The sequence below is a fragment of the Heloderma suspectum genome, chromosome 4 (genome assembly GCF_057233095.1).
Source record: "Heloderma suspectum isolate Gila_16-S chromosome 4, 16-S_ref, whole genome shotgun sequence".
Classification (NCBI taxonomy): domain Eukaryota; kingdom Metazoa; phylum Chordata; class Lepidosauria; order Squamata; family Helodermatidae; genus Heloderma; species Heloderma suspectum.
Genome location: NC_139461.1, coordinates 290,558,844 through 290,703,022, shown reverse-complemented (window position 1 = coordinate 290,703,022; position 144,179 = coordinate 290,558,844). Strand labels below are relative to the sequence as shown.

Below are 144,179 nucleotides of genomic sequence, written 5' to 3'. Positions count from 1 at the left end.
TTATTTAAATTGTTATATATCTGTATCTCTGTACGAGCTGTCTGTTTATATGTTTGTATGTAAATGGTTTTTATAATGTATTTTAAAGGTTTTAGTCTTTGTAAATCATCCAGACAGCTTCAGCTATTGGGTGCTATAGAAATGTAATACAGGAAATGAAATGAGCAAATTAGATATACAAGGCTACCCTAAGTTCAGCAGAGGACAACCAAGGAACGTGTTGTTTACCTTACAAAGCAGAAGAGGTTATTTCGTAATTTTGGACTAGGTTTAATTCTTCTCCTCCCTGCAGAAAGAAAGGTCTTTCCATATGATACAAAGTATGATTCAACTTCTGGCCATATGGAAAGAAAACAACAATAATGGAAGAGGAAAGAAATATCAGCTCCAAGCTCTGGAAGCAGAGCAAAGGTTGGAAGTAGCAGGCTGGAAAAGCTGTCAGACCTGTCTGGGAGTGTGTTAGGCAGTCTAACAGTCTGTGGCAAACAGAGCAAGCAGACCTGGAAATCAGAATATATGAGAAAGGAAAATCAATCAAGGATTACTCTCTTGGAAAACAAAACAGAACAGCACAATTGCAGTGTTAAAATTGCAGATATTAAAATTTTGGAACTGACTTTCTCTTGATGTTTAGTGTATTATTATTATTATTATTATTATATTTATATAATATTATAATATAATATAGAATCATAGAATAGTAGGGTTGGAAGGGGCCTACAAGGCCATCGAGTCCAACCCCCTGTTCAATGCAGGAATCCAAGTCAGAGCATCCCTGACAAATGGCTGTCCAGCCTCGTCTTGAAGGCCTCCAGTGTGGGAGAGCCCACCACCTCCCCAGGTCATTGGTTCCATTGTCGTATTGCTCTGACACTCAGGAAGTTTTTCCTGATGTTCAGCCGAAATCTGGCTTCCTGTAACTTGAGCCCATTATTCCGTGTCCTGCACTCTGAGATGATCAAGAAGAGATCCTGGCCTTCTTCTCTGTGACAACCTTTCAAGTACTTGAAGAGTACTATCATATCTCCCCTCAGTCTTCTCTTCTCCAGGCTAAACATGCCCAGTTCTTTCAGTCTCTCTTCATAGGGCTTTGTTTCCAGTCCCCTGATCATCTTTGTATAAATAATATTATATTTATATTTATATATATTATATTTATAAATATAAATATAATATATAATATTATATTTATATTTATTTATACCCCACCTTTTCCCCAATACTGTGACACAAGGTGGCTCGCAAAAATTAAAACATACACAATTAAAACATGAAAACATACAAAAGTTAAAATATAATTAAACAACAATACAATTAAAATTATATTAAAACATTAAAACAGCATTTTAAAACAGCATTTTAGCAGCTTACCCCCAGGTTCCAACTATGTCCCAAAGGCCTGCTGGAACAAGAATGTTTTAGCCTGCCTCCGGAAACACATCAAGGAGGGAGCCATCCTAGCCTCCCTGGGAAGGGTGTTCCACAGCTGTGGGGCAGCCACTGAGAAGGCCCTCTCCAGGGTTCTGACCAAATGTGCCAGTGACAGTGGTGGGACGTGCTCTCCCCACCCCAACCCTGCTTCAAAGACAGCAAAACCAGGTGTGTGTCTTACAGTTCCGTATTATGGTTATTCTTAAGGCTAAAATAGAATGCATGGCAATTAAACATGACAAGTGGGATCGACGCTGCCACTTTGGGGCAGGGTCTGTAGCTCAGTGGTAGAGCGCATGCTTTGCGTGCAGAAGGTCCCAAGTTCGATCCTCGGCATCTCCAGCTAGCGCTGGAAAGACTCCTGCCTGAAATTCCGAAGAACCATTGCTGCCAGTCAGTGTCAACAATACTAGGCTAGAGGGACCAAGGCGCTGACTCAATATGACTCAATATATGGCAACTTCCTATGTGACCTACCCCAAAGGCTGCAGCATGGAGTGCTCCTATTCAGTGTGACAGTTAGACAGCCATGGCCTCCTCCATGAGATTCCATTCTATCCTCCTCCGCCTTCGTTTTTGGTCCCCCCACACCCCCGTTCAACAATTAGCCAGCATCCGTGCCCACTGAGCGTGCTGTGTCCTTAGGCTGTTTTGGGGGTTACCTTTAGGGATCTTCTAAATATTTTTTTGTACCTCTGCAAACCTTCCCCCAAGCCTGCTAATACCTCCCTCACATGTGTGGACGGTGCCATCATGGCTACCCACTGAACTTTGGAAATAGAATTATGGGGGCAGACCCGTGTGTTTGACCATGGACTGCCCCAATCACATCAGAAGTGGAGTACCCAAAATTAACAGCAAAAGGACCACATCAGAGACTGTCCAGGTGTCCCCTTTTATAGAGGAGAGTCATTGGAGACTGGCCAGGTGTCCCCTTTTATAGAGGAGAGTTATCTACTTGAAGGGCTGCCAGAGGACTGTTGTCTATTTGAAGTAGACAACTTCACTTTAAAGATAAACAACCGCAAGAACTGTTGTCCATCAACACTTAGCACCTGAACAGCAGACTGAACAGGGAGGCACACAGGTCACCTGCTCACAGTCTTCCATGCTATGGTGGGATGTATCATACTTCTGTTTAAATTATAATAATAATTTCTAGATTTGCATCTATACATATAAATCAGCTGATGCAAATGGTATGCAGATCACTGGTCTTCTTTTTTGGTGATTCATAAATGGCCACCCTAACCCCTGCAGATGGCTTATCTCCTTATAGCCTCTCTCCCCAAGCCTTTTCCTTGAAACACATCTGGAAAGAGTTTAGTTGAGGAGAAAAACACCTAAGGGGACAGACAGACAGAGGGGAGCTGGGAGGTTCTGCGCTCCTCACCTGGGCACCTCTTTAGTTCAAAATAGACCTCCTCTTTCTACATGATGATGGCATATCCATAATTAAAATCTTCTGGGGAGGCTCTGTTCTGCGCTTGTTGGGCCCAAGGTGCAGGGTCTTCTAAGTGGTGGCACCTAGGCTCTGGAATTCACCTCCCTCAGGAGGCTGATTTAGCCCCTCCCCATGTTTAATACCATTGCTGATGGAAAAATCCTATGCATGTTTAGACAGAAATAGGTCCTACAACTCCCAGCATGCCCCACCAGTTATGCTGGCTGGGGAATGCTGGGAGTTGTAGGACTTAATTCTGTCTAAACATGCATAGGATTGTGCCCTTAAACTGTTCTGTTTAGCCATGCCTTTGCTGTGATCAGATACTGGGGTTGTTGATCCTGTCCTGATTTTTTAGCCTGTGAGTTATTTCTTTTGAACGGATTTTATTGTTACTGTTTTCTTATCTTTGTGGTCCACTTTGGGGTTCTATGGGGCTGAAAAGTAGCATACCAATAATTACCGAAATATATGCTTTCGCCACTTAGTTTGGTCCTTAATGGTTAATTTCGGATGGAATCACTGACAAAGAGCTTTTTCAGGCAGGACCACAAAACAGAAAAGAAGAGGTAGGGTAGAGCTTTGTCAAGTGCTCAATTTTCTGCAACAAGGCTGACTGTGGGGCCCATGTTACCCTAGCTACATGGGAGCTACTTTTCTGTGAGACTCCTGCATGCCTGGGAGAACATTGAAATGACCCAGAGTCAGCCAATTGCCCTGTGTGTGTTAATTCCAAGGGAAAAGCCCACACATGACAGGTAACCTATGGTTGGCCCACATAGTTGGTTCATTTCAATGTGACCCCAGCCACATGGGCACAGTCAGGAAAAACGGCTCCTTCCTCCCAATAAAATCTTAGGCTTCTTTCTCAAACAGCAATGTGAAGTCACAAGATAAGGGATTGAGCTATTTGAAGGAACCTCTCCTACCATATGATTCATCAGCCCACTGTGTTCAACTTCAACACCATGCTCTGTTTTATTTTTTTCTTATCTTACTTTCCTTTCAAAATCCCCCTTTCCTCCCCCCCTTCTTGTTTTCTTTCTTTTTCTTTTAAAAAAAATATAATACCATAATAGGCAAAATAGCAGATGTGAAAGTGATAACTGAAAATGGTTTAATACATAAGACCCAGAACTTAACACACATCAGTGACCTGAAGGGAACAGAAACATGGGAAAATGGAAGTGTATTGTTATACGTCTTGTACCATCAGCTGTATAATTGGGAAGGGTATGTGTGTATTTTTTATTCTTAAAATAAATCTCAAAAACTTTTCAATAAACAATACATAACAGCCACAAAACATTGGTGGCTCTGCTGTGTGTCCCACCATTTTCAGAGGCACGATCAATTGGGACGTGAGGCAGGGCCTTTTCTATTGTGGCACCCAGGTTGTACAACTCCCTTCCTAGAGAAGTTCTGTTGGCCCCTTCTATGTCAGGTTTCAGGAAAGCTTTCAGTGTGGGTTTTATTTCCCCGAGCTTTTAGTGTTGATTAAAGTTCTCTCTCCCTCTTTTTACGCTGAATTGTTTTATCCTGCTCTTGGTTTTAATGCATGGAACTGGTTTTAGGAATTTTAACTATTGTATTGTCATTTTGAACTGTTTTATTGTTTTTATGGGTTTTTTTAAACCAACACATTCTTAAATAAATATATAAATAAATAGGAGAGGTGTGGTCCTAAGCAGGGCTTGGACAAGAGACAACCTGTGTAGAATCATAGAATCATAGAATAGAATGTACAAATTCTGTACAATGTACAGAATGTACACATTCATAGAATGTACAAATTCTGTGGTTCATCAAGGGATTTGATCATTGTCTCTACCAAGAAAGATGCCATGGCTTCTTAGTTTTGACAAAATACAACCAGAGTGGCCACATGCATCGCCAAAAAAACAGTCATAAAAAGGCTTCAACAGAATTAGGCTGTTGGAATCATCCCAGTGTATATGAAGATATGTAGTAGGCGATTGGCTCTGCCTTCAAGCTGCCATTTTGTATCTGGCCTATTCCCTTGAGAGTCACTTTTTTGCACCCGGCCTGGGGTTCTTTCGCTTCTGGCCTGTCATGTGTTACAAATGTATGTATGTTCATTCTGTCAGGACTTAAGAAACAGCTACCAATCAAGGCTCTTAGATGTGTGCTCACATGGCAAAACCATGTGCTCATCACACAGCGTACACCAATCTTGCAAAAACAAAAACAACAACATTGATTGGACATAAACCTAAGGATAATGTAAGATGATCACATTTGGTTTGAACAGGACATGTCTTGCTCAATGGCACATTTGTTTTTGTTTGGTTAATTACTGAAATGCTCACATAACTAAGCTATCTGATGTCAGTATGTGTAAGGAGTCCCATGTTCTGTAAGACGTATTTTATATGTACGCTCATTTCTCTCGGATACTTCCTTGTACACACATTTTGCAGGTAAGACTTTGGCTGAAGTCCTTTATCCATTTACCTGGGAGTAATGTCCACTGAACTCAATGGGACTTAGGTCTTCACCTGCTGCCAGAAGGAATACAGTGTAGGTGCCAGGCGAACCTCACTAGGGAGCTCATTCCACAGCCGGGGTGCCACAGCAGAAAAGGCCCTCCTCCTAGTAGTCACCTGCCTCACTTCTTTTGGCAGGGGCTCACGCAGAACCTAATAACTATTACCAATGCATATTTTTCCACATTCTTAACAGTGATGCATATTTTCCATATGCTTAACAGGGCAATTCTATACAGGTCTATGCAAAAATAAGTCCTATTGAGTTCAGTGGATATTACTCCCAGGTAAATGGCTTTTATTTTCCCAGGCATGTTAGCATTTTAGCTTTCTAGACTATTAGCTTTGCTGTTTTAAATCTGTTGTTTTACTGTGTGCTTTTCGGTTTTAATTTTTGTGAACCACCCAGAGAGCTTCAGCTATTGGGCGGTATAGAAATGAAATGAAATAAATAAATAAATAAACAAATAAATAAATAAATAAACTTTGGGTTGTTTAACCCACAATTAATGCATAGTGCCCGGGTTTGCATATCACAGAGCAACCTCCGATTGCGCCAATCGGAGGTTGCATATCGAAAATGGCGGTAACATGTGCCACACATTTGAAAGGCAAATCATGGTTTAATTAACCCAAGATTTGCTGCCATTATGTGTGAACAGTGAATTCAGCTAAGCTGGCTAAGTGATAATAAGAAATCAAAATAATGTATTTTTAAAAAGCATTTCAAAGTCCACTTGTTCAGGAATTTATGGCTAGTTATAAACCATTGCCTGGAAATGGGCTAGTGCCATGCAGAATGAGCAAGTCTGTAAATTCTCCAGTTTATTGTTGTAAAGGAAGAATGGCTGTTACAAGTAAAATGCTCTCCAAATTAAGGAAGCTTGGAAATATATACATGTATTAGAAAACGTAGTACTAATGCCAAGAAACAGACGAGTTATGTTGATAATAGGGAATGAATAGCTAAGGGAGAGAGTGTGATTGAGCAGGGATAGTGCATTAGACTTGGGTTTCAGCAATCAGAGTTAAAATCCCAGCTCAGCCATTTAGTGGGGCTTACTCCCAGGTAAGAGTGTATAGGATTGCATCCTCACTCACTCAGAAACCTTCTCCTCTTTTCTAACTGGAGATTAGGTGATATAAGGATTCATGAAATATATGCAAGATGTGTAAAATTCTATCATTCACACATACAAGTCCTCACAGGATGTTGCAGTCCTCAAATGATTAACACGCATGTTTGAATAAGTCCTTGAGCCAGTCTTCACAGAAACAAATGCATAGAGAAAAGTTTTCAACTTTTCTCCATTTTTTCCTGAAATTGGCTTTGGTCCATCAGTGGCACGTGAAGTAAGAAGAGCCCAGTACGCCCTACCTAAAACCCAGCTTTTCTTGCTTCATGTGCTGCTCATGGGCCAAAGCTGATTTCATCATGCAAAACATCATCAACCCTGTGGTTGATAGCTGGCAAGTAAATATGTGGACAGACTCCACTGAAAAGCGTTGTATCTGAAGTGAGGTGAAGTGACAAAAAACCTCTTTGTCCAACCTGGTGAGAATAATTAATTTCTTCTTCCTTTGAAATGCAGAGCAAAAGGGAACTCTATCAGATAATCATATGGTACCTTTATGCATCATTGTCTGATCATTTGTAGGCTCTGGCAAAGCAGTGAAGTAGGTACTAGCAGTTCACCTCACAATGTCTCCATGACGGTTCAGACAATCAATGGCAGCAAAATGCGCGAATGACATCACTGAAAAGTATTGCTAGGGAGTCGCCAAATTTTGGCTTGGGTTATTATTTATTTATTTATTTATTTATTTGATTTATTAGACGCCCATCTGGCCGGCTACCCAGTCACTTTAGGTGGCGTACAATACAAATAACAACATGAAATACAACAAATGTACATAATCAACTGAACAAAACAACATTGTTCTAAAAAAACAACAACAAACCTCTACCCCACCCCAAATGCCCGCCTGAGCAGCCAGGTTTTCAAAGCCCGGCAGAAGCTCATCAAAGAGGGGGCATGACGGAGGTCACTAGGGAGGGAATTCCACAGAGTGGGGGCCACCATAGAAAAGGCCCTCTCTCCCTAGTCCTCACCAGGTTAATAGCTTGCCATTCGGAAGCTGCCTTAAACCAAGTCAAATATTGGTCCATCTAGCTCAGTATTGTCTACTGACAGCTGCTCCTCAGGATTTCAGAGAGAAGTTATCCCCAGCCCTCCCTGGGTCTAAACATGGCATCTTTTGCATAGACACCATGTGTCCTCATCTACACTAATCATGCATATATCCAAACAGACACGCGTTTAGGATCTTGAACAAAAGTCATAGTGTGATATGGCAGTGATTGGAGTATCCAGGTGGGAGGAAAGCAATAGACAATCTGCAAGAGATTAGAGTAATTGAATATACAGGTTATGACAGAAATATAAAATAAGTACATGTACAGCATTGAATAGGACTGGCGGCTATTTGGTTACTTATACCCAGAAGATTGCAGACAGAGAGGGAGAGGGCCAAGAGAAAGATGGGACAATGTGCTAGTATTTCCGAAGGGGGGGGGGAGAGGCTGATACATAGTAGGGGCAAGATGGGCCACAACTGGTTTGGAGATAGGGACTAGAATGTAAATAGTTTGGCCTGTGGGAACATCAGAAGCTTGCCGAGGGCTATTGAGCCAAGAGAGAGAATGGCTAGAGATAGAAATAAGAATGAAGTGCAAATATTACCTATTTCAGAGCAAAGTTAGTAGGAGGGAACTTTCCTTTAAGGTTTGCTCTGATCCAGGCATTTGCCTTTGGGACTGGAACACTTGTCTTGCTTGGTTTGTTCCTCACGGATTATGGATGGGCTAGAACCCCAGCTCTCAAACAACACCCAGCTGAGAGTAGGCACCAGGCCATGATGAGGGACTAGGGGCAGACTGAGCCATATAGCACAGAACTTAAAACAAAGGCCTGATTTCTGCATGAACCCTCCAAGCGTGTACAAAAAGGTAGTGGCAAAAGAGGAAGGTTTTCTTGCTGGCCAGATGAAGAAAAGGTTACCCTCTAGAGCAGGCAGTGAACTCACAACAGTGAACTGAACTCCTTTTTAAAAGGTTTGTTGTTCAGTCATTAAGTCGTGTCCGACTCTTCGTGACCCCATGGACCATAGCACGCCAGGCCTTCCTGTCCTCTGCTTTCTCCCGGAGTATGCTCAAATTCATATTCATTGCATCAGTGATGCTATCTAGCCATCCCATCCACTGCCGTCCCCTTCTCCTTTTGCCTTCAATCTTTCCCAGCATCAGGGTCTTTTCCAGGGAGTTTTCTCTTCGCATTAGGTGGCCACAATATTTGAGCTTCAGCTTCAGTATCTGTCCTTCCAATGAGCACTCAGGGTTGATTTCATTTAGGATTGACTGGTTTGACCTCCTTGCAGTCCAGGGGACTCGTAAGAGTCTTCTCCAGCACCACAGTTCGAAAGCATCAATTCTTCGGCACTCAGCCTATCTTATAGTCCAGCTCTCACAGCCATACGTTGCTACTGGAAAAACCATAGCTTTGATTATACAAACCTTTGTCGGCAAGGTGATGTCTCTGCTTCTTACTATGCTGTCTAGGTTTGCCATAGCTTTCCTCCCAAGGGGCAAGTGTCTTTTAATTTCATGGCTACGGTCACCGTCTGTGGTGATCTTGGAGCCCAAGAAAATAAAATTTGTCTCTGCTTCCATTTCTTCCCCTTCTATATGCCAGGAAGTGATGGGGCCAGATGTCATGATCTTCGTTTTTTTAATGGTGAGTTTCAGACCAGCTTTTGCACTCTCCACTTTCACCCTCAACAAGAGGCTCTTGAGATCCTCTTCGCTTTCTGCCATTAGGATGGTATCGTCTGCGTATATGAGGTTGTTGATAATTCTCCCGGCAATCTTCATTCCAACCTGTGATTCATCCAACCCGGCATTTCTCATGATGTACTCTGCATATAAGTTAAATAATCGGTTGTTCCATGTCCAAAACGTTCCCTTGAGATATCTCCGGTTTTCTTAAAAAGATCTCTAGTCTTTCCCATTCTATTGTTTTCCTCGATTTCTTTGCATTGTTCATTTAAGAAGGCCTTCTTGTGTCTCCTTGCTATTCTCTGGAACTCTGCATTCAGTTGGATATCTCTTCCCCTTTCTCCCTTGCTTTTCGCTTCCCTTCTTTCCTCAGCTACTTGTAAAGCCTCATCAGACAGCCACTTTGCTTTCTTTTTCTTTGGGATGGATTTCGTTGCTGCCTCCTGAACAATGTTATGGACCTCCGTCCGTAGTTCCTCAGGCACTCTGTCTATCAGGTCTAATCCCTTAAATCTATTCCTCACCTCCACTGTATATTCATAAGGGATATGATTTAGGTCACACCTCAATGGTTCAGTGGTTTTCCCTACATTCTTCAATTTCAGCCGAAATTTTGCAACAAGAAGCTCATGATCTGAGCCGCAGTCAGCTCCAGGTCTTGTTTTGACTGACTGTATAGAGCTTCTCCATCTTTGGCTGCAAAGTACATAATCAATCTGATTTCGATATTGACCATCTGGTGATGTCCATGTGTACAGTCGCCTCTTGTGCTGTTGGAAAAGAGTGTTTGCTATGATCAGCGTGTTCTCTTGGCAAAACTCTATTAGCCTTTGTCCTGCTTAATTTGTACACCAAGGCCATGCTTGCCTGTTATCCCGGTGATTTCTTGACTTCCTCCTTTAGCATTCCAATCCCCTATGATGAAGAGGACATCTTTTTTTGGTGTTAGTTAGTTAGTTTAGTTAGAAGGTGTTGTAGGTCTTCAAAGAAACGATCAACCTCAGCTTCTTCGGCCTCAGTGGTTGGGGCATAGATTTGAATTACTGTGATGTTGAATGGTTTGCCTTGGATTCATACTGAGCTCATTCTATCATTTTTGAGATTGTACCCCAGTACTGCTTTTTCCCAGAAATGCAAGAACACCAAGTGGCTGTCTGATGAGGCTTTACAAGTAGCTGAGGAAAGAAGGGAAGCGAAAAGCAAGGGAGAAAGGGGAAGATATATCCAACTGAATGCAGAGTTCCAGAGAATAGCAAGGAGAGACAAGAAGGCCTTCTTAAATGAACAATGCAAAGAAATCGAGGAAAACAACAGAATGGGAAAGACTAGAGATCTCTTCAAGAAAATCGGAGATCTCAAGGGAACGTTTTGTGCAAAGACGGGCATGATAAAGGACAAAGAAGGCAGGGACCTAACAGAAGCAGATGAGATTAAGAGGTGGCAAGAATACACAGAAGAACTATACAGGAAAGATCTGAATGTCCCTGATAGCCATGATAGTGCGGTCACTGAATTTGAGCCGGACATCCTAGAAAGTGAAGTCAAGTGGGCCTTAGGAAGCATTACTAACAACAAAGCTAGTGGAGATGACAGTATTCCAGCTGAACTATTTAAAATCCTAAAATATGATGCTGTTAAAGTGCTGCATTCAATATGCCAACAAATTTGGAACACTCAACAATGGCCGCAAGACTGGAAAAGGTCAGTTTACATTCCAATTCCAAAGAAGGGCAACGCCAAAGAGTGTTCAAACTACCGCACAATTGCGCTCATTTCACATGCCAGCAAGGTTATGCTCAAAATCCTACAAGCTAGGCTTCAGCAGTATGCGAACCGAGAACTACGGGAAGTACAAGCTGGGTTTCGAAGAGGCAGAGGAACTAGAGATCGAATTGCCAACATTCGCTGCATCATGGAGAAAGCAAGAGAATTCCAGAAAAACATCTATTTCTGCTTCATTGACTACGCTAAAGCCTTTGATTGTGTGGATCACAACAAATTGTGGCAAATTCTTAAAGTGATGGAAGTACCAGACCACCTTACCTGTCTCCTGAGAAACCTGTATGAGGGTCAAGAAGACATAGTAAGAACCAGACATGGAACACCTGAGTGGTTCAAAATTGGGAAAGGAGTACGACAAGGCTGCATATTGTCACCCCTGCTTATTTAACTTATATGCAGAGTACATCATGAGAAATGCCGGGTTGGATGAATCAGAGGTCGGAATTAAGATTGCTGGGAGAATTATCAACAACCTCCGATATGCAGACGATACCACCCTAATGGCAGAAAGCGAAGAGGATCTCAAGAGCCTCTTGTTGAGGGTGAAAGAGGAGAGTGCAAAAGCTGGTTTGAAACTCAACATTAAAAAAACTAAGATCATGGCATCTGGCCCCATCACTTCCTGGCATATAGAAGGGGAAGAAATGGAAGCAGTGACAGATTTTACTTTCTTGGGCTCCAAGATCACCGCAGACGGTGACTGTAGCCATGAAATTAAAAGACGCTTGCTCCTTGGGAGGAAAGCTATGGCCAACCTAGACAGCATAGTAAGAAGCAGAGACATCACCTTGCCGACAAAGGTCCGTCTAATCAAAGCTATGGTTTTCCCAGTAGTAATGTATGGCTGTGAGAGCTGGACTATAAGGAAGGCTGAGTGCCGAAGAATTGATGCTTTCGAACTGTGGTGCTGGAGAAGACTCTTACGAGTCCCCTGGACTGCAAGGAGGTCCAATCAGTCAATCCTAAAGGAAATCAACCCTGAGTGCTCATTGGAAGGACAGATACTGAAGCTGAAGCTGAAATATTTTGGCCACCTAATGCGAAGAGAAAACTCTCTGGAAAAGACCCTGATGCTGGGAAAGACTGAAGGCAAAAGGAGAAGGGGACGGCAGAGGATGAGATGGCTAGATAGCATCACCGATGCAATGAATATGAACTTGAGCATGCTCTGGGAGAGAGCGGAGGACAGGAAGGCCTGGCGTGCTATGGTCCATGGGGTCACGAAGAGTCGGACACGACTGAACGACTGAACAACAACAACTGCTTTTTCCCAGAGATATGTCGGTATACAATTGGAAGCTGGGACTCCCAGGTCAGAAGATGGTCAAAATGCTACTGGGGAGGAACAGAGGATAAGTTCAACTAGCTCCAGATGTGATGACGCAGCTAGCTCAAAGCCGAAAGGACAGCTAGCAGCCGATGGTGCTGGTGGTGAACGACGAATCCGATGTTCTAAAGATCAACACACCATAAGAACCTGGAATGTACGATCTATGAGCCAGGGCAAATTGGATGTGGTTACTGGGGAGATGTCAAGATTAAATACAGACATTTTGAGTGTCAGTGAACTGAAATGGACTGGAATGGGCCACTTCACATCAAATGACCACCAGATCTACTACTGTAGACAAGAGGACCACAGAAGAAATGGAGTAGCCTTCATAATTAATAATAAAGTGGCTAAAGCAGTGCTTGGATACAATCCAAAAAATGACAGAATTATCTCAATTCGAATTCAGGCTAAGCCATTTAACATCACAGTGATCCAAATATACGCCCCAACCACAGATGCTGAAGAAGCAGAAGTAGATCGGTTCTATGAGGATCTGCAGCACCTACTCGATAGTACGCCAAACAAAGATGTTATTTTCATTACAGGAGACTGGAATGCTAAGGTGGGTAGTCAAACGACACCTGGAATTACTGGCAAGCATGGTCTGGGAGAACAAAATGAAGCAGGACATAGGCTGATAGAATTTTGCCAAGACAACTCACTGTGCATAACAAACACTCTCTTCCAACAACCTAAGAGACGACTTTATACATGGACTTAACCAGATGGTCGACACCGAAATCAGATTGCCAAAGGTGGCGGACATCTATGCAGTTGGTAAAAACAAGACCTGGAGCTGATTGTAGTTCAGATCACGAACTTCTTATTGCACAATTTAGACTCAGACTAAAGAGAATAGGGAAGACCCACAGATCAGTTAGATATGAGCTCACTAATATTCCTCATGAATATGCAGTCGAGGTGAAGAATAGATTTAAGGGACTAGATTTAGTAGATAGGGTCCCGGAAGAACTATGGACAGAAGTTCGCAACATTGTTCAGGAGGCAGCAACAAAAAATGTCCCAAAGAAAAAGAAAACCAAGAAGGCAAGATGGCTGTCTGCTGAGACAATGGAAGCAGCCCAAGAAAGAAGGAAAGCAAAAGGCAACTGTGATAGGGGGAGATATGCCCAATTAAATGCAAAATTCCAGAGGTTAGCCAGAAGAGATAAGGAATTATTTTTAAACAAGCAATGTGCGGAAGCGGAAGAAGATAACAGAATAGGAAGAACAGGAGACCTCTTCCAGAAAATTAGAAACATCAGAGGTAAATTCCAGGCAAAAATGGGTATGATCAAAAACAAAGATGGCAAGGACCTAACAGAAGCAGAAGAGAGCAAGAAAAGGTGGCAAGAATATACGGAAGATCTGTATAGGAAGGATAATAATATCGGGGATAGATTTGACAGTGTGGTCAGTGAGCTAGAGCCAGGCATCCTGAAGAGTGAGGTTGAATGGGCCTTAAGAAGCATTGCTAATAACAAGGCAGCAGGAGATGACGGTATCCCAGCTGAACTGTTTAAAATCTTGCAAGATGATGCTGTCAAGGTGATGCATGCCATATGCCAGCAAATTTGGAAAACACAAGAATGGCCAACAGATTAGAAAAGATCAACTTATATCCCCATACCAAAAAAGGGAAGCACCAAAGAATGTTCAGACTATCGAACAGTGGCACTTATTTCACATGCCAGTAAGGTAATGCTCAAGATCTTGCAAGGTAGACTCCAGCAATTCATGGAACGAGAATTGCCAGATGTACTAGCTGGGTTTAGAAAAGGCAGAGGAACTCGAGACCAAATTGCCAATATCTGCTGGATAATGGAGAAAGCCAGGGAGTTTCACAAAAACATCTATTTCTGTTTTATTGACTATTCTAAAGCCTTTGACTGTGTGGATCATAACAAACTGTGGCAAGTTCTTGGTGGTATGGGGATACCAAGTCATCTTGTCTGCCTCCTGAGGAATCTGTATAACGACCAAGTAGCAACGGTAAAAACAGACCACGAAACAACAGACTGGTTTAAGATTGGGAAAGGAGTATGGCAGGGTTGTATACTCTCACCTTACCTATTCAACCTGTACGCAGAACACGTCATGTGACGTGCTGGGATTGATGAAGCCAAGGCTGGAGTTGAAATTGCTGGAAGAAACATTAACAATCTCTGATATGCAGATGATACCACTTTGATGGCTGAAAGTGAGGAGGAGCTGAGGAACCTCATGACGAAGGTGAACGAAGAAAGTGCAAACGCTGGGTTGCAGTTAAACCTCAAAAAAACCAAGATTATGGCAACCAGCTTGATTGATAACTGGCAAATAGAGGGAGAAAACGTGGAGGCAGTGACAGACTTTGTCTTTCTAGGCGCAAAGATTACTGCAGATGCTGACTGCAGCCAGGAAATCAGAAGATGTTTACTTCTTGGGAGGACAGCAATGACAAATCTTGATAAAATAGTTAAGAGCAGAGACATCACACTGACAACAAAGGTCCGCATAGTGAAAGCAATGGTATTCCCCGTAGTAACCTATGACTGCGAGAGCTGGACCATAAGGAAGGCTGAGCGCAGGAAGATAGATGCTTTTGAACTGTGGTGCTGGAGGAAAATTCTGAGAGTGCCTTGGACTGCAAGAAGATCAAACCAGTCCATACTCCAGGAAATAAAGCCAGACTGCTCACTTGAGGGAATGATATTAAAGGCAAAACTGAAGTACTTTGGCCACATCATGAGAAGACAGGATACCCTGGAGAAGATGCTGATGCTAGGGAAAGTGGAAGGCAAAAGGAAGAGGAGCCGACCAAGGGCAAGATGGATGGATGATATTCTGGAGGTGACGGACTCGACATTGGGGGAGCTGGGGGTGGCGACAGCTGACAGGAAGCTCTGGCGTGGGCTGGTCCATGAAGTCACGAAGAGTCAGAAGCGATTGACCGAATAAACAACAACAACAACTGCTTTTCCCACCCTTTTATTGACTAAGAGTGCTGCTCCATTTCTTCTAAGGGATTCTTGCCCACAGTAGTAGATATAATGGTCACCTGAATTAAATTCACCCATGCTTGTCCATTTTAGTTCGCTGATTCCCAAGATGTCTATGTTCAAACTTGCCATCTCATGTTTGACCACCTCCAGCTTACCTTGATTCATTGATCTTACATTCCAGGTTCCTAAACAATATTGTTCTTTACAGCATCGGACTTTCTTTTCACCACCAGACACATCTGCAGCTGAGTGTCCTTTCGGCTTTGGCCCAGCCGCTTCACTCTTTCTGGCGCTACTTGGAAATTCCCTCTGCTCTTCCCCAGTAGTATATTGGACACCTTCCGACCTGAGGGGCTCATCTTCTGGCGTCATGTCTTTTAGCCTTGTGATACGTTCCATGAACAAAAGAGAAGCGAGAGGATGTAGATCATGAGGTTTTCCTTTTGTGGGTAACTAGTACAAACGTGCAAGGAGGTCGAGTCACATTTTTGGGTAGGTCCCTAAAGCATTGAGGGATATAATGTTGTACCCCAGGGGCAACTCAGTTGCACACCAGGGGCAACTAAGTGCCTATGGTGTGTTTATCAGTGGGTTTCACAGTTCTTCATGCATGGTGCTTTCCTTGCCAGGGCTCTGGAGAGACCAATTAAAAGGTGTGTCTGGATGATTTGATTGCATTAGGAACCTGGCAGAGAGTAAGGTATCTGCATAATGCCACTTGCATATAGACTGTGAGTCAGTCCTACAATCTGAGCCTATTCAACCCTCAAATAACCCTAAAACAAGACATAGTTTATTTGAGAGCTGTCTAACCCTTAGACAACCCCTGCCTCCTGGTTTCGCATAACACGAAAAGCCACGGCAAGTCAGGCACCCCCAGGCACCGTGCAAAAATGCCGGCACCCGGCTTGATGCGACAAACCCCATGGGTAAATTAAGCCATGGTGGGCTGTCATGTTGGGTGAATCAGGTCTCTATGTCAGGGGTGGGCAACCGTTTTAACCTTTAGCCAGCTCTGCAGGCTGGGGGATTCTGGGAGTTGTAGTCCAACACACTTGGAGGGTGCCAGGTTGGGAAAGGCTGGGCTAAAACAACAAATTCCCTTCTCAAAAATGTAATTATTGAGGAACCACATAGTTTGGTGGGCTAGAGTGGCCAAAACAGGCCAGTTTAGGCCCCAAAGGAAAATATGTAGAGCAACAGAAGTGAAAGGAGAAGGGCAGCAGCGGTGGTGGCAGCAATAGCAGGTAGTGCCCCTTGGGCCACTGTGCTGACCCTCTGAGGGCTTTATATGGGTTGTGAGTTGTCCACCCCAGATCTATGTTAATGGAGGACAGCCAGTACGTGTGCTGCTCTACTGCCCTGGTAGTCTACCCCTTTCCAGACAACTGCAGGTTTGGGGTCAGGGTGTTAGGGAGACACTTAAAATGAGAGAAGAGGCTGAGTTGTTGGTAGCATATGCATTCCATCACCTATGGCCATTCTTTTGGCTCACCCTTTCCCTTCCCTCAAGTCCTTAAAAAAGCCCAGAGAGTAATTCTCCCCTCTTCTCAGCGGCCTTTGTGCTCCATCCCATATTATACAGGAGGCCTGCTTGACCCTCCAGACAGGCTTTTCTTGGGGCAGAGGGTCAGGTGGCTGCAGGAGAGAGGAGGAGATGGGAAACTTTCCTTCTGCAAACTTCCTTTAGTTAACACCTTAGGATCCAAGGCAATGTTACTTATTCCCATGAGGGTGGCAGCTTACGTTGCCAAAAAGGATGACAGCAATTTGCATAACAATTGCTTATGCTAATTTATATGGATAGATGTAAAGTTAGAAATAATAACTAATTTAAATAGAAATACTTTACATCTCACCCTACCGGGCAAGACTATAACCATGTGACCTGTGTGCCTGCTCAGTCTGTTTTCCAGGTGTTAACTTGATGGGCAACTTCAAGGGCCCTATTCTCTCTTCTTATGGTTCTTTATCTTCATACCAGACTTGTACTGGACAGCCCTTCAAAAAGAAGACACCTTTAAATGGAGGACTGTCCTCTAAAGTAGGACACCTGGCCACTCTTAATACTAGTTTTTGCTACACTGCTGGCAAGAGTGGCTAATCATTAGATAATACCAGAGCCAACCTTTAGACTCTGGATTATTTGGTCTGTTAGTTGCAGTGTATTAAATGCTTTGAGTCTCTTGGGATTGCTGCATGTATCATTATGGTGATCCAAGATTTTGCTGTTGTAGCTTGATTGTGTCCCTCCTTTGGAAGGCCTGACCCTGGACTTTGCAATCTGAATGCAGAATTACAGTTTACCAACCTGCTATTTCCAAATAACTTATTACATGGAATTAATACCTGGACATATATATGAATGTCCGACGTGCTGAATTGTCAAATGTGAATGTAGGCAACTGACTTTGAATCCCAACTAGGGCAGTCAAAGATCTATCAAATTTTGAGCCGGTATTCATGAGTCTGCTGTGAAATTTTCTTCCCTAATCATTCCCTCTATTTCTGATTTTCAGGAGTGAGTACAGTTGCTTGTATAGCCAGAAAGGTACCACCAACACATGAGTGGGGTGTATCAGAAGAAATCCTGAGAACTGCAGAGTACAACAGATCTTAAGTATTTGGAAAGTGTGTGTGTGTGTGGGGGGGATGACCCAAAATAGTCTATTGAGGACTGAATATGCTCAGTGGCCACAGAATCCTGATTAAGAGTGGCTGGGTGACCAGCCAGATGGGCGATTAATAAATTTAATAAATTAATAAATTAAATAAATAAATAAACTGTTGGAGGAGAGTGGAAGGGAAAACCAGAGTGGAGACGAAATGGAATGGAATATGTTGGATGAACGCATGGCTGATTGAAAGGTGATCATGAGTACGCCACACTGCAACATTTTGTTGCGGATCCCACTTGTTACCACTTCATAATTGAAAGACAATGCATTGGACTAGCTCTTTTTAGTGGACACAATGTTGCTTGCTCTATATACTGAAACCAGGATGTAGAATGGCTCCATTGGGAGCCACTATAGTCCTCGCTAAGTCCACCATGCCACCTCAGGTTCTCCTCACATGTTTTCTTCAGACACTATCTCATAGCATCTCTTAAAGGTGATCTCCCCACCACCTTCCACACACCGCTCATGCTGAAGCATTGCAGCCTTCATGCCAGGGCCCCACTACACAGGTAAAAGCAACGTTGGTATTGTGTGTAGGTGCCTGGAGACGACAGATGCACTGCATGATTCAGTGTGAGATGTGGGTGGACCCACCTTGGAGTAAGTTCTCTGGCTGGGATGTAGTGCGCAAGGGGAGCAGTAGCCGGTGGGAATCATGGAAACATTATAGGGCAAGGGAACACATTACTGGCCTTCTCTGGAGCCACTCTGCACAGACACACCCCACCCTCTGCATAGAGAGAGCTTCCCATGAAAAACAAACAAACTGTACACATAGAACATTCACATGCCAGGGAGAAAGGTTCTAGACCAGGGAGAAAGGATTGTAGTTTGGGGTGCTCTTGGATCCAGAACTGTCAGTCGAGGCACAGGTGAATCATAGAATCATAGAATAGTAGGGTTGGAAGGGGCCTACAAGGCCATCGAGTCCAACCCCCTGCTCAATGCAGGAATCCAAGTCAGAGCATCTCTGACAGATGGCTGTCCAGCCTCATCTTCCACGCCTCCAGTGTGGGAGAGCCCACCACCTCCCTAGGTAATTGGTTCCATTGTCATATTGCTCTAACAGTCAGGAGGTTTTTCCTGATGTTCAGCCGGAATTAGGGATGTCAGAGAATTTCGCCACGAATCTCGGGGAGGCCGAATGCCAGCGCATTCGGCACCACGAAATTGGTGGCGAAACCGTCTGCCCCCCCGCCCCCCCCCCCGGACGGGACTTACCTTGGGCGAATCCTCCTGGCAGCGGCGGCTCTAGCGGCGGTGTGGCGGCGGTGGCCGGTCTTCCGACCAGCTGCCACCGCCGCCATTTCCAATAAAAAAAAATGTGATAGGCAACGTAAAGATTTACGTAGCCTATCACGGCTAGATTTTTAAAAAATACCGTGATAGGCTACGTCAATGTTTACGTAGCCTATCACGGCTGAGTAAAAACAACAACAACCACGCATACGCAAATGGCGGCGCCCATGGGCACCACCATTTGCATTCCTTATTTTGGCACGTCTAGTCTACGTAAACATTTACGTAGACTACGGCGAAAATAAGGGGAATGCAAATAGCGTAGCATCTACACTATTTGCGTTCCCCTTATTTTCGCCGTAGTCTACGTAAATGTTTATGTAGACTAGACGTGCCAAAATAAGGAACGCAAATGGCGGCGCCCATGGGCGTTGCCATTTGCGTACGCGCGGTTATTTTTTTTTTACTCAGCCGTGATAGGCTACGTAAACATTTACGTAGCCTATCATGGCTGACTGCAGGGACGCAAACGGCGGCGGCTACAACCGCCGCCATTTGCGGCCCGGCCCGCCAGGATTCAGGGATGGAGGGACGGAGCCCCTCCCCCCCCGGCCAGAATTTCGGGGGTGGAGGGACGGAGCGCCTCCCCCCCACCGCGAATCAAATTTCGTTCAAGGTAAGTGACTTTCGTACATCCCTAGCCGGAATCTACCTTCCTGTAACTTGAGCCCATTATTCCGTGTCCTGCACTCTGGGATGATCAAGAAGAGATCCTGGCCTTCCTCTCCGTGACAACCTTTCAAGTACTTGAAGAGCGCTATCATATCTCCCCTCAGTCTTCTCAAGGCTAAACATGCCCAGTTCTTTCAGACTCTCTTCATAGGGCTTTGTTTCCAGTCCCCTGATCATCTTTGTTGCCCTCCTCTGAACCCTCTTCAGTTTGTCTGCATCCTTCTGAAGTGTGGTTCCCAGAACTGGACACAGTACTCCAGATGAGGCCTAACGAGTGCTGAGTAGAGGGGAACTAGTACTTCCCGGGATTTGGAAGCTATGCTTCTATTAATGCAGCCCAAAATGCATTTGCCTTTTTTGCAGCCACATCACATTGTTGTTTCATATTCAGCTTGTAATCTACAACAATTCCAAGATCCTTCTCGCTTGTAGTGGTGTTGAGCCATGTATCCCCCATCTTGTAACTGTGCATTTGGTTTCTTTTTCCTAGGTGCAGAACTTGGCATTTATCCCTATTAAATGTCATTCTGTGGTTTTCTGCCCAATGCTCCAGTCTATCCAGATCACTTTGAGTTTTGTTTCTGTCTTCAAAAGTATTAGCTATCCCGCCCAATTTTGTGTCATCTGCACATTTGATCAGCATTCCCTGCACCTCCTCCTCCAAGTCATTAATAAAAATGTTGAAGAGCACTGGGCCCAGGACTGAGCCCTGCGGTACCCCGCTCGTTACCTCGCCCCAGTTTGAGAAGGTTCCATTGATAAGCACTCTTTGAGTCTGATTCTGTAGCCAACTGTGGATCCACCGGATCGTTGTTTCATCTAGCCCACTTTGAGCTATTTTGCTCATCAGGATATCGTGGAGCACTTTGTCCAAAGCTTTTACTGAAGTCGAGATATATGATGTCTACAGCATTCCCACAGTCCACAAGGGAGGTTACTTGATCAAATTCATCTGGCAGGACTTGTTTTTGACAAATCCATGTTGTCTTCAAGTAATCACTGCATTGTTTTCAAGGTGCTTCCAGATGGATTGCTTTATCATCTGCTCCAGAATTTTCCCAGGGATTGATGTCAGACTGACTAGTCTGTAGTTCCCAGGTTCCTCCTTTTTACCCTTTTTGAAGATAGGGACAACATTAGCGCTCCTCCAGTCATCTGGCACTTCACCCGACCTCCATGATTTCTCAAAGAGAATAGACAGCGGTTCTGACAGTTCTTCTACCAGTTCCTTTATTACCCTAGCATGCAGTTCATCTGGCCCTGGAGATTTGAACTCATTCAAAGCAATTAAGTGTTCCTTGACCATATGCCTATCGATCTCAAGCTGCAATCCTGCCCCTTCAGCCTGTACTTCGCCTTTGCCAGGGGGGTCATAGACCCTCTTTTGGGAGAAGACTGAGCCAAAGTAGGAATTGAGCACCTCTGCCTTTTCTTTGTCATCTGTTATTGTTTTTCCATCCTTATTTAATAGCTGAACAACCATTTCTTTCCTCTGCCTTTTACTATGCACGTAGCTGAAGAAAGCCTTTTTAGCATCCCTTGCTAACCTCAGCTTGTTCTCAGCTTTAGCCTTCCTGACACCATCCCTGCAATTCTGTGCTACCTGCCTGTACTCTTCCTTTGTTACTTGGCCTTCTTTCCACTTCCTATATATGTCCTTTTTTGTTTTCAGGTCATCCCTAAGCTTTTTGTGAAGCCACATTGGCTTCTTCTGTTGTCTTCCACCTTTTCTTCTTGTTGGAATTGTTTGTGATTGTGCCTGGAGAATTTCCTTTTTTAAAAGCTCCCACCCATCTTGGACTCCTTTTCTCATTAGCATCGCTTGTCATGGGACCTTACTGATCATTGTTCTGAGTTTATTAAAATCAGCTTTCCTAAAATCCAGGGAACGCGTTTGACTACACTCGCCTTTTGCTTCCCTTAGAACCAAGAACTCATGTACAACATGGTCGCTTTCCCCCAGAGTTCCTGTAACTGCTACTTTATCCACTAAGTCATCTCTGTTGGTTAGGATCAAGTCAAGGATAGCTGATCCTCTAGTTCCTTCCTCTACTTTCTGTAGGAGGAAGTTATCCGCCACACAAGTCAGGAATTTCCTGGAGGGGCCATGTTTTGCAGAATTTGTCTCCCAACAAATATCAGGGAAATTGAAGTCCCCCATTACTACTACATCATGCTTCCTTAAAACATTGGCTATTTGCTTTTCAAAAGTTTCATCCTCGTCTTCTCCTTGATTGGGTGGCCGGTAGTAGACTCCGACCACCAGGTTCCTTTTATTCTTTGCTTCATTTATTTTGATCCAGAAGCTCTCGATGGGGCTACCAAGCTCCTCCTCCTGTATTTCTGTGCAGAGATATGTATTTTTCACATATAGTGCAACCCCACCTCCCTTTCTGTTCCTCCTGTTCTTTTTGAACAAGTTATATCCATCAATTGCTGTATTCCAGTCATGAGAGTCATCCCCCCAAGTCTCAATTATACCTATCAAGTCATAATTTCCCTCCTGTATTAAGAGTTCCAGTTCGTTCTGTTTGTTTCCCATACTCTGGGCATTAGTATATAGACATCGAAGACCATGTGCTTCATAGTCTGGTTTTCTTCCTACATGTGTCTGAAGACTATTATTGGGCGCTATCAGAGCTGTTCCCTCCGTTGCAGTGCATGCGCCTACGTCCATTGTTACCCCCAACATTACATCTCCCTTCCCCATAGGATTCAGTTTAAAGCCCTCCTGATGAAGTTCTTCATGCTGTGGCCAAACACATTCTTCCCATCCTTTGTGAGGTGCAACCCGTCCCTTGCCAACAGCCCATCTTCCAGAAAGTATAGCCCGTGATCCCAGAATCCAAATCTCTCTTGTCGGCACCACCTTCATAGCCAGTCATTCACCCGGAGTATTTTTCGTTCCCTTTCTATCCCTCTTCTAACTACTGGAAGGATGGATGAGAAAACCATCTGGGCCCCAAAGTTCTTGCGTTTCCTTCCCAAAGCTTCAAAGTCTGACATGATTTCTTCGTAGCTCTGCTTGGCGGTATCATTTGTTCCCACATGGATGAGAAGAAAGGGATACCTGTCAGTGGGCTTTATGAGTGCAGGCAACCTTTCAGTCACGTCTCCAATCCGTCCTCCCGGGAGACAACATACCTGGCGAGTCCACGGGTCTTCGCGACATACTTGGGTCTCAATCCCACGCAGCAAGGAGTCTCCCACTATTACCACTCTTTTCTTCTTGTTGTAGGCCTGGGTTTCATCGCCTCTGTTTGGCTGACCTTCAGCCTCTTGCTCACTCTCATGTAGGTTCCCCTGTGATTCTTCCTCTGCAGGCTGTCCTCCAGTCTCATCCACAAGTACCTGGAATCGGTTCCACTGTTTCCACTGGTGCAGAGTGGCGTCTAGTTCTTCTTCTCCTAACTGTCGCCCTTTTCCAAGGAGTATCCTCTACTCCATTTTTCTTCACCTCCTCATTTCCCACTGTCTCATCTTGCTGTTGCTCTTCAAGCTTGTGGTCTTCACTTTGCTGCCGTAGTTCCCCCATTCTGTCCAAGAGCTCTTCGTGTTCTCTTATTCCCCGGAGGGTTGACAGTCGCCGCTCCAGTCCACTTACTTTTTCTTCCAGCAGCGTGATCAACTTGCACTTGTTTCAGGTTTAGGCCATGTTGTTCTCAGGCAAGAAAACAAACATTGCACACACCTTGCAGGTCACCACCACTGGAGAGTCTTGTCCTTCCATAGCCTCTTTTCCCTTTTTGTGTCTAGCTTTGTGATTGTTCTAGACTAGCCTGTGCCTGCTCCTCTGCTCAGTAGAGGTTAAAAGCAGAGTCCCACTGGTGTGGAAGTGTGTGTTACAAGACAAATAAATGAAAAAAAGTTAGTTAAAAATAAAATTAAATTTAAAAATTTTAAAAAAATTAAAAATGTTAGGGGCCTCCCCCTTGACCTCCCCTGGCCAACTCCTGTTTGCTCCCCCTGTTCGCTCGCTCTGGTTGCTTGCTCTCAGGGAGCTTGCTTGCTTCTGTAGTCCCTGGACCAGCTGGAGCAGCTTGCTCTGCTCAGCTGGGAGGCGGGAAACAGTCTGAAGCTTCCCGCCCACTCCGCTGCTGGGAGTACTCAGGCCACACACCCCCAATTCAGCTGGAGCTCTCAGAAGCACCTGGTGAGCTCACAGCCACTCAGAAGGATAAAGGGCAGCCCCCTGGGCTTCCTGCAGCTCACTTACCTCTTAGCCTCTGTCCTTTGTCTCCTTTGTTTCCTTTGTCTCTTCTACTACTGCAACTCCCCTGGCCAACTCCTGTTTGCTCCCCCCGTTTGCTCGCTCTGGTCGCTCGCTCTCTGGGAGCTTGCTTGCTTCTGTAGTCCCTAGACCAGCTGGAGCAGCTTGCTCTGCTCTGCTCAGCTCGGCTGGGAGGCGGGAAACATACTGAACTCAGTGGCACGAAGCACTTTTTATCAGCTTAGGCTGGTATACCAACTACGCCTTTATCTGGACAGAGATAGCCTAGCTACAGTTATCCATGCTCTGATAACTTCTCATTTGGATTACTGCAGTGTGTTATATGTGGGGCTGCCTTTGAAAATGGTTAGGAAACTTCAGCTGGTCCAAAATAGGGCAGTGAGATTGTTAACGGGGATTGGTCAATGCGATCATATTATGCCAGTACTTTCCCCTCTGCACTGGCTGCCAGTCCATGTCCGGGCCTGATTCAAAGGGCCAGCATTAACATTCAAAGCCTAAATGGCTTGGGGCTGGGTTACCTGAAGGATTGTCTCCTCCCATGTACACCTGCCCGGACCTTAAGACCAGCTTCAGCAGCCCTTCTTCAGAAGGCCCTGCCAAAAGAAGTGAGGTGAGTGGCTATAAAGAAGAGGGCCTTTTTTGTTGTGGCACCCCAGTTGTGGAATGAGCTTCCCAGAGAGGCTCGCCTGGCACTTACTTTGTGCTCCGTCCGGCACCTGGTGAAGACCTTTTTATTTTCTCAGGCATTTTAGTCTTTTAGCAATGTTGTTTTAAATCTGGTTTTGTATTTGAAATCTCTGCTTTGCTGCTAGGTTTTATTCTGGTTTTTACTTTGTTTTATACTTTACATTTTTATACAGTATTTTATACTGTATTTCATGATTTTAATTGTTGTGAACTGCCCAGAGAGCTTCAAATATTGGGTGGTACAGAAACAATAATAAAAAAAATAGGCCAGCCTTTTCTGCCTATGCTAGATTTCTACATTTGTGGGACACTCAAACAGGCTGAACTGCACAAGAATTTGGCCAGCTGAGTTCAGTAGAAAGTAGGACCAACTTCTTTAAAAACTCCACAGCAAATGAGTTGCACATGGCATTCTGTGGCACTGGAAGCCTTTTTTGCCAGTCAAAACAAAGGCTACAATCCTGCATTCTGCTATCCATGCAGATGTTCCATGGCTTTTAACAGGGCTTATAACTTGAGTAACTATGTGAAGGATTCTTTGCAACCCAAACAGATGACAAAATGTTTTTAATCAAATGAAGACCTCCATTTACCCTTCCAGTAATAGTAGCAGGGTTACATCCATAATAAATTCATACAAATGTGGTGATAGAAAGCCAAACACAGCCCAAACTTCCCAGATCCATAAATACTTTAATCTAAAACAGTTCTTGGCATGAAATGTCACAATAACATGCTCTCTGTTCAGCTTGGTTTAGAAAAAGGACTATCGTTTTATTAACAATTAGGCACTCTGTCTAGCCTTTTAACAGAAGTAAATTAAAAACAGCACCGTAGAGTATTTGAGGGAGGAGTAATGGATACACGCCTATTAAACAGTAACAGGAAAAGCTTGTGGCAAGGAAACAGTAGAGGCATGATCCAGCCAAAATTAAACTCAACTGTAACTCTCATTGATTTTAATAGGGAAAGATTTAAGAATATCCTTAACTCACACTGAAATCAATAGTACTTCAGGGTGCTTAATTCTAGCTGGATAAAACCCTACATATTTTATATACAAATATAAAGCAGATTAGCCCTTTGGTCTGATCTGGCACAGCTCATCTTATATTCTTATGAGACTCAGGTTCACATTCCTGCTCAACTATGAAACTCGCTGGGATAAAATATATTAACGGTGTGGTGACCGCAACATCTAGTGTTGATATGCATGTGTGATTGCCCATGAAATCTATAAAGATGGAAGCTTTACCTTATCCTATGCATTGTGCTTTTCAGTTTTCAGTTGCCAGTCATCAAGGCCTGGTTCACAAATTCATCACTGGGTTTGTTGTTGTTGTTGTTCAGTCGTCAAGTCGTGTCCGACTCTTCGTGACCCCATGGACCACAGCACGCCAGGCCTTCCTGTCCTGCGCTCTCTCCCGGAGTGTGCTCAAGTGCATATTCATTGCATCGGTGATGCTATCTAGCCATCTCATCCTCTGCCGTCCCCTTCTCCTTTTTCCTTCAATCTTTCCCAGCATCAGGGTCTTTTCCATTGAGTCATCACTGGATTGCCATACAGCAAGTGAAAGTGCAACCATAATCCTACACATATCTACTCATAATAAGTCCCACTGAATTCAATGCGGCTTACTCCAAGGTAAATCAGCAAAGGATTAAAGTCTCCACGTATTAACTGACTCCATCAAAAAAGCACTGTGTCAGTGGTGAGATAAAAGTTCTGTCTGTGATATCATATCTGTGATGGTTCATTTATACATGCGAGTTGTTACTGGATGCTGCCATCATCCACAGATGGACATGTACATGTGAACCAGTTTCCACTCGTCTGTTCTATGATACATCTGCCTGCTTCATTTCAAGAATGATTTTTCAAAGCATGGAGCTATTCTCAAACCAACTGAACTTTCTTCCTCCTCGCTTTCTATTGTCATGTTCTTGTACATCAAGTACATCAGCAGCTGCAGCTTCGCTTTTCCTTAACTTGCCCACATCTTGTTATGCTGGGTTAGCCTCAGCATCTGAAATGAGATGTGTACCAGTAAACCATCAGCGACAGAACTTGATATCTGATGAATCTTTAAAAAATATCAGCATGTATTTTCCTGGCCTTCTCCCTTTTTACACTCATGTAACAGCACTCCATACTCAAGTCTGTGCATATTGCTCTTTTAAAAAATTGCACCCGGACAGTACAAACTCTGCCTGGAAAAAAACTGAATTTTGTGGCTTTGTTTTATACAGTTCATTCTGCATTTTTAGTTATATTACATAATTTATTCTGGATATGCTGCACATGTGAGGACTCTGAAGCTCTTACACCCATTTGGCACTGCCATCCTATATATGGCTACTCAGAAGTAACCCCCACCTAGCTCAATGGGACTTACTTCCTGGGAAACATGCATAAGACTGCAACCTGAAAATCTTATTCAGACAATTCCCTGGCACCTGAGATTTGAGGAGCCGTTGCCCCATGTTTTCGAACGCATCTTCACAGTCTAGGTGAAGCGCTAGAAACTCAATTTTTCTTAAGTGCAAACTCAAATACTCAGGCAGTTGAATTCTGTGCCTGCTGCCCCATGGAGGGCACAATCCTATGGGGACAGTCGTCTGCCTCCAAACTCGAAGGTGACTGATTATCCAACGCAGGGCGGGCGGCGCGCAGAGGGGATCCAGCTGCCCTGCATTTGTGGCTAGACAGCTGATTTTGGCTGTATAGCCAGGGCGCCTCAGAGCAGGGAGGGGGAGGCCAGGTGGTGAATAGGAAGCGTCGTACAGCACTTCCGCAGTCCCTGCCCTGCCCCCAGGAACACCCCCTTTCAGCTGCTCCACACTACGTTCATGAGCGCGGAGCCGGGGATGAACTGCGCTGCCTACCAGGCAGAGGCGGAGGGGAGTTGAGTTTCCCAGAAAATGAAAATTCCTATGGCCGTCTAGAAGAACCACTGGAGAAAACCACTTTCTGTGTGGTTACTAAGCCACGCCGGGTAACTACCCCCTGCAAAAGGATTAAGTGTCCCCAAGGAGGCTTACCGTGTCGACGGTCAGGCTCCTTGGTGGTTAACACGGGCACCGGAGGTCTTCCAGGCTGTGACCACAGAGTCTGCGGGCTAGTGCATCTGTTACTATGAGCAACGCTGTAGCAACTGCAAACTTTTTCTATGGTTGCATGGCCATTCAGGACAATGGAGCAGCCACTGGGAGCCCATTTGCACTGTGGAGGACATCGGGATGCGCCCTAACCACTCGGGTAAGCTTGCCCGGTAACTTCGGAGGGGAAGGGGTTCACGGAACCATGCGGTGCCGCGTGGTTCCTGGTCGTCTGACAGGCCCATGTGTAGTGGTTTTGCTACCCCCTCTCTCCGGAGTTCCCCTAACCAGCCTCCTCCCATGCATGTGTGAATACGCGTGTTACCTGGGCAAATGGTCATCTGTATTCACCCACTTCCTGGGAAACATGCATAAGACTGCAACCTGAAAATCTTATTCAGACAATTCCCTGGCACCTGAGATTTGAGGAGCCGTTGCCCCATGTTTTCGAACGCATCTTCACAGTCTAGGTGAAGGGCTAGAAACTCAATTTTTCTTAAGTGCAAACTCAAATACTCAGGCAGTTGAATTCTGTGCCTGCTGCCCCATGGAGGGCACAATGGAGGGCACAAGTATACAGGGTCTTGAATTTATTTTTTGAAACACTGAGCACCAGTGCTTAAAGCAGGAGTATGGAAACTTTTTCAACCTGTGTGTGTGTAGGGGGGGACGGGACACAAAAGCCAGGAAATCGCCAAATGATTGGTGGTTGGGGGGGGAAGGGGAAAAGCCTTCTGGGGACCCCTGGAGGGTTGGATTTGGACCCCTGAAGGGCCAACTTTGGCCCCCAGGCCTGTGGTTGTGCACCCTTGGCTTTAAGTATGTACTCTGCATGTATAAAAACTGCTAATGTTGGATGTAGTGAAATCTCTTTGTAACCTGATGCCATAATATTTCCTCATCATGGCACAAAAGTGTTGGGGAAAGTGTTGGCTTGTCACACATCCACGTGAGTGTGACTTATAAGCCTTCAGCATGCATTTAGATTGGATTCATCATACCTGAGCTCTTGACAAATGAATCTTTAATAATAGCTTACGATACCTATTCCTCCAGAACTGGTTTTAAAGCTCTAATCTGTAACAGAACAGGCCAGATTGCCTGCTGGATGACTTGACTGAGTTATGCCAACTGAAAAAAAATGAGAAAGCCTGGCACGTAATGGTAAGTAAGTTACACAGGGCAATATGGTTAGAGTGAAGGCCTGCGAAAATACACACACACAGCACATCTGCTCTATGAACGCTGAGCACTCTTAAGTCAGTTCAGCTGTCATCGTTTCCCCTCGGAATTATAGCAATCTTAGCTATATAAATGTATTAAGAAATTTGTGTTAGAAACTCATGCCTGTTCTATTGAATTGTAATCCCCGAGTTTCCTTGGAGAAAAGTTGTGACAATTAAAGTAGTTTAAATTAGTAATAGAAATAACATGGTTTTTTAAATATTTATTTTTATATTTATTTTCTTATTTATTTAAACTACTTATATAAAAACATAAGAAGAGCCATGCTGGATCAAACCAAAGGTCCATCTAGTCCAGCATTCTGTTCACACAGTGGCCAACTAGCTGTTGACCAGGAACCCACAAGCAGGGCATGAGTGCAACAGCACTCTCCCGCCCAACTGGTGTACATAGGCTTACTGCCTCTGATACTGGAAGTAGCATATAGCCATCAGGACTAGTAGCCACTGATAGCCTTCTCCTCCAGGAATTTGTCTGACCCCCTTTTAAAGCCATCAAAATTGGTGGCCACCACTAGATCTTGTGGTAGCGAATTCCATAGTTTAACTATGCGCTGTGTGAAGAAGCCCTTCCTTTTATCTGTCCTGAATCTCCCACCAATCAGCTTCATGGGATGACCCCATTGGGTTCTAGTATTATGAGGAAGGGAGAAAAAAGTCTCCCTATCCACTTTCTCCACACCATGCATAATTTCGTACACCTCTATCTTGTCTCCCCTTACTCTCCTTTCTTCCAAGCTAAACAATCCCAGCTGTTGTAGACTTTGCTCATAGGAAAGTTGCTCCAGCCCCTTGATCATTTTAGGCAGCAATTCTATGGCCACTAGGCACTGTCTAGAGGGCCACAGGATGTTTTGGTTTCTGGAAGCCAAGGTTGGAGCCAGGGCTCTGAATGCAGTTCCCAGAAACCTCCCCCTGCTTCCTCGTAGCTGGCACGGTTCTCTCTGTGCCATCTTCATCTCTGGAGCATGGAGATGAGGAAAAGGGGTGGTCCCAGGGGCAGGAAGGGGAGGAGACTGTGGAAGCTGCATTACGCAGCTTCCTATGTGATGCGCGGCCACCTTCCCTCCCCCGCCCTGAAGCCACGGCTGGACTGCAAAATCATCTGTCTAGCCAAAAATGCAGGGCGGCTGAAGCACAGAAGCGAGGATCACCTCAATGCTCCAGATGCCCTGCACTGGATACTTGGCAGTGTCCAACTTAGGAGGCTGCTGATTATCTCAATAGGATTGCACCCTTAGTTGCCCTTTTTGATCAAGTAACCCCCCTTGTGGACTGTGGGAATGCTGTGGACATAATATACCTCGACTTCAGCAAAGCTTTCGACAAAGTGCCCATGATATCCTGATTAGCAAACTAGCTAATGACTTGGATGAGGAGGTGCAGGGAATGCTTATCACATTTGCAGATGACACAAAATTGGGCAGGATAGCTAATACCCTGGAAGACAGAAACAGAATTCAAAGTGATCTTGATAGGCTGGAGCACTGGGCAGAAAACAACAGAATGACATTTCATAGGGATAAATGCTAAGTTCTGCACCTAGGAAAAAGAAACCAAATGCACAGTTACAAGATGGGGGATACTTGGCTCATCAATACTACAAGCAAGAAAGATATTGGAATTGTTGTAGATCACAAGCTGAATAGGAGCCAACAATGTGATGTGGCTAGCGGAGATGACAGTATTCCAGCTGAGCTATTTAAAATCCTAAAAGATGATGCTGTTAAAGTGCTGCATTCAATATGCCAACAAATTTGGAACACTCAACAATGGCCGCAAGACTGGAAAAGGTCAGTTTACATTCCAATTCCAAAGAAGGGCAACGCCAAAGAGTGTTCAAACTAACGCACAATTGCGTTCATTTCACATGCCAGCAAGGTGTTGCTCAAAATCCTACAAGCTAGGCTTCAGCAGTATGTGAACCGAGAACTACTGGAAGTACAAGCTGGGTTTCGAAGAGGCAGAGGAACTAGAGATCAAATCGCCAACATTCGCTGCATCATGGAGAAAGCAAGAGAATTCCAGAAAAACGTCTATTTCTGCTTCATTGACTACGCTAAAGCCTTTGATTGTGTGGATCACAACAAACTGTGGCAAATTCTTAAAGCGATGGGAGTACCAGACCACCTTACCTGTCTCCTGAGAAACCTGTATGAGGGTCAAGAAGCAACAGTAAGAACCAGACATGGAACAACCGAGTGGTTCAAAATTGGGAAAGGAGTACGACAAGGCTGCATATTGTCACCCTGCTTATTTAACTTATATGCAGAGTACATCATGAGAAATGCCGGGTTGGATGACTCAGAGGTCGGAATTAAGATTGCTGGGAGAATTATCAACAACCTCCGATATGCAGACGATACCACCCTAATGGCAGAAAGCGAAGAGGATCTCAAGAGCCTCTTGTTGAGGGTGAAAGAGGAGAGTGCAAAAGCTGGTTTGAAACTCAACATTAAAAAAACTAAGATCATGGCATCTGGCCCCATCACTTCCTGGCATATAGAAGGGGAAGAAATGGAAGCAGTGACAGATTTTACTTTCTTGGGCTCCAAGATCACCACAGACGGTGACTGTAGCCATGAAATTAAAAGACGCTTGCTCCTTGGGAGGAAAGCTATGGCCAACCTAGACAGCATAGTAAGAAGCAGAGACATCACCTTGCCGACAAAGGTCCGTCTAATCAAAGCTATGGTTTTCCCAGTAGTAATGTATGGCTGTGAGAGCTGGACTATAAGGAAGGCTGAGCGCTGAAGAATTGATGCTTTCGAACTGTGGTGCTGGAGAAGACTCTTACGAGTCCCCTGGACTGCAAGGAGCTCAAATCAGTCCATACTAAAGGAAATCAACCCTGAGTGCTCATTGGAAGGACAGATACTGAAGCTGAAGCTGAAATATTTTGGCCACCTAATGCGAAGAGAAAACTCTCTGGAAAAGACCCTGATGCTGGGAAAGACTGAAGGCAAAAGGAGAAGGGGACAGCAGAGAATGAGATGGCTAGATAGCATCACCTATGCAATGAATATGAACTTGAGCACACTCCGGGAGAAAGCGCAGGACAGGAAGGCCTGGCGTGCTATGGTCCATGGGGTCACGAAGACTCGGACACGACTGAACAACTGAACAAGAACAAATAGAAGCATAGCTTCCAAATCCCGGGAAGTACTAGTTCCCCTCTGCTCAGCACTGGTTAGGCTTCATCTTGAGTGCTGTGTCCAGTTCTGGGCACCACACTTTAAGAAGGATGCAGACAAGCTGGAGAGGGTTCAGAGGAGGGCAACAAATATGATCAGGGGACTGGAAACAAAGCCCTATGAGGAGAGACTGAAAGAACTGGGTATGTTTAGCCTTGAGAAGAGAAGACTGAGGGGAGATATGACAGCGCTCTTCAAGTACTTGAAGGGTTGTCACGGAGAGGAAGGCCAGGATCTCTTCTCGATCATCCCAGAGTGCAGGACACGGAATAATGGGCTCAAGTTACAGGAAGCCAGAGTCCATCTGAACATCAGGGAAAACCTCCTGACCGTTAGAGCAATATGACAATGGAACCAATTACCTAGGGAGGTGATGGGCTCTCCCACACTGGAGGCATTCAAGATGAAGCTGGACAGTCATCTGTCAGTGATGCTTTGACTTAGGTTCCTGCATTGAGCAGGGGTTGGACTCGACGGTCTTATAGGCCCCTTCCAACCCTCCTATTCTATGATTCTATTATTTTCTGCACTGCTTGATATAATAAGATCTCTAAGCAGTTTACATAAGAATGATATAAAATACAATAGGAAAACACTATAAAATAATAAATACATTAAAAGATTTCAGAAACAATAAAACAGAGCAATGCAATTACACATCAGGGCAAACCTGAGCTAATAGGTGCATCTTCAATTGGCATTTAAAGTCTGCCACAGTTTCTGCCTCTTGGACCACGCAAGGGACAGCATTCCAGAGGGTCGATGCCTCTATCGAAAGGGCCCGCTTATGTGCCCTTACTTGACAACAGACTGTCCGAGGCCTCCTTGGAAATTCTCAGGGGTCTCTTGGTCCTATGTTTTTTAGGGCTTTGAATATCAGCAACAAAACTTTGAACATGGCTCAGTAGCTAACAGGCAGCCAGTGCAGTTCTTTCAGTACAGGTGTAATGTGTGTGTAGCCATGTGCTCCACTAAGCACCCTTGTGGCTGCATTCTGCACTGCTTGCAGCTTCCAAACCAGGCACAAGGGCGGTCTCACATGGAGCACATTACAGTAATCTAATATTATTGTAACAACTATTATCATAAAAACTTCACAAACCTTTTAGCTGAAAAAGAAGGACCGTTGGATTTTGTTTCAACCATCTTCCGGTAGGAGAGGTATTGCACTGTTGATGGGGTTGGGGAGAGCTGTTGAGGGAAGCATTGGATGCTGGGGACTAGGGGCTAGGCAGTCAACGATGCAACAGCAAGATCAAAAGGAGAAGCGGCTGACTCTAACATACTGATTTGAAGTAACCTACTAGCCAAACCTTTGGCTTTGGGTCTCTTTCTTTCTCTTCCAGTCTTTTGTTTCCCTCTCTCTTTGCGAGCTACTGTATCCTTTTTGGGCTTGGTGCCCTGCTAGCGTGTGCAAGCGGAGACGGCCCTTGGAGAAGCTGACCCTTTACTTTGGCGGTAAAACCTGCTTTCATTTTCAAAACTAGGAATCGAGCCAAGCCTGCTGCCGTGAAGGGCTTTGCATTTGGTAGCTGCTGCTGGAATGGTGACTCATCACATTTTGTCAGTCCTGTAAAACAGTAATGCATTCTAATGAGACTCTAGTGTATGTTCCCAATGCAAGGCAGTGGAAGGCAATGGAATGTGGCTTGGTGACACACAGAACAATAGATCGGAGGTGATCTCTGGGTGCAGAATGACTAACCACCCTGCCATCCTGATGCTACTGTGGAGATACTGACCATCTTGACAAAAGTTGCTATGAATCCAAGAAGTTTCAGGGTTTAAAGTGTCAGTGAGATGTTGATAGGTGATGACACATGTAGGGGTGGAGGGGTGAGTGGCTTATTTGGAAATCCGTTGCATAAAGTCCACAGAAAACTGAAACTTGTAAGGGTGACTCTAGGAGTTAGGAGGGAAACATAGCGTACCTAATTAATGAGGGAGCCCTAGGGGGCATTTTCAAGAGGGAATCAGTGGGTAAGGGAGAGCAGTAAGGGAGAGCAGTCTTTGCTCTCCTAGTGTTCTCCAAGGTAGCTTTAATTATTATTTTTTACCCCGGCCAGACTCCAAAACTGGGAAGTGAGTCCATATGGAGTGGGGGTTGGGGACACAGTGTGGCCACTTACATATTGTCCAAAAAAGAGGAAATGCATTACCAAAAAGGGGGGCACTTTGCATAATAATTGATTATGCTCATTCATGTGTATAGATGCAAATTTGGAAGCTATATATTTAAAGAGAAATACAATACATCTCGCCATAGTGGGGAAGACTGATGGACGTGACCTGCATGCCTGCTCACTCTGCTGTCTGGGTGCTAACTGTTGTTGGCTACTTCAAGGCTCCTGCTCTCCTCCTTCATAGGGTTCTTTACCTTTAAACCAGACTTGGACTGGACTGGCCTTCAAATAGAGGATGCCTTCAAATACAGAACTATCCCGGACAGCTGTTGAAACAGAGCACTGTCCTCTTTAAAGTTGGATAGCTGGCCACCCTAGGGGAACATCTTTGTGGAATTTACAGAGGTGAAACAACAGGTGGGGATGCCACCCCCCACCCCAATTCCCCATTATTTTGGCAAACACAAAGTTGGGAACACTGTGTTTGCTAATGTAACTTCAAGTTCTGTCTGGAGGTAATTGCTAACAGGTGGCTGAAAAAACATTCTCGGTTATGTCCAGGATGGATCCTATTGTACAGAGTTGTTAAGTTGCTTCATAATAACAGCATAACAAATGTCAGGGTTGCCTCTGAGCATATACAGTGTCAGAGTAGCTCAGATTCTGAGGAAGAGCTGCAACATGTGGGGGAGGAACTTTCCCAGGCTTCAGAGGCACAGCTGGACGGAGAGCCGCCCCCCTCACACATCCCTGGGAGTGATAGCTAACAGGGGGAGGCAAGGGAAGAACAACCTGAACTCTTAGACGCAAGACACAGGCACAAGTGGGAAACCGCAGGGACTGAACTTCGCGCTGTGCCCGACTGGCTTGGCTTCAACAGCTGCGCCTACAGGCGTCACGGGAGAGGGGGAGATCTTCCCCTCCCACCCCTTAAGTTAAGAGAGCTTGCCGCCTTTTTCCCAAACGGAGATCAACTTTTGTAGTTTCCCTTTGAACTCCCTGAAGGCTGTTTCTTTTGTAGTCTGTGAGTCTCTAGCAATTTGCATCTGTATGCCTCATTAGAGTAAATGGAATTAAAGCCTTGGAAATGCAGCCTCGTCTGAGTGTTGATTTGGCTATTGGAGTTCTCAGCCAAGCAAAAAGGGAATCCTGACAAAAAATATATAAATCAATAGTGTGTCTAAGTAGGATTGGAAGCAAGTGCTGAAGGCAACTTCTGTCCTAATTGTGACTGTGGTGGGTTCCAGCAATCACACAGCAGCCTTCACGAACCTGCTGCCTTCCAGATGCTTTTGACTACAACTCCCATTATCCCCAACCATTGGCTGGGGCAGAAGGGAGTTGTAGTCCAAATCCTGGTATTTAAAGAAATCCCTGAGTTAAGAATGCTTTAATTCTACATGCATGTCTTTTGTACCAGGCTCTGATTCATGGATATTATATTTATTCATTTATTTATAAAATTATCCAAGCAGTTAATGTAACAATATCACAATAAAATACAATACACTAATCAGTGCTCAACAATAACACGGGGTTCTAGTAAAAACCAAAGTACGTCCTGCAAGCCTGATGTCTGCACACCCCTGTTCTGCTTCATCTCTAACTTCTGTAAACTGCCTCGAGAGCTTCAGCTATGGGGTGGCACAGAAATGCAAATCATCATCATCAGCCGCCACCGCCAGCACTGGTGCACCAGTCCTCACAGATCTGCTCCCAGGCAGGTTCCATTACTTTGTAAGTAGCTCCTTTCCCTCCCCCACCCCTCCAAGAAGCCAAACCTCCTCTCTATGTAAGAGACATTGGTCACAGCAGAGGCTCTTGGGAAATACAGTTGCAAGACTCCACAGTCATAAGAACATAAGAAGAGACATGTGCACCAGTTGCTGGGGAACTTGGGTGGGAGGGTGCTGTTGCGCTCATATCCTGCTTGTGGGTTTCTTATGGGCAGTGGGTTGGCCACGATGTGAACAAAATGGTGGACTACTGTAAACCTGTAAACCTACTAAATGCTGTAAACCTATTAAGAAACAGGATCTTACAGTGCTGCTAGTACATACTGGTGGTCCACTGTTTACTTGGATTTCCAAAACGTTTTAAAGCCCCTGACCAAAGGGTGCTGAGCAAACGTAGAGGTGGGAGAACCAGGTGGGAGAGTCAGGCCAGATAAAAGGAAGTACTTCTTTACACAGTGCATAGTTAAGCTATGGAATTCGCTACCACAAGATGTAGTGGTGGCCACCGATTTGGATGGCTTCAAAAGGGGGTCAGACAAATTCCCAGAGAGGAAGTCTGTTAGTGGCTACTAGACCTGATGGCTATGTGCTACCTCCAGTATCAGAGGCAGTATGCCTGTGTACCCTAGTTACTGGGGAATATGGGCGGGAGAGTGCTGTTGCACTTGAGTCCTGCTTGTGGTTTCCTGGTCGACAGCTGGTTGGCCACTGTGTGAACAGAATGCTGGACTAGGTGGACCCTTGGTCTGATCCAGCAGGGCTCTTCTTATGTTCTTATGGATCAGTAACTGGTTAAAGAACAGAAAGAAGACAGTCGGAATAAATGATCAGTTCTCCCAATGGACAGATGTAAACAGTGGGGCCAAGGATCTGTATTGGGACAGATACTGTTTAACCTGTTCATAAATGATCTGGAAATAGGAATGAGCATGAGGTGACCACATTTGCTGATGACACCAATTTATTTAAGGTGGTTAAATCAAAGAGGGATTGTGAAGGGCTCCAGAAGGATATCTCCAAACTCGGAGAATGGGCATCAAAATGGCAAATGCAGTTTATTATTTATTTATTTATTGCATTGACATCCCTCCTTTTTTCCTCCAAGGAACCCAGGGCGGCTTACATGGTCCACCTCCTCTCCATTTTATCCTCACAACAACAACCCTGAGCAGTGACTGACCAAGAAATACATCTTGGGGTTGTGATGAAAATGTCAATCCGGTGTGTGGTTGGTATTGGGGAAATTCCCTGTTGGGCATCATTAGAAAAGGAATTGAAAATAAAACTGCCAAGATCATACACCCCTTATCCAATCTATGGTGTGACTACACTTGGAATACTGTGTACAATTCTGGTCAAACAGGATATTATAGAGTTGGAAAATGTGCAGAAATGGGCAATCAAAATTATCAAGGGGCTGGAGCAATTCCCCTATGTGGAAAGGCTACAGTATCTGGCACCAGTGGAAAAGGTGAGTAGAGGAAGGCCACATCTACACGCAGACGGTATATGAGGGGCATCTGTTTAACACCGGATTTTCAAGAGACCAAATTTGCTTCTTGCACAGCACATGCAGCCTATAAAGCGGTGTTTTGATTGGAGGAAACCCCACTTTCTCGGGGCAAACAGCACCAGAAGCCATGTTCGTTCAAGGTTGTGCGGGTGGAGTCAGAACTGAACATCATTAACTGTAGGTCTGGGGCAGTGAATGAGCAGAGGCTTGCTCCCTGCCCTCTCCCCCTCCCACGGTCAGTGAAGTGTACTTGGAGAGAGTTATTTCTGAGTAAACATGTTTAGCCAGTGCCTCTCCTCCCCGGCACCATTTCTTAGTGGGGATAAGGGTCGTTTGCAGGTGATCCCTTTTTAGAATCATTAAGTTTATATGCACATTTGCAACTGAGCCATTTGAAAGCAACTGTGGCTGGCTCCCCTCCCCACTCCCATGCTCAATGAATATTTAAAACAGGCAGCAACTGAGCGCACATTCGCAACAGAGCAGTTTTAAAGGAACAGGGCTGGCTCCCCACCCCCACCTCACTCCCACACTCAAACAACAGGCAAAGGAATTCTCCTGACCCCTCTGCTCCTGTATTCAGCAAAGTGCAATTGAAGGCAATGAGTTACTTCCAGGTAGACATGTTCACCCCTCTGCTCTCCCCATGTTCCTACCCCATGCAACTGTCCCTTCCGCCAATCAGCGCCGCTTCCCACAGCCCGCACTGAAGTCAGCTGAGGTCACATGGATTCCCAAACTATACTGAAGTCACTATGACAGGAAAATCCATCACAAAATGAGTTTGAAAAAAAAGAAACCTGATTTTGAGCAAGAAAAGCCATGCTAGCTATGGAGAGGGGCATGCGTCACACTGCTGCAATAGTCTTGGAAGCGGAGTAGAACCAGAGTAAAAGCCCTCGGTAGATACCCCCATAGACAGGATACAAGTGAAGAAAAGTATGTATGGTGTGGAGAAAGAAGATTGAGCTCAATGGGACTTGCTTTTAGGTAAGTGTGGGTAGGATTTCAGCCTATGTTGCTTCTGCAAATGTATAAGTCACCATCTACACTGATGACACATTAACAACAACATTAGTAATAATATTGTTAGCTTTGATTAATCATATAGTCACTTGCCTACTTAACTGCTTTTGCTACCTTTGTTCTTCTCAATATAAAGTAGTTAATTCTTGTTAATAGCCTGTTTCTACAGGATGCATTTGAGGAACTTGGATTTCAAGATGACCTGTTTTGCATGTGCTCTTTAGCACTTTCCACAGTGAGCCTCCTCTAGGGATTTATATACTCTTCAGTATTTTGAAGATGTAAATAGATACATTGACTGATTGATTTGATTTGTACCCCACCTTTCTGCCTAGAAAAATAGCACGCAAGGTGGCATACAATCATAAATAAAGCTTGATTAAAACAATAAAACAAACGTATTAAAGCACAATTAAACAATAATGGAATATAAATAGCATCCAACCCAACAGACCCCTTTACATGCCAAAGGTCTGCTTGAATAAAAAGGTCTTTGCATCCCAGCAGAAGGACATGCTTGTTTACTTGTGTACTTGCAGCAGCCATATTGTCACACTGATCACTGCCTAGAGGATCCCCCACCCCCCAAACATAAGAAGAGCCCTGCTCAATCAGACCAACGGTCCATCTACTCCAGCATTCTGTTCACACAGCGGACAACCAGCTGCTTGTGGGAAACCCACAAATAGGCTATGAGAACAACAACACCCTTCTGCCCATGTTCCCCAGGAACTGGTGTACATACTGTCTCTGATACTGGAAGTAATATATAGCCATCATGACTAGTAGCCATTGATAGCCTTGTTGTTGTTGTTGTTGTTTATTCAGTCAGTCGCTTCCGACTCTTCGTGACTTCATGGACCAGCCCACGCCAGAGCTTCCTGTCGGCTGTCGCCACCCCCCAGCTCCCCCAAGGTCGAGTCCGTCACCTCCAGAATATCATCCATCCACCTTGCCCTTGGTCGGCCCCTCTTCCTTTTGCCTTCCACTTTCCCTAGCATCAGCATCTTCTCCAGGGTATCCTGTCTTCTCATTACGTGGCCAAAGTACTTCAGTTTTGCCTTTAATATCATTCCTTCAAGTGAGCAGTCTGGCTTTATTTCCTGGAGTATGGACTGGTTTGATCTTCTTGCAGTCCAAGGCACTCTCAGAATTTTCCTCCAGCACCACAGCACCAGATTGATAGCCTTATCCTCCATGAATTTGTCCAATCCCCCTTTTAAGCCATCCATGTTGGTGGTCATCACTATATCTTGTGGTAGCAAATTTCATAATTTAACTATGTGCTGCATGTCAAAGCGCTTCCTTTTATCTGTCCTGAATCTCACCCCATTCAACTTCATGGGCTGTCCTTGGGTTCTAGTATTATGAGAAAGGGAGAAAAACTTCTCCCATCACCCAGTAATGCACATTGCTGAAGGTTCTTCTCTGCTTACTACACAAGTTAAATATTCAGCAATATTTACTATCTGGTGGGGATGGGTGGGAGAAAAGGAAATGAGTGCACTGGCATGTAGACAGTTTATTTCATTTCTATATTGCCCAATAGCTGAAGCTCTCTGGGCAGTTCACAAAAATTAAAACCACAAAGCACAACATAAAATAATATCAAATATGAAAGTTTAAAACTGCAATATGAAAGTACAACCAGAATAAAACCTAGCAACAATGCAGAGATTTAAAATACAGATTAAAAACAGCAAAGCTGACTGGAGTGCTAAAATGCTGGGAAAATAAAAAGCTGTTCACTGGTGCCAAAAGGAGTACAATGTAGGTGCCAGGCAAACCCCTCGAGGGAGCTCATGCCACAGCCAGAGTGCCACAGCAGAAAAGGCTGTCTTCTTGGTAGCCACCCGCCTCACTTCCTTTGGCAGAGGCTCCTGGAAAAGGATCCCTGAGGATGATCTCTGGGTTGGGGAAGGTACATATAGGAGGAGACGATCCTTCAGAGAACGTGGCCCCAAGCAAGGAGAATCCACTTAGGCACTATCTAGGTCTTGTCACATGATTTAAAAGCAAACAGGGTTAAAAATATCTGCTGGAAAAACATAACTGTCCTATAATATATCATACATAACAGTTCAAACTGAACCTCATTAGCTTCAGGTTATAAAATGGCACTCTGTGCGCTGGATGATGCCTTAGGGCAGGGGTCAGTGGACACATTCAAAATTTGAGAGTGTTGTGAGCACCTTCACACAATGGTTGCCATGGGGGTGGGCTTGCCCATTTATAAAATGGCTGCCATGGTTGGCATGGCCAGTCACAAAACACTCATTTCCCCCAAGGCAAACAGGTGAGACTAAAAGAAAAGTAACTTGCCCAAGAACCTAAGTACAAGGTGGGGGGCGGGTGTGTGACCTCAGGGCCACTGTTTTGAATCCAATTAAGGATGGTGCTGGAGGGCAGAGCTTTACTTTGCAGCACGTTAGTCTCTCGGTTAATTGTTTTTTTAATTTTAAAAATCCTTATGAAACAAAACAAAAATCAGGAGAGGCCTAGCGGGCACCATGGGCATCATGCTGGAGACCCCAGCCTTCATGTGCTTCCAGATGGAGGTCTCCTAGCACTACCAATGAGAAAGCATTGTGCAGCTGTTCTGCCTTTTCTTTCTTAATGGATTATCTCTGGTAAGGGAAAAGGTGGAAAAAACGGTGGGGAAACACAGGAGAATTAAGAGTGGAAGACAACGACATCTGGACCCCTGTAAAATTCCGCGAATGAGGTGGTGCAATGATTCAATAAAAGCCTCCTCTGGAAGCACCTTAGGGTGCAATCCTATGCATGTTTAGACAGAAAAAACTCCTACAACTCCCAGTGTTCCCCAGCCAGCCATGCTGTCTAAACATGCACAGGATTGCACCATTAGTGTCTATGGCTTGGATCCAAAATCCATTCCACCAGTGGAAAGGGGAAGGTGACTTTTCCAGATCCACTCTTCCACCTGCAGCCCTTTGTAGCTGCCCATCCCCCACTGCTCTGGAAGCTTGTGGGATCCTCTGGAACGTGGGCAGACTGCTGGGCTACAGCGGAATCAGCTAAAGTTACTTCCCTGCTCTTCTGCCAGCAGGATCCTCTGTTGGATCAAAAGCCCTTCCGTAAATAGAGGTTTTTCAATTCACAGAAGAGAACTCAGGATCCAAACCTCTGTATTTACATATTTGTGCACTTCAGTCAAGGTTTATCCACACCCTCACTCAGAGATTTAACTTCTAGAGACCTAGAAGTGGGTGAGTGGGGCTTATATCTGAAGCAGGGACGGCCCAAGACATTTTGTTGCCTGAATAAAAAAACAAAGATGGTGACCCCTTGCATTCCATATATAAAAGCTAACTGGACTGGCAGTTGAATCCTTTTTTGATTCCTTCACTGCACCTGAAGGCAGCAGGCTAGGTTAGGGGTTACATGGCATGCCACATGGCACTGCCTCCAACACCGTACTGCTGCCTTCCAGCTTCTGCCTCCTGAGATCACTGCCTCATTCTGCCTAATGACAGGGCTGGACCTGATCTAAAGAATTCTAGTGCTCCTGTGTGAATGCGATTTTAAAAGTGCATGCGATTTTAAAAGGGCAAAATCGGAACAATTATTTCCCAGACTAGAAAATCAGTCTCTTTGATAAACAGGGACAGTTGAAGCACCTTCAGTTTATTGTTTATGACAATTTGGGCCTAGTTCTCTTCAGTCTAAAACCGTAAATGGAGCACAATCCTATGCATGTTTACTCAAGCAAGTCCCACTGGGTTCACTTCAATGGGGCTTACTCCCAGGTAAATGTACACAGCATTGCATCCTCAATATACTAGGATATTTCAGTTTATCTATGGATACAGAATTGTCAGTGGGTGTGAGTGGCTTAAATGAAAACAGAATGCAGGGTATATAAGATTCTGCATTGCATTAAGAAGGGCTGGGCCTGACATGCTAAGATGATCAGACTGGTAGGACTTGCTGAAGGCTGTACCTGCAAAACTAAATATTTTGGGTGTTGTGTGTGTATTTTTAAGGAATGATGACTGCTGATTCTGACTTGTCAAATACATATGAATAATCCTTTTCATTAACTGCAATACATCTTCCAGGAAGACCTACTCAGTTGTCCCTGAGTACATAACATAATGCCATCAGTACAAAAAACTGATTTATTTACAGTGTACCACAGCAGAAGGCACAGAGTTGCTTAGTGTCCTCACTGCAGCTGCCTCCAATACTCTGCACCTCAGTTCCTTTGGCCAAGAGAAAGGGGAAACTGATCTTTTAAAACAGGAATCCTTCACATTTTGGATTCCTTGAGCAACAAAAAGGGGTTCCCTGGAAAAGAACAGGAAAATTATTGCTGTTCCGTGTCAGTCCAGAGAGCTGATTTGCCCCATTCAGCACAAAGGTGCTTTGGGGGCCAGTAAATGCTAGGGATGTTGCAAATCAGATGGTATTTTTATAGTGCTGTGCCCAATATCTATCCTCTAGTTTCCTGGAAGTTTTAGAGGCTTCCATTCAGTCACTGAACACTTTAGAATTTCTTTTGGTGATGTTTTTGACCTTAACTTATATTTGGGAGTGTGCAATATATGTGTATTTGGGTGCGGTGTGTATGTTTTTTTTTTCTATTATTACACATCCCTCCATTACTCTGCAGTCTCCCCAGCTTCCCACATTTCCTGATCTGAAAAATCCCCACAGAAGGAATCCATTCAGGTTGAAGTGTGGGAAGCTGGAGAGCTACTGCTTTCTTCACATGGAGCTTTTATCCTGCAATTGAGATAACTCCTTCAGGGAAGTTTGCAGACTCTTTACATGACCCCGTGACCCTCCAGAGCATCTCCTGCACTAAATGCACTTTGTTCCATTTTTAAATAGATCACAGATAATGAGCTATCAAATTACCCCGCTGTGTTCCACTTCAGTTCCCTTGGTGAAAAGAGGAAAAACGGCAAGAAGAGGAGCGAGATCAGTGAAAGATAATGGAAGAATCAGATACAGGGAGAAGGAGGGGGAAGGGGGTGGGGGGAAAGGGATCAGGTGAAAAAGGGAGTCGTTGTGATCCTGCATTTAAAATGGAAGCAGAAACGCCCTTTTAAATGAGGGATTTTAGGCTGGTGTAGAGATGCCCTATATTAGGGGGGCTGGGGGGATTGGCTTATTCAACAGGTATGCAGTCGCAGAGTATCATTTCCTCTATTTCTGGCGTTCAGAGGCGAATGCCATTGTATGTGTAGCCAAAACGGCACCATTTACTCACAAAAGGAAGGTATCAACACGCTTGGGGAAGCAAGGTTTGCAGAAGTACATCAAAAATATATTTTGGGGGGAAAGCATGACCCCTCCCACCCCACCCCGAAAGCAGCTGAATGAGGATTGAGCATGCTCAGTGTCCAAAGAGTGCTGACTGTTGGCCAACAAAAACAGCAGGGAGGGGGAATTGAATATCTTGAACAGTTGCGCTCCACTCTACAGCATTTTGGGCACAATCCTATTGGGATGCCCGTCTGCCCCCAACTTTGGCATCCTATGCAGAGTGGGAGGAGCGTGAAGACAATCTTTGCCTCCGCACTCCCCCTGCTCTGCATTTTTGCTAGACAGGTGTTTTCACCCATCTAGTTGGAGCTCTGTGGAAGAGAGGAGGCTGCAGGATTCTTCGTAAGCCAGCCTCCCTAATCCCCTCTCCTCCCACATTACTGCCCCCTTTCTGTTCTCTCCATACCGGTGAGGCGGGGAGGAGAGCTTGGACTCCTGGATCTGAGGTCGGAACTCTGACCTCGGATCCAGGAATCCGAACTATCTGCCCCCCATCCACTCCAGACGCTGTCCAGGGGCCATAGGATTGCTCTACCTGTTGCCAGTCTCACTTGTACAGTTCTGAGTATAATGGCCGACTATTTTCCCAGGATTTCATCTCATGCCTTACATGCAGAAGGGCCCAGGTTCAATCCTTGGTATCTCCAGTTTTTAAAAAACGACCAGGTAGCAGCTGATGTGAAAAAAACTGCCTGAGATGCTGGAGGCAGGCTGCCAGTCAGTAGATGATGTGGACCAGCACATCTGGAGGGCCCCAGGTTGGAGAAGACTGGGCTAGATAGACAAATTAGCTTTATAAAGCAGCTCCTGGTCGCCTTAAAATAGGAAACCATTCAAGGTCACTGTTTAATTCAAAACCATCTGCTTACCTTAACTATATCTTATTACCTTAATCTCCTTGCTACTCACAAAGTACTTATAAAAATGTAGTTGGCAAAAAAGCACAGAACAAAGCAAAAAAAAAAAAACATTAAAAGCCCCCGCCCAGTTTCCTTTCTGCTTGTTTTCGAGTCTTTGGTCTTCATAAAAAGAAGTGCTTACAAAGTGCAACTTCCTCTGTGATATCATTGCCTTGCAAGAAATATCCAAACATTCTTCTGTGGGAAGGTTCTCCAAGACAGGCTATGCTGTAGCTAATGTGTTTTAATGATAATAAAAAAGAAAGCCCTCCATGCCTAAACAGCTGTCTTACTGAGTTAGGAACAACATGGCATCAGCAAATTTGAACACAACCACAACTGAAAAGCTCGCTGAGTGTAAGGAACGGAATCCTACTGGAACCAAATCTAAATCTTTTTATTTTATTTCTTTTAATAGTCCAGATGGACACACAGGAAAAGCCTATTATATATTTGAGTGGAAGCCGAATCAGGCCTTATTGTGGTGAAAATCAGCATTCATAACACCCCATATTCTGACTCGGACACGACTCATTACGTAGGCCTGCCAGATCCAAGAATTTGCTTGCCTAAAAGGGTTGAGGGAAGAACCGTGCTGTTACTGTGGAAGTCGTCTATTCAAAACTATGATTTCATTGATTTATCTGAAATACTTGTATTTCACCTTTCTGTGTGACAACAGCCCCACACAGCAGAAGCGGCTTACGCTAAAGTAAATAGACAATGAAGGAAGTTGCAGGTGGTGTATGAAAACTGCACCATGCACTTTAAAGGTGGCCACATGGGAAAATATCTTCCCAGACACAAACACACATGATTTCATCTCTGGGTCTGGAGCAGCTTCTTTGGGCGGTGGAAGCTGGTGGCTTCAATGTCTGTGGGGTTTCAGTCAGAACCAGACAGAACTCTAAAGGAGCCATTCAAGGCCATTCAAGCTTCCGCACCTTGAATAGCTCCTTTAGAGTTCTGACTGGTTCTGACTGAAACCCGGAGTGGACGCACTGCCCCACTGACATTGGAGCCACTAGGCTCCACTGCCTTTGGGGCAGGTAGATAGTCTCTTCCTGGCAACAGCGGTGACTGAAGCAGTGGGAGGACAGTGGTGTCGACTGTGCGCTCCCCAGGACTTCGAAGTTCCTGCTGCTGCTTCCAGTGCTGCTTTTTCAAGATTCTGCAGTGGCCACAGGAGAAAGGTGGCCAGGTGGCCTACTTTAGAGAGGACAGTCCTCTATTTGAAGGCGTCCTCTGTTTGAAGTGTTGTCCGGTTCAAGTTTAGTTTAAAGATAATGAACCACAAGGATGGAGTGCAGGAGGGGCCTTGAAGTCGCCTGATCTGGGGTGGCAGATTGAGCAGGCACACAGGTTACCGCACCACATTCTTCCCTGTTATGGTGAAATGCATTGCATTCCTATTGAAAACCAGTTGTTTTCTGGGCCAAATTCAAGGCGTTGGCTTTGACCTTTAAAGCCCTATACGGTTCCAGACAGCCCGCTCAACAAGATCAGCCTCGGATGGCCTTCTCTCTGCCCCATCAGCCAGGACAGCTAGGCTGGTGAGGATGAGGGAGAGGGCCTTCTCTGTGGTGGCCCCCACTCTGTGGAACTCCCTCCCTAGGGAACTCTACCATGCCCCGAGCTTCCGCCATGCATTGAAAACTTGGTTTTTCAGGCAGGCATTTGGGGTGGGTTAGGGTATTTTTAGAAATACGATGTTTTAATGTGTGATTTTACTGTTTTAAACTGTTTGTACTGTTGTACATCGTCCAGAGTGGCCGGCCAGAAGGGCGACTAAGAAAATAAATGCATACATACATACACACATACAATTATAGCCATTATTTCTAAATTTGCATCTATACATATAAATTAGCCTTGGCAAAATTTATGGACATCTGTCCTCTTTTGCCCTCTTTTTTTGGTGATGCATAAGCGACCACCCAAAATGGGAAGGAAACAGTCCTCCCTTCCCTCAGTCCACCCGAAATTATTTATTATTATTTTATTTATTAAATTTATTAAGCGCCCATCTGGCTGGTCACCCAGCCACTCAGGGCGATGTACAACATATGATAAAACAGTTTAAGACAATAAAATTCTACAATAAAAACATTTTCTAAAATACCCTAACCCACCCCAAATGCCTGCCTGAACAACCACGTTTTTAATGCACGGCGGAAGCTCATTAAAGAGGGGGCATGGCGGAGTTCCCTAGGGAGGGAGTTCCACAGAGTGGGGGCCACCACAGAAAAGGCCCTCTCCCTCGTCCCCACCAGTCTAGCTGTCCTGGCTGATGGGACAGAGAGAAGGCCATCCGAGGCTGATCTTGTTAAGCAGCCTGTCTGGTGTTGCTGGAGGCGCTCCTTAAGAAATGAGCAAGTGGGCCAGGAACTACCTGGAGTTTTTGTCCCTGAGAGTGAGGCACCTCCTCTTAGACACATGGATGGTCTGCACTTCCTCGATCTTCCCACAGCAGAGGAGACTGAAGCAGTGTGGGGGGTGATGACTGTCCAGTCCCAGGCCCACTATCAGCACCCAGCAGAGCAGGGCATCTTCTGGGGCCCAGCCACCCCGGCATGGCCCGCTCCCCACCTCCTGTCCACTGGCAGTGCAGCTACTGCTGACCCCTGACGGCACCACACACACCCCTGGTGGGCTTGCCCGATAGTGCTGCCGCTGAGAAGGGTTGGGAGCCAAGCAGCTGCTCATCCCGGATTGGCACCTGTGGCTGCCATGCTTTACATCTTGCAGATATGGAGGGCAGCAGGTGACAATCAGAGCTGAGCAGTAGCGCAGTTGCCAGACTGTTAAAGTGCTGCTGCCAGGAAAATCTGCTCACTTCTGGGGCCAAGGAAAATGGCAGTGCTGACGGCTGATGGGTGCGCCACCACTGTCAGGAGACTTAAATGACAGTGGGTGGGGAGGGGCAGGGATAGTCAGCGCTGGGGGTTCCAATGAGGGCAGCTTGCCCAGGGCCCCCCAAAACCTGGAGCTGGTCCTTTCCTGTTGCCAGGCCTTAGAATCAAGGCCTCTTTCAGTCCAAGGGCCAAATTCCATTTTGGAGGAGCTCTCGGGGGCCGCATGCCAGTGATGGGCAGGGTCAAAGGCAAAATGGGTTGAACAAAAAATACCAGCATATTTTAGCATATTTTACCTGCCAGTAAGGAGGCATTTCAACTTTTTCGCATGGGGGGAAAAGCTACCCAAAGGCTGGGAAACCACCAAACAATCAGTGTTTGGGGGAAAGCATGTGGCCGCCTGTGGGACCTGGGAGGGTCAGATTGGGACCATGGGCCTTAGGTTCTGCACTCCTACCTTAGAAGTTTCCGTTGCAAAGCCAAATGCTACTTTACAAAGTTCTACAGGGGAAAATTCCACACATGCATCCCCCCATACCTAGCAACCAGGACGATAGGCTTTGATGTTTGTTTGGTTTGCTTAGATAGCATCCATGGGAGAGGGGCAATTTCGACCACAGCTTGTGGGAAGGGGCAGGGGAGAGTTAACCCTGTGCTGCTGTCTCAAGGAAAACCACTCCCCTCTACCTCCGCACTTCCAGAAGCTGCTGTATGCTGCCGCAATGAAGTTGCTATTATGGGAAAAACAATCCAAATGCATATTCTCCCTTAGAATCATAGAATAGTAGGGTTGGAAGGGGCCTATACGACCATCAAGTCCAACCCTCTGCTCAATGCAGGAATCTAAGTCAGAGCATCCCTGACAAGTGGCTGTCCAGCTTCGCCTTGAATGCCTCCAGTGTGGAGGAGCCCGCCACCTCCCTAGGGAATTGGTTCCATTGTCGTATTGCTCCAACAGTCAGGAAGTTTTTCCTGATGTTCAGCTGGAATCTGGCTTCCTGTAACTTGAGCCCATTATTCCGTGTCCTGCACTCTGGGATGATCGAGAAGAGATCCTGGCCTTCCTCTCCGTGACAACTTTTCAAGTACTTGAAGAGTGCTATCATATCTCCCCTCAGTCTTCTCTTCTCAAGGCTAAACATGCCCAGTTCTTTCAGTCTCTCTTCATAGGGCTTTGTTTCCAGTCCCCTGATCATCTTTGTTGCCCTCCTCTGAACCCTCTCCAGTTTGTCTGCATCCTTCTTAAAGTGTGATGCCCAGAACTGGACACAGCACTCAAGATGAGGCCTAACCAGTGCTGAGTAGAGGGGAACTAGTACTTCCTGGGATTTGGAAGCTACACTTCTATTAATGCAGCCCACAAGAGCATTCACCTTTTTTGCAGCCACATCACATTGTTGGCTCCTATTCAGCTTGTGATCTACAACAATGCCAAGATTCTTCTCGCCTGTATTGTTGAGCCATGTATCCCCCATCTTGTAACTGCGCCTTTGGTTTCTTTTTCCTAGGTGCAGAACTTGGCATTTATCCCTATGAAATCTATTAAAATCACTTTGAATTTTGTTGCTGTCTTCCAAGGCTATCCTGCCCACTTTTGTGTCATCTGCAAATTTGATCAACATTCCCTGTACCTCCTCCTCCAAGTCATTAATAAAAATGTTGAAGAGCACTGGGCCCAGGACCGAGCCCTACGGTACCCCTCTCGTTACCTCTCCCCAGTTTGAGAAGATCCATTGATAAGCACTCTTTGAGTCCGATTCTGTAGCCAACTGTGGATCCACCTGATAGTTGTTTCATCTAGCCCACTTTTAGCTAGTTTGCTAATCAGGATATCATGGGGCACTTTCTCAATTCAATTGTTTTCATCATTCCCAGATAATCATTTAGGGAGCAATCCCATGTGGATCGACAGTTGCCTCCGACCCCAGGGGTGACCACCTATCCAGTGCAGGGCTGGAGCAGTGGTGAGGAGTGGATCTCCTCCTCGCTCCCCCAACCTGGCTTTCACAGCTAGACAGCCAATTTCAGCTATCTAGCCGCAGGACCTTGGAGCATGGGAAGCGGAGTCTGGACGACACATAGGATGTGTCGTATCGGCATTTCTGACTTCCCTGCCCTGCCCCGCTCCCAGGAACACCCTGTTTTTCCCACTCCATGCTGCTCTTACGAGCACGGGGCCGATCCTTGCTGCCTATGAGGCAACACAGGAGGGGATGGGGGTAGGTTCTCTGGGAGCCGACCTCAGAGTGCAGGAACCCACCTATCCTATGGTGTCAGGATTCCTTTAGCCCCCACTTTACTTCTAAGCCCAAGCATACACAGACAAGAGGCTTCAGTCTACAGCTTTTAATCCACTACTTCACAGGTTCATACTGATGCAAATTCTCAGTGACTCTCAGTCTACAAGGGAATGCCTTCAGGGGATTCAAAAGGAAGTTACGAGAGTTGCCCGCCATTTGAAGAGGGAGGCGGTCTGACTAGCCTCCCTCTTAAGGGGTAGAGGTCCCTCTCTTCTCATGAGGCCTCTAAGCGCAGCTTTTCACGCAAGGTCAATCGGGTAGACTGTCTACCGCCCCGCCCCGGTTCCATTCTTAATCTGTTCCCAAGTTCCGCCCCAGCCATCTCTCTCTTTGCTCTGCACCTGCATCTGGCATCTGTTAGGTCATACTCCCCAGACCCCGCCTCCTCCTGTTCGCTGCCTCTCGTGGGGTGTGTGTGAAGAGGGACCCTCATCCTCAGCCAGTTGAACATTTGTAACCTGGGAAGCCGGCCTACTCATATCTGGACTAGCCTGGGAAAACACCTCCCCCATGTCTGGCAGTTCTCCTTCAGAATCTGAACTGCTATCCCATTCCCTGCACTCAGAAACACCCCTGACATCTGGCTGCCTAGCCACTGACTAGCGGCCATAAGGTTGTACCCTGACACATTTATCAGATCCATAGTCCCAAAGCTCCCCAGCAGTCACAAAATACAACAATTAAATTAAAATGTTTACAGTTTAAGCATGAAAACCATGAAAGAAATGGACCCGTGGGGAGAAGCATGGAAGGGGAGGAGGATGAGAAGATTTGTAGTACAAGTGTAAACTAAAACCAAATTTTAAAAGATGACCAGAAAAGGAATGATCTATTGCCTTTGCACTCCTATGTTTGCATCAGAACATTCTCTCATTTTCTGGACAACCTCTCTTCTCTGCATTTATATTTTTAGAGGTCAGACTTAAGAACAGAAGAAGAGCCCTGCTGGATCAGACCAAGGGTCCATCTAGTCCAGCATTCTGTTCACACAGTGGCCAGCCAGCTGTCGACCAGGAACTGACAAGCAGATATGCGCACAACAGCACCCTCCTGCCCATGTTCCCCAGCAACTGGTTACATAGGCCTACTCCCTCTGATACTGGAGGTAGCATAGAGGCATCAGGACTAGTAGACTTATTACTGTTTTTCAGTTACCTGGTTAATAGTCAAAACTAGCCAGAGATGAACCAAGCAGGTGAGATAAATGAATGGGCAATAGTACTGAGGGTCATTAGAGCAAGAGTTTTGTGAATCTGAGAAACTAAAACTGGTGCTTTCAACTTGTGAGATATGACACCAGCTGGGAAATTAGATTAGGGCTGCATCCAGAAATCCAAGTTTGGGTGAATTTTCACAACACTTCAGGAAGCCCTTAAGCTATTTTTCATATTATTATTTGGGGGTGGGGATAAACCTAACCTACCCCCCCCTTTCTGTTTTTCTTTCTGCAATTCCATTTCTGCTCCAGCTTTCTTAGTTCCTTAATAGATTGCCAAAAAGGCAATTACCAATCTCCCACTATGTGGCTTGGCAGATGGCTTCTAGTTTCAGTAAGGTTTGGGTTTCCATATTTCATGACACTCTCTCACACAGGTGCTCATGCTGTGATCGCTCCCTCCCCCCTTGCTGATTAGGGTTGCATTCCCACTTCTCAGGGCACTATCCATATGGCTCTAATTTAGGGGATCAGATGAACTCTGGAACAGCCAAACTCCACAAGACAAATGGACAGGTGCTGCAGCTGCACTGCATGCCTAAGACAGTAGGGTAACTAGGGTAGAGGCACCTGTCCTAGGTGCAACCTGGGCACAGCATGGACAAAGCTGATCTTGTAATATGCTGGCAGTGGCTAAACTAAAGTAATATTGTAATGTTTCACTTTTTTTCCAAGATGAAAAATGAAATGGCAGATAGCTTGCTCAGGAGCTTAGTGAGGGCAGCAGGCCAGGAAGAGTGACATAATCACAACTTCTCATTGTCCCTGTGCCTGCCACCTAACGCAGTACTATACATTCAGCCACTAAATGGTGCCGACGGCAGAGGAGAAAATTAGGACATGGCCACTGATGCTGATTTGACAGTAGCAGCTGGCCAGATCTTTACACAATACCTTTTGAGCAGAAGCAGTCTATCTGATCAGTGAGAACTTGTAATTTTAGCAGGTGTTCAGTTGTTTAAAGGTCCATGACCATTCTTAATCTGTTCCCAAGTATTTACTAATCTCCCCAAGGGGCTCAGAGAAGCACTAATTCCTTAGAGAGAGAGAGAGAGAGAGAGAGAGAGAGAGAATCTTCCAGATGATCTATGTGAATGCATGCAGTGCAAGGATAGCAAAAGCAAGGCCAATATAGAATTAACCTGCCTGTCCCAGGTGCAGAAGTGGCCAGTTACAGAACTGAGAACGCTGCAGGATCTTTAGTCTGGTTGGCTTCCCGTGAGGATATCCCAGGGGAAAATATAACTGCCTTTTCCTAGGACACTTCAGCCTAATTCTCACTGTGTCCAGGCCATGTCACTCCACACTTGCTGATGGTGGTGGCAGCGACGGCGTTCATCATACCAAAAAATAAAATATTTCTGCACTTCGAAAACTAACATGTCAGGGAGAAGGCAACATTAGAATCTTTCCCCCTGAATCTTTCTCTCTGTATGGAAGGAATTTTTCATAGGGAAGAGCATTCAGTCACGTGAGCTTTCACCTGTAACAGTACAATGCACATTTATTTATTTATTCATAGCATTTTTAACTTGCTCTTCAGCCAAAAGAAGACTTCCACAGCGGCATTCAAAGATCAATAATAAGACAGTCCTTGCCCTCAGGCTTACAACTGAAAAAGACATGACGCAAAAGGGATGGCGAGGGAGGAGGAAAGAAGGAAACTCAGGCACTTATTTGTAGTTACCAAGTCTTTATAAGCGTTCTCTCTGGCAGATAGGTAGGGAGCAAGCTTTATGCAATGACTCCTTCTTTGGCTGATGGATGGGGCCAGGCAGTGCCGGTTCCAAGTTTTTGAAGGGCCTTGGGCAAGTCACCCTTAACAGCCTCCCTCCCAAAAGGAGCCTGCTTTCTCACTGCCATTGTCACCAGCTGCTAATTCTCCTTCATCTCTTTCTCATCATAGAATAGTAGGGTTGGAAGGGGCCTATAAGACCATCAAGTCCAACCGCCTGCTCAATGCAGGAATCGAAGTCAGAGCATCCCTGACAGATGGCTGTTCCGCCTCATCTTGAATGCCCCCAGTGTGGGAGCGCCCACCACCTCCCTGATGTTCAGCCGGAATCTGGCTTCCTGTCACTTGAGCCCATTATTCCATGTCCTGCATTCTGGGATGATCGAGAAGAGATCCTGTCCTTCCTCTCTGTGACAACCTTTCAAGTCCTTGAAGAGCGCTATCATATCTCCCCTCAGTCTTCTCTTCTCAAGGCTAAACATGCCCAGTTCTTTCAGTCTCTCTTCATAGGGCTTTGTTTCCAGTCCCCTGATCATCTTCGTTGTCCTCCTCTGAACCCTCTGAATCATTGCTACCACTTGTTTGCCTGACAGGCAGAGAGCCAGTGAGCAAGCAGGCAGTGGTATCTACTGCTCCTCCTTCTCACCACCACCATGGTCTGGGCCAGAGCAAGAGGCGGGTAAACAAACAGGTTGCCATGGTGAAGAGGAGGAGCAACTCCGGGGGCTCTTGGCAGTGGGCCCCTTCTGGGATGTGGGCTCTCGAAAGGTGCCCAACCATGCCTAGCCTTGACGCCGGCCCTGCTCTTCATCCCAGCCACATCAGGTGACCTGATGAACTGGGGGCGGGGGGGGGAGTGTTTGTTTTGCTCTATAGAACAGTTGCTCCAAGCTTGATTGCCCAGCTTGAGAATCTTGTCTCACTGAGCAGCCACCAAGGCTACTGTGCCTTGGCTAGCCTAGAATCTGAGCACCCACATCTCTTCAACCACGTCATCTGTTTCTGGCCCTTTGGATTCTTGCCTGCTTGCTCCAGAGCCTGGCCCGTGGTCTGCCCTGGACCATCTCTTTGCCACCGGGGGGATAGTACACACTACATGAGCACTTGTGTCACTGGAGAGTCACAAGTTGCTCACCCCAGCTTTAATGGATAGCTTACTTGGATTCCTGTTTTGATATTTGTTTATTTCATAGCGGGAGGCCGTAGTGTTCCAGCACTAACACTGGGAAGTTACTCTCGGTCCTTGTCTGTTACATTAACTGATGATATGCACATGGTTCCACAGCATAATCTGAAGGTACTTGATGCAGCAGCTAAACAGATCTGGGTCTGCTCTGTGCCTGGGTAGGAAATCAGCTGGGAATGCTGAGTTCCATTGAAGAGGGTGGGATGGGGTAGGGGGACATAAATATGCTATTCTGTAAAACTGTTCCAATGACATTCTGCTGTGAGACGAGCAACTCCTTTCTTTGCTTAGCTGAACTGATATATGCCACAGGCTAGAGTATTTGTAAATATTTTCAAACAAGATTAAAGGATAATGGGTTATTACAACTGTGTTGGCTCGCACTTTTGAAATGAAATATCTGGTTTAAACAAAAGCAAACACTTTTTCTTTTCTTTCTTTTTTTAAAGATCTTGCTTACAGTTTAAAAGACTTGGCAACTTGGCTGACAGGCACTTGGCAACACAACATCCATTTAGAGGAGCTGTGACAACTGGTAACTTCCATATGGAGCAAGTAGACTCTCTTAATATAGGGCTGTTGCTATAGTTCGTTCATTTCCATGAATGACATTATTGAAAGACCAGTCCTGGTTGGCCCAGGATTCCTTGTCATGTGGAAGAGAAAGCGGCTGCATTCATGCGGCATGACAACCCACCCCTGCGAATAAGCTACGCAGTGTGGGTTATTCATGGAACAACCCGTGGTGCACCTGACATACGATCAGACTCACTGTGGAAGTACAGTCAGGGCCAGAAATATTGGAACAAGGATAACTGTTTTGGCAGTTGGCCTCTGTACACCACCACATTGAAGTTGAAAGAAACACACCCAGATGGGAACGAAGTCAGGACTTTCAGCTGTAATTCAAGGGGTTTGACAAAAGTGGGGCACTAACCATTCAGGAAGGACAGCCAGTGGCATACACACACACACACCCCATCGTTGATGGCTCATAAGTAATGAAAGGAATGGCTGACAAGCAGCTGCATGGCCAGGTGTGACCTGTTTCCTGGCTACCCCATGACCAATCAAGCAGATAAAAGGCCTGGAGGTGGTTCTGAGTGTTACATCTGCATTTGGTAGCTGTTCACTGGAACTCCCAACATGAGGTCCAAAGAGGTGTCCATGCGAGGGAAGGAGGCCATCATTAGGCTGAGGAAACAAAATAAACCCATCAGAGAGATAGCAAAAACAGTGGGAGTGGCCAACACAACAGTTTGGAACATCCTGAAAAAGAAGGAATTAACTGGGAAGCTCAGCAACAGCAAAAGGCCTGGCAGACCACGGAAGACAACTAAAAAGGATGACCGCAGAATTCTGCTCATGGTGAAGAGGAACCCTTTCACAACATCTAGCCAGGTCAAGAACGCTCTTGCGGAGGTAGACATGTCATTGTCAACATCTACAGTCGAGAGACGGCTTTATGAATGTAAATACAGAACCTTCACAACAAGGTGCAAACCACTGGTAATGCTCAAGAACCGAAAGGCCAGATTAGCCTTTGCCAGCAAACACCTAAAAAAGCCTTCCCAGTTCTGGAATAAGATTCCTTGGACTGCTGAAACCAAGATTAACTTGTACCAGAATGATGGGAAGAGAAAAGTATGGAGAAGGAAAGGAACAGCTCATGATCCAAACCATACCACATCATCTGTCAAGCATGGTGGAGGCAGTGTTATGCCATGGGCATATATGGCTGCCAATGGAACCAGGTCACTGGTGTTTATTGATGACCTGACTGCTGATAAAAGCAGCAGGATGAATTCTGAAGTGTATAGGGCTATACTTTCTGCTCAGATTCAGCCAGATGCTGCCAAACTGATAGGACGCCATTTCATATTGCAGATGGATAATTACCCAAAACATACAGCAAAAGCTACCCAAGAGTTTCTCAAGGCAAAGAAGCGGGATGTTCTTCAATGGCTAAGTCAGTCACCTGATCTCAACCGAATAGAGCATGCTTTTCACTTCCTGAAGACAAGCCTGAAGGCAGAAAGACCCACAAACAAGCAGCAGCTGAAGGCAGCTGCAGTAAAGGCCTGGCAAAGCATCTTGAGGGAGGAAACTCAGCATTTGGTCATGTCCATGGGTTCCAGACTTCAGGCAGTCATTGACTGCAAAGGATTTTCATCCAGGTATTAAAGGAGACCCTTAAGTTTGAAATGATGTTGGTTTGTTCCATTACTTATGAGCCACCAACGATGGTGTGTGTGTGTGTGTGTGTATGCCACTGGCTGTCTTTCCTGAATGGTTAGTGCCCCACTTTTGTCAAACCCCTTGAATTACAGCTGAAAGTACTGACTTCGCTCCCAATCTGGGTGTGTTTCCTTTCAACTTCAGTGTGGTGGTGTACAGAGGCCAACTGCCAAAACAGTTATCCTTGTTCCAATATTTCTGGCCCTGACTGTACTTCTCTCCCTCCTTCTCCCTTGGTCCTCCAGCTGATATCCGAATGTCCTTCACAGCAGAACCCATCTTGTCTGCCTGTCCCATCCCTAATCTGATTGTGACCCCTTATCGTTCCCTGGGTTTTTTCCCACCAGCCCCAGAAATTTATGCAAATGGGGTCATAATGTATTTGTTGTTGTTGTCAGTCTTTCAAAGGTATGCAAGGGCACACTTCCCGCTGTCCAATATGTATAGCCTTGCCTGGTCAATGCCCTTGTATGTTTCAGCTGTCAAGGGGAACAAAGAGAAATAGGAAACATGCAATGAAATTAACAAGGCGGGACTGTATTTAGGCTAGTTTGTGCACCATTGACAGTGGCATGTCGGAAAAGGGGGACAGCTCAGGAGGAGTAGGTGCACCAAAAGAGGCAGGGACACAGTGTCACCCACTTAGCAAGGTGCTTCTCTGGGTTTTAGGTGTTGAACTGATACTTGTCAGTGGCCTGCTCCATTCAACACTTCCTCTATTCTCCAGCTGCTCGAGAAAGGGGAGATCTAGGCTCCCCCCACTTTACAGCTCCCATTAGCAGTAACCTCAGCAGTAACTGCTCCAAATGGGTTATCTAACCCATTGTGGGTACAACAACCCCTAGAACAAGCCATGGGTTGTCAGGGTGGCTTGGTTATAAAAAAAATAAGCCACTCTGTGGGAAGCGGTCTGGGTTCAGACAACACAACCCACCGTGGCGAGTTACCCACAATGGAGTGTTGTGTTGTGTAAATCCAGTTTATATCTGTATGTGTGCACCCCCCATTCTCACAGTGGCAGAAGGCATGGCTAGCAGGGGAGGGAATAGCTAGCTTGAAAGTAACTGATGCATTGGATGAATGTGTCAGAGGGGGTTGTGTGCCCCCTCTCATAATTGCCACCTGCAGCCCTAAATGCAGCACTGAATCCAGGGCCATTATGCAAATGCATCCAATTCATTACATTAGGTTAGATAGCAGATAGGGAGACATTTTTCTCCCTTTCTCATTAATACTAGAACCCAAGTCATCCCATGAAGCTGAATGGTGAGAGATGCTGGACAGATAAAAGGAAGTACTTCTCCATACAGTGCATAGTTAAACTATGGAGTTCTCTATAGGGATGTCAGAGAATTTCGCCACGAATCTTGGGGAGGCCAAATGCCAGCGCATTCAGCCCCCCCGAAATCGGTGGCGAAACTGTCTGCCCCCCCTGCCCCCCCCAGGACAAGACTTACCTTGGGCAAATTTCCCTGGCGGCGGTGGCTCCGGTTCGGCGGCGGTTCGGTGATGGCAGCTGCGGCGGCCAGTCTTCCGACCGGCTTCCGCCACCGCCATTTCCAAGTTAAAAAAAAAAACGTGATAGGCTACGTAAATGTTTACGTAGCCTATCACGGCTGAGTGAGAAACCCCCCCCGCGCATATGCAAATGGCGGCGCCCATGGGCGCCGCCACTTGCATTCCTTATTTTGGCACGTCTAGTCTAAGTAAACATTTATGCAGACTACGGCGAAAATAAGGGGAACGCAAATAGCGTAGACGCTACGCTATTTGCATTCCCCTTATTTTCGCTGTAGTCTACGTAAATGTTTACGTAGACTAGACGTGCCAAAATAAGGAACGCAAATGGCGGCGCCTATGGGCGCTGCCATTTGTGTACGCGCAGTTTTTTTTTTTTCACTCAGCCATGATAGGCTACGTAAACATTTACGTAGCCTATCACGGCTGACTGCAGGGACGCAAATGGCGGCGGCTACAGCCGCCGCCATTTGCAGTCCCAGCAGGACAGGATTCGCGGCGGGAGGGACGGGGCGCCTCCCCCCCTGGCCAGAATTTCGGGGGGAGGGACAGAGCGCCTCCCCCCCCACCGCGAATCAAATTTCGTCACAGGTAAGTGACTTTCGTACATCCCTAGTTCTCTACCACAAGATGTAGTGATGGCTGCCAAGTTGGATGGCTTTAAAAAGAGATTAGACAAATTTATGGAGGATAAGGCTATCGATGGCTACCAGTCTTGATGGCTCTATATTACTTCCTGTATCAGAGGCAGTATGCCTTTGTGTACTGTCTGTTGGGGAACATGAGCGGGATGATGCTATAGTACTCATGTCCTGCTTGTGGTTTTCCCACAGGTAACTGGTTGCCCACTGTGTGAACAGAATGCTGGACTTCATAGGTGTAGTCTAAGCATAGACTGCATAGACTACGTAGGTTCAGGGGTTCCACTGCCTTCCTAAGATCTCACTGAAATGAGAGAACTGGGTATTATCAGTATACTAATGATTCCTTTCCCTTCATGGGTCACTGACTTGTTGTGGCGAAGGGGCTTGCGTAACTCAGTGAAGCCATAAGCTCTGCCGTGCAGAGCCACCCAAGACGGACAGGTCATGGCGGAGAGTTCTGACAAAATGTGGTCCACTGGAGAAGGAAATGGCAACCCACTCCAGTATTCTTGCCAAGAAAACCCCATGGAATGTAGCACAAGGCTAAAAGAGATGACGCCGGAAGATGAGCCCCTCAGGTCGGAAGGTGTCCAATATACTACTGGGGAAGAGCAGAGGGAATTTCCAAGTAGTGCCAGAAAGAGTGAAGCGGCTGGGCCAAAGCCGAAAGGACGCTCAGCTGTGGATGTGTCTGGTGGTGAAAAGAAAGTCCGATGCTGTAAAGAACAATATTGCTTAGGAACCTGGAATGTAAGATCAATGAATCAAGGTAAAGGAAATCAACCCTGACTGCTCACTGGAACAACAGATACTAAAGCTGAAGCTCAAATATTTTGGCCACCTAATGCGAAGAGAAAAGTCACTGGAAAAGACCCTGATGCTGGGAAAGATTGAAGGCAAAGGGAGAAGGGGACAGCAGAGGATGAGATGGCTAGATAGCATCACCGATGCAATGAATATGGACTTGAGCACACTCCGGGAGAGAGCGCAGGACAGGAAGGCCTGGCGTGCTATGGTCTATGGGGTCATGAAAAGTCGGACATGACTGAATAACTGAACAACAACAACAATGATTCCTTGGTTCAGATCTCTGGATGGCTTCTCCCAGTGGCTTCGTGCGAATGTTAAAAAGCATGGGGATAAGACGGAACCCTCCAGCTCCCTTTTGGCCAAAGGCTCTGGAGTGTGTTACTATGTTTACTTGCTGACACATGGACACTCTTTTTTTGTGTTCCTCACTTCTCGCATACTGTGATCTGGATCACAGATCTTTTTGAGGCCATGAGGTGGACGGTCCTGGCCTTTGAGCAAAGAAATGGGCTAAATGGCTTTTGACACCTTCTACCTCCATGATTATTCTTTATTCGTTTTGAAAAGTACTTCCTGGTTGTTCCTGTTATCTCTAAATCTCAAACACTTTGAAAGAAAGAATTACATTGTAACAGGGGTGGGGAAACTCCCCCCCCCCCCCGTGGAAGGCAATTAACCCATGGAGATAGGTCAAGCAGGACCAAGGCCCAAAGTGGATCAAGCTATCCCTCACCTCCCTCTTTCTGCCCCTCCCCCCCATTCTGCCACCCACTTTTTTCTACAACTTAAGTGTTCTGCATCTCACACTTTGCAAAGCTTACAAGTGTGGGATGCAGATCACTGAAGTGATAGACATCCAAATCGAGTAACTAAGCACCAATTAATTTAATATGCATAATAGTCTAATCACGGGGACTGAGCTTTCTGTATGCAGAAAGGTATGGTGTGTGTTTTTAAAATGCAAAATTACACTTCCCATTATATACTTTGATCATAGCCAGGAAAATCTCAGTGAATGAGTTCCCTTATGTGGGATTTGCAATCAGATGTTAGAGCAGTTTCACTTATACTTTTATGGCGAACCATTTGCGTCTGAAGCTCACAGTCACACGATTCCCTGGACTCTTATCTCCACACCAGCTTTAATGCAGAAAAATTTACTTCTTTATCAACAATACTCTGCACAAAGTCAGAAAGTGATAAAAAGACAACAGGCATTTCCCATGCTTGGTGTTTGCATAAGCTGGTAATGTTTCATTCCCTGTCCCATTTCCTAGAGTAGTAGGAACTTCCAGGACAGCTTTGTAATATCAAAATTCTTGTAAACCGAGCCCAGTGTTGTCAATACTAACTGGCAGCAGCTGTCCATGGATTCAGAGAGGAGTCTTGCCCATCCCTCCCTGGGGATGCTGCGGATTCAGCCTGGGACCTTTTGCAAGCAAAGCAAGTGCTCTGCTATTGAGCTACAGCCTATCCTGGTGGCTGGTGATGTCAGTGGGGCAGTGTATCTGCTCCAGGTTGCAGTCAGAACCAGTCAGAATCCTAAAGGAGCTATCCAAGGTGTTTTGATTGGAGCTATCCAAGGTGCTTTCCCCACACTCAGGATGCTTTTTGCCAGCCACCTTCAAAACCTTTAAACGAGTGTCTCTCTCTGACCTGGTTCATACAACATGGCAGCCCACCATGGCTTAATTTACCCACAGGGGCTGCCGCGTAGTGCTGGTTGCCCATGGATGCCACTTTTGCATGCTGTGTCATGTGAACCCTGTGGCAGGGGCTGTTTGGGGATTAAACAACCCTCAAATAACCCATGGCTTGTTTTATGGTTTACCCTATGGGGAAATTAAGCCACAGTGGGCTGTCATGTCATACGAACCTGGTGTCAGGGTGGAAACTGAGCCAATAGGACCCCAGAACCATTCTGATTCTGAGGAGGAACAGCAATCTGTGGGAGAGGAGCTTGCTCATCTCTCACAAGCACAGCAGCTGGCAGAGATTCCTCCTGCCAGCATTCCTGGGATAGATAGTGACCCTGGCAGCGAAAGAGCGAAGGAGGGGGGATTGCTGGACGCTCAGTGCTGACGCAGAAAGGAGGCGTAGTGCTCGTTTGGCGTGCAAGCAACGGTCGCGTCCCGAGGACCCAAGGGAAAGAGGGAGGATCTCTCCCTAGCCCATAAGTTCAGGGTCTTCCTGTGATTCTCCTTCAAACGGGGACCAACTGCCTTACCTTGAGCTTAGGCTACTCTGCTATCTTTCCCCAGGGATGTTCCTTGCTTAGTTGCTGGTGAGTAGCATCTGAAAGAGTCATTAAGTTGTAAAAGGAATAAAGCCTTGAAAAGAATTCTTTTCGTCTGTGTCTTGAGTTGGCTATTGGAGGTGACTGTAAGAGGCAGCTAGGGCGCTCCTGACACCTCATCTCTCTCTCTCTGCCCAAACCGAAATGGCACGGAGAGGGACTTTTAGCTGCTGCTATTGGCTGGGCTCGCACAATCAACAGGACAAACTATGTAGTAGGGGTTGTTTGCCCCACCCCCACACATGCTGCTCACATGCCTGGCTTTTCCTTAATTACCTGTGCTGAGTCGTGGGTTGTTGTGTCATCTGAGCCCAGTGCCTGGCACAGCGGGGGTGGCATCTAACCCACCCCACAACCCCTACTACAAGCCATGGGTTATGGGGTGGGTTAGAAGCTACCTCCACCATGCCGCACACTGGGTTTGGATGTCAAGGCAACCCACAATGCAGCAAGGGTAATTAAAGAAATGGCGGGGGCAGGGGAAACAACCTATACTGCATAGTTTCCCCCGCTGGTCATGAGAACCCTGTCAATGTTAAACAGCTGGAAGTCACAAACCTTTGTTGATCTACCGGAAGTCACCCAGAGATCTACCTGTAATTTAATTTACATTTCATTTAACTGGTATATTTATATCCTGCTTTTTCCCCATCACGGAACTCAAGGCAATTTACATGGGGTTCCCCGGTGGTCTCCCATCCAGGCGCTGAGCAGGCCCATACTGGCTTAGCTCCAAAACGATGACCGCATTGTGTGCCTTCACCTGCCCCTAGTTTAGCCTTTTCACTCCTAACTAAAACCCAACCCCCAGAAGCTGCTAACTGGCCCAGGAAGGAAGCTGCCTTTGGTGCCAATGCCAATTTCCTTCACTGGAGCAAGTAGCAGGTTCTGGAGGGCATATTTTGTGGGAGTGCAGCATGGAGGAAATGGATTTACCACCCACCCTGCACGCCATTATCCCAGTCCTGAATTGTTCCCCCGCCCGCCCCCGTCACCTGTCTGCTTTTTCATTTTTTCTTTTTAAACCAGACATGTTAAAAGTCATTAAGTATTTAAAAGGTTTTTGTCTAGTTTGGCCCAGAGGCCACCAAGTGAGTTTGTGGCAGAGACAAGATTTAGGTAGCTCCGTTCCTTAGCCACACCACCGCATCAGCTTTCATTTAACAGACTCTGTGTGCATTCAGATGAGGCTTTTATCGTGCAATCACTCTGCCACATTCTCAGAATTTGGGGGGCATGGGGGAGGGGTCCCAGACAACATCGCCTTCCACTCAGAACCCTCCCTGTGTTTTCCCACAGTTTCTTCTGTCTTTTCTTACCAAAAACACCCCCCTAAACAAAACAAAAAAAACCCTGTTAAGGAGGGAAAGACAGAATAGCTGCACAGTGTCTTTTGTTTGGTAGCATTAGGAGCTGTCCAGCCGGAAGCACCCTCTGACACACCACAACAGCTCGTTTTCAGTGTTTTCAATATCTAGTTGGTCCAACAAAATATGGTCATAGAATAGTAGGGCTGGAAGGGGCCTACAAGGCCATTGAGTCCAACCCCCTGCTCAGTGCAGGAATCCAAGTCAGAGCATCCCTGACAGATGGCTGTCCAGCCTCGTCTTGAATGCCCCCAGTGTGGGAGAGCCCACCACCTCCCTAGGTCATTGGTTCCATTGTTGTATTGCTCTAACAGTCAGTAGGTTTTTCCTGATGTGCAGCTGGAATCTGGCTTCCTGTAACTTGAGCCCATTATTCCATGTCCTGCACTCTGGGATGATCAAGAAGAGGTCCTGGCCCTCCTCTTACAAGATCCTGGTCTTGTAATCACAGAGTTGTTTTTGGGATTAGTGTGTCTGATATTTATTTATTTATTTAATTAATTTATTAATCGCCCATCTGGCTGGTCACCCAGCCACTCTGGGCGATGTACAACACACCATAAAACAATTTAAAACAATAAAATTCTACCATAAAATTTGTTTTAAAATACCCTAACCCACCCCAAATGCCTGCCTGAACAACCACGCATTGCATTGGATATGCATTGGACACCCCCCAAAATGAAACAGCAATGCTAAATATTGTCATAATTATTCCCCTCTTGACTTGCTCAGGTCAGGATTTGATATCCCAAGCTTCTTTCTATATGGAGTGTCAGTAGGTATCCAGACATTTCCTGCTTATACAGCAAGAATGGATAATGGTAGCCTTTTCTGTATTGTATTTAAATAAATTAAGGCACTTTTATCCTCATAGTAAGGCTGCTATGCTGTGCACGCTAACCTGGGAATATGCACCATTGAATATAGGGGGACTTCCTTCCAACAACACATGCATAGGATTGTACTCTTAAGTTTATCATTAGATTTGGTTCCCATTCTACTGGGCCAGCACCACAGTTGATACTTTGATCCACTAAAATATCCTATAGCCAAAGTTTAAGCACTTCCCTCATAGGGGAGTTGCTTCAGCCCCTTGATCATTTTAGTTGCCCCTTTCTGCACTTTCTCCAGTTCTACACCTAAAAAACGATATTGTAGAGCTGGAAAAAGTGCAGAAAAGGGCTACTACAATGATTAAGGGCTGGAGCAACTCCCCTATGAGGGAAAGTTACAACAGCTGGGATGGTTTAGCTTGGAAAAAAGGAGGCTAAGGGGAGACATGATAGAGGTGTAAAAAATGATGCATGGTGTGGAGAACGTGAATAGGGAGACATTTTTCTCCCTCTCTTATAATATTAGACCCAGGGGTCATCCCATGCAGCTGATTAGTGGGAGATTAAGGACACATAAAAGGAAGAGCTTCTTCACACAGCGCATAATTAAACTATGGAATTTGCTACCAGAAGGTGTAGTGACGGCCACTGTGACAAAATCACAATGCTTGCCATGTGGAGTTTATATTAATGTTTATTTGTGGTTAAATAGAACCCAGGTAAGTTAGGGTTAACTGTTTGGTAGTGAGTGGAAGGTGGGAGGGGCCTGTGTGTGTGTGTGTGTGTGTGTGTGTGTAGACTGAGTTTATAAAAGGCAGGAGCAGACAGTTGGTGCATTAGACAGGGCCTTCGGGTTTGATTAAGCTACATCTAGATAGTGGGGTTGTGGGAATAGGAGTTAGAAGGGGTACAGTAGGCAGGGAAAGACCAAGAACTGAGTGATTAATTATAAGATATAACATCTCTTGTTTTAAATAAGCTTTGTTTTTAAATTATAAAATCCCACATCTTGTTCATCTTTCTGTGCTACCAACAGTGTTCATATTTCGCAGGTACTTCTCCTGGCTGGGGGTAAAGGGAACTCATTAGGCATACCGGGTGTCTTTTTTTTACCTGGTGAATTTAGGGGCTGAAGCCTGTGGGACAGTGAGGACAGCATCGGGGAGAGGATGGTACCCTGTGGCACCCCACAAGTGAGTGGCCACGGGTCTGAAACCTCCTCTCCCAGTGCTACCCTCTAGTACCTGCCGGAGAGGAAGGACCGGAACCACCACAATATGGTGTCTCCAATGCCCAACCCCTCCAGGCGGTCCAGGAGGATACCATGGTGAACGGTATCAAAAGCCGCTGAGAGGTCGAGGAGAACAAGGAAGGAGCATTCGCCCCTATCCAGAGCCCTCCTCATATCATCCATCAAGGCGACCAAGGCCGTTTCTGTCCCATGCCCAGGCCTGAAGCCCAACTGAAATGGATCTAGATAATCGGCTTCTTCCAAGTGTGCCCTCAACTGCATCGCCACCACCCACTCAATCACCTTGCCCCAAAATGGCAGATTTGAGACTGGGCAAAAGTTGTTCAGAACTTGGGGATCCAAGGAGGGCTTCTTTAAGAGTGGTCTTATCACTGCCTCCTTGAGGGCTGATGGCATCACTCCCTCTTCAAGGGAGGCGTTCACCACCGCCCTGATCCCCTCACCCAGTCTCTCTCTGCAGCCCATAATGAGCCAAGATGAGCAAGGGTCAAGTAAGCAGGTGGTCGGCCTTACAGATGAAAGCACCTTGTCCACTTCATCAGAAGGAAGAAGCTGGAACCGATCCCACAAAACCGGTTTGCCACAGACCACCTCTTGCACTAACTGTATCCACAGCTCACGGAATAACACTCCTAATCCAATCAATTTTATACGCAAAGTGCCTTGCCAAGGCCTCACAGGAGGCCTTAGAATGGTCCAGCAGTTCCGGAGCCACTGGACCGACCAGGCTCCGGACTACTTGGAACAGCCTCCTGGAACAGCACTCCGCGGACGTGATAGAGGCAGCATAATATTCCTTTTTTGCTGCCTTCACCGTCACGTGATAGGCTGAAGATACAGCTCTAGCCCATGTCTGATAGTCTTTGGAGCGAGACTTCCACCACCGGCACTCTAGCCGTCTCACCTCCTGTTTCAGAGCTCGTAACTGGTGCAGTCCTGTTCAGGGGGAGAGGACGTTTCGGAGCCACCCGATCTAATGCCCCAGTGATTGCGGCATTCCAGCCACCCACCAGGGTCTCGACCGAGTGGCCATTGGCGTGCTCCAGAGAATCCCCAAGTGTGTTCAAGAATCCATTCGGATCCGTGAGACCCCTGGGGTAGACCATTTTAATGGGTCCTCCATCCCTGCGGAGGGGTTGTGGAACCGAGAAGTCCAATGTCACCAGATAGTGATCTGACTATGACAAGGGGGTGGTGGATATACCCCCGACTTCCAGATCACTCCCCCCTTCTCCAGAAACAAACACAAGGTCTAGCGCATCACTGGCTACATGGGTGGGCCCAGTTAGAATAGTGTGCAGCTCCCAGGAAGCCATGGTCTCCATAAAGTCCCGAGGTGCCCCCATGAGGACGGCCTCTGAATGTACATTGAAGTCCCCCAACACCAGTAAGTTAGGGGACTGCACACACACATCAGAGACCACCTCAAGCACCCGGCCAGAGAGTCAGTCGTGCAGCAGGGTGGACGGTACACAAGCAGAATCCCCAGACTGCCCCTTGGGCCCAACCTCCAGTACATGCACTCAGCAAACTTGGTCTCCCAGAGAGGGGGTCTGATGAAAACCAAGGACTCTCTGTAGGTAACAGCCACCCCCCTCCCTGATCCCCAGCCCTCAGCTGCTGTGTGTACGAAAATCCAGCTGGACACATGGCCGCAAGAGTTGGAGCAGCGGCCCCAGCCAGCCAGGTCTCCATAATACATGCCAGGTCTGCACCCTCGTCCACGATCATGTCATCCATTTCTTCACACAGTGCATAGTTAAGCTATGGAACTCGCTACCCCAGGATGTAGTGATGGCCACCAATTTGGGTGGCTTTAAAATGGGGTTGGACAAATTCCTGGAGGAAAAGGCTATCAATGGCTACTAGTCCTGATGGCTGTGTGCTACCTCCAGTACCAGAGGCAGTGAGCCTCTGGGGAATACCAGTTGCTGGGGAACATGGGCAGGAGGGTGCTGTTGTGCTCATGCCCTGCTTGTGGGTTCCTGGTTGATAGCTGGCTGGCTGCTGTGTAAACAGAATGATGGACTAGATGGACCCTTGGTCTGATCCAGCAGGGCTCTTCTTATGTACTGGCAGTAAGTAAAAAGTAAAGTAAGCAACTTTATACTGGTATTTGGAGTATTTTGACTCCACTCCTTTGCCTTTGGCTCTGCCCCCTTTTTCCTTCAGCCCTGCCCACCACTGGAATGCAGCCCCCGAGAGCTTCTCCAAAATTAAATTTGGCCCTCGGACTGAAAGAGATTCAACACCCCTGGGCTAAACCATGGTTGAGTGTTACATCTGAACTAGGCCTTTATTCCTGAATACTAAAATCCCAAAGGGAACTTTGGATAAGGGATTTTGCCAAGCTGACATTGCATGCCCTGTAACATTATCCCCCCTTTGAAACTGTTTTTGCTTTTGAGCACCTAGGCCTGATGAAGACATCTGTGAAACTGGAAAGTATCCACTGTTAACATTTTGATTAGTTAAGATATAGATTTAAATACCTGTGTGAAGAAAAACAGTTCCACACAAATTAACTCTACTGTGTGAAAGCTTACTGCATGTTGCGGGGGGCAGGGGGGCTTATCTGGGTACATGCTATTAAATACGCTTCCCCAAAACACCATGTGCATATCCCCTTTCATTTCCCAAATTAAAACTGGGACAAACTTGGATAACAACTCCCACACTAAAGATGGCTGCACAATTGTCTCCCAGTATTATTACCCATTGTAGACCGCTCTTTTCTGCCTGCTGTACACTGTATTCATTCACTCTGAAATAAACCTTTTCTGCACTCGCTTCTGAAGCACTGGGTTAGTAAACTGGCCATAGCCATTCCCTTTTTAAAAAACCTTAAGAATGCTTAATAGAATGTATAATCTCACACTGGATCTGCTGGTACATATTATAGAATCAATGCAACTCGAAATGCATTCCACAACAACATCTGGATGGGAAGTTATGAGGGGAGATGGTAGGAAAAGCCAGTGCCCTCTAAAACAAGAGTGGACAGACTTCAGGCTTACAGGATCTATTTTATTTTTTGTTAGAGCTCCATGATTCACCATCTAGATCCATATGAAAAATACTGGCTTAGGAGACATACACTTAGAATTAAGGAACAGGATACATCTGAGCACATGCTCAGCCCAGGAATTTGTTAGCAGTCCCAGCACTGAACTCACAGATCTTCCATGCAAAAAACACTCTTGGTTTTCCCTCAGGCATTGCTCATTTCAGTAGCCTTATTTAGGACAGAGCCTTCTTCATTTGTTGTTGTTGTTGTTGTTATTATTATTATTATTAAACAATTAGCAGTCAGAAACCCTTGCCAATCTGCTGCAAATCACCCAATCTACCAGTAGATTCTGATCTACCTTCTGCCCACCCCTGCCCTGGAACACAAAAAACCCTAGGTACTTAAATAGGGACTGTGTCAAAACAGGGACTATGATCTACCAAGGACAAAACTCAGAAAATAGAGTTTGTCCCTGGAAAAGACAGACAGGTCAAGACTGCATACATGTGCTTTCCCATATATAATCCACGTGGAAGCCTGTACACAAATTTGTATGGGATTCAGATATTCTCTAGATCTTATATCTAGGGACAATTTGCTCTGAATCACTGAGGGTGATCCACATATGGAAACAGGCTTCTATAGTCCTTAGTGCAACCTAAAACCCGTTTTGCACCTAGCATGATCTAACCTAATTAGTTCTGATTGCCATCTAATCTAATTAATGCTAAAGTAAGTGCTCTTCCCAAAAATACAGAAACGTCACATTCCAGAAACAGGAAGTGATTACTGCCTCTGATGAAGAGGAGATTGTTCTTTAAATGCATTGGGCCTACTAAAAATGTGAATGGAAAGAACATAATTTCCACCACACCTTTTGGCTTTCCCACTGAGTCCTGTTTTTCCTCTCCCCTCCCTCCTTTTTTCTTTGCTTTTTGCTTGCTTGACATCCAGCCTAAAGAAGAGCTCTTGGGAACTTGAAAGCTTGCACACACTAGCATTTTAGCTGATCCTAATGAAGGTACTTTCCGACTACCACTTCTGAACTTCTGGATATGGAGTCACATGTGTAAAAAGGGTGCAGGAGGACTCACATATCCAGTCCCTGATGTTCTTGCGCTATGTTATATATATACTACATTAGATTACCGCAACACACTCTATGTGGGACTGCCCTTGAAAAGTATTCAGAAACTGCAGCTGGTGCACAAGGCAGCAGCCTGTTCACTCTCTGATTTATGCTTTTTAGAACACATTGTGCTCATTTCTTATGTCTACTGAACAAGATTCCAGTTTGTTGCCAACTTCAGTCCAAGTTGCTGGTACTTACCTATAAAGATCTAAATAGCTTAGGGCCAGAATATATAGCCTCCTCCCACATGAACCTGCCTGTAGGCTGAGAACATCTTCAGAGGCCCTGTTGTCTGTCCCACCACCAAAAGAGATCTGATTGGTGGGAATGTGAGCTAGTTATGGAATTCCCTGCCAAAGAAGGTGAAACCAGCTCCGTCTCTGATGGTATTTGGGTAGCCAGCGAAAATATTTTTATAAAGAACATAAGAAGAGTCGTGCTCGGTCAGACCAAAGGCCTATATCATGGGTCCTCAATGCAGCACCCATGGGGATTGCCAATGGCACCCTCAAAGCTCTGCACTCCCTCTCCCTTCCTGAACCTGCTGCTGATCAGCTGTTTGGCAGACTGGAAGAGAAGTAGAGTCGCTTCCTGGACCTGCCCAGTCTTCTTCCACCCACACAGACCTTTCCCCTTTGATCTCTTTCCACTTCCAGCCTCTAGCCTCACTATTTCTCTCTCCCCAACCCCTTTCTTGGCTATTTCTCTCCCGTAACCATCCCTAGCCTTCTTTCTCTCCCTTCCTAGCCCCTAGCCTTGCTCTCTCTGCCACACACCCTTTTATCTCACTGTTTCTCTCCACCCCTAGCCATTAGGCTCGCTATTCCCCCCCACTCCCAGTCACTGTTTTATTTCATTGTTTCTCCCCCCACTCCCAGCCCCTTGCCTTACTATTTTTCTCTCCCTTCCCAGCTCCCTCTGTCTCACACACGCAGAGCACCTTCCTGGGTGGGGGCTCTGGTGGCAGAGGAGAAGGTAGAAATGCCAGATGGGGAATGGAGTGGCTGAACCTGGGGTCAAGAGAGGGGGAAAAAATCATTTCCTTTTAGTGCTGGGGGAAGGTGTGTGTGTGTGTGTATGATGAGAACAATCCTATGTAGGGCCTATTCCCACTGAGTTCCATCAAACCATGCATAAGATTGCAGCCCTAAATGGGTATTTTGATGTGCTTCTGTGGGCTCAAGTATGTGGATTGGCTTGGAGTTCAGACCCTTCCTCTGCTTGTACAGTTTCTTGGGTGAATTACTTGTCTTGTAGCCAGGCCCCCACGGCAGCCATTACGTGACTAGCCACATCTGCTGTGGGAGCTCTTTTATGGCATATGTGCCCACAGATCCAAAAACGTTTGGGGCTCCTGGTCTATCTAGTCCAGCCTTCTGTTTGCACAGAATCCAACCAGATGCCCAGGGAAGCCCATAAGCAAGGCATGATTGTAACAGCACACAAACCTTCCCACTTTCGTATTCCCCAGCTACTGGCCATCAAGAGGCATACTGCTTCTGAGGTAATATATAGCCATCATGAGTAGTAGCTATTGATAGCCTTATCCTCCATGAATTTGTATAATGCCCCTTTAAAGCCCTCCATGTTGGTAGTTATCACTACCTCTCATGATAGCCAATTCCTTAAGTATATGCTATGAGAAGACATACTTTCTTTTATCTTTCCTGAATCTCTCACTTTATGGGATCATCCAGTATTATTCTGCATGGCTTTTCAGGGTTTTTTTTAACTGAAAGTTTTAACTCTGCTCTTTTTGGTTTTAAGGCTTTAGTTTTAATTTTTGTTATTTCATGGGTTTTGTTCTGTTATGTAAACCACTTTGGTGGGCCATGTTAAGGCTGAATTGCGGTACAAAAATGCTTTTGTAAATAAATATAAATACTGCCAAATCAATTATATCAGTTGTCTATTCTGCAACTGTTGATTATCTGTTTAGGAGAGGGGTATGAATTTAGCTTCTCCCTTCCGGACAATCAGGTACAGCCTCATCTATTTGGCAGGGAAGAGAGAAGGGAGGGGGGATACATAAGCATCTCTTTCTGTGAATATTTCTGGATAGAGGCCATTTTATATTGTTTTACTGTGTGCTTTTTGGCTTTAATTTTTGTGAACCGCCCAGAGAGAACTGGCTATTGGGCGGTATAGACACGAAATAAATAAATATAAAATTGTATGCTACAAAATGCAGGCTGGTAAATCTAAATCCAAATTATTTATATATATATATATATATATATATATATGCTGTAAAAAGGAAAATGAATGAGTTAGAAGAAACAAGATTGCACTGCTTTAGCTTCACCACTTTAACTTACAAGTTCAACTTCTCAACCACAATTAGAAATTAAACTCCCAGCCCTCTGATATTCTTAGTTTAAAGGAAATACTTTAAATCCAAGCTCATAATATAGTATGAGAGCTGACAGTCCTGTCCTGTTATAGCCCACTCTCATTTCCAATGTGGTCTTTCACAAGCGCCCCCTTCATGGTGCAGTAGGATGGTGGTAAATGTTTGTGGGAAAATGTGCTGTGCTTCTCCTACTATAAAAATACCGGAAGCCTGCAACAGGAAGCATCTTTAAATTCTCATTGTTTATAGTTACTAGATAAAATATAGCTGCATCTGCTAAGGACGGCTTTTTGTCAAAGCTGGAAGCTGATCTTAAAAAGGGAACCCGGGTTTTCATTTGTTTGTTTGATGGCATGGTTGACACTTTTTGGCTGGGGTTGCATTAGAGCAAATACCATTATTTTCTCCGGACCGCAAGTTGTAATACAATGTGTCCTATTTCTCTTAACTGTTAAGAGAAGCACAGCTTACAGAATCAATCATTCCACTTGTTCTAAATCTTATATAAACCAACCCTCCAGTTAATTTTAATTAAGTGCTCACCTTTGGCCTGCTCAGTTGCTTGCTCCTCTCTCTTACTCTCTTCTCCCTCTTGAACCCAGATGCCTCCCAAGGCCACAGAAAGAGGCAAGTGATGTGCATCCCAGAGAGGCTCACACTGGTGCCTGCATTGTGCTCTTTTCGGCACCAGGTGAAGACCTTTTTATTTTCCCAGGCATTTTAGTTTTTCGGTTTTTGTTTTAAACCTGGTACTGTATTTAAAATCTTTGCACTGCTGCTAGGTTCTATTTGGTTATTCTTTTTATTCTTCATATTGTCGCTTTCAACTTTTATATTGTATTAAATCATCTTGTATTTTATGGCTTTAATGGTTGTGAACTGCCTAGAGAGCTTCAGCTACTGGGCAGTATAGAAATGTAATATATAAACAAATAAATGTGCTTGGCTTCCATCACCACTATTGCTGCAAGAAAACTAGGCACAATGCCATTCTGCCACTCCCATTCTTCCCAGGACCCAAAAAGAGATATTGGGGTTGTGATGGACAGCTCAATGAAAATGTTGACCCAGTGTGCAACTGCTGTGAAAAAGGCAAATTCCATGTCAGGCATAATTAGGAAAGGAATTGAAAATAAAGCTGCCAATATCATGCTGCCTTTATACAAATCTATGGTGCAACCACACTTGCAATACTGTGTACAGTTCTGGTTACTGCACCTAAAAAAAGGATATTATAGAGTTGGAAAAGGTGCAGAAAATGACCAAGGGGCTGGAGCAAGTCCCCTATTAGGAAAACTTACAACATCTTGGACTGTTCGGCTTAGAAAGAAGCCGAGTGAGGGGAGACATGACAGATGATACCTCCAGAGCCAATGTCTGTAAATAACTTGAGGAAAGCTGAATTATGGAACTCCCCACTGCCAAGAAATAGCTAGAATTTCACGATTTTCAAAGAAGGATTAAATATCAACACAAAATGATATCAGCAATTGCCAGCTGATTATGCCAAACTCCACCTCTATCTGTCACCATTTTGTGACTGGTGGGTCTCAGTCATTTTCAACTCTCCCTCTCAGGCCCTGGGAAGTAGAAAGTTTGAGAACCCCTGGCCTACTGCCACTGCAGCAACTGGTAAGGCAGGACTTTATATTATATACTGCAAAGCGCCACTTACCATTTAAAAACAACAACAACAAACTATTACACACACACGTGCGCCACATTTCCAGTCTGGTAGTAAAATATGCACTTTTGGAAAATAAGAATACTTGCTTATTTTATTATCTCTTTATATCCAGCCTTTCGTCAGTGGAACAATACAATATAATCAAAAACCATCTAGGAAATAAAGCAGCACAGCAGATAACAGTTCACTTAAAACAGGCAGAGAGAGAGAGAGAGAGAGAGCGAGAGCCCAGATAATCAAAACATGTTTTTACCCAGTGACTAAACATCATCAGCGAAGAATCCATGTGAGCCTCCCAGCAACAGTGAGTTCCACAACTTGGGTCCCACAAACATAAAGGCCCTGCCCTGTACATCCACCAACTGAGCCCCTTGCTTCAGAGTTTTGACCAGAAACCTGACCTGCAGCGTGTTGTGCAAACCAGGTCATTGAAATCAATGGCGCATACTTCTGAGTAGATGAGATTCTTCTGATGTATAGGATTGTGTATCAGTCATGGGTGGGCCTGAAGACGATGCAGGGAACTGAAGAGGTAATGGATGTGTGTAATGGATCGAATGTTGTACTTGGTCGGGATTATTCATTTATTTTATTTATTTTATAAAAGATTTCTATGCCCCCTTTCAAAGCATAAAGTTTTCCCAAGGTGGCATACAATAACATCAATATCTAAAATATTAAACTAAAAGAGCAATATAAAATACTTCAAACCAGTAGCCCCAATAAGAATATAAAGAAAAAGCACCACAATTTAAAATCCAGCCAACACTCTTAATAAGGGTCAGATTGGAATTAAAAAGTCAAAAGGTAAAATTTCTACTGAGCCCTAGGCCAGTTACTGTCTCTTTCATTCTCACTTCCCTCACAGGATTGTTGTGAGAATAAAGAACATGGGCTTGGTCTCCATGGAGGAAGGGGGTGATAAAAAAATATGATAAAATAAATAAACTGAAGCTCCATCCCTTGATGACAAGAAATTCTACTGAGCTTATATTTGGGGGCCAGAGGTTTCAGCAGGCACTGATTGCACACCTATATTTACAGTCCTAAGGGCTAGAAACTGTAATTAAAATAAATACATACAGCTTCAGACTTAGTTCTATCACCAGCCTCTCCGCAATTTTATCTGTTTCTAAAGGTGCAATCCTATGCATGTTCAGATAGAAAAATGTCCTACAACTCTCAGCATTTTTTCTATCTAAACATGCATAGGATTGCACCCTAACATGCAATTCTGTACGTGCAGAGTAAATCAATGGCAGTACTAAAATATCCAAATTAACCTCCTTTTCACCAAATCCTGGAAATCACTGAAATCCAGTAACCAATCCAGTCTTTGTCAACCCTCATGCTAATGTCCCATTTTCAACAGACTCCTGTAGGTTTTACAAGCTTCCAAACAGGACATTTTTGTCATACTATGTTCCAAAACCATAAAGAGTTACTCTGGATTTAAAAAAAAGTAGTTTTCACAGGAAAAAATAGCATGAAATTGGGGCAACTGCAACCAACTAAAAGCAGAATAAAAAAAAAAAGTATGAAACTAGTTTCAAAAAACAGAAAGACTTTGGAGGATTTTTTTTCCTCTGAATGTTGAATCCCCTTTGGATTTATGTGGGAGGTTCTGCCACTGGAGAACTCCTTAATACTACTACTGAGTTGCAAACCATATAACTTTTAGCTGCACTGAAGAATCAAGAAGTGGCTTAAAATAACACTGTATAATGTATTATTTTTAGGTTTTATATTCCCCCCTCTCATACTTTTGTTGAGTAAGTATCTCAGTCATTGGACAACGCCCTACTGACACTAATATAGTCCTGCCTTCAAAATAAAAGACTTACATAAATAATCTCATAGTTGCTCTTTTGCTTTTCAAAAACCACAGCTACAGTAGGTCAAAGTACTCAGATCAGAGATTAATGCCTCAGCACAGTTCTTTGGCAATAAACACCACTGGATTCAATGGGGTTTACTTCCAAGTATATGTGTGTGGTACTGAGATGCCAAATAGTCTAAATCCTGTTAATAAATTGGGTTGTATGAATTAAGTTCTTTCCTTAATCCATCGCAAATTCATTCAATAATGTTTTATTATTGCCTTAAGTGTATGCAAAGTTTTTTAAAATAGTAGTAGTAGTAGTAGTAATAATAATAATTTCAATTTACGAATCTCTCTATAGCCAAAGATTTCAGGGCAACTTACATAACAAAAACAAATACAATAAAACCAAGGATAACACACATTAAGAGTGCAATCCTATGGGGATAGTTGGCCGCCTCCGAACACAGAGGTGATCCACTATCCAATGCAGGGCAGGCGGGGCATGGAGGGGATCTTCTCCTCCGTTCTCCAGCCATCCTGCATTTGAGGCTGATTTTGGCTGTAACCCAGGCACCCCAGAGCGGGGTGGGAGGAGGCCAGACAGTGCATAGGAAACATAATAACAGCTCTTCCACTGTCCGCTCCCCTCCCCCAGGAAATCCCCCCTTTGGCCGCTCTGCGCTGCTCTGCATTTTATTCAGGATATGAGAATTCTGAAGCCCTCCCACCCATTTGGCACTGCCATCCTATACATGGCTACTCAGAAGTAACCCCCACCTAGCTCAATGGGACTTACTTCCTGGGAAATATGCATAAGACTGCAACCTGAAAATCTTATTCAGACAATTCCCTGGCACCTGAGATTTGAGGAGCCGTTGCCCGCATGTTTTTGAACGTATCTTCACAGTCTAGGTGAAGGGCTAGAAACTCAGTTTTTCTTAAGTGCAAGTTCAAATGCTCAGGCAGTTGAATTCTGTGCCTGCTGCCCCATGGATGGCGCAATCCTATAGGGATAGTCGACTGCCTCCGAACTTGGAGGCGACCGACTATCCAGTGCAGGGCGGGTGGAGCACAGAGGGGATCTTCTCCTCTGCACTGCAGCCCCCCTGCATTTGCGGCTAGACAGCGAATTTCGGCTGTCTAGCCGGAGCAGCTCGGAGTTGGGGGGGGAGGCCAGATGGCGCATAGGAAGCATCGTACCAGAGCTGCCGCTGTCCCCTTCCCACTCCCAGGAATGCCCCCTTTCCCCTGGCTCCATACTGCTCTTCTGAGCTTGGAGCTAGGGGCAAACCGCGCTGCCTACGAGGCATTGGGGTGGGGGCAGGGAGGCTGTTTTCTGGGAACCGACCTCAGAGCACTGGCTCCAAGGTCGGTTCCCAAAAACTGAAAAATCCTATGGCCATCTAGTTGCTGTGTAGTGGCCATAGGATTGAGCCCCAAAATAATTTTGTTTATGTTTTAAAAGTAGCAATGATATTTTGAAATAATTTTAAAACGAGAAATACCCAAACAGTTAAAACATGGAAAATATGATTTTAAAATGGAGCATTAAACATATAATTAAAAATAAAACAAGCAGGAGTTTAACATTATTTTTGAAGGCTGTGTAAAAAGCCTGGAAGAATAAAATGTCTGTGGGGAGCCAAAAAGTCAACAAAGTAGGTGCCGGGTAGGCCTCTCTAGGGAGAACGTTCCACAATTTGGGGCAACCACTGAAAAGGCCTGTTCACCTACCAAATCCCAGGATGTGGGAAGAGGCGGTTCTTTAGATACTGTGGTCCCAAGCCATGAAGGGCTTTATAGGTTAACACCAGCAGTTTAAATTATCTTTCTTATAATTTTTTCTTCCCACCCTCCCTTTAATGTTTTACTGCTTGAGGAAGATGGTGGGGGTGGAGGAGGCTTTCCACATTTGGGCTGTACATTGATAGAAAGGCTGGATTCAGGTTTGCAAGGGCAGAGTACCTTCTGGTGAATGACCTCCTACATTGGTGGATACCCGTGGGCTAACCCAGTGGTACTGGACTGGCAACAGCAGCACCACCACAATCAGGATCAGGCACCTGGGTCTGAGCCGCCAATTTAATTTCCCACAATACTCCAAGGCTATGCTACATCAGGGGCATTGTGGGAAATTAAAATGGTGGTCCAACTGCTAGGCATGGGGGCCCAGAGCAAACATCAGCAGGTTGGTGGACTTGCTGGGGTACGAGAACCCCAACAGCTGTCCCAGCATGTTGATACTGGGCAGGTCGATACTGTGTTTCTTACAAGCTGTTGTACATTTCCTTACCAAAGTGCACCTCCTGTAAAATCTCAATAAATATTTAATAAGTACAAAATATTGTGGGAGAACTCTCCTTGTTTAAATTCATTTTCAATAAGTTCCCCTTACTATTTTTTTTAATTAAAAAAGGAATTCTGCTTGGCCTTCTAAGCCTTATCTTATAATTCTGTTAGTCGCATCATCCCCAGTCAGCATTGCCAATAGTCAGGGATGATGGGAGTTTTAGTCCAACAACATCTGGGTATCCAGGGTTGGGAAAGGCTGAGCATCTGGAGCAATAGAAAAATTTGCTCCATCATTTGTACCAGCCCTTCAAATATTTGAAGATTGCTATCATATCGCCTCTTAATCACCTTTTCTCTAGGACAAATACACCAACTCCTTCAGTCTTTCCTCATAGGACTTGGTCTCCAGGCCCATTACCATGTATGTCTCCCTTGTCTGGACATGAGCTAGTTTGTCGAGATCCTTCTTAAACTGTGGTGCCCAGAATGGAGCACAGTACTCCAGCTCAGGTCTGGTAGTATTAATATAAATCCTATATTAATAGTGATTTCATTGTTGAGTGTGGATCTTTATGTAGTCAAAATGGCACCATCCATGCACAGATAGAAGTATCAGCAGGCTCAGGGGGTACCCCAAGGTTTGCAGTAGTATCAAGTATTTACAAGGCATACCCCCTAGGGACAGGAAAAGAACGAAAATAGTCCAGTGGGGATAGAACATGCTCAGTAGGGATGGCAGAGAATTCTGCCATGGATCACGGTGAGGCCAAATGCCAGTGCATTCGGCCCCCCGAAATCTGTAGCGGAACAGCCTGCCCCCCCGCCCCCCCGCGGATACACCCCAGGATGAGACTTACCTGGGGCGGATCTTCCGGGGGGCGGCGGGTCCGGCGGCAGCTGGTCTTCCGACCTACTGCCGCCGCAGCCATTCGCAGTTTTTTTTTTTTTTTACAGAGATGTGACAGGCTACGTAAGTTTTTACGTAGCCTAAAACGACTGGGTAAAAAAAAAAAGGCGTATGCAAAAGACGACCCAAACTAAGGAACGCAAATGGCAGCGGCTATAGCCGCCGCCATTTGCGTACACGGTTCCCCCCCTCCAGAGCCCTCCGCGGCCGGAAATCCGGCTGCAGATGGCTCTGGCCTGTCTGGGCCTGGCCGGCTGCTCCGTGGAGCTGCCGCGGAGCACAGCCAGCCGCAGAGGATTCCGGGGGGGGGGGGGAGGAATGGAGCGCCTCCCCCATCGAGGATTCCGGGGGGAGGGACAGAACGCCTCCCCCACCACCATAAACATGATCCTTGAAAGGTAAGTATCCCTAATGCTCAGTGGGCACCTGTCCACAGAATGCTGACCAATTGTTGGAGAGGGAGGCAATGGAAAACCAGGGTGAAAAGGAAATGGAATGGAGTGCGATGGAAGAGGGTATAGCTGGTTGATTAAAACAGTGATGCAACTTCTGCTAGTGTGGGTCCTTTGGGGCTTAACTGGGTGAAAACGTCCAAGGCTTTGAACTGAACAAACTTTCTGTAGTTAGAAACCCAGTGATACATAAAACAATACAGCAATTGCTCACCCAGAGCTAAACACATTAAGTTGTCTGTTAACACAAGCACCGTACAATCATCTCCCTTAGTCCAAAGAGAAATTTATAATTCTTGCTTGCAAAACTTTGTAGTTAGCTACTCCAGCATTTCCCTGAGTCACCAAGGTGCTGGACCCTTCAGTTACTTCTCTGCAGATAACTTTAGTCCCAAGCAACAGCACAACAATCACAAATGGCAAACTTACCAAATGCAGCTTGAAGGTCACAGCCCTGCAATAACAATGCAAATATAACATGTATCAGAAATGCAAAAAGGCATTATCTAACACTGCCCACAGGCCAGCAAGACCCACTGCTAGTGCTTCCTAAAGCAATCAGAACTGAGCCAAAATGCTTGTTTCTGAAACAGGAGAGAGCTCAACTGATCCATCCCATTCCAGAAACGATACAGTTTGGCTTATTTCTGGGGTTGCTTTAGGAAATGCTAGCTTCCTGTTGTGCTGGTGGTTGATCTTGTGCGTGCAACAGAATGAGCAGAGCCACAGCAGCAGTATTGGATACTGCCCATAGATTCCCCACCCCCACCCCCACCCCCACCCCCACCCATAGATTCCCCAATCAACCATGTACATATATCACTTCAATTTATTTTATACACGGTGATATGAGCCCATAATTATTATTCAGCTCCCCAGCAAAACGAGCTGACTATGGGCAGTATCCAGTACTTCTGCTGAACTTCCACTCGTTCTCTCGTGCCCATGGGAACCATTGCAAGCACAATAGGAAGATAGCACTTCCTAAAATAATCCTGGAAATGAGAAAGGAATACTCTTATCCAGAATAGGACAGATCTGTGGATCTTCCTCCTGTGAGCTCTACTGACCTCCCCCATTCCAGAAATGAGCATTTTGGCTAATTTCCTATTGTTTTTGGAACCACTAGCTCCCCATTGCTCTAGTGGAGGATCCTGCTAGCACGTGGGCAGCACTGGATACTGCCCTCTTTTCCCTCTTAGGTCTTCTGAGTGATGACTCCACCCCAACAGGGCTAAACCAACCAGTTCATGGGGGTTACGGGAGCCCTCCCCACTGCAATGTTTTTTCCCCCAGGTACCACTTGTATTTTTATCGAAACCAAACAAGAAAAGTCATTTTGGCTAATTATACTCTACAGTCATACATAGCTCCACATAATTTTTAAACAAATAACTACTTCTTTATCTTGGAGTTTATGTACTGGGTATTAAATCTGTCACTACTGTCATAACTGAGAATTTGTTTAGGATGGGGTGGGGGAAACTAAACTGGTGTCCTATGTATCTGATTCCTCTATTAATTATCAATAGCAACAAGGATATTATTGGCTAAACATTGGGACAAGTCAACTAATTCTATCAACAGATGCTTGGGACAAAGAGACTGTAGAATATGAACCAGATATTCATGATTATTTTTTCTTATGCAATCAATTCATCTTAGCTTATATTCACTTTTATATTCTATGCACCAAAGCTGATATACAAGCTGTTTTCAACCTCCATACACAACAAAACAGGTTTTGGATTTTTGTGTGAAGCAATCAGTATTCAAAAATGTGTTTTATCTTTCTTTTTTAATGCAAAGTGTGTCCTTCCAGCACTATTTCTGGTAAACATGAGCCTATTTCCGCCTTCATTAGAAAACAATGGAGGAAGGAAGGAAGAAGGAATTGTTTTACTACACATTTCAGTTTGCAAAATGCATCATCTGAACATGTTTAATAAATCCTGATACAAATACTTCCAGGGTCAGTTGCTCAAATATAAATTATAGTATATAGGTTGAATCCAGACGTAGCCATACTTAGAGTAGAGTAGACCCTTCTACTCATCAAAATCAGTGGGGCTAACTTAAGTCTCATTGATTTCAATGGGTTTGCTCTAAGTATGAAATAAAATAAAATAAATTTCGTATCACCAGTCAACTGTTTCTATAAATGCACTTTTAACTTAAACCATAATCCTTTTTTCTCCAGTGGTCTACACTGGGGTAAATGCACTATGCTGGTATAGAGAGGAACAGTGGCTCAGTGGTAGAGCACCTGCTTTGCATGCAGAAGGTCCCAGGTTCGATCCCCAGCATCTCCAGGTAGGGTAGGAAAAGATCCTGTCTGAAAACTTGGAGAGCCACTGCCAGTCATTGTCAACAATACTGGGCTAGATGGACCAAGGACCTGACTGGGTAAGGCAGCTTCCTATGTTCCTATGAGTAAGGATCCTATGTCTCTGTTAGTACTGGGGGATTTAGGTGTGATCCCATCCCTGCCCCATGGGCATAACTCATGGACATGCTGTAAGTCTTTGCACATTTTACTTGGGTTAGCTAGTAGGGAACTATTAGTTAGCCTGTCTGTAAAAGGACTCAAAATAACTCATTGCTTAGCATAAAGGCCTACGTGCCTCAACTTCCACTAGCATATAAGGAATGGCAGTGTATGCAAAAGCCCTGGCAAAACTAATATAAGCCCTAATCTTTACAGTTTCATGAACTTCCCTTTAAACTATCTAGGCAGCCCTTTTGCATAATTCTGTGGGAAAGTGCTCACTTAATTATGGGCAATGAATATTCAAGATGCATCTGCTAATAAAAACAAATTGTATGTAATCACAAATCTAGCTGAATGCATTGTACATTTTGCCTGAGATCAGCCTTACCCAACCTGGTACCCTCCAGATATGTTCGACTTCAACTCCCATCATCCCCCAGCCAGCAAGGAGAGCATCAGATTGGGGAAAGCTGCCCTAAAGCAAGTAAAGGACAAGTATATAAATAGAGGATAACACTGCAGTATTTTTTTTTAAGTATTCTCTTCTCAGCATGATGAAGATTTTAGCTAAGAAAGACCAAGGTTCTTAATAAACACATATTATCTGTACAGTTGGAAATACGAGCATAAACAAGGATTTTGAGAATATCCAATTGAATCTTGATAGCTATTTTGAAAGGCTTCGGCCTTTACAGAGGTTATCTTGCTTCATTAAGCAACATAGAACAAAGGAGAAGTTTTAAGACCAGAATGATCACCAAAGTTTGGAATATTTTGCTGGAGCAAAATAGTTCCAAAAGCCTTCCTTTTAAAGCTGTTCACTGTCTTTACCAGAAGTACATTTATCACCAGCTTCGCATTTGGCTCTGCCGTGATGAGCAAACAAGGAACTTGAACTCAAATGATTGTAATCAGCTGCATGAAGGAAAGCACGTGACAATCATTACACCTAGAGTAAAGCATGTAACTGCACCATTGCTGCTAAAATTTGATACCATTATGTTTGTAACTTGTATTAAAAAACCCAACCAAACTTTTTTCCTTACATCAAAGCACAGTTTACATATTTTGTCTGACACACAAGTAATTCAGATGGGGGATGAGGAAGCAATCCATCATCCTACTATGTATTAAAGGGGGATCTAGAAATAGAAGGCGCCATTAAGGTGGAGAAGTTAGCAAGTTTGCCTTAAAACGATGGCGGTCTTACTTTACAAGAACAGTCCTCTCTTTGAAGGAGTGTCTTGTCCAAGTCTGGTTTAAAGATAAAGAACCACCAGAAGGGAAAGCAGCAGGGGCCTTGAAGTTGCCCATCCACAGTTTAATCTGGGCTATGGAAATTGATGTCCTCTTTTCTGGTGATCTGTAAGTGCCACCCACCCTAGAATTTAGAATGATAAGTCTCATGTTCAGTTCTTGCTCAGCCATGAAGCCCACTGGTAATGGTGAGACAGCCTCTCTCTCAGCCTGATCTACCTCCCAGTATTGTTGTATGGATAAAAGGGTAAAGAAAACCAAGCAACTATGACCTCCCTTGGGGGAAGGATGGGATAAAATTATAATAAAATACAGTGAAAGATCCATGAGAACATGGATCATATTCTTGGGGGGAGGGGAAGCATTCTGACAGCCTATGCATGTTTACTGATCACCAAGAAAGTAGAGCAGACTATAAAATGTAGCTAATCATGTGATTAGCTTAGGGCTCAAGAATGCAATGACTTGGACCCCTCTCATCAGGGCTCTTGTCTGCAATTTTGGAAATGTAATTATGCAAGTCTATTAGTCAAATCAGCTACCACATCAAGACTATGCAGCAAACTGTGTGCATAGCAAACACTTCCTGTAAACATATTACTGTGTATGCTTAACAGAGTCAGAAAGAAAGAGCTACAGAACTCAACTGATGTGTGTGCTTAAATTTATTTCTGCCACTTATCACCAAACTAACATTGAAGAAATCAAAAAACAAAGTAAGAATACCCCAATTTCCCTGGGAACTGGCAAAGGAGAATCATTTCTGCCTGGAAGAACTTAGACTCAGTTCAAACAGAATCTCGTTTATCTTTTGTTCACATCTTCTGTTCATACCGACAGGCATTTTGAGATTAATCAAATAGAAGACAACACAGGTATCTGGCTCAGAGTCTATAGGGTTTTTTAATGGGTTCTGAACAATATGTTATGTGGAGCTCTGTGAGTAAGAGATGTATTTTCACAATAATGGATACTTCTTAAAATAAGTATAGAGCACATGTTTGCACACACAGCATGATATCTCCCCATTGTGCCCTCCTGGGTACTCGGTTCAGTACGAGAATAGACTTGGGGGGGGGGGGTTTGCATAGAAATCCCATCTTTTTCTCCAGGCTTCCTGACCATTTGAGTGCCAATCTGGAGTATATCTATCTCATGCTGGGCAAACAGGACAGATTGGTATACATCTCACTCTATTAGTCTCCCTACCCAAACTGATGGAGGTAGTCTCGGACTTAAGTGTTGAGAACTCGCAGGGTGGTTGTCTTTGAAGAGATTAACATCCTTGCTGAGGCCATGGGTTCTGGAGCAACTCAGGATTTTACTGCCACTAATGACAACCATAGGGCTGGCCCAACATATGTAGCAAGGCACACTCAATTTGGTTTTCTCTACCAGGCAGAAGGGCAGTAACTGAAAGTGATCATGCCCCTCTGCAAGTGTGGAGGGCCCATTAAGATGGTGTCATTCCCCTCCCCCCATGATTTGGGGCCTTTTAAATTCTAGCCCTAAGAATGATGCAGTAGAACACGTTTATGAGACATTTTCAGGGTAAAACAGCTATCACCCCTACTTAGATGCCACTGATGTAGGTCACTCCATAAAGATGTCCAGAGAGCCTTCTGATCCTGTTTTGTTGGATGATTTTAGTTTGTGGGGCCTAAAGATGTGGACAAGGTGCTTGGTCAGGTTTGTGTGGCCATATGTCTATTCAATCCATGCCCCGCATAGTTTATAACATCAAGCAGGGAGGGAACAGCTGGCTGGGTTGAGATGGCAGTAAGTTCCTCTTTAAGAGAGGGAATAGTTGCAGACTCCTTAAAGGAAGCAGTAGCGTGACCACTTCTAGGGGAGAAAAAAAAGCTTTCCTTTGCTGGGCAGAAAACAACAGAATGGCATTTAATAGGGACAAATGCCAAGTTCTGCACCTAGGAAAAAGAAACCAAATGCACAGTTACAAGATGGGGGATACGTGGCTCAACCACACTACGAGCGAGAAGGATCTTGGAATTGTCATCGATCACAAGCTGAATATGAGCCAACAATGTGATGTGGCTGCAAAAAAGGCAAATGCTATTTTGGGCTGCATTCATAGAAGCATCGCTTCCAAATCCCGGGAAGTACTAGTTCCCCTCTACTCAGCACTGGTTAGGCCTCATCTGGAGTACTGTGTCCAGTTCTGGGCACCACACTTTAAGAAGGATGCAGACAAGCTGGAGAGGGTTCAAAGGAGGGCCACAAAGATGATCAGGGGACTGGAAACAAAGCCCTATGAAGAGAGACTGAAAGAACTGGGCATGTTTAGCCTTGAGAAGAGAAGACTGAGGGGAGATATGATAGCGCTCTTCAAGTACTTGAAAGGTTGTCACAGAGAAGAAGGCCAGGATCTCTTCTTGATCATCCCCGAGTGCAGGACACGGAATAATGGGCTCAAGTTACAGGAAGCCAGATTCCGACTGAACATCAGGAAAAACTTCCTGAGTGTCAGAGCAATACGGCAATGGAACCAATTACCTGGGGAGGTGGTGGGCTCTCCCACACTGGAGGCCTTCAAGACGAGGCTGGACAGCCATTTGTCAGGGATGCTCTGACTTGGATTCCTGCATTGAGCAGGGGGTTGGACTCGATGGCCTTGTAGGCCCCTTCCAACCCTACTATTCTATGATTCTATGATCCAGAAGACCGTGATAACTATAGGCTAGTGGAAAATGCCCTCTTCTTGGGTAAGGTGCTCAAGCAAGTGTGGCTGATCAGGTCCAGACAGTCTTAGATAAAACTTATTTTCTGATCCATTTCAATTGGGAATCAGGCCTGGTTTTAGCACTGAAGTTGCCTTGTCTGCTCTGTGGGATGACACTTGTTGGGAGACAAAGTGAATATAACCTGTTGATCCTCTTTGATCTAATACTATCCTTTTTGAATGCAGATTATTTCATTAAGAGATATTTGCTAATTTAGAAAATGTCAAAACTGTTACTTTTTTCTCTGTATTATGAAACATTGTTAATTTCTTGTTAATATTAAATAAAATATTACCAACATTAAAAAGAATTTTGGCTGAAAGTTATCCAGATCATTAAGAGTATAATTGTTACCACTAGATCCCATTCTTCTTCATGGTTACATCAAAGGTCATATAAAACACTGATACCAATTTATCAACAGTACTTTGTTAACTGCAAAATGTTTCATGGCTTCAAGACTTCTTTATCGATGAGATCTCTTCTTCAGAGATCCCGTCAATAAAAAGATGGTTTAACAAACTCTAGAATAGGATACACTATTCTAGTCCCATTTGTTAAATAAGTCTTCAAACTACTTCAAGGTCCACTGAAACCAATTAGTGCAACCCTATGCATGTTTACTTGGAAGCGAGTCCTACTGTGTCAATGGGGCTCTTATTCCCAGGTAACAGTTCATAGGAATGTAGCCTAACTTTAGCTGGATTGGGACATTATAAAGTAAGTGCCTTTGTATGGATAGATAAAACAGCCCAGTTTGGTTGTTTTGCTTTTGCTATCCTATATAATATTTAAGCCAGCACAATATTAAATTTTATTATACTTGACTATTTGTATTATACTTAAAAAATGTGCAATTATCTAGGTAAAGAAACAAAGGCATACAACTTTAACATGCAGAAACAAGACATTCAACAATAAAATTACTAATGTTTGGAGGAGGGGTGGAGGAAAATCCACAGTTGTTCTTTGGCAGGACCATGTTTTCTTTTATCTTTGTAGAACATTCTGGGACATCATTAAATGCTATATATACTAATAATTATAAGTAATTATGTTTTTTCTTTGATCTTCCGAACTATGAACTACAATACAGGTTTGCACTTACACAATTTGAATAGCTGTTTTAAATTATTAGCTGCCTATTAGTAAGCAGGACAGATAAAAGGACTTGTTTCACTCCTTAAGTTATCGTTCGGTTCTCCTGTTTAAACAATACATAGGGAAAGGAACTACTACCTTTACTTTCCATTTTTCTAAGCTGGAAATGGAGGATGAATCTGACAACCAATAGCACAGAGCTATGAAGATTACTATCTCCTGTGCATTGACCTAAGATTGGTTTATATTTAAGACATAAGTTGTAGAAACATCTAAAAGGAGAGAATCCTTCAGCCAAGGCAAAAGAGGGGGGGGGGAGTACATTTGTACATGTTCACACTTCCCAAGTATTAAAATCTCCAGAAACATAAAGCTCTGTAAATCCCCATGGCCAATGCAGCTAATCAGCAAAAATCAATGCATTACTTATTGCTATCAATGTAGTATTTGTGATGTATTTTAAGAATGTTTTGACAAAATACCTAATCCTTCAAACATGTAACTAGAAGCTTTACATAAACAGCAAATACATCTGAACTGTTCATCCTAGAAAAATCATAAAAATATGCACTGGTTTGCCTCCAAAGCCCAAGCTGTAGCCTTTGGAGGCTGGGGTGGGGGTGGGGGTGGGGGGAGGCGGCATGGCTTATTTCCTGCTTGCTTCCATTAAGCAATTTACACTCCAATTCCAATCAGAAAACTGATTGATTTAAATGGCACTTACTTCCAAAGAACTAGGTTTAAGACTTCAGCCTTCTGATTGAATCAGAAGCTCAAAACTAAGAGTATATTTGCGTGGAAGTAACTAGACATTATGGGTGTAGTCGCACCCGACAGCTGTAACTAAAACAGCAGCAGAGGGGGCAATTTCAGTTGGATAAGCAGGGGTTTCTGATCACTTCCCAGCCAGACACATTTCTCTGCAAGGACGTTTCTCGTTTACTTTACAGCTGTTCGGCTTAGCCTGTGTTCTAAGAGTGGATCTGCAGCCACAATGTCTAGTCAGATCCTTATTCCCATGCACATTGCTCTTAGCCTTGGGATCCTAGCTGGCCTCTGGGAAAATAAACCTGGCTAGGAGAAAATGGCTAGGGGGAAGTTTTTGTTGAGGGAAAGCAGTTTAGGGTGTCATGCCCCCTTCCAGTATTAGATTCCAGTCCAGGAATTGCTCCATCCCACCACTTTACAGCTGTTCAGCACAACTTCTTTCTAAATCATGGGCACCACCATAATGGCTCTAAGATTTCATCCATTTAATTGGAACTTTTTGCTTTTAGAACTTTTTGCTTGTGTGGGACTACGTCCAATCCTATGCCTGGCTGTAGAAGCAGCTGCTCCACTGCAAGTAGTCAGCTTTTTGTGTGAAGCAGCTGGTGCCAGAGAAACACTGTGGTCTGTGATCATGATATCGTACTGGTACAAAAGGATCGCGCATCTTGTCAACATGGAGAGAATTGCATGTAGTGGGCCTATTGTCATGACAAGATAGCCCACCATGGATTAAATAACCTATGGTGAGGGTATGGTGTGTGTGCAGCTGCCATTTTGAATATGCAACCCTCCCTTGACCGCTCACCCAGTCCTCCGTAGAGTGAATAACTGCCCTGCATCTTCCTCCATTGTGGGGTATGGGAGGGAGCAGCACAGGTGAAGCTTGCAGGGAGAGGAATCCTGAATTGTGAGGGTGAGAGGCACGCAAAGGGGAGTCCCCACTGTTATTGCTGATCACTGATTGGAGATAACAGTGGGGATTCTGCTCCCTGCTAACATTGAGGGGCTGAGGCTTCAGGGATGGACCTCGCATGAGGCTCCACAGGCTAGATGGGCTGGCCTGTCGAACCAAATTTGGCCCACAGATTGGAGGTTCCCCAACCCTGCTTGAAAGGTTATGTTGAAAGGTTCAGGGTTATGTTGTTGGCGTACAAAGCTGTAAACAACTTGGGACCAGGATATCTAGCAGACTGCCTCCCCCTATATATAGCCAGCCGACTGTTTCCATCTTCAGAGGAGGCCTGCTGCAACCAAGAGAATGTTGCCATATAATATTTTGAAGGCAGGCCTTCTCAATGCAGCTCCCACCCTCTGGAAACACCCCCCCCCCCGTGTAATTTGGGAGGCAGAAAATGTGGTATGGTGCAAACACCTCTTGAAAACTCACTTGTTCACCCAGGCCTTCTCTGGCTTGTAAATAACTGAGCCAGTGTGGTGTAGTGGCTAGAGCGTTGGACTGAGAATTGGGAGATCCAGGTTCTAGTCCCTGCTCAGCCATGGAAGCTCACTGAGTGACTTTGGGCCAGTCACAGACTCTCAGCCCAACCTACCTCACAGGGATGTTGTTGTGAGGATAAAATGGAGAGGAAGTGGATCATGTAAGCCGCCTTGGGTTTCTTGAGGAGGAAAAAAAGGTGGGATGTAAATGTAATAAATAAATAAATAAATAAAATAAACTGCAATTGATCAAGATAAATTCTCCCTGAGAAGCCATCTTGATTTTGAGCCCCATCCTGCACAGTACATTTCTGGAAAAGGAAACAAGAGGAAGCGCACAAAGCACTATACATTGGAGAAAATGGTTTTGCGCTTGAGGTAACTAGGTAACCTTTGCCATACCCTTTCGTTGTGACTGTGCATCAGTATTAGTCTGAGCACATCACCCTTCATTAGGACAACCCTCCTCCTTTCTTTCCTCCCCACTCTTAGAACACCCCCCCCCCCCGTGTTGGGAGCTCCAATTTACTTAATCCCTACCGCTTGACCTCTTCACACTCACAAGCCCATCCCAGATCAGCCTGGGCTGTTCCCGTATGTCCATGGACTAGCTTAAATACACAAGCCCTTGGATTCAGCTGCTAAGAGAAATAAGCCAATTTCCCCACTCTGGTTCTCTCTACATTTGCTGAGGATTTCCTTGCATGCTTATATATGTTTTGGCTGTTTGATTCATGAACATTCTACCAAGTTAATTTCCCTAATCAGCATACATTTTAAGTTTTGACCCTTGTTTAATACATTCCCCTGTTACTGAAGTCAGTGCATGTGAGTCATTGGGTTCCTCCTGTCAGACATCCTATCGCCAATTTTAAAAGGTCCTTTAATGAATGTGTATCTTGAAAACCTGTGCAAGTTTGTATACGTGTCTAAGAGGAACATAATCGGTAACATAGCCCGGTGTAGAATGTTAATCTCTAATGACCACAACATTGCATCTGGATAGTACCAGCAACAGCAGCATTCATTTACACTAGATTACTCAGGTAAGCAAAACAATGCTTAAGAGTTTTGAGCCCATGTAAAGAGAGCAAGCATAAGCAAGGTTTCCATGGTGCAAGCTGCAGTCAACCCAGGCCACAACACTGACGAAGAATAGCTTTGTGGCTCCCAAACTCTGCCTTAACTCATGTTTACTGTCACTTTTCAACACCTGGAAGAAAGCAAGAAAAGCTATGCAATACTTAGTTACCACAACCTACGTATTGCTGATGCTATGATAAACTGTATTGGCAGGAACAGGGAAGGAATACCATGAAAACTTTGCATAGCAGTTACAACAGAGATTGCTGTGCTGATCTCAAAACCCAGCATATAAAGTTAGTTTACTTTTTACCAAGTCCCAGACACTGTTCCTGCCTGAAAATAAACAGTTGTGCCTCACCCATAGCCCCAATCTGTACCCTTTATAACAGGGGTCCCCAACATGGTGCCCATGAAAACCTCTAATGGCACCCACGAAGCTCTCCACTCTCTACCCCTTCAAAATATTATTTTTAATAAACAACTTGAAAAACATTAGAGAGGCAGGTTCTCCTTCCTTTACCTGCCACTGATCAGCTGTTTGGCAAGCACAAAAGAAAGCAAGAGTTGCTTCCTAGACCCACCCAATCTTTCATCCACACAGACCTTTCTCCTTTCCTCGTTCTCCCCACTTCCAGCTGTTAGCCTCCTCCAAATCCCTTTACTTCACTATTTCTCTCCCCCAGCCTCTCTGCCCCCTTGTTTCATCCCTTCCTAGCCTCTAGTCTTGCTCTTTCCCTCCTTCCATCTCTCCTAGCCTTGCTCTTCTTTCCCTTCCCAGGCCCCTCTCTTGTTCTCTCTCTCTCACACACCCCTTGCTGGGCAGAGGCAGATGTTGGAGCATCAAGTGTGGAACTGAGTGGCTGAGCCTGGGGTTATGGTAGGGAAAACTTTTTCTTTCCTTCTGGGGCTGGGAACATTTTTCCTTCCTTTTGGGGCTGGAGAAAGGTGTTTGTGTGTGGATAGGATGGCCAGAGCAATCCTATGTAGAAGTAGTCCTGTTGTTGTTCAGTCGTTAAGTCGTGTCCGACTCTTTGTGACCCCATGGACCATAGCACGCCAGGCCTTCCTGTCCTCCGCTGTCTCCCGGAGTGTGCTCAAGTTCACAGAAGTAGTCCTAAAAAAAGGTAAAAGGTAAAGGTGTCCCCAACCAGTCGTGTCCAACTCTAGGGTGTGGTGCTCATCTCCATTTCTAAGCCGAAGAGCCAGTGCTGTCCGAAGACGCTTCCGTGGTCATGTGGCCGGCATGACTGAACACCAAGGTGCACGGAATGCTGTTACCTTTCCCGCCGAAGTGGTACCTATTTATCTACTTGCAATTTCTTGCTTTCGAACTGCTAGGTTGGCAGGAGCTGGGACTGAAGACGGGAGCTCACTCCGTCACGTGGCACTTGGGTCTTGAACTGCTGTCCTGCTGACCTTCCGGTCTGCAGTTCAGCGTCTTAACCACTAAGCCACCGCAGCCTCTAGAAGTAGTCCTACTCATAAGTAATTCACAGAAGCATGCATAGGATTGCAACCTTAAATGGGTATTTTGTTGTGCTTTTGCAGGGTCAAATATGTGGATTGGCTTTGGAGTTCAGACTATTCCTTTGCTTGTACTCAGTTTCTTGGGCGATTTACTTGTCTTTTAACTAGCTAGGCCCCCATCGCAGCCATTATGTGACTAATCACATCCTCTGTCGGAGCCATTTTGTGATGGTGCCTGTAGCAGTTTCTCAAATTCCCAGAGGATTCCATGGGTCCAAAAAGGTTTGAGACCCCTGCTGTACAGCCTCTGGCACTGCATAGTGGTGCCACTAGCCCAAGGCAATCCTCTTAGGTTCAGGATCAAACCCAACCCAAGTGGAGCACTATTATCTATATAATAGCCATTCCCGTCATTCTCTCTTTCTCATAGTCTTCTTAGCCCAAGGTTCTATTGTACTTTAACAGCATACTAAGAAACAGTTTTGCCATATTATTTATCCCACAGCCTACAAATTCTTATGTTTTACTCAGAACCTCATATAGGGATGCAGGAACATATTCCATCTTTAGTTTCCTCCTACAACCCTCCTCTTTGTGACCACAGGCATATGAAGCTGCTCCTCACATCTAATTGGGTTTAAAGGGGTGTAGGATTCTCTCTCTTCTCTGCTTTTTCTGTGTGCTAGCCTGAAAAGGCTAAATGTTTTTGCCATGCCCCTCCCCCAGCAGAAATTGCCCACAAGCCAGGTAGATAAAATAAGAAGGAAGAGAGAAAGAAAGGGAGGCCCCTTTACCAATTTCCTCCTGTAGATTATCCTGCCTGAAATTTACTAAGAAAGTCCCTTTTCCATCTTTTTCAGATGTTAAGTTATTCGGAGCAGGGCTTTTTCAGTGGCGACCCTTTTCAAGGGTGAATACATTTTTAAAATTCCATTGGAACTTTGGGAAGCTTAGATTAAGGATTAGTTGCTTGCTGTTTTGCTTAAGATGGATTCTTAACTCTTCCTTTTAGGAGTGCTTTTATGGTTTGATGTTAGATTAAAAATATTATCTGTTAACCACGTTTAACCTTTTTTGTTTCCTGCTGAAAAGAAGACTATAAATATTGCAAATAAATAGGTGCTGCTCCTAGAAGCAAGGGAGGACACAGAAACAGAATTCTCTTTTGCCCTTGATTGGGGCAATAACAGAAATAAAGGACAAAACAAGCACTGTCCAGCACATTATCCCATGCAATGCTCAGTCTTGCCCAAGTCTTCCTGGGAACAATAGAAATTTCCTACTGTGCTGGCCACTGAGCAGACCCGAGTTCTCATATATTTCCATACAAGAATACAAAAGTTTTTGTACCTTGTACAGAAACCCTTCATTCCTATACACGATGAAAATTGCTTACACATTTTGTAAAACTGCTGAGAAACAGAACCCAGAGTAGGCATATGCAGATGAAGGGGTGGTGCTATGTACACAGGGATGATTCAGATTTCAATGGCTCCCACTGAATTCTGTGGGATAACGTAAATGGACAAACCCTCACCACTCTGTATGGTGACTTTGACTGTACCTTTTTACTTGCTCTCATAGACATTAATGCCAGGCATTCATTTCTTGCGGCGGGGGGGGGGGGGGGGTTAAGTACTGCACTTGAGGACAACATTGCAGTGGGGACAAAACATTTCCATCCATCCAGGAACAGCGGCCTGGCTTGCACTGAAAGGGACCCCAATGAGGGCAATGTAGTTTTGTGTGCAGAACCTAGAGATGTTGCAGATCCCGCAGCCCCAAGTCTTTGCTCCATATACACCCTCCCTCCATATATACCACACCAATCATCATAAAAACACTTTGTCTAATAATATTTAGCATTTATCTTGCACGTTTTGAGTATTATTTCAGGATTTCTTGTAAGATAGGTCAGTATTGTTATCCCCATTTTGCAGATTGTAGAGAGGGTGTATGTTCAGAGAGGCTTGCCTAAAGCCATTGAGGAGATTTGAACTGGGATCTCTCCCACCTTACAGTTCATACTTTTAGTCAGCTCTCTGTTGCCCATACCTTCCAGCTTTTCTCTGTAAAAGCCCTAGAAACTTTTCCTGCAGTTGCACCACTGCACTTCGTCTCTCCACAGACTTCCAATTACCTACTAGTCAATCCTCAAAATGCTTGTCTTCTACTAGATGTGGAGGCATTCTGATATGTTTTTTGTTGAACAAGTCAGCCAAGTTCATGTGCAAAGCTCACCATGCTGAAGTTCAGGTGATTTTCTCCACACCACTGCATGTCACTGAGCAAATGCTGAAGGGTAATTTAAAATAAAAGCCTGCCGCTAGTTCTTTGCATTAGTAAAAATACTTCCTTTGCATAAACACCATTTACAAGAGATTCTCTGTTTACATTAAGAAGGTTAGACAGACCTGCTAAGCCAGGGGTGCATAACCTTCTCGGGCCCAAGGGCTGCATGTGATCCTGGTTCGGGAGTCACACGTGTGCGCGTGATCTCTGAGGATCTCTGGCAGTGAATAGAGAATCTTCCCCTCTACCAACTGCCCTTGTGATCCTGATACAGATTGCTCTTTCCTTGCTGCTAGCAGTGGCAGGAAAACTGTAATCAATATGAAGATCACTGGGGGAGTGGAGAGCACAGGCAGTGTTGAATTCAGCAGTGGTGATGGGGTCAGGGCACCCTTAGGGAGCTGCAAATTTTGCGCCCCTGCCTTAAGATATTTGCTGGAAGTTTCCACAGTTTAAGCCCAAGGGCGCAATCCTATGCAACTTTAAACAGCAAAAAAATCCTACAACTCTTAGCACTCTGTCTAAATATGCATAGGATTGCACCCTAAGGTTCAAACTACACCTGATGGCAGCACAGCACCACTTGTAAAACAGAGTGAAGGAACCAAAGAGGCACAGAGAAAAGGGTATTCTGCTCTTATGTAGTCTGTCTCTACAGGAGCTTTTCTTCCAGCTGGCTTCCAAAGCTAGAAGGTACCTTTCCTGGTTGGAAAAGGTTCAGCACAAATAATCTACCAGCTTGTCCCTTTAAAATGCAAACTGGTAGATCCATTTAAATGTGTAGACCTGCCCACATCAGTGTAGTTTTGGGCCAAAGGCTATCCAGCCATCAGGAAAATGCCTGCCTTAACTCTTTTGTTTCATTCCCAGCACATCTGGAAAAATATTATTGAGAATGGGCATCTAAATGGCAAATGTGGTTCAATGTAAGCAAGTGTAAACCGATGCACATTGGGGCAAAAAATCCCAACTTCAAGTATAGCCTGATGGGATCTGAGCTAGCGGTGACTACCCAAGAAAGAGATCTTGGAGTTTTAGTGGACAGCTTGATGAAAATGTCAACGCAGTGTGCACCCAGTGTGTAAAAACGGCAAACTCCATGTTAAGCATAATTAGAAAAGGAATTGAGAATAAAACTGACAATATCATACTACCTTTATACAAGTCTGTGGTGCAACCACACTTAGAATACTGTGTACAGTTCTGGTCACCACACCTAAAAAAGGATATTGTGAAGCTAGAGAAAGTGCAGAAAAGGGCAACTAAAGGTGCAATCCTATGCATGTTTAGACAGAAAAAAGCTCTACAACTCCCAGCATTTCCCAGCCAGCCATGCTGGCTTTAGGACTTTTTCTGTTTAAACAAGCATAGGATTGCACCTTAAAATGAACAAGAGGCTGGAGCATCTCCCCTATCAGAGAAGATTGCAACAGCTGGGATTGTTTAGCTTGGAAAAAAGGAGGGTAAGGGGAGACATGATAGAGGTCTACAAAATTATGTCTGGTGTGGAGAATGCGGATAGGGAGACATTTTTCTCCCTCTCTCAAAATACTAGAACCTGGGGTCATCCTATGAAGCTGATTGGTGGGAGATTCAGGACAGATAAAAGGAATCTTCACATAGTGCATAGCTAAGCTATGGAATTCACAACCACAGGATGTAGTAATGGCCACCAATTTGGATGGCTTTAAAAGGGGGTAGACAAATTCCTGGAGGAAAAGGCTACCAATGGCCACTAGTCTTGATGGCTATGTGCTACCTCCAGTACCAGAGGCAGTGAGGCTTTGTACACCAGTTCATGAAAACCTGGGTGCTGTTGCGTTCATGTCCTGCTTATGGATTCCTGGTCGACAGCTGGTTGGCTACTGTGTGAACAGAATGCTGGACTAGATGGACCCTTGGTCTGATCCAGCATGGCTCTTCTTATGTACTGTAATAAATGTGGTATTATTTCTTGGAATCTTACAAGTTTGACACAGAAAGTTACAGTGCTGGGCCCCCAAACATGGTAAAACATAGCTCTTCAAAAATGCTCATCTGCTATTTGTTCAGTCCTCATAAACTCTACTAGTCTAGAATGATAGATCAAAACAAAGCAATTCCTATTATTTCAGATTAACAGAATTCTGTAGTATTTTCTGCATATGTCTACCTAAATATGACCAAGGAAGTCAGGAAAAAGAAACAAAACATCATTTAGTTCTAGTGTCTTCACTGTTTAAAGAAGATATTTAAACATTCTCTAAAAATGAATTTAGGATTAGAAAGAAACAACTTAAGTGTTGTTAAGGGCACTATCCTATCCAGATAGGCAGCTGCCTCTGAACTCGGGAGGCGACCGCCTGTCCAAACTGGGCAGGAGAAGTACGGAGGGGATCATTCCCTCCATGCTTCTCCTGCCTTGCATTTTCGGCTAGACAGCCAATTGCGGCTGTCTAGCCACGGGAGGAAGAAGCAGGGAAGGAGGCTGCTGTATGACACATAGGATGTGTCATACAGGCAGTTCTGCCCTCCCCATCCTGGAACACGCCCCCGCCATGCCTCTTTTTTGCCACTCTGCACTCCTCTTGTGAGTGCGGAGGATGGGGCTGTTCCGCGCTGCCTCCAAGGAAGTGTGGAAGAGGGGGGAGGTCAGTTCCCAGATAACAAAATATCCTATGGCCATCTAGCCGCTGTCTAGTGGCCATAGGATTGCTCCCTAATAGGCCCAGTTCCAAAGCAATATTGAGAGAGCTATTATTTTGATTCCCATTGGAGGTACAGTAGCTCTGGCCCTATGCAACTCAGGTCTAGAGTGTTGGACTGGGAGTCGGGAGATCCGGGTTCTAGTCCCCACTTGGCCATGGAAGTTCACTGGGTGACTTTGGACCAGTCGCAGACTCTCAACCCAGCCTACCTCACAGGGTTATTGTTGTGAGGATAAAATGGAGAGGAGGATTCGGTATGCCGCCTTGGGCCCCTTGAGGAAAAAGGGTGGGATATAAATGTAATTAAGTGATCTGCTCTCTTTGGCCAAATTATCTGGGCAGGGAAAAAATGACAAAACTTCACCCTCACCACCACCACAGCTCCTACCATTATTTCCCCATCTCTTTCTTCTGTGCCTCATTCTCTTCTGTTCTCCACTGCCTGTAAAAATAAGAAAAACACATCCTTCCTACCCTATCAGGTCCCCATTTAGTCCATCCTCCTGTCTTCCTCCACCAATGCTAGGGTAGCCCCTCAATTCTGCATAACCCTTTGTGTCCCTTCTCTGGTTCTTGCTAATCTCCTTGTACCTCTAACTGGAGTATCCCTCTCTGTTCCAGTTTAGTTTCTAGCATCCATTGTCTGTCTACTCGCTTTCTCTTCCCCTACCCCTTCTCTGTATGTTTGTGTGTTGCCTAGTTATTTCCCTAATCTAAATCACTTCCCCATCCCAGCACCATTAACCATGGTATAGATGTGAAAGTGTTGGAGTTAGGGAGTCCTGGGTTCAAATTCCCACTTAATCATTAAGCTCACTTGCAGAGCTATCCTATGCATTTCAACTCAGCAGTAAGTCCTCCTGAGATCAATGGGACTTACTCCCCGTGAAATGTGTGTAGATTTGCAGCTGGTGTCACTAACTTCCCTCACAGGGTGGTTGTGAGTATCAAATGGATGAGGGACAACCACTTATAGCACCCTGAGCTCCTTAGAGGAAGGGTGGGATGAACACGTAACAAATAAATATTACAAACACTTGAATACAGAATTTATGCAAATAAAGTGTCATCTTGAAAGTCCAGAGTTCAAATTTCATTTCAACCATGCTCCAATCACTCAGCTTCAGGACATCACCTGCTACTTAGAAACAGTAACGCTGGCCTACCTTACAGGGTTGTTTGCATTATGTCAGTAACCCTTACATTTCAGTTAAATGTATTCTGTATCAGAGAGCCAGAGGGTTGCAGACAACATGTTCAAGCTCAAATCCACGCTCAGCTGGACAGGTGACCTTAGTCCAGTCAATCACTAACTCTCCACTTTAACCCATCACACAAGATTAGTTGTGAGGCCATAAGGCACTAGTCCCAAGTACACCTCCATGAGCTCTGTGGAGGAAAGGCCAATTTAAATGGTGGGGAAGGTAAAAGCATAAAATGTGAAGCCTCTATCAAACCCGCTTATGTCCCCGAACTAAGCCCTTGTTCATATAGAAAGCCTCTTTCTTAGCCCCATAACTTTCTCACTTCCCCGTTTCCTCATTACGACTTTCTATGTCTGGAAAAAAGGGGGGGGGGATGGGACACCTTTCCCCTTTCTCAAATCTATCAGTGCAGGGGGTGGTGAAATAAGAGAACTGGCGTTTGCTTTATTTAAGGGCTCTCCAAGCCCTCTAAATCCTCACCCCATAGACGTTTTCATCAACCGCTCCCCGCCCGAAACAAACGCCGAGTTCCCATTTCACCAAGCCCTGCTAACCAGGCTCACCAGGCCCCCAGCTCTCCCTCGCCACCATTTTAACACATATGCACACGCCCCGGCCCACCGGAAATGGCCTCCACAAACCCCACCACCCTCATGTATCTGGGCACGTCGGAGTGTTTTTAACTCTTCAAACCTGCCGGGCCAGCCGGGCCTCCGCTTCCCGCCTTCCTCGCTGCTGCGGCTGGCGCCCCGTGAGGCGGCGGGGGAGGAGCCCTGCGGGGTAGGGAAGGAAGGGCAAGGGGGTAAAGGAGGACAGGCCCCGCGGCGAGAGCTTCGCGGGGGCGGGAACAGGCCCGGCCCGGCCCGGCCCTTGTAGAGCAAACGGGGCCAACCCGAGGCGAGTCGGAAAGCGCCCCCAGCTAGGATGAGCCGCTCTATATACGCCTGCAAGGGTACCTATAATCCTATAGTGAAGGGTAGGTGTGCGCCAGTGTGTACGTCGCCCATCCTGAGAAGGGGCTGACTCCTTGTGAGGAGTGGGGAATGGACCCCCATCCTCCACAGTGGGACTGTGTGCGCCTCCTTTTTTGGAGGGGGACGGTTGCCCCTTCCAAATTAGGGGAGGGGCGCTCATTCTCCCCCCCCCCTCAGCGGGTCTCCATGGATAAAACAATATTCCCTTCTTCTTTAAGGTCACTAACAGCGCAGTCGTTTACGTGTCTACTCAAAAGGAAACCCCACTAGGTAAGGGGGCTTAAGGAGCCTTAAACCCACTCTGGGGTGTGTGTGTGTGTGTGTGTAGGGGGTGGGGGGTTCCATATGAGTTGGTACTTTGTGTTAGGGGTTTATAATCCTCTTTGTTGTTCAAGGGAGGGTTTAGGAGGAATAATAATACCTCTTTGAAAGGGGAGCGCGAGTTCATAGGACAGAAATGGATCCCACTCAGGTTGCACCCCACTTACTCGGGAGTACGCCCTAATTGAATTCAGTGGAGTGTACTCTTGACTGCACGTGCCTGAGACCACGCTGTTATTTAAAGGCCTATAAACCCCCCCACCTCACCCCCACACACACTGGGGCCCTGATCTGGATTGGGGGGGGTGCCTATCCTCTACAGTAAAAATGGGGGGGGCACCCCGTACCTGTTAGATAATATTTGATTTGGCCCTAATAAGACAATGCGCCTTACAGAATACCATAGAAAAGTCCCTACAGTCTAAAGCTTTATGGGGTAGGGTGGAGTTCCGGGGACAAGAAGGGGAGGGACAGAAGAATACGGGCAGATGCAGTCGCAGTTGTAAATTGTATGAGAGATTCAGAATCCCACCCTGAAATTGTGTCGGGGTTATTGGGAGGAGAGCGACCCTTGCGGCTGGATGAACGGGGCGTGGAGTGGGCAGGAAGGGGCGTTTTTTAATCGATAGTCTAGCATGACTGTGCTTGTGTGTTCGTTTTATTCTTTGATTACTTTTGTAAGCCGCCTTGGGAGCACTCTCGAGTTTAAAAGGCGGGATATAAACATTTATAATACAAAAACAATTTCTACCCCGTTGAATTAAACGGACGTTTGTTTACACGTACAGAAGGGCATCCACCTTCTTGCCCTCATCCTTTCCAAGATTGTCTTCTGCCTGTGTCCTTATTATAGCATCCTAGAATGTTCTTTCCTCTTATGCATCTTATTGGGAAATGCATCTCTTTTCTTCCACCCCCCCCCCCATGGTGTCAGGAAGAGAGAAGCCAACAGGATCAGGTGTGTGTGTGTGTGTCAGTAGCTCACGCAACCAGCCTCAAAAACTCCCAATAGCCCTCCTTCCTCCTCCTCCTCCCCCTCCCTCAAGTATCCCTCCTCCCTCTCTTTCTCATTCAAACGCAGCAACTCCTGTTGTGTCAGTTTTATCTTCTTCCTCCACCACCAGCCACCGCCGCTAGGCAGAGCAGGATCAGCAGCAGGTAAAGGAGCCCTTTCCAAAATACCCACCTCGTTTAAAGGTCTCTTCGTTATGCGAGGTTTCTTCCTCTTTCTTTCCAAGCCTCCCCCCCCCCCCCGCAAAGTGGGAGGGAGATAGGTAAGGAAGACGAAGAATAGCTTCCCTGCTTCCTCTAAACTTCTGGCGTGTGTGTGATTTCTGCCTCGTCTATTCTGCCTGCAGTCTCTCTCCCCCCCCCTCCTCCCCCCTTCCAAGTCGATGTTTGTGAAACTTCCATGATATATACATAGGTATTTGTTTTCAATACTCAATATGTCGATCTTAAAGCCGGGGAAGGGAAGGAAGAAAGGAGGAGGAGGGAGGATCTCTTTGTGAGTCAGGGATGTTCCTGGAAGCAAGGTTTGTAATGTGTTTGGCTCAAGGTTGGGGAGAGGGTGGGGGTCAGATTTGCTAATGAAAAGTTTATTGATCCGTTTTGTCAGTTTCATTTTTGAATGCTTCTTTTGCAGAATTTAATCTGCTCCCGAGTGTGTATGTGTTAAAAGATATAAAGACACTAGAGATTATTTTAAAAGTGTGTGTGTGGGAGCTCTTTTAAAATAAACTACCTACTTGGCTCTTGCAACAACAATAGACTTCGCTAGGAGAGGAAAAGAATACAAAATTAATCAAGAGTGGCAATGTGATTCCACTTCCGTATACTGATACCTTACCTATATATGGGGAGATATTAATTTTTAGCTAATCTTCATTTGGGGTGTGTTTGGGTTTTGTTTATTTGAGTTGCAGAAATCCCACAGTCAAAAGCAGTCTTTCGACATGCAATCCCATGAGCTCCCGCTCGCCCCCCCCCCCCCAATATTCTATGTGTGAATCTCCTTGTGAGTATCAGAATGGAAGTGTAAGTTTTTGAAGTAATAGGCAGCAAAATTTCTATACTGGGCTTCTTGCTGAAGGGCGTTTCGATGTCAAAATAACTTAGGTTTTGTTGTTCAGAAGGAGTATTCACAAAGAAAAAAACAGAAAGAGCTAGTTGTGCTGTGTGTGTTTTTAAAGCTGTCCTTTCCAGAGTGACCTTGAAAGCTTTAAAATATATTCCACTTTTCTTGCTTCATAGAAGGGGGGGGGTTAGCAGAAGAAAGAATCTAGTATGCAGTGAAAAGCAGAAATAGGAACTTAAGTCTGTAGATGAAGTGAAATCTTTTACAGAAGAATGTGAAAAGGGAAGTTTCTGTATGTGAAGGAACAGAAGGAAATAACACAGTTTCAAAAATGCAAGGGGGGGAGAGAGGCACCTCATATCATTCTTCACAGTGTATTAGGCCTTGAAAAGATTTCCCTGATATGATCAGGAAGGCAGAGAAATAAAACGCCTAACTACGAATTGAATAGCAGGCATTGACTTGCTGACCACTGCTTACATTCTACTGGCGCTGTTTTTGTGTGCAAAGGTATCTGAGCACAGTGCTTACAACAATGGCTTGCAAATGTTTTCTCGCCATGTTTTATTACACTTCAGGAGGTCTTCTGAAGATTTGGGACTTGAAATCCCTTTTTTTAAAAAAATGGTATGATGGTGCTCATGATTAGATGTTTTCTTGGGAGACATGAAAGGTCTGGCTTAAATAAGTAGGTTGAACTGCTTTCTTTGGAGGTGGGGGAGGGAAAGTGGGTGGAGTTTGATTCTCCCCCCCACACGCACTAGTTTTATGTGAATTGATGAGTCAGTATTTAACATCTGCAGTTGGAATGCCAGCTTGTGATGGGTCATCAGTTACTTGTTCTTAATATGAAGAACTCCCTTGCGCTCCAGAGAATTCTAAAATGTATGTTTCAGGTTTTAAAAGAATCTCCTGGGGGGAGGGGAGAGAATTCCCGTGGCTTTCTTGAAATGATGGGACTCCTGAGGCTTTATTTCAAGTTATGATCATGCATAACAGCTGTACTTGAGAAGATAGTGACTATTGATCTGACCTATCTAATTATATTCTCTTCTGCAAAGTCCAAGAGTTGTTGATTTCAGTTTCACTGAGGGTGTTTGTTTTGGTGGTGTTGTGTTTTTTTTGAAAGGATAGTGTTAGCTTGTTTGGAATAATTAATGTGTGCATATCGCTATTTAAGAACAGTAGATCTGATTTTTTTTTTTGTATAAGGTTGATTCAATTATGTCTTCATTGCTTTGGAGCTGGTTGAATGACTTGACATGAGATTAGGTGCAACAAAAGAGAAGGCAGGGGAACAACAGCTGCCTTCCAGTTCTGAGGCACTATTGCTCTTAGCAGGAAGGCATTTTATCTTTTAGTGCTGTGTTGTCAGGTTTAAATGTTAAATATTTATATTCCTGTGAAAGGTTGTTAGACTACACTTGTTTAAAAAACAAAAACAAAATAACCCTGGTATTTAGAGCTTATCAAAAACACAATGGTGCATATTTCTGCCTTTTTAAAAGATGCAGTGTTAAAATATCGAATGATCCTAACTTTTAACTGTGCTGCCTTTTTAACTGAAAAAAATTACCACTAGTTTGTACTTGCTTGGTTGCTGTGTGGTAAGAACTTTTTAAGGTGTGGCTTTAATGGCAGCTGACTATTCTTGCTGAGAAACAAGTCTTATTTTTGGTACGTGTGTCTCTGGAAATTCTATGTGAAGCACAACTACAACACTGAATGTCCCCTTTAAGAAAGAATTGACTTTAAATTGACCAACTGAGGAGCTCTTTTTCCTGAAGTTCATCCATGTTGTCTTAAAGGAAATAGAGGCCACAGCTGAATAATTTCCCCCCAAGTTCTGTATATAGCATGCATACTTTAAAGTGCGAGTGTCTTTTTCTATGAAGGTTCAACATAAATAACTTTTTCATGATCTATAGACGTTGGGATTTTCTAGTTGTGGTGTGTGTGTGTTTTAAAAACTAGTTAATTTCTTAATGGTAACTCATTTTAGAGTGGATGAGGAGCCATTTCCTGGATTTGTTTTAATTAAGCTCTGTTATTTATACATTTGTAGCTAACCCAAAAAAGTGGAATCATGAAGGATGGCTAATATTTATAGGGTTTTAAGAGGGTGGCTACTGACTCCTTCAACAGAAATTGCATTCGATACGAGATGGAGAGCTATGGATGGCTTGGAATATCTCCTTTGTTTTGGTGGCAAATGGGAAGGCATGGGGGTGGGGATATGGCTGAAAAAAAGAAGGTGCTCTTCACTACCCTTTTACATTGGTTTGTTTCATCTTGGGGCTTCTTTATCAAACTCTCAACCTCCCATACAACAGATCTGCATTACTTAAGAGTTTTGTTATACCTTGCATCCATCTATATAATTGCATTTGTTTAAGATTTATTTACCCACTATATGTACAAGATCAAAGTGAAAAGCATGTCTTTTATCCCAATCACGTTATTTGAAAGTAAGTCCCACTGCTATTAGTTTAGCATATGTCCAAGTAGTATGTTCAGGATCAAGGTGCAAATTATTGCATTGGTTGCCTAGAAAAAATAAGAGTTGGAAAGGGAATTATATACCTCATTTGGCTTTCAGTATGATAATTGCTGTGTAAGACTGAGACTTTGTAATTAAGCTTTATAGTCAAGGAAGTAGTAATAAATATGGTCTAATTTTTAAAAATATCTAAAAGTAGAAGACAACCCACTATTTTTATGCAAGTATGCAGAAATGTTATGCTTGCCCCAAAACAAAACTCTTTTGCTAACATACATGGGAGGGAATGGTTTCTCTCTGCCCTTTACCTATAGTTAAAATGACTAAGCTTTCCTATCTTTAGGCAAATTTGAAAGAAAAGCTTGACCTTTGAGTTTACTTGCTTCCACAGAGATTCAGGATGATTAAATAACTAAGGCTATTGGACTGTCATTTACTTATTTATCTCATGTCATCCTTTCCAGTTCAGCCTTCTATTTAAATGTAGAAAATCAGCAAAATTTCTGCCACAGCAGGGCTGCCATTACTAGGCTTACAAGTCCTCCTTTATTCTCATTCACTTGATTAGAACATCAGGAGTCCAATACAATTGGTCCTTCCCCCTACCCCACTTCACATAATTACATTTGCTACGCCTTTGGCATAAAAGATATTTATTCATAATGAACATCTTTTTAGCACTTTTAATGACACTAAACCTTATGCAAGCCTCCAGCAAATAAACATTAGCAGTGAAGTAATACAGGAAAAAGTATAAAAATGAAAGGATGGAGGATCTTGTCAGATTTTTAAGTGCTGATTTAAATTGGGGGAAACCATGCTTGTGTAAATGTGGGCTTACAGAGGTTATGGATCTTAGAACGGGGGTGAGGGGTGAGCAGTCCATACAGCTTGCGTGTGTAAATGTGGCTTAATTGTAAATTGAGATTTACTAGCCCAAAACTAGTGAGCTGGTGCACTTCTCCTATTTTTGTTCCTGTTCCCAGTCTGGCACCACATGTGGCTGTTCTTAAAGTCTGTTTTGTAGTTGACCAGCAGTTAGTTGAATTCTTGCCTTACTTTTTAAAAGATTGGTTCATAATAAAGTTAAAGAACATCTTGCTTCAAGCGAGGCATCCTTTGGTCTGTCCAAGGATTGGAAGAACTCCAAGAATAGAAATTTCTCGTTTTTCAACCTCTGTGAACTGTTCACATCAACCATATCAGCAGCTTTTGTTTGGCATCCTCAGATGACACAGAAAAAGAGGCCAGCAAATAGCACTTAGTTTTGCCTGTTAGTGTGTGTGAAAAATAAAACTATTTAATTTTTTCCAACACTGACTTGAGTTAGTGCACATTTGCACATGCAGGCATTCTACTTTTCAGGAAATCAGTCCTAGCATGTTGGATAATGTGACAAATAATTTTTTGTCAGATGAGACTCTTAGCCATTTGGCCTGATCAACATAATAAGCTGGGCTTAGAAATCATACAGTTCGCAATCAAGACATATCTGTGCTGCAATCCCACATGCATACATGAGAGTAAATCTCATTGAAAACAGGACTTTGAGTAGACATGGCTAGGAATGCTCTGTTAGCGTACTTCTAGATTTGGTTCAGACAAACTTTCCTGGTGTTCTGTAAATCATGAGGGATAGAAACTTACAAAAATGTAAGTGTTGGACTGGCTTCCTAAAAATACGGATTTCTTCTTTGGAGGCTGTGACCTTGCACAAGAAATCTCGGGTTGGGGACTGATGGCAGCCAGTAGCCACTTTTGTGTTGCTTCTCCCCACCCTATATATAAGGGAGAAGAAGATATAGTTTAGTTCTCCTCAACTGTTATATTATGTAAACCTGTACTTTAAAATGCAAATCAGCACCTTATTGCATTGCCTTTATGGTGAATACAACTTGCTTGTAGGTGTCACAAAGGAAACTAGAAAGGGAGCTTGGAACAAAACCAAATATGTTGCAACATATTTTTTACATGACACTCAAATGTATTTGGTCACATAGCAGCTATTTAGTGCTGTAAATCATTTTATCCAATAGGAAATCTTATTTGGACCTTGTTTTCAAGGATAATTGGGCTCCTGAACTACACAGATGTCTTGAATATCATGTTCTTGCTTGTTTAACCAACTATTTTTTTATACTAGTTAAGGCTGAGTGACTAGAACTATATGACTTGGAAGCAAGCAGTCTGTTAAAACCCTTGTAGCCTATATACTGGGCAAGGCAAGGAGCGAACATTTTAATGAATGTACATCATTTGGTCAAAAAACATGAAAGTCTATTATTGCTCCATTATCCAGCATCATATGTTTGATGTATTGATGGGATAGCTAGAGCAGTCCCTTAAAAGAACAAACCAACTAAATTGTTAAATATTAGTTGCACTGCAGTATTGAATCAGGTTAGCGGTTATAATTATTTGGGGGGTTATTTCATGTAGCCTTTTTTAGTGAAATCTTTGTAATAGCTTTAGTTTTTACTGAGAGCCAGTGTGGTGTAGTGGCTAGAGTGTAGGACTGGGAGTCGGGAGATCCGGGTTCTAGTCCTCACTCAGCCATGGAAGCTCACTGGGTGACCTCTCAGCCCAACCTACCTCACAGGGTTGTTGTTGTGAGGATAAAATGGAGAGGAGGAGTGTTGTGTACGCTGCCTTGGGTTCCTTAACGAGGAAATAAGGTGGGATATAAATGTAATAAATAAATAAATAAATACTTGCATTGAATCAGAATAATATTCTGGAGCTGCAGATAATATTTAAAATATTAAATTGGGCTCTGTGTTCATCATCCAGAGAGAGAAATGTTGTGCAGACATTCTAGCTACCGACTAGATCTGCTTTCAACTTTCTTCTGTCTTGGGTTTTGTATTTGCTAGCCCAAGTGTGTGTGTCTTGATTATTCAGAATGCTGCAGTGGTAGGAATTCCCAATTGTCTTCCATATATTGTGCGAAAGCATACCATTCTGCTCTTGATCAGCAATAGGCCCACATGATGAATATGCCGCTGGCTGGTCTAGCTCAAGATATTTTGCTGCCTGAGGTGAAGAGCAAGATAGCCCCTTCTACCTACCCCCATTCCACAAACAGAAGCTGACTGGATTGGCAGTTGAATCTTACTTCAATCCTGGTGACAGTACATGATCCTCCATTGTACCTGAGGGCAGCATGCTTATTTAGGGCCTGCTGGCTTAGGGAGCTGGGGGCTGGGATTGGTGGGAAGGGCTTCCACCTCTGCCCCCTCCAGCATCTGCAGTTACACCTCTCTGCCTAGTGATAGGGCCAGCCATGGATTGGATAGGACTGCTTCAAACTCCAATCAAATATTTGAATGCTTGAGGTGAAGCCTTTGATTCAAATGCTTGATTTCCTCACTTGCCGCGTGATGTGATGTAATCTAGCAGCAAATTCATTCTGTGGGTCCTCTGATCACTTGGTTCTTAATTAAAACCATACAGTTGTTTGTCAGATCTATTTTAGATTTGATGAAGAGCCAGTTGACACATTCAAATGAATGAAGTGGTACAGAACTATGGGAATAAACCATCTAGGACTGCAGGTGGGGAGATCATGTATTTGTATTTTTTCCTACACAAAACCAAAATCCTCCCTGCATATGGAAAACGCTAGGCTGAAACCCTCTCCCTGATAGGCTAGTTTTCCATGGGGAGTGAGATCTTGATCTGGAATAACATTCAGTCATAAAATACACTACCTGGTTTATAATCCCAGTAACGTGGTCCCAGAGGATGTATTTGAATGTGTATACTGATTTGGCAAAACAGAGGTTGGACCAAATTTATCGATTCTTATAGCTGGTCTACCGTATGGGGTGCAGGGTGGGTAACAATAATCAGGAATTTCAACCTGTTTTTCCTCTTTGGGAAAGATTCTGGCACTCAGTGCATAGAATTATAGAATAATAGGGTTAGAAGGGGCCTATAAGACCATCGAGTCCACCCTCCTGCTCAGTGCAGGAATCTTGAGTCAAAGCATCCCTGACAGATGGCTGTCCAGCTTCGTCTTGAATGCCTCCAGTGTGGGAGAGCCCATGTTCAGCCAAAATCTGGCTTCCTGTCACTTGAGCCTATTATTCCGTGTCTTGCACTCTCGGATGATCGAGAAGAGATCCTGGCCTTCTTCTCTGTGACAACCTTTCAAGTACTTGAAGAGCATTATCCTGTCTCCCCTCAGTCTTCTGTTCTCAAGGCTAAACATGCCCAGTTCTTTCAGTCTCTCCTCATAGGGTTTTGTTTCCAGTCCCCTGATCATCTTTGTTGTCCTCTTCTGAACCCTTTCCAGTTTGTCTGTATCCTTCTGGTGCCCAGAACTGGACACAGTACTCCAGATGAGGCCTAACCAGTGCTGAGTAGAGGGGAACTAGTACTTCCTGGGATTTGGAAGCTGTACTTCTAATGCAGCCCAAAATAGCATTTGCCTTTTTTGCAGCCACATCATGTTGTTGGTTCATATTCAGCTTGCGATCTGCAACAATTCCAAGATCCTTCTTGCTTGTAGTATTGTTGAGCCAAGTATCCCCCATCTTGTAACTAACTGTGCATTTGGTTTCTTTTTCCTAGGTGCAGAACTTGGCATTTATCCCTAATTTAACTCTGCTGTTTTCTGCCCAGCTCTCCAGCCTATCAGGATGACTTTGAATTCTGTTTCTGTCTTTCAGGGTATTATCTATCTTGGCTAATTTTGTGTCATCTGCAGATTTGATAAGCATTCCCTGCACCTCCTCCTCCAAGTCATTAATAAGAATGTTGAAGAGCACTGGGCCCAGGCCCGCTCATTGTTGGCCTTAAATAGGCCAACATTGTTGGTCTTAAATAGTAATAGTGTTAGTATGCTTCCTTGCTGCAATGTTCTGCATGGCATTAGAAAGAAATTAGATACTGCTTGCCCATCTTGGGTTTCCTAAAGTTCTTGAACATTGAGTCTTTTTTGTACCATATTAAAAAAATGCCCTTCTGGAATATATTAATACAGATTGTTTTTAGCTCTTAAACTGACTTTTCTGAGCTATACAGCCCAAAGGGATGGATTATCACAGTGGATTATTGACATTGTTGTACTTTGAATTACACTTGATGGGATTTAAAAGAGCTTGATCTTACTATTGTTAAAATAACATTGCTTTTTAAAGTGGGAATGAAGTTGTGTGTGTATAATAAGAATTACAGTCTTAGTCATGGCAGGCTATTCTACAAAACTAGATTTGGCAACTCCTGTTCACAGAGAGGCTGATCACTTTTTTCTAAGACATATGTCTAGGTGTTGCTTGATGTTACATGAGACAGAGTGACTCAAACTAAGGAAATTTAATTTGTATTGCATTACATGGAGTACCTTACCACCTTAAGGAATTACTATAGAGGGTAGAGAGCCTGAGCCCTCCAAACTGATCAATAACTCCCATCATTCCTCACCATTGGCCAGGCTGGCTGGGGCTGATGGGGATTGGAGTCCAGCAGCACCTAGAGGGCTGTAGGTTCCCCAGTCTCGACTTCGTAACGTGAACTACAACAAATGGCATATAGCAGTCTTGCCCAATCTGGTGCCCTCGAGATGTTTTGAACTTCAACTCCCATCAGCCCCATCCACCATGGCCAATGGTCAGGAATGCTGGGAGTTGTCTAAAACACAGGTTGGGGATGGCTGGCATATAGGGGTCAGACCTACATCCTCTTTCTTCTCCCCCTCCCCTTTTACATATAAAGTGTTACTAAGTGATGACATGCCTTGAGGCTCACTTAGATGGATATTGTTTTCCTGAATTTAATGTATTAAAAAAGTTTGCCTTTCTAAAGCTGAAGTATTTTAACAGTATGTCTTGAGGTTATCACACATAATGCACCTTTTTTCAAATGCAGAACTGTGTAATCGTGGCCCTGTTTCTCTCTAATGCACACCAAACAACCGGAAACTAATCCATACCTTCTATAACAGGAAAATACAAAAAGAGGCAGCAGGCATGCTTTAGCTGTTTGTGTCTGCCCTAGGTCAGGCTGACTGAACTAACTGATGTATACTGGAACTTCCAGTGCTAATTAGAATGTGTTTAACACCTTCAGAGCTGGGCACAGGCAAATGTTCCATCCTAAAGGTCTTCCAGCATGACCATGCTTTTCTCTGTCAAACATGGGGTGGGAACATGGGAAGGAGGTAATCCAAAGGTAAGGGAGACATCATTTAATATTAATATGTGAGGCTTTTCTTTGTTAATTGTTAAGTACATGGCATACTATGGCTATTTTTCAGGAATTCACAGGTAGTCATTTCATGCAAGTGACAATAGGGGTTGGACTCGATGGCCTTGTAGGCCCCTTCCAACCCTACTATTCTATGATTCTGTGACCTATTGATATGACTTGATGGGGGGTGGGGTGGGGGGAAGGTGGGATCAAAGAGGTAGTTGGGCTAGTCCAGGGGTGGAAATTCTAGTAAGACCTTGACACACACACACACACACACCCCTGAATAACACCCCTCTCCCCAAAGGCATATTTCAAACTACTTTTGCAACTCTTACCAGTTGTAAAAGCAGTTTACCACACACCATGGTGGCCAGTCTTTAAGAGACAACATTGAAACAAGTTGTGGGAAACAATGTTTGCAATTTCCTTGGATCCTGGATAGCGTATTCCAAAAAATGAATATGCCAAAGAGTGGGTGCTGTATCCTATGTGGATTGAATTGGCTCAAGTGGTGGTAGTACTTGTAGAAGTAAGTCATTTGTAATATAAGCTTTCATGAGCTAGAGCATACTCTGTCAGATGCATGAACTGTTGGTTGGCAGAAATTATAAATATGCACACGTACAGGTTCAGAGGGGAGAAAGTGTAAAACTCTGGGGCCAAAAGGGCATAGAATTCAAGGAGCAGCAGTACATCTGTGACATTCCTATGTAGTTCCCAAATATATAGAATATAAGAACAGAAAATGACCTGTTCAGAACAGCTATCACTGTGATAATACTATCTGTTTAGCTGTGCTAATTTAGCTTTTGCTTGGAGGATAGGAACCCCTTAGTTCCAGTTAAGTCCAAACCAGATTTACCGAGCCTTCAGAGGTAAGCTCCCATGTAAAAAGATCTTAGCTAGAATTTATCAGCAACTTTGATTTGGACTTGATAGAACTTGGGTGAGAATGGGGGCGGGTGGTGTTGTCCTTATTACAACCCTAGATTAGCAAAGCTAGAAGGAAAGTGTTAATCACAGTGACTACTGTTGTGAATGGGTCATTCTTTTCCATTTGGGAGCTATGTAGAAATATTTATTATTCAATCTTCTACCCCACCATTCTACATACTTGCACTTAAATGGCTCACAGAATAAAATAAGGTAAATATCACTTACTGCTATCTGTTGAATTCCTGGCCTTTTGGATGCAGCGTTTCCAAATATTTCTGTGTCCCTGTGACCCGGTTCACACAGAACAAGCAATGCATGGTTTGTTAGCCATGGATTGTCTTGGACTGCATCTGAGTGAGCGTGCTGTTTCCCGATCATATGCCCTGTCCCTGGGTTGTTCTCCATGATACGTGAACCCGGAACTCTGGATTGTTGAGGAAGAAACAATCCAGAGTTTTAACCCAAGAACAAAGTATGGGTTCAAACTCTGGGTTGTTACTCCCTCAACAATCCAGAATTTCGGGTTCACATGTCATGGAGAACAATCCGGGGACAGGGTATCCCTGGATGTTTAGCATACTGGAAGTGGTTGAGGAGTTGGGAGCCAGCTCACTTGCTCCCGCACACTCCCAAACAACCCATGGTTTGTTAACCCTGGGTTATTTGTTGCGTATCTGGGTCTCTGTGTATATGAGTATATAAGAAAATCTGCCAACTGAGAACAACACTAAATTACCTGGGAATAAAAGGGAATTCTAGTGCATGAAAACTAGCCCACAGTAGATCTTGTCACAGCAAAACCTAAAACCTTCTAGAACTTGTGGTGACATATGTAAAATACTTCTTTGGCAAAGAAATGAAACTAGCCAGATTTCTGTGCTCTTGGTTCCAGGGCTTGCTCTTTTATGGAGTGTCATCTTAGTATAAAGAAAAGGAACTTGGCATTTTCTAATGGAGACTCCTCCGAACAATTAAAAACAAAATGTAAAACTCTCTCAATAGCATGTAGCCCACAATGGCTTTAAAACTTTTGTTTGAAGCGATACTTGCATATGGTGGCTTAGTTGTAAGACCAATTTGTTTTCAAATAATTCTGAAGCTAAATCTATTCCAATTTTAGATATATTTGCTTGGGGTGAGGGGTCAAATGCACAGACTTTAAAATTCTTATTTTGATCTCTTCTGCAGCTGAAACAATATGTATAGATTCATTTCCTTTCAAAACACAATGGATGTTAATCTTCTGAATCAAATATATCATATGGTTTAAGTATCCTTATGTATACGCATGAATTGAATCGTTCCAGGTAGCATATATTCCCTACAGAAAACATATATTCCCTACAGAAACAGTAGACTACAGTATATGATGTCCCTTTTAAACTTTTCCCCCTGTAAAATGAGACAGTGGCTTCTGAATTGTAGACACTGCCTAGAGAACTTTCTTCTAAGAATATTATTTGCCACATATTTGTGAAAATGAAGACTTCTTTAAAAAAAAAGTCGTTTTGTGAACTTGAAGCATTTCCCCCTCAAGTGTTCTCTGATGGAAATGATTATATGAAGATTCCTATCTTACTTTTTGAATAGGAGACCTAATCTGGGCTTTAAAATGGAAAAATCTCAAAATTGAATAGGATGCTCTGACTTGGATTCCTGCATTGAGCAGGAGGTTGGACTCGATGGCCTTGTAGGCCCCTTCCAACCCTACTATTCTGTGATTCTATGCCACAAATAGACAGTTCTAGGACTAGGAGTACTAGGAGCGTATGGTATGTTATCCTGTCTTTGTGAGGAATACTGACTTTTGAATGATCTGAATGAAGGTATTGTGCTGTACAATGTACTTCAGCTAGATTTTTTACAAATGCCTCTTAATTGCTTTGGTGTCGTGTTTTGAGTAAGAAGGGGACTTAATACACAGGAGAGTTAAGTGTTAGACTAATATAACAAGTTTTCCAGCTGGTGTTCTTAAGTACACAGTTAACTTTTATCTGTTTGAATTCAGATAGTTTACTTAAGTTTTGTTCTTACCCCAGTACTTTAATGAGTCACCACCTGTACAGAAGAAGCCTCCCAGAACTTGGAGTGGCTGCTACTGCTAGTTTAGCCCCTCCTAACTAGCAGTTGCTCCTTTTTTTTTGCTGAGATGCACAGGGAAGTCACTTCCCAGCTGTTGCTCTCCTCGAAGTCTGCAGTTTTGCTGTTGGCATGGGAAAGAGCAGGGAAAAGCAGCAGATGCCAAAGAGAACAGGGAAGGAAAATGGCTAGGGAGTAACTTCCTTGTTCCTCTTTGCCTGAAAAAGTGAGGTCCTGTGCTGGGGCTCAGTCTTAACCTCCACCGGAGTACAGGCAAACGGAGTGCTGGGAAGAGGACTCTCTAGCTTTAGACTCACATACTTAACAGTCGGAATTTGAACCCTGTACAGGCTCGGAGGTTTCTGTGACATGATGGCCCCACTAAAGGCTATCGTGAGAAGCAAGTACAGTTGGGCAAAAACACATTCTCTTCAAGCTGCAGCAATGCTCCTAACGTGTAAAACTGCTTGTTTCATTAAAGCAGGCCTTTTTTGCAGAGCTGCATTGAAATACTTGCTTTAGACGGTACCACAATGTCCCTTAAATTTAAATAAGGAAGCTTTAGGCATTGCAGTGCCAGCTCAAACATTAGAGAGGGATGCAAGGTCAAAATTAAGCAACACTGGAAGTGCAATGTGTTCTGTAGAACTCTCTGAAACAGGAGTGTTCCGCAATAAGGGACATCGGCTGTGTGAAGCTGTTATAGTCTAGAATCAGTGCTGTTCCCTTTCAATTAAAGGATAGTTGTCATGTCTCAACAGAGAACACAAAATGAAATTGTATCTGAAGTAGCTGGTGCTGCAGTACATTTTGTATTATTTAAAGCTATTTAAAAATCACTGTTCGTGTTTATGTTTATAAAATGTGTGAATGTAACTTCTCACCAAAATTATCTTCACATATATAACTTTGAACAATCAGTGAACAAGAAATCTATGTAATGTATTTTAAGATATTGTGAGGTATTTCCCCCCATTTTTTTTTTTTTTACTTCTCCAGCCCCAAGATGTTGGCATTAGTTTATGCAGACAATGGCATAAACTTCAAAAAGATAGCTGAACAAAAATCTGCAGATCAGATTAATGTAACAAATACGGTTTTGCATTTGGTTTTTATGCTTAAAGTCCTGCTAATATGAATGGTTTCTAAAGTAATGAGGCTATTCACACAACCCACTAACCCACACCGAGTGGTTGAAAGTGGATTGTTTTGAACCATGCATTGTTGAACTGTGGGGTAGCATGTTTAGAGAAGGCAGCCAGTGTGGCTTGTTAACCATGCAGTGTGGCTTATTTTCTCAAACAAGCCGCCTTGAGTACCGATGGTTTGTTGTTGGGTTGTTCAGGGTGGTTTAACAGTGGTTAACAAGCCACACTGCATGGCTAACAAGCCACCCTGGCTATGTTCAGATAACACGATAACCCACCCTGTGGAAAATGTGCTGCGTTCAGACAACACACCAACCCATGATTCAATAAACAATCCAAAACAGCCCACACTCAACCACTCAGTGTGGGTTAGCAGGTTGTGTGAATAGCCCCAATGTCTATATACACAATTATATTGTACAGAAAGAAAGTTTAGTGATTCTATAAAGGGCAGAGATAGTATACGTCAAACAGTGAGGACTGCAAATACCTTTTGCCTCTTGGTTGTTAGTACTTCATAATTAAACACTTAAGTTATAGAAAGCATCTATTGCCCTCATTAGAGAGAATAATAAAAGACTGATATTCACTTGGGTATGTTGCGAGTACCTTTTTCTAGACAAGTTTAATGTGTGATTATCATAGGATGAATTTGGATAGGTGTTTTTTGGTTACATATGAAAGCAAGAATACATGAAAATTTATACAACAGAAATTACTAATTTGATAAGATAGCCTTTGATATATACCAATCTGAAAATTACTGGTGCAAAGAGGATGAATGAGATTACCTGTGACCCTGAGGAAAGACAGGAAGCTTTTGTTCAAGCTGCTTTTTAAGCTGCATGTCATACTGCACACACAGATGTAAGGAAGGCACTTAAAAATTATATGTTATGCAGGGCTTTAATTGCCAGGGCTGTGCATGATTTCTTGCCTTGTGTATACGTATAAAGGGATCACATTATTATGATAATGGGATAGTGAAATTTTTAAATTTGAGTGAATCTGTTTACACACATCCTAACTAAGTTGCACCCCTTCCAAACTAATTTGCACCCATCCCAAAACTGAGTCAATAGGCATCAAAACAGAGAAAGTTATGTCTGGCAAGATATTTGGTTCTGGCTATGATCACAAGGCAGCCCCATAGAAGGTAAAGCCCAGGATATAACTGGGCTGCTTGGTGATGCTTGTTTGGCACGTTGGACCCTAGAGGAACAGAGTTCTGCAGCTCTTCATGGGTGAATAGTCAACAAGATGCGGAGAGAAAACTACTATTAAGACACATTTTTACTTAACAGTGATCTTGGAATCCAACTGGAGCTGGAGATAGAAGAATGACTAACTGAAACATAAGCTGAAGAGTTTAAGAGGACTATGAGCCCCAAACCCTTTTTTCCTAGGCAAAATCTAGTGATTTGTAGTTTTATTTAACATACAGTGAGTGTATTTCCTTTGTTATCAGAATAGTTAAGCAACTTAAAAATCAGCATGGACACATAGCATGATTGGTGGATTAAAACCATGTTTTTTAAAGTGTTGATCCATTATAGTACACAATTTCACCTTATCCGTGGAGCCAAGACAGAACAATCTGGAACATGATCTGACAGTTTGGGTTTGTCCCATTCTTTGCTCTCTGTCCCCCTCACCTCCATGCCAAAACCCATTGACTGAAGTTGGGCTTTAGAGCCAAATGACAACTGGCAAGTTTGCTTCTCTACCTATGGCTCTTGATCTTGCGCTGACTGTGGTAATAGGCACAGACTTCAGCTTCTGATTTCATTCTAAAAGAAAAAAGCACAATGACGACTGTCAAGATTTGCTTGAAAGTATGTGGGCAATGCCTGCTTGAAATTTCAGAAGCCAGTGATTTGGAGCCAGGGCATCTTTACTTCTCCTGTCACAAACAAAACCAGTATAAACTATGCAAGTTCGTTCAATTTGCAGAATTTATAGACTGCAGAATTTAGAGTTTCTAGGTGGAATTTTAAAAAATAGTATAGAGGGCACACAATGCTGGGGCATGTGTGTTTCATGTGAACCGTTCCATTATCACCCTTGTTTATATGACTTTTTTTTTTCTTTAATGGGAGAGTGACTTACTATATCTGCTTGAGTTGAGCACTGGGTCCCGAAGCTGCAAGAAGTTCTTACGTTGATTTATTATCTAGCTTCAGTTTTCAATAGAGTCCATGATGTACTTGGGTGTCATTTCCACATAAAAAGCTCAGTTCCTGCTCCTAAAAGCTTCCTGTCTGGGAAGTGTGAGAGAGTCTGAAGTTGCTGCCTGATCATTTCAGTCTTCATATTTCCCCCCCTTAAAGTTAGTTGTCATCTGCTCTCTGTTAAAATGAAGCAGTTGGGAGTATGAGCTATTAATGGAGTGTGTGTACGTGTGGCAACTTGATTTTTAAGTTGTTACGCTGGCTTCTTTGTCTTAAAGAACGGTGCTCCTGAACTTAGCATGCACCCCAGTTAGAAAATCTGTTCTAGGATTGCGAAGGGTGAAAATCTGCTCAAATGAAATGAACATTGAAACTCCCAAGTGCTTTGGCTGTTAGTTCTGTAGCAACCAGAACCTTCAAACCACTAGGAATTTGTAGTGTGCCTGTGTGTTTAGTAAGGCCATTGCAGGTTTGGAAGTAGTTACGCGTGCTACCACTGTGCACAATTCCTAACAGTGATATACACATTGTAGCTGCATTGTAATGTGTACGACTGAAACCACAAAGTTTAAATCAAGAAAAGGGATCAAGGAGCTAATGCTTGGCAGACATAATGCTATTGGTTACTTTGGTGGTTTAAACGAGAGAGCTAGTATGGTATAGTGGGAGTGTCAGACTAGGGCTGAGGAGACCCAGGTTGAAATCTCCACTTAGCCATGATATTCACTAGATGGCATTGGGCCAGTTCATATGTCACAACAACCCAGGTTGTTGTTTTTTTTTTTAAACCTTGGGTTGTTGTGAAGGTGTAGGAGCTTGTTGTGAAGGTGTAGGAGCTAGCCAGCAAGCTGGCTCCCACCACCCGGTCATTCTCACTGGGGCTAAACAACCTAAGGATGTTGTGTTCCTGGGTTGTTTAGTGTGACGTCCAAACTGGGATTTCAGGTTGTTGGGAGAGAAACAACCCAGAGTTGGAAGCCATGGTTAAACCCTGGTTTGGACATCAGACTAAACAACCCAGGGTCAGAGTGCCCCTGGGTTGAGCCAGCTTGCTCACTCGCTCCCACTCATTCACAACAACCCAGGGGTGTTTTAAAAAAAAACACAAACCCAACTTGGGTTGTGCAATGTATGGGCCTACTATCAACCTGACCTTTCTCACAGCATTGTTGTGAGGATAAAATGGTTGGTGGGGGTGAAAGAATTATTTTTATCACCTTGAGCTTCTTGGAGGAAAGATGTGATACAATGGTGCAATATAAAAATAATAATAGTAGTAGCAGTAATAATAATGGGTTGGTTTCAGATCCCGGATTAAGTAGTAACTCTAGGATTGATGTTGATGTTAAATCTAGGAAGAAGTGTTTGTGCTCCAGAAGGGAGGGAAACAGGAAAGGAATTCAGGATTCAGTGGTCTGCTTCCTTGGTTAAGCAAACAGGTGTGTGTCCACACACCAGTCAGCATATGAAAGTGCAATATTCATTTCCTTGATCGCTCAAGTCAGCTTATTTTTACAGCTACAACATCAGGCTGTTGAGGCTAAGAAACAGTGATGTGTCCAAGCTGTCTTGCATAATTTCATGAGAAAGGTGTTGCCAGAAAATGACCTTTCTCAAATGGGCAGAACTAGGCCTTTTGAAGTGAAAGTGGATACGATCATCCATTTAGGGAATTGCAAATAATACAACTTTGTTTCTCATTAAGCCGCCTTGTTTTATGACAGTGGCCTGGTTCGCACGTAATTTCCCCACAGGGCTTCTCATTGTGGCAGCAGTTGACATTTTGAATATTCAAGCCGTGGAGGGGGCATGCTGTATCTTGTCATTTATGTGGGAACCCAGTGATGTTGGATTGTTGGGGTGCCACCCAGCAAGCCACCCACAACCCTAAAGCAGCCCATGGGTTCTGGGTGACTTGTCAACCACCTCAACAACCCACCCTCTCGCCAGGGTTGCACATAACAGCAATTTATGGCACACCCCTACTGCAGCTTGAATATTCAGAATGCTGGCCACTGCTGCAACGAGAACCCCTCAGGGAAATTCAGCCATGGTGGCGTCTCGTTATGTGTGAACCAGATAACTATATTGCAATGGTCCAATGTTGCAAGTGGATTAAGAACAGATGAAAATGTACTACATGTTTATACTTCCCAGTAGCTGAAGCACTCTGGGTCATTTCCAAAACAAAGCTTAAAACCATACAATGTAAACACATAGTAAAGCACAATGTAAAAAAACCCTTAAAGTTTCAAATAACAAATAAACAACAGAATAAAACCAAAGTAGTACAAGATCTAAAAAGTGCTAAAAGTTTTTAAAAAAACAGAACGACTAAAATGCATGGGAGGATAAAAGCCCTTCGCCTGGTGCCTAAAAGACTACAATGTCTTGCAAGCCTCTCTGGAGAGGACATTCCACTACTGGGGTGCCAACACTGAAAAGGCCTTTTCCTTACTAGTCAACTGCCTCAAGTAATTTGGTGGGGACACCTGGAAAACGGTCTCTGAAGGTGATCTTAAGGTCTGGGCAGGTATATATGGGAGGAGGCTATCCTTTAGGTAGTATATCCCTTAAGCTAATACCAGCACTTTTAATTGGGCTGAAAAACGGACTGGAAGCCAGCGCAGATCACAAAGTGTTGGCATAACATGATCATATAGGCCAGTTTCATTTAACAATCTGGCTTTCCCATTTTGGACTTTTGGCTGAAGTTTTCGGGCTGTTTTCAAAGGCAGCCCCACATATAATGCATTGCAGTCTAAACAAGAGGTTGTCGGAGGGTGGATAACTAGCTAGGCTATCTTGGTCCAGATAGAGTTTTAATTGGTATTTATCAGCTTTGGCCTAAGCTGATAAAAGGTGTTCTGTGCCACGGAGGCCACCTGAACCCCCAGTGACAATGCTGGAGCCAAGGCAATCCCCAAATTATGAACTTGACCATTTAGGCCCTAAAGTTTACGGGAAGTACAATTTCCTCCGGAACACATGAGTGAATGTTCCATATAATGTGTAGATTAAAAATCAAGAGCATTCCATGTGGTTCCAATGATACTTTTTATTGGACCAGGTTTAGTAGCCAGGAGGAAAGCTAGCTTTCAAGTAGAACAAAAAGCTTCCCACCCAGGCAGGAATAAAACACAGAACTGGGTGTAAATATAAGTAAAAAGGTCCACAAACGGAGGTGAAGTTATTACTTGTTGAAATACACATGTTGATATATTGTGGTGGCCAAGACTAAGCTACAAAGTGGGTAGTCCTCTGTGAATTCATTAGGTGGACTTCTGCAAGACACACTCCAACCTCAGCTCCCCATTCCCATCTGCTCTATTGTATGGGGATACTAATATTTTGTGTAAGGATCATACTGAAGGTGAAGATCCTCGAACACTTGAAAGCATTACATAAATGCTATTTTTATTATGCAAACTTGTAGTCCTTGCGCCTTGCATGTAACAACCTGTTCAGATTTCTGTTTCTATCAGAAATAATTCTGTGCCTTGAAAGCTGGATTACTAGGTCTGCTGGACCAATAAGCAAACAGAATCAAAATTATTCTACTTTTATGTCTCTCATATGCTTGAGATTTAAAGAGGTTAATATTTAATAATAAGCCACAAAATATATCTGCTTGCACATTCATGTATTAGTGCTCACCTAGTCTTATAGGGTTTCTTATCTGACAGGCCTGTTACTGATGTGCTGTTAAATAATCCAAAAGATAGAAACTCCAACTCTGCAAATGGTTGGCTGTTGAGGTAGCAGTGTAGATTCAAAATGGCTGCAAGATGGTCACTATCCATAGCTGAAGTGTCATGTTGTCATGAATAAGTACATGTTAAGAGTGGGTAAAGCCATGCTAAAAGTTTAGTCATTTTGGTGAGGTCAGGGCATACATGAAACAAGCCATAAGTAAGGAAGTAAGGCAATAGTATTTGTAAAGGAGTGGAATTTTGCCTCACCTGATTTTTCATTCAGAGTGAAAATGTAGAATTTTAGGATTCTAGAAGTGAAAGGGTATAATAATTGTCTTATTCGATTCTTTTCACTGAGGCAGTTTCCTCCATGTGAGTGTAAAAGATAATCTGAATGTTACAGTAACTCCCTAAGGCAGTTTCCTTGCAGAGATTAGTAACTTCCTTTGATAGTTGCATCATTTTAAAGATAAATGTTTAGTGAAATCTGAATTCAGTAGCTGCATTACATGTCCTTAAACATGGATAACACATGAACATTATTAGAAAGTGTCTGGGCAGACTTAGGTTTATTTTTTATTTTTTAAAAGTCATCTTCGAAATCCAGGAAGAATAATGTTGATTACACCGGGGTGGGGGTGGGGAGATTGCAAAAGGAAGGAGTCATCTTCCTTCATTTTCTGTCTCCATCAGAATATCATACTATTAAACAATTAAAACACTTTATGTGGTAGTGTTTAAAATATAATAAGGTGCTTCTTTCATTTCTAAACTATTTTATTACATCCATTTTGTTGCTTTAGTTAATGTTTGTGTTTTTAACCTTTCTTTCCTTAGGTGGTGAATTTCTCAGCACTGCTGAGCCATTGCCGTACTTCTGCAAACTTAAGAAGATCTGAATTTTTACATGTGGAGATATAAGTGGTCTAGCTTCTCTGACAGCAAAGGCAAGTTAAATGAACTGAAAAGAACTGGACGGGCATAAGCAATTCTATACTTTCAGTGGGAGAACTAATGAATACCTTTATAAATAGTTTGTATTGTGTGGCTAGCTACATCTACCGATGAGCAAAAACATTCAACTAACATCTCTTAAAGGAGTCGTCTGGACTCCAACATTTGTAAGCAAGCAGGTTGGAAACTATTGAAGTGGCCTTATTTCCAACATAAAAGACCCCCACAATTCATGTGAACAGCAAGCAACAAAGGAAATATGCCTACTCAACCTCTCTTAGCATATATGGATGGGCCAGATGGTATAGCTAGTACTGTTGGTTCACGTATGGAGAACAATGATGCCACTATGCCAATAAAAGGGGCCAACACAATCTCGTACAAGAACTTGCAAGACAAGTTCTTGATGCATGGTGAAGGATGCATGCCTTTGGATTGCATGTTTTGTGATCAGACTTTCAAGCATCCAGAAGATCTTGGTAAGCATGTCTTAATGCAGCACAGGCCAACACTTTGCGAACCAGCAGTTCTACGTGTAGAAGCAGAATATCTTAGCCATCTTGATAAAGGACAAGTGAAAACAGACTTGCCATCATCGGATGTCAATGAAAAGGATAGCCAAGATTTCAGCTGTATGGTTTGTGGGCAAACGTTTGATGAGGCTTTTGATGTTGAGGCCCACATGAGGAAGCATAAAGACTCTTTCACTTACTGGTGCAGCGTGTGTGGAAGGAGGTTTAAGGAGCCTTGGTTCCTCAAAAATCACATGAGAACACACACTGGTAAGCCTGGTTCTAGAAGCAAGACGCCCCAAGGATCCGAGAGCCCTATAACAATAAATGAGGTTGTGCAGGACCAAGTAACTGAGACCATTACATCACCTTATAAAATCTGCATGGTTTGTGGTTTCCTATTTCAGAATAAGGAAAGTTTAATTGAGCACAGCAAAGTACATACCAAAGATTCAGTAGCCGGTGGTGATGGCTCACAAGGCGACAGGGGTGGCAAAGGAAACAGATCACCCAGAGAAGAGTTTTTGCAGTTCTTAAACTTAAAACCACGTTTGCCTCCTGGCAATAGCAAACAAGAAAAGCCTGTGAAGTGGATAGGAGAGTTGGATCCATTCAGTACGTATCAGGCATGGCAACTGGCTACCAAAGGTAAAATTGCTATTGGCCATGGACAAATAAAGGAACCAGGGCAAGAGGGAAGTACAGACAACGATGACTCGTCTTCTGATAAGGAAGAGCTTGGGGAAATTTGGAATGTAAACAAAATGAGCCAAACTGAAAGCGCGGGGAAGACCAAGGCAAGCAAAAGTGGAAATTATGCAGGGATTGGTAACATGCCACAAGACAAATTCAAATATCCCTGCCGTGAAGTGCCTTCTATGGAGATTGACTCTAAATTGTCCCAGAACAAAGATAAGCCCACACATTGTTCAGAGTGTGGCAAAGCCTTTCGAACATACCACCAGTTAGTCCTTCACTCAAGAGTACATAAGCGAGACCGAAAGAATGACTTAGAGGCCAGTTCTGCTGAAGGAAAGCAGCCAAGAGTGTGTCTTCCAGGCGTTGTGACTCTGGATGAGAATGGATCGGGAGAACGAGTGGAGGGAGGCTCTGAAGATGGATCAGAGGATGGACTAATGGAGTCTTTAGGTAAGAAATACTAAGGAATAAGAGGATTGAATCCGTTTAACTTGTTTTGTTACATAATACATAATTGATCATACATACTATGATTATAGTATAGCTTTCTATAGAAGTCAGGGAGAGGTTTTGCTATTGTAAACACCTTCCTAGGTACATGATCTCAGCATTTTGTTTAAGTCATGGCATAATTTATTTCTTGTATCTACACTTAAGGGAAGGAGACTTGCACAATCTTTGGTACAGACACAGTGTACACAATATGTTCCACGTACACATGATTGCATCTCGCCCTTTCTAGCAATGTGCAGACTTGTAGTTCAGGATGGTGTAATGGAGTAAGAGGCATTTTCTTAATGCTGAATGTACTTTTGTTTCTGTTGTGTCTCAACTGGAAGTTATTTTAATTATCATGTGATACTGACCCATAGGCATTATAGGGAGAAGTATAGGGTCATGATCAACAGCGTGTGACTGCTAGTGTTAATTTTCCAAATACAGTGAAAATTTTGAGAAGGTTAAGTTCAGCGTCCTTTTTATAAAATGACTAGTTATATTTCCTGTCTAGTATTTCTGTGCTTACCACCATTTTGCAGTAATTCCTGGTAATCAAAATTGGGTTTCTCATGAATGTAATTGGTAACAACCTGAAAAAACTTTGGTGAGTAAAAAACTGTGCTTGCTACCCTCTAGTGGTACTTCTTGGGAGCTGCATGTAAGAGTCAGAGTGGGGAAAAAAACTTTGTTATTTCACGTTTCCTGCTAGTTTGATAGCTATATGAACAATGACTACCCGTGGAAATGCGAAACGCATAAACAGAAAACAAAGATTCCCCCTCATATTAAATATCTCATAGAAAACCATGCCCATGGCAGGCTGAACTTCTTACTCAAACACAGCTTTTTTAAGCTGAATTATGCTGGTGCCAAAGTAGGAGGGGTTTACGTAAGGAAAATGAAATATGAAAGCATCCCTCACCCCCACACTGCAATATTTAACACAATGCAGGTTTTTTTTAAAAAAAATACTGTTTTCTAACTAATGAGAACATTGCCTTGAAGATGGTTTTTAATAATTACTTTAGTACTGTCAATCTCAGAAAGCAGATTCAGGGGTCTTGTTTCAACTTGTTCAGTGCACTGTGTTGGGTTTGTGGCTCTTAGAGGCCTGGCTTCACATTCTGTTTTGCATAGTTACAACTGGTAGTGATGGTCTATCATATTTATTACACTAACATGCACCATCCCACTTAAAATTCATCCTAGTACATGTTTGCTATATTATCTGCTTTTCAGATTATGAAGGATAACCCTGTAAGTACTTGTAGACCAGTAACTCCCTAATTGTGTGCTATGGGAGGGTCTGGAATGTGCCTTGAAAATCTAAGTCAGTATGTTGGATGCATTCACCACTTACAGCTGTGCTGAAATGGCCCTAAACATCTGAGCTGTCTTTGCAAGCCTTACTTTTGGAGGCCACTTCCCTGATTTTCAGGAGGAGAGTGTGCACCAAAATACACCCTGGTCCTTCTAAGCAGTGATGTGTGTAAGGCGGGCACGGGGGGAGACTTCAATGTAAAAAAAATTATTTTGCTGCCATGTGTTTTAATAGCCCAGTTGCCATTTTCTTAACCTCAAAATGGCTTTGATCCAGTGGTGGTGTAGGACATCTTTTTGCTGGGCAGGAGTGGGGGAACACATGGTCCTGCTGGCAACTGCCACCATGTTTTTCCCCCCAGTTATCCTAGAACAGTGCTGCACCAGGATTGTTTTGAGGGTAAGGAAGTGGCAGCTAGACCACTCGAGATTTAGACATAAACAAATGTTTCTAGCAAAGGTGTAAAATAGATCTAAAACTAAAAAAAAGATGAACTGTAAAACACCAATTTACCGTATACTTAAATAAACATTACGGTGTAGTCCTTGGCTGTGAGATCTCGGCCCAGACAGAAAGGTGTTGCACTATGCAGGGGCGGGGGGCAGGGGGGTATACTTACAAAATAGCAAACATCAAGAGAAAAGTTATGTAGTTGTGGAGTAGTCATAAAGAAAGTCTTCCTTCATTCTCTTGTTGTTAGAAAACTCAAAATTATCTCACTCGCTCTTGTGGTTATAATGTGGTGCATAAGTAAATGCTATTGATAATGTTGACAGCATTGTATTAAATGGTTTTGAAAGGATGCAGGGAAAGAAAAGGGTGGATAAGATGCATAGTGTGTGTATGTGTGTGTGTGCACATGTGTCCAGTAGTATGTGTAGCCCAAATAGCATATACTATTGTCATTATGGGTGCAAAACATGCCTGGCTCCTGTATGCATGTTTTATACTCTTATAATGTAGGTTTTCTTTCCCCCCCCAACCATCTAAAGATAAAAATGAAGATGGCATGGAGAGAGCAAAAGTTAAAAACCTTGGAGCTTCCAGAGAATGCAGTTATTGCGGGAAGTATTTCCGCTCAAACTATTACCTCAATATTCATCTCAGAACTCACACAGGTAAGGAAATTTAACTCTTTTGATGAAGATTGGAGTCTGAAGTGGATGGAATTTCATTATGATAAGAATACAACTGGCTTTGGTGTTGATACACTTCTAGGGAGCAACTTATTGTATGCAATAAGTCCCCTTTGTAGTAGTTGAGACCTATAGACAGAAGGCGTGGTTAAGAATTATGCTACTATGAATCTCAAATGTTCAGAATCATGATCCAGCTCATTAAAACCTGGCAAACATCTGGGAAATTAAGCGAGCAATCCTGTGGCCGATAGGCAGTGTCTAGATGGCCACAGGATTTTTAGGTTTCTGGTAACCGAGCTCAGAGCCAGGGCTTCGAGCTCAGTTCTCAGAAACCTCACTCCCTGCTCCTGCCCCCTTGTAGGCAGCGTGGTTCTTCCCCAACTCTTGTGCTTGCAACTGTAGCTCGAGAGTGGGCAAAAAGGGAGCGTTCCCAGGGGCAGTGAGGGGAGGAGACTACGGAAGCGTCACTGTGACTCTTCCTATGCGCAGTCTGGCTCCCCCGCCCCGCCCCGATGTCCCCAGCTAGACAGCCAAAATTGCTGTCTAGCCATAAATGCAAGGTGGTCAGAGTGCGGAGGAGGGGATCCTCTCCGTGGTCCGCCTGCCCTTCATTGGATAGTCGGCGACCTCCAAGTTCAGAGGTGGCCAACTGTCCCCATAGGATTGCACCCTTAGGGACTTAATGAGAGAGACTTAAGCTGCGGTCCATACACACACACACACACACACACACCTGGGAATAAATCCCTTAGAAAATTAATTTTCAGAAATTAAAGGTATTTATTTTAAATCAAAGATATCACTCCAGTTAACAAACCCAGTTCTAACTTTTAGCAAAAACATTTATCTTGTTACTATGTTTTGTAGGACTGAGAAAGAAGAGTATGTAGATTATTTTTGTATTCTTGTACAAGGGGGCAATGATGTTAGTTCTGACTTCTGATTCACAACTCTTTCAGGTGAAAAACCATACAAATGTGAATTTTGTGAGTATGCAGCAGCCCAGAAAACATCTTTGCGGTATCACTTGGAGAGACATCACAAGGATAAAAACATAGAAGCTGCAACAGATGTAAAAAATGACAGCAAAGCTTTGCTACCTTCTCAGGAGATGGGCTTCTTGCCAGTCAGCAGTCGGGCTCCAGAAACCAAAAATCTGAAAAGGCTCCTTGAAGATGCCAAAGATGCTAAAGGAGGCCCTCCTGTAAAACAGCAGAAAGAAATACTTCCCTCTTTTCAGAGTGCACCGAAAATTCTAACTCAGGACACAAGCAAAGGTACAGACTGTGTTGGCTCAGACGAGAGTGCATCAGTTCCCTGCCTTGAACACTTAAAATTGGAAAAAAACGCAATGGAACGTCAGGCAAACAATCTTGTTATAGATGATAGGATTGAGAAAAGGAATTCTGTGTTGCCAGAAAGTACACTGTATACTGGTGCTTTAAAGGGCAGAACAAATACGGATCTTCTAAACGACATCACAGAAAACTCAAAGTGCAGACTAATAGTTCAAGAAAAGCCCTTAAATTTATCTACTGGCTCTTCTCAGGATGCTCCAGTCATCTCTCTTTCTCAAGGCTCTTTAGCAACCAGCACCTGCCCCTTTTGTACTTACCAGACATTATATCCAGAAGTTCTAATAATGCATCGACGGTTGATGCATAAATCCCCCAATAACCCCAATACTGCCAATAGAAATAGTCTCAGAAATAGGGCAGCTCTTAAAGCCAGACGTACTGGATGTCCACCGTGTCTTTTGGGGAAGGATGTGCTCCCGCTGCCTCTTAACTCGGGGAAAATCAAGTCTTCCCTGCTCACGCAGTCGAAATCCCTGCACGCAGAGAAAGGTAAACAGTGTCCTGCTCTACAGAGCAAAGCACCCATCCTTTCAGGGTTAAACTCTAGCAGCTCGGCACCAAGTAACTTGAAATCATGCAAACCGCAGATGATTGGAGTTCAGATGAATAGCTCTAGGCAACAGCATGAAATGCACCAGAGTCCTAATAGCACTCCAGTACAGGATAGAGGGAAAAGGCTGGATCCTAAAGCACGAGTTTTGGCTTCTCATTTAGGCGTAGTGAGTAGCAACATCAATGGCTCTCTTGAGACTCCGTTGAACGAAGCTGCTTGGTCAAGCAATCGAGGAATAGAGTTTCTCAGTAACAGACCTGCTGGGAATATAAACTTGGAGTTTGATGGACTGCCTTCTAAAAGAGTGAGGCCTAATCACTTGGCTCCAGAACAGATTGACTCTGCCCTGTATCGGAGAGGGAATGATGCCAGCAGATTACATATTGCAGGCAGATATTCAGGTCTGCTACCTCAGGAATGTTCACACACCAAACCTGCCTCCTCTTTCCTGCCAGTCAAACAAGGGCTCATGAGCTCTGAAGTAGATGCTATAAATCCAGTGACTATTCTAAAGCCATACGAAACATACGGTCCTGGGCCATTTTACAGTTCCTGTGGATCAAGTAGCAGCCAAGTCCCCAGTTCTTCAAAAGAAGGTATACACAGTCTGTCTTTCAGCGCTGAATGATCATAGGATGAAACGTTCTTTAAAACAAGTAATGCTCTCTGCTTGCTGAATCAAATTACAATGTTTTAAGCAACTCTGATAGCCACAGGAGGAAGAACCAAAACTTCACCTAATCCTCAATGTATCTTTAAAATTTCCCCCTTCTCTTCTCCCCACCCCCTCCCCCTGCAGGGAGGCGGCAAGTGATTACTTTTGTCTGGGCCTATTTCATGTATCTGGAAGCATTAGAATAGTAGACAAATATTTGTCAGCTGCATGTAGGTACACTTTAAAAAATTGGATCAATTAACAGCTCCTGTTTTAATTCCCCTGTTATATACTAAAATGTTATAGAAATTATTCCAGCATTGTCATTTTGCTGCTACGTAGAAAAGCTGCATTTTTACATTCAGATACCTCAACCCTATGTTTTTCAGGCATTTCCACATTCTGTCAGTCTTAGCTAAGTCATTCCCTCTAATAGCAAACTCAAGTGGCTGAGTGCTGATAGAACTGGAGCCAAAATAGGGCTACTGAGAAACAGGAGGGAGATATCGGAATGCTTGGATGCATCCTGAGATACGCTAAAGCATAAAACATCTTTTGAAAAAGGAGAAGGTCCAAAAAACAGCCCAATGAGAACTGAGCATGCTCAGTTGCCCCAGAAGCCAGAGAATGTTTAGTGTTAGTTGAAAAAGAAAAATGGGAAACTGAGTGGGGGAAGAGTGAACTGGCCTATGTGAGGACCTTACAGCGTATAGTATCTTGGAAGAGGAAAGGACTGGCTGGCTGGAACCCTGAATAAGAACCTTCCTGTTTGGGGATGAGAAAATATGAAAAGGCTTTGTTGTAGGTCCTACTTGTCCTTTTAGATGTCTTATTGAGAGGGTATTGGCATTCTATCCCAGTCACTCTTAGATTGCAGTATACCAACTAATATAACTTCATGTAAAACTTGAATTCTACCCTTCCTTTTAGAAAGCTCAGAGTAGCTTATGTGGTGCTCCCTGTGGCCTCCCATCCAACTAGCCTAGATGGTGCTAAGCATTTTGTCTGGGCCTATTTCATGTATCTGGAAGCATTAGAATAGTAGACAAATATTGCTAGATGGTGCTAAGCAGGTCCATTTCTGCTTAGCTTCAACAATACTAAAGCATCAGGAATTCTTCACAGAGAAGGAAAAGACTAGAATGATACACAGCATGAACTTCTAGCTTTTAGTAGACCTTTCCTGCCCCTCAGGCTAAAGTGAGAGCTACAGTAGAAAACAATGGGAGAAATCCAGGAGTTTACTATAGCCGCAGTTGGGCAGCAGCTATTCTTTCCCCACTCCACCCCCAACCCAACACAAGGTAAAGATGCAAGTTGCTACTCTTAACTCAGGCCTTACTTTGTGTGAAAAATGCATTTTTTCCAGGGTTTAAACATTTAAAAGTGTTGGCTTGCAGGTTAAGACAATGCAAGAGCTGCTGTCTGTTCTCCTCTGTCAGAAGACAGCTGTGTATACCACAAAGGCTGCCTTGAGCCCCCTACACTAGCTTGCTGCTTCAGATATAGAGGAGGTCACTATCCTGTCACCATTGTTGAAGTAAGACTCAAGCGTCAGTCCAGTTGGCTTCTGTGCAGGCAATGGGAAGGAAGCACTGTGTTGTCCTTGACCTCAGGCAGCAAAAACGTCTTGGGCTGGGTAGCCTGCTGCTACCTTTTGCTTGTGGTGGACACACTGGTGTCCAGTCACAGCTATAGTAAAAACCTGGGTTTCTCCGGTGGCTTCCATGGGCTGCTCTCACTTCTACCCTGGAGGAACTTTAAAATTGGCTTCTAATGTTTGGGAGTCCCAGACCCCCGCCAGACAGTGAGATAAGTCATTCTGTTTTTTCTTCTCTGTGGTACTTTCTGACCATTCACCAGTAGTAAAAGCAAAAAGCCAAGGAGCAACCAATCCTTTATTTTCCCGAGGGCCTACATTCCCAGAAGTCAGTGTGATGGCAGTGTGTGGTATTTCTACCCAGCGCTGTGCTCGGAGCAGCTGCATTCAAACTGCGTAGTGTGATGTTACCCGTGCAGCCACTTTCATATTTAGCTGCCACTGCATCCAGAGGAAGAAGCTGTGCATTGTTCTGTGTGTTACGGGAGAGAAAAGAGCCCCACGTGCTGCCCTGTGTTACACCGCATTGTTTTGTGGAGGCTGGGTGTGTGGGTTCATTGTCTTCCTTTCTGAACATAGTAGCTCCTTAAAACTGGGAAAAAGAATTGTAAGCCCTGTGGATGTGTTCTTATTGTGTGTATGCTGTGGGTGGGGTGGGGATTGCAGAAGGTGGAAGAAGAACTTAGTGAATTATTTCAGATGTTTAGGGGGAATATACGTATGCACCAAGGAAGCACATAATCCTAGATCCAATGAACTGAGGAACTAGTTGTTGTTGTTCAGTCGTTCAGTCGTGTCCGACTCTTCGTGACCCCATGGACCATAGCACGCCAGGCCTTCCTGTCCTGAGGAACTAGTTACATGAGCTCTAATGGTCTTTAGCGCTACTTACTCCTCAAAACCTGTTGGCCCTGCCTCCTGTGTGTACCTCATGTCCACATATGGAGAAGAACATCAGCACAAGGCCTACAACCTCGGGGCCAGAGCCAGTTTCGAGGGGGGCACTGGGCAAGATATATGTTGGTCATTGTCATCCCCCAGCTTACCAGTGTGGAGTTGTCATTGGGAGCGGCAGGTACGGGTGGTGATTTGAGGCACTGTGGGGATGGGCAGCACATAAAGGGGTAGCATCTCCAGCCACCTGGTGCTTTCTGTCAGCCTGGTGCTGAGACACCCCAGCCCAGGCAGCTGGAGCCACCCCAGCCCAGGCAGCTGGAGCCACCCCAGCCCAGGCAGCTGGAGCCACCCCAGCCCAGGCAGCTGGAGCCACCCCAGCCCAGGCAGCTGGAGCCACCCCAGCCCAGGCAGCTGGAGCCACCCCAGCCCAGGCAGCTGGAGCCACCCCAGCCCAGGCAGCTGGAGCCACCCCAGCCCAGGCAGCTGGAGCCACCCCAGCCCAGGCAGCTGGAGCCACCCCAGCCCAGGCAGCTGGAGCCACCCCAGCCCAGGCAGCTGGAGCCACCCCAGCCCAGGCAGCTGGAGCCACCCCAGCCCAGGCAGCTGGAGCCACCCCAGCCCAGGCAGCTGGAGCCACCCCAGCCCAGGCAGCTGGAGCCACCCCAGCCCAGGCAGCTGGAGCCACCCCAGCCCAGGCAGCTGGAGCCACCCCAGCCCAGGCAGCTGGAGCCACCCCAGCCCAGGCAGCTGGAGCCACCCCAGCCCAGGCAGCTGGAGCCACCGCTCTCTAAATCTCTCCACAATGCCTCTTGAGTGCTAATGTAGCACCACAGAAGGATACTATATTGGGGGTGGGGCTCAGGGGCATTAGAGGTTATCCAAGATGGTGACCGGGCCCTAAATTAAAATAAATAAATTGGGAGAGGTTGTCGCTGAGCAGTACACCATGTAAAATGTATATGGGACAGTACTAGCAATAGCAAGGACTCGCTAGAAGTATGTATTGGGGTCAGTTCTAATGTTATAAGTGGTGTAGTTGCTTTTTTCCCTTGGCTCCATCCCACGCTGCTCCAGTAAACTTGGAATGTAGAAACCAGGATCATCTCAGAAGTACTATACAAATGCATTTGCCTCACAATACGGTCTACCTTGCTGGTGAGGTTTTCTCCATGTGTTCAAATCTCTCCCACATGGCTTCTGCATGCCTGTACATGTATTGGTTATTTAAAACATTTTTACCCTACTCTTCAGCCAAAAAGTCTCATAGGGCAGTTGACATATGATCATTTAAAATAAGACAGTTCTCTGCCCACAGGCTTTATTATTATTTATTACATTTATATACAGCCCCATAGCTGAAGGTTTTTGGACAATTTATAACAATATTTCTTGAAGCTATGTATGTTCAAGTTGGGCAAACGTACACTAGAGGTGCTTTACTGCCTCAGGCCACGGTTTAGGCGATGATTACTGGGACCAGTCTAAATCCACAATTCACAATCCACAATTGATAGCAACATTCCTCCTTGCTTGTAATAAGACAATTCCCACAATTACTCTCTCCAACATAAGGCTTTTTTTTTTTTTTTCATTTACAGTCGCCTTTGTAATGGAAAAATCTCAGGCTGGGTATAAAACTAGCAAATCATTTTGGAAACAAAAGTTTGTAATTTGGAGCATACTGAAGCAGGATCTAAATAGCTGCTTGGGCTCATGCAAGAAACTTGTGCTATCCTTGTGGAATTGTTTCTTTTTTTCTTTGAACAACTGACCTCCATGCCTTGTCGCAAACTCATTTTGAAATGCCCCTTAGTTTTAAAAGCAGTTAGCTGTGTGAATGTGAGTGTTGCAGTTTTGAGGAGAAAGGAACCTAAAAGCTGCTTGAGCTCATGTAAGCACTTCCACAGTTCATTGGGTCCAGGCCTGTGTGTTTCTTTGCTGCATGTGAATATTCTCTTTAAATGTCATAGTCTGAAAGATCCATTATGTTATTCTTCCAACCATTTCCATTTAAGAGGGGGCAGTGCTAAGTTTTCTGTCCTACTGAATTTCAAGCAAATGATCAACATAGTTGCACAAAGTGTATAAGACACAAGCACTTGAGCTGTGATAGAGTTCGAATCTCACCAAGTTCCTGAAATTAGTTGTGACTGTTTCCAGCCTTACTGTTAACGTCTCCCAACGATTGCTTTTATTAGGAAAAAGGCCAGTGTCGTTTCAACACTTGTCTAGCACTATGCTACAGAAGCGAAGTTACGAGAGCTTTATTGGCGATGCACATAATCGACTGAATGATAAGAGAACATGATTTGGCTGCAGTGACTGGTAAACCATATTTAAATCTATAAAGTGTGACTTACTTATTTTTTTAATTCCCACATTGTCTAGAAATGCTGGAAAAATAACTGAGCACTGTATGTTGATAAGTGCTCAAAATACAGGCATAGCATAATGCAAGTAAAAAGGAGCTTCTTGTCCAGCATGTTGGCAAAATGCAGCTAACTATGTGTGGTGTTCAAGCTGTTTCAGTTTCCTTTCTGTGAGTGTAAGAAACTTGTATCTTTAATGCAAAGCAGAGAAACTTTATTTAAAGTTCCTGGTTCTTACTACTCTTACTTGTGGAGGATGGTGGTATCGAAATGATACTCCTATTTCTTCATGCCTAACTTTCTTAATTGTTGTAAACCTCCCAAAGAGCTTTGGCTATGGGGAGGTATAGAAATGAAATTATTATTGTTATTGTTTTGTTGTTTGTTATTATAAATAGCTGCCCCAAGGCCATTCAACTAAAGTTTCTTCTGTTCTACGGGGGCAACTTCTTCTGTAAACAAGGAAAAGGGAAGGTCTATTGGTGTATGCTTGAGAAAGTAGAGCGTAATGCTCAGCCAATGCAATTATTTCACTGAAGGAGAAACAGGTGCTTTGTGAGAGAGGATCCACTCTGATGTGTAAATATCTGTCTGAATTACCTGCTACTCTTACCAGGCTTTTTGGGATAAATTGCTTTACTCTGGTGGTCCTGATATTCCAGTGATCAGGTTTGCCCTGTATCATACCCCTAATAGCTTTCCTCTTGCACCATCTCCCTAAACACCGACAAGAGGCAGTATCCAATGCAGCAGCAGCGCTAACGTAAATTGTAATGTGCTAGCATAAGCAACCTCTAGCACAATAGAGGGTTTTCCAGGGAAACCTGTTGTGCCAGCTAATGCTACTGTTGTGCTAGAGGTCGCTTAATACCTGTGCAAAGTAGTTTGTTAGTGCTAGTGTTGTATTGGATACCACCCAATGTTTGTGTGCTGACATACCTCAAATAGTGTTTGGTGTTATGGTGCCCTGGATTTGTCATTGTACACTTGAAGATTCCTTAGCCCCAGGACATGTTTCCTTGTTTAGTTTTCTAAGTGCATTCCTTTCATTTGCGTTTGACCATGTAACATAACCCATTAATCACTTGTTTACAAAGAGCAGCTGTGGAGATGGCTTTGTGATTCAGGCTGTTAACAGGAACTTGGAACCTAGGACTTAGGTTTAGTACACCACCTAACTCCTATCACTTTTAGGAGTGGGGGAAATTTGCAATACACTGATGTTGTGCTGCTGTGTAAGCATTCCTTTGTTTTGGTGGAGTACTTACTATGAGAATGCCATTTTTCATGACAGCCCTATGGTACACAGCATATAGGGCTCCTTCACACCGGGCTTTTATCCTACGATTGAGATTGCTCCGTCATGGAAGTTTGCGGGCTCTTTACATGATGCCGTGACCCTCCTGTACTAAATACCCTTTGTTCCATTTTTAAATAGATCGCAGATAATGAGCTGTCAAATTACACCATTGTGTTCTGCTTCCTAAAAAGAGTTAAAGTGGGAAGAGGAGGAGTGAGATCAATGAAAGATAATGGAAGATATGGGGAGAAGGAGTGGGGAAAGGGAGCGTGTGTAAAGGGAGTCCGTTGTGATCCTGCATTTAAAATGGAAGCAGAAAGCCCCATTTTAAATGCAGGATTTTAGGCTGGTGTAGAAATGCCTGTAATCTGGCCCCAAAGAGAGTGTAATTTTTTTCCTAAAGCTTAACACAGTATGCCCCTTAAGAAGGTAGATATACCTAGAAATACTAGAAATAATATTTCTAAACATTTCCAGCTGTATCGTTTTGGCAACTATTGTGAGTGAGTCACTGAAACAGAAACTTTTTGTTTGTGTATTCCAGGTATGAGGATGCAAATTTCGGATTCCCTTGCAGTTCATCTCTTGAGAATAATGAATGATTAAAGCTACCAAACTAAGCTGTGATTATAATATGTATAGAAAAAAACACTACACTTCTGTAATGGAAAGTCTGATTCCATTTGTTTATGTGGATGTAAAGCTTGCTGTCCAAGACTGGGTTGCAAAGAACTGGCAAATGTGTGTATCAATTCCAGATCTTGAATAATATTTTTCTTAGAATTATCATAGACCAAATTTCAACATAAACTATATTTTTGCATACTTGAGTGCTGCTGAAAAGAGATCCACTTCTGAAGCTGTATGTAATCCTTGCACCTCAGGTAAATCTGTGCATTTTGTTTGTCTGGTTTAAAATACTGGGAGGATTTTTGTATAAGGTTAGTAGTTTGTCAGATTTTGCTTTGTGCTTTAAACTATGTACATTTTAAAAACAAGTTTCCAAATAAACTGTACTTTTATGTTCATCTTACGCAGTTTGAATGCCCCTCAGAGTAAGGCAGGAACACTGATACCAAACAAAGACCGTAATCTGTTCAAAGAAATCATGTATTTCCTCAAGCTGATGTGATTTCTTGAACTTCATCAGAGAGTGGAAGTCATTGATTGTACCCTCTGTTAATAGGAATTAAGACTTCTCACAGCCCTTGGTATGCAGTCATAATTCTTCCCTTATAATGCAAGTGGAAGGTTTCTAGCTGAATGCCTTCTGGCCTCCCAACTATTGCTGGAGACAGTTGTACTTGCATGAGGGGATATTCAGTTTACCTCACCATTTCCCCTTAATATTCCATTTTGGCTCCACACCCACATTATATTGCAGAAATGTATAGCTTTAAACACTTTTTGTACATATGCCCAAAGCGGAAAATAACACTCCCATCTAACATTCCCATCAAACACTGATGCAACTCATCAGACCAGGTAGAAGTATTTTTATACTTGAGAATATAGCAGCTCTTGTATGTCCAGTAGACAAAGCCAGTTGCATGGGAGAAGATTCCCACAGGGCACTATGGAGCCCTCTTCCACTGTATTTCCACCTCCCCCGCCCCCAAATCCCTGCAGCTCGGGGCCAGAATACAATGTCAGATCCACTGTGATGCAACTGGGAATTACCTTCAGTGAGAGGCCTGTATCCACCTTCCATAGAGAGATCCTGTGGTCACACTCTTCCACAGGGTTACATATATAGGCCACCTGTAGGCCTTCTCATTTTTAAGGTCATGGCCTGTACATTCTAGTGTGTCCAGTGCTATGTTTTCTAAAACCAAGAGTTGGGGTCTCACTAGTATTCTATAAGGATGCCCTCCAGTGTATATCAAAGTTGGTTCGATATGTTTCTCAAGCAACTGTTTTTGTGAACCCAGAGGTTGTTCCACTGCACATGACTGAATATTGAATGGGAGAATTGTCTGTTACCAGCCAAGAAAGAAGTTATGGTGATGGGTGTTCTAAGCATCTTGTAAAGCCTTCAACGACAATTTAATTCTTTTATTTGAGTTTGGCATCCAAATGTTTTCAGGACAAAAATGGTTTCAAAAATATTTTTTGCACTGTTGAATGTGTGTTTCTTATCTGATGTAAAATAGCAGAACCTAGACATTTCTTGGAGATTTCCCCACACCTCAGTATGCAACTTTGAGATTTACCCACACCCAATATGCAACTTGGAGACATTTAAACAAATGTCTCAATTCCTGTGTAAAGGAATATGTAATTTTGATGTCTCTGTAAAACTGGGCAACGTAATGAAGTGCTGTGTATCAGGAAATTGTACACAATTTACCCTTTTCCTGTTCATAAGCTGAGCCATATGTACATAAAATCTAGATTTGTTTTCCTAGTTTTGCACTTTTATAGCCTATTTTTTTGAAGATGAATACACTTGGAAGATGGTTAATCTATTTTTGCCTGAATCTTCAATGAGTCTTATAGGATGCATACTATAACTTGTCTGTCTCTCTCTCCCCCTGCCTTTTTTTAAGTAATGGATCTTAAGCAAATATGAATGTCCAGGGCTATGTTTAATTACAGTTTTTAAAATGATCTCCCGCTTTGTGTTGATGTAGTCTTTCTGAAGCTTTCAGGCTCTCTCTCAATTTGGATTAGAATGAAAAATGCAAACTTGGGATGCCTCATGTTATCTTTTGTGCAGCACGAGCTTCTTTCTACCCTGTGAAGGCAATATCAAAAACTCTGGCCTTTGAACTTGCTCCTACCTATACCAGTGTTAGGTCAGCTTCCAGGAAGGGTGACACTGCTGGGAGGAGGAGCCACGGTGTGGGCTCTTCCCATGTGGCCCAGGGTTTTTGATGTTCCCTTTGCAGCACAGGACAAAGCAGCTCACACACGGCAAAGGTAACATGAAAGGGGCCCTTATGCGCAGCCCTGGAGCAGAGCCCAGCAACACTTCTGCAGGGAAGCGCTGTACAAATCCTGTTGAAACCAAATGGAGGATTTGCAGCTGGAGTGCTTTGTGGATTACAACCCTGTTCTTCAAAGTAGGTTTTGCCCATCAGTATTAACTATGGGATACTACTGTGTTCCCCCCCCCCCCTTATATATATATTTTTTGTTGGCAATAGCAATGAATATACTGGTACAAGTTGTTGATTTGTTATATTTATTTCCTTCCACCTTGATTTATTTTAATTGTGATATCCATAAGTTGTTGAGCTGTAGACACCATGCAAGTCATTTAATTTATGATGTGTTTTCAATTTAGTGGAATATGTTATTACATGTGGATGTAAATACAAACGTGGTGTTTTTGCAAATATTCCTGTTCTTGTTTCATCTTCCAAATACATGTGAATATACTTTGACAGGCAGGATTTTGCTTCATGGCTGTGATTTGAGGATGTTAGCGTAATTTTGTCTCAATGCTAGTGGCATACAAAATTTCAAGGACTAAACTCCAACACTGCAAGTGGGTTAGAGAAAAGGAATTTCCAAAGTGTGTATTTAAGAGGGAAGATATCCAGTAGGTAAAGTACCATCTTGGTAGATAAAACCAAAAGGAGAAAAAAAAATCTTTAAAAGGTTACTAGTTTTTCAAACATGCTAGGGGATTAAGGGCTTAAAACAGCTGTTCTTTGAGGCCAATTCACAATAATGATGGTCTATTACTTTAAGGGTGCATTCCTATTCAGATAGGCGGCCTCCGAACCCGGAGGTGACTGCCTATCCAATGCAGGGCAGGAGAAGCACAGAGGGGATTGTTCCCTCCACGCGTCTCCTGCCCTCCATTTTCGGCTAGGCAGTCAATTGCAGCTGTCTAACCGTGGGTGGGCTGATAGGGGGAGGAGGCTGCTGTACGACACATCGGATGTTTGTGTACATTGGATGTGTTGTACAGGCATTTCTGCCCTCCCCGCCCCAGAACTCCCCATTTGGGCCGCTCCACACTCCTCTTGTGAGTGCAGAGCATGGGGCTGTTCCATGCTGCCTCTGAAGCAGCGTGGAAATGGGGGGAGGTTGGTTCTTTGGGAACGGACCTTGGAGTGTGGACTTGGAGGTCGGTTCCTGGAAAACCAGATATCCTATGGCCATCTAGCCACTGTCTAGTGGCCATAGGATTGCTCCCTCCAAGATGTTTTTCAAAGATGCTTTATACTCCACAATTTTGCTTGAGCAAACAGGTGCTCTCCAATATTCCTTGGACTTGGGGTGACGGGAAGGAAAAGGAGGTATAAGTAGGTGTGGGATGATCTGTTATATGCAGCCCCTATAGGAAAGTAATAGTAAATAACCATGTTCAAGAGGCCTCATTTCAGAACCATTGTAAAAAGTACATAGTAACTTTCACTTTACCATTCAAGGGGGTATGGCATTTCCGGTCACACCCATTTTCAACGATTTCAAGTTATGGGGTCACGGTGGTACTTAAGCCTGAGATTTGGAATTGCATCCTGACTGCCAAAAGGAAACAAACTTTTATTTTTAAGAGGTACAAAAGTAGGTTTTGTTAGAAACCAGGATATATCTCTTCTAGACGATGCTTTTTTTGTGCAATTTCCCTGCCTCATTCACAGAATTTTAAAAGGGGCCCAGATGTCATCTTCCCTTTGGAACCCTCTCACAACTTGTGTCTTGTTTTCTTGCCACAAAATATCCGTAAATAGGGAAAGATGGAACAGCTGCATAATGCCTTTTAATTGGTGGGGTTAGGAGCCCTGTATCTGGAAGCACCCTTTCGTGCAGCAATGAAAAGACCCTCCCTGCCCGAAAAGAGTTCTGATATAAATTGCATCAGTAGCACTATTATTTAGCAGGCACCCTTGCAAAGGGTGGCATGTTGTAGAGGGTGATGGGAAGGTATTTATTTGAGAGGCAAGATGAAATGAAATATTTTTAGGGGCTGATACTTCCGCTGAAGTTGCTTACACATTTTTCTAGCGAAGAAGTCTTGTTGCAGCTGTTTGGGTTGCTGCCAAAAAGTAACCCCAAGAACTAAAGTTCCTGCCGTATCCCAGAGCTGATTCATACAGGTACTTTCTATTTTTAAAAAGCAGTATTGCCACTGTGAGCATCGGCTGCCTGATGTGTGTACCCTCTGTCTATGTTGCCACATCAGTTTTATGATAAGGGCTTTCCCTAAAGCATATTGAAAAATACTGCACCACAAGGACTCACTTGTCTGAAAGCACCCCTTCAGAAAGAGCTAACCTGGTGTTTGCAAATGTGTTCTGCTAGATATGTGTAGAAACCTGCTCACATTCTTATGATATAAATTTGTTAAGGGACTTTTTGGCAAAAGGGTGTCTGGAAGGAAGAACCAAATGACAACACACACAGCGCGCGTGCGCGCACACACACACACACACACACACACACACAGGCTTATTCAAGAGTGGAAATTTATTAAAAATTTAAATTGTACATTCATGAACTTTGGAAATTAGCTTGGAAGTGTGTTTATGAATAAAAACAAGCAAAATATACAGAAACCTGCAAAAGCCATCAGTGGATGCAGAGAACACCAGATTGAGGGGAAATGAGCTTAGTTCTCTCAGTGGGTGAATCTGAGGGCTTCAGTCTGGGATGACCTACGCTGGGCTTGTGAGCATGAAGAGGTCAAAGAAAGATTTTAGTAAAGTGGGGTCCATGAAACTCTTGGAGTGGAAAAAGAAAGGTTTGAGGTGAGCTTGTAAGAGTGGGGAGGAAAGAGGTTTCTAACAAGGGCAATTTAATCAAGTTTATTGTGACACACAGTCACAGTAACAAAAGGGGATGGGGAAGGAAGGTTACCTAAAGCTCAAAATGCATTCACTCTAATTTACAGCACTTTGTAAACTATCTCCAACCTTGTTTGCTCCTTTTTTTTTAAACAAAAGAATCTCACAGGTGAGTATCAATTACCACCATGAGCTTGGCCAAATGTTCTGGAGAACCTGGCCAAATGAGGAGGGAAATAAAGAGGAAATATGAGAAGGAGCTGTTGTAACAAACCCTGTGCTTGTGCATGAGCATTTGCCTGCTCTCTTGTGCTTTGCTTCAGTTAGTTACTTCCTGATTTGGCCAAACCACAGTTTGCTGTTATATCCAAACTAGCGTTTGCTCTCTAAACTGGGGTTGTGAATTGTGGTTTGAAGCTGGTTTGTGGGGGGCAGGGGCTATAGTTCAGTGATGGAGCTCCTGCTTTTCATGCCAAAGGTCCCAGGTTCAACTCCTGGCATCTTCAGTTAAATGAAGTATTGGGTAGTAGGTGATGGGGAAGACCTTTGCCTAGGATGCTGGAAGGTGCTGCCAGTTCCTATAGACAAGGCTGGGTTTGATGGAAAAATAGATCTGGTAAAAGCACAAAACATTCACTGGTTCAGATATAGCTGTACTATAGTTTGGTAAAACCAGGAAATTAGTAACTGAAATAAAGCATTATGAACATAGGTCTTGCCTGCATAATTCCAAATCATTTTTGGCATTGTCATCTGAATGGCCATGAGCTATTTTTGAACCAAGTAATTTATTTATTATATCAATCGCCCATCTCGCTGGTCACCCAGCCACTCTGGGCAATGTACAATGTATGTAATAGAATAGTTTAAAACAATTATAACAATTGTTCAATAAAAACATTTTCTAAAAATACCCTAACCCACCCCAAATGCCTGCCTGAACAACCATGTTTTTAATGCGCGGTGGAACCTCTTTAAAGAGGGGGCATGGCGGAGTTCCCTAGGGAGGGTGTTCCACAGAGTGGGGGCCACCGCAGAGAAGGCCCTCTCCCTCATCCTCACCAGTCTAGCTGTCCTGGCCGATGGGACGGAGAGAAGGCCATCCAAGGCTGATCTTGTTAAGCGGCCTGTCTGGTGTTGCTGGAGGCGCTCCTTAAGATAGGCTGGGCCGAAACCATACAGGGTTTTAAAGGTCAAAACCACCACCTTGACCAACTAATTTCCCTGTAGGTACTAGTGGTCTAGTATCAACTAATTTCCCTGTGGGTACTAGTGGTCCCATTCTGTGGAGGGCTGTCCTCCTGAAAGTTTGAATTCCTCTGTTTGCTACCAAAATGCTCCCTAAATTGTGCGCAGGCAGATTCCCATAAGGATGGGCTGTAGCTGAATGGGTGGGTAATGTTTTCTATGCACACCTTTGTCCTTGACCCTCTTCTTCTGGGCCTGTTAAAAGTGGAGGTTCTTTGCCCTTTGGTTGTTAAGCATGCAGATAGGTGTAAAGGGCGGATGAGGATTTGTATCATAGTTGGTGCTGACGGCTTCCTAAAATTGCTGTATTTCCCCATGCAGTTCCTAGCAGGAAGGGCCATTTTCGAGAGGAAGGTTGCAGCTTTCTTCCAGATTTGCACATTCCCCAAACACAATGTGTTACTTTCCTCTGATTTTTCCAATGTCATTCTGCCCAGAGGTTCAGAACGAGAAGGCAGTCTTGCAGAGAGACTACTTTCTGAATGGATACTCTTGCATGGTAGCCCACAAGGGCCCCCCAAGGCAGCGTCACAACAAAAGATGACATGGCTTTATCCCCATTTTGAACAGAGACTGAGTACTGAGTGTTGAGAAAATAGGAAGGTACTTAAATTTACTCTTGCAAGTCATCAAACCTAGAGAGTGGGGTTGGATATAAGCTCAAATGTATTTTTAACTCCTCCAAGTGTGTGGTAGAATTAAAGTGTGTGGAAGAATTAAAGTATTGCCCACCTGGGTTCCCCTGTAACATCTGTGTAATAGTGATGAGAAAGATAGAATATGATCACTGATTCACTATTCAATATTTAGTACACTAAAATTGTATGCCGTTGAAATCATCCTTCCCTTTAGATATGCACCAGTTCAAAGTTGGACACAATGCACCGGTTCAGAATTGGGAGTTGCTGGGTAGGAATTGCCCTCCCTGTTCTCAAGAGCTGCTGCTTCCTCCTTTATTATATTTCAACTTCCACTTATTCCTGACTTGCACTGCATGCCCGAATCCACCCTGTCAAAACATGGTCCTGTCCTGATTGCCGCTTTTGACGGGTTGGTTTCCTGAAGGTCTCTATTTCAATACTAATTTTCTTCTGTTGTGGTCGATATTGCCTGTTTATTAAACACACCTCTCTTGCATATTGTGCATTAATCACAGCTATGCCGGTATATTATTTGCACCTGTTTTAGCACACTTACCAGTGAGGTGAATGTGGTGAACCTGTGAAAAAGGCTACATGCTGTCTAGTTGTGTGGCTGATAAATTCAGCACAGGGTGAGTAGCCTCGGACAAGTCTTCCCCACCAGCCGGAGACTGTATTGTACAAAAAGCATAAGAAATGCAAGGATGGGTTTGTATAGGAGCAAACATTTTCACCAGTTTGGCATGGTCATCTCAACAAAAGAAAGCCAGTGTGGTGTAGTGGAGTTAAGAGTGTTGGGCTGGGACTTTGGAGATTCCCAAGGTTTCTAGTCCCCCCTTAGGCCATGAAACTCACTGAGTGACTTCAGGCCAGTCTCAGCCTAACCTACTTCACAGGGTGGTTGTGAGGTTAAAATGCAGAGGAGGGGGACTGTGTAAGCTGCCTTGTGTTGCTTGCAAGAGGGGAAAAAGGGTGGTATATAAATGTAATAAGAATTTTTAATAAATTACATTTATTATAAATGTAATATAAATAATTATAATAACAGGTGCAAATAATAATAAGAGGGCTGTGGTGGCTTAGTGGTTAAGATGCTGAACTGCAGACTGGCAGGTCAGCAGTTCAAGACCCTAGTGCTGCATGACAGAGTGAGCTCCCGTCTTCAGTCCCAGCTCCTGCCAACCTAGCAGTTCGAAAGCAAGAAATTGCAAATAGATAAATAGGTACCGCCTCGGCGGGAAAGGTAACAGCGTTCCGTGCACCTTGGTGTTCAGTCATGCCGGCCACATGACCACGGAAGTGTCTTCGGACAGCGCTGGCTCTTCGGCTTAGAAACGGGGATGAGCACCGCACCCTAGAGTCGGACACGACTGGTTGGGGACACCTTTACCTTGACCTTTAATATAAATAATAAAGAAAATGTTTCCGAGCGCAAGGATCCCCAGTCACGAAGTGTCTCAGCCCCACTGACAAAGTGTCAGCACACAAGTGAGTGCAGCTGTGTGTTTAGCAACAGGGCGAGGAAGTCAGGGCAGTCGACTCTTTCCTCCCTACTTTAGGGAGTAACTAAAGAAATAACTGTAAATAAATTCCCCGCTTTTTCGGAGTAACAACTAAGTTTTCCAGATAAAACAAACCCAAATAAAAAAAGTTATGAAGGTAGAAAGCCAGCAGGGGTGTGGGGGCTATCCAGTGTACTGCACTGAGTGCCACAGGTATGACCATCTGCCTGCTAGACAGAAGTCATGGGTGTGTGCTTGGTGTAATGATCTCCTGGCTCTCAGAGAACAAGTTCATTCCTTGAAGCCAAGGTTGCTGACCTGAAGAAACTAAGAGAGGCAGAGAGGTTGGTGGATGAGACCTTCAGGGACTTAATAGTGGTGTCCCACTTCATGGGTGACAGCTCCTCTGCAGTCATGGAGAATGCAGTTCTTGGGGAAGGGCGGCGTCATTCTGAGAAAGGGGGAAATGATCCCTTAGAAGGGACCCATTTCTCAGAAGACAAGCAAATATCTTCTCACGCTGAGGATGTGCCCCTGGGGGGAGGGAGTCTTGTGGTAGTGGGAGATTCGATCATTAGACACAGGCAGCTGGGTTTGTGATAGATGTGTAGACTGCATGGTAAATTGCCTGCCTGGTGCGAAGGCTGCGGATATCACACGCCGTCTAGATAGCCTAGTAGATAGTGCTGGGGTGGAGTCAGTGGTCATGGTCCATGTTGCTATCGACAATGTGGGGAAATGTAGTTGTGAGGTCCTGGAAGCCAAATTTGGATTGCTAGGGGGAAGGTTGAAATCCAGGACTATCAAGGTGACTTTCTCTGAAATGCTACCTGTTCCCCACGCAGGGCCAGCTAGACAGTCGAAGCTGATGAGTCTCAATGCTTGGATGAGATGGTGGTGCAGGGAGGAGGGGTTTAGATTTGTTAGGCACTGGGGAACATTTTGGAACAAGCCAGGCCTGTACAAGAGGGACAGGCTCCACTTGAACCAAAATGGAACTAGACTGCTGGCACTAAACATAAAGAAGGTGGCAGAGCAGTTTTTTAAACTAAACCCTGGGGGAAAGCTGACAGGAGCTGGGAAGCATCCAGTTCAGGTTAAATCATTCCAAGGGGATGAAGATGAAAATGTTTTTGATTGCCCAAATGTAGAAGGGGAGGAAATAGGCCATGAGTATATGGTAGAACATGGTAGCCAATCAAAGAGGCCTAAGTGCTATAGCAAAAGATGCATACACCAGAGATATCTGGGGTGGGATACCATGTAAAGGTTTTTCTACGCAAATGCTAAAAGCTTCCAAGCCAAAATGGGAGAGTTGGAGTGCTTGGTTTTAAAGGAGAACCTGGATATAGTGGGTATTACAGAAACCTGGTGGAACGGAGAGAAGCAGTGGTCTATGGCTATCTCTGGATATAAATTCTACAGGAAGGGCGTACTGGGGGAGGAGTTGCGCTGTACATCAAAGAGTGCATAGCGTCGAGCAGACTAGAACACCTAAAACAGGTGGACTCTTCTGCAGAAGTGCTGTGGGTGACAATACTGGGCTCTAAAACCTATTTAGTGCTAGGAACGTGCTATCGTCTCCCAGACGAGAATGCTCAGGGTGACCTTGAGATGGAAAATGAAATTAGG

The 144,179-nt window shown here is 44.2% G+C and overlaps 1 protein-coding gene and 1 long non-coding RNA gene across 8 annotated transcripts; one reads left to right on the top strand and one right to left on the bottom strand.

Moving 5' to 3' along the window:
- Positions 1–25,439: 25,439 nt before the first annotated feature.
- On the bottom strand, positions 25,440–98,216 carry LOC146348861 (uncharacterized). The gene is made up of 5 exons (XR_014790742.1): positions 98,158–98,216; positions 81,809–81,895; positions 79,359–79,383; positions 33,529–33,996; positions 25,440–26,916 (listed from the first exon to the last, which is right to left on the bottom strand). It is a non-coding gene; the product is annotated as an uncharacterized LOC146348861 (long non-coding RNA).
- A 30-nt stretch (positions 98,217–98,246) lies between these two features.
- ZNF217 (zinc finger protein 217) lies at positions 98,247–136,809 on the top strand. Of its 7 annotated transcripts, none has more exons than XM_084854173.1 (6): positions 98,247–98,708; positions 120,398–122,175; positions 124,537–124,662; positions 125,643–127,190; positions 131,945–132,071; positions 133,960–136,809. In XM_084854173.1, exons 2-5 carry the CDS (start codon positions 120,774–120,776, stop codon positions 132,052–132,054), a joined length of 3,186 nt encoding a protein of 1,061 aa, XP_084710299.1. In that variant the 5' UTR covers positions 98,247–98,708; positions 120,398–120,773; the 3' UTR covers positions 132,055–132,071; positions 133,960–136,809. The 7 variants fall into 7 exon arrangements, with proteins under 7 accessions (XP_084710299.1, XP_084710297.1, XP_084710295.1 ...); XM_084854171.1 differs by having other exon boundaries at positions 98,276–98,440; XM_084854169.1 differs by lacking the exon at positions 98,247–98,708 and adding an exon at positions 99,826–99,917.
- Positions 136,810–144,179: the final 7,370 nt, after the last annotated feature.

Excerpts from the sequence above, each read along its gene's own strand:
- ZNF217 (XM_084854173.1), top strand. The coding sequence starts at position 120,774 with ATGCCTACTCAACCTCTCTTAGCATATATGGATGGGCCAGATGGTATA. Across the intron at positions 124,663-125,642 it reads TCATCTCAGAACTCACACAG|GTGAAAAACCATACAAATGT; the intron begins GTAAGGAAATTT and ends CAACTCTTTCAG. Across the intron at positions 127,191-131,944 it reads CCCCAGTTCTTCAAAAGAAG|GAAAAAGGCCAGTGTCGTTT; the intron begins GTATACACAGTC and ends TGCTTTTATTAG.